This window comes from Mobula birostris, chromosome 7 (assembly GCF_030028105.1).
Source record: "Mobula birostris isolate sMobBir1 chromosome 7, sMobBir1.hap1, whole genome shotgun sequence".
Classification (NCBI taxonomy): Eukaryota; Metazoa; Chordata; class Chondrichthyes; order Myliobatiformes; family Myliobatidae; genus Mobula; species Mobula birostris.
The window spans coordinates 47,764,925-47,909,103 of NC_092376.1; the positions used below are offsets into that span (position 1 = coordinate 47,764,925).

Sequence of the window (144,179 nt, forward strand, 5' to 3'; positions counted from 1 at the left end):
GAACTGCTCACAGTACTACAAATGTGTTCTGACCTATGCTTTATTAAGCCTCAGTATTACATTCTTGTTATCATCTTCTGGACCTCTTGAAATGAATGCATTGTCTTCCTTACTATTGACTCAACATTCAAGTTAACTTTTCTGGAATCCTGCACTAGAACTCCTAAGTCCCTTTGCACTTTCATTTCTGAACTTGCTCCGGTTAAGAAAATAGTTTGTGCCTTTTTTCCTTTCACCAAAGTGCATAGCCGTAAACTTTCCTGTACTGTATTTAATCGGCCATTTATTTGCTTATTTTCTAACCTGTCCAAGTCCTTCTACAGACTCCCTGGTTTCTTTACATTACCTGCCCCTCCATCCATCTTCGTATTCCCTGCAAACTTGTCCACAAAGCCATCAATTCCGTCTTTCACAAACAAGGGAAAATCTGCGGGTGCCGGAAATCCGAGTAACACACACAATATGCTGGAGGAACAAAATGCCGGGTAGCATCTATGGAAAAAAGTACAGTCGACGTTTCCGACCGACACCTTTCGGCAGGACTGGAGGAAAAAAAGCTGAGGAGTAGATTTAAAAGGTGGTGGTGGGGAGAGAAACAGCAGGTGATAGGTGCAGTAAGAGGGTTTCACTGAACTCTCGACGGAGGGTCGATTTAAACTTCTTCAGGGAAGGAATTCCATTATTCACATCATTGGTGGTATCTAACGTGAAAAGCAGCACCAATTCCTACGGAACTCCTGGATGAACCGGCAACCAAACAGAAAAGGCCACCCCTTTATTCCCACTCTAGTTCCTGCCAGTCAGCCAATCTTCTGTCCATGATAGTATCTTTCCTATAACACAGTTTTTAAAAAATCTTGTATCGGGGCCTTACGTGCGGTACCCTGTCTGAAAAATCAGGTAAACAACATCCATTAACTCTCCTTTGTCTATCCTGCCTGTATTAACTCAAAGAATTGCAACAGAATTAAGGAAACCATACTGACTTCGATTATTTTATCGTGATTCTAATTAATAAAATGTCTCCAATGTATGTAACAGAGGGATTCACGTTTCGGAAAAAGCTGTTCTCGGAAGGACTGTAGTTCGCCAGCGTATCGGACTACAATCCCAGAATGCTCATCGTCCTTACGCATGCGAAGTGATGACCGCGGTTTAACACTTCAAAATGGCGGTAGTTTTAAGAAATGTTTGGAAGAGTTGGGAATATCGTTAAACGCCTTTTCTAGGGCGTGTTGGTTAGGTGGCGGCTACGGGCTTGCTTCGGAAAAGTTACGGAGAATTAAGGGTAACGATTTAATGTTCAAATTGTATTAAGCATGGAATGGGGTAGTGCAAACAGGTTTGTTTTGATGATGAAAATGTCTCTTTTTTTGTTTCTGTTTTATCCTGATTGATGGTAGATTTTGTTAACTGCATTTTCTAAATATTCCAACCTTGAACTTTTGTTGATGTTATGAGGAATATTCGCAGATTTTAGACCGGAGAGAGACCTTGAAGTTGTGTGTTTATAAAACAACCAAGAGGTAGTTGGATGGAAAAGCTGGACAATCCCAGACCAAAACTTCATCACTGCTGAAAAATATTTGATGACCAGACATAACTACAACATTGCAAAAAAGCAAAATTAAAAACACCAAACAAACTTATGACTGCTGGAAGTCTAAACTATGAGAACGATTGCTGGATTACTAAGATTGGGAACAGGTCCGACTTCATTACTTCCAGTAGTTCAGTTTTTAAATACGATTTGCAGATCGGGATCCTTTGTTACTGACGTTGTTTATGTAGACGTATTTTTTTTAAAAATAAGCTTCTTTTCATGAATGTTTTGAAATGGTGCGTTGGTATACTTAAGGACCAGAAAAGCAAAACACCGTGGTTGTAGAAATCCTGCTCAAGACAGGTTTTGAAGGGGGAGAGAATTTCCTCGTAGGCGAAGCTAGAACTAGGGTCACTTTTTAAAAAAGTTTTTTCCCCAATGAGATTTTAGAGTCTTAAAAGCTTTTTTAAAGGGGGAGGAGGAATTTGAGTTTTTCAATATTCAAGTGGAGAAATGCAAGTTTTTTTTGGGTGGGGAGAGGTAAGCAGGAATATGATGTTGATAATCACAAGAGTAACACATACAAAATGCTGGAGGAACTCAGCAGGTCAGACAGCCTCTGTGGAAAGGAATAAACAATCGAAGTTTCTGGTCTGAAAACCTACCCATTCACTTCCTCCCTCGCCTCCATTCAGGACCTCAAACAGTCCTTCCAGGTGAGGCAGCACTACACCTGCTAATCTATTCTGGTTGGCTATTGTATCTGATGCTCGCAGTGTGGCCTCCTCTACATTGGAGAGACCATGTGTAGATTGGGGGTACTGATTTGTCGAGCATCTTCACTCCATCCATAACAAGTAAGCTTTCCCAGTGGCCAGTCATTTTAATTCTACTCCCCATTCCCATTCTGATATGTTGGTCTATGGCAGTCTCTACTGCACAGTGAGGCCACTCTCAAGTTAGAGGAACAATGCCTCCTATTCCATCCAATCTGAAGGCATGAACATTGATTTCTCTAACATATGCTAATTTTCTCCCCTCCCCCTTCCCTCTTCTTTCATTCCCTAGTCTGACTCCTCTGTTACCTCATCTATTCTCTTCACATGCCTGTTACGTTCTTTGGACCGAGATCCTTCATAGTCCTGATGAAGGGTCTCAGGCCAAAACGTCGACTGTTTACTCTTTTCTGTAGATGCTGCTTGACCTGCTGAGTTCCTTCAGCATTTAGTGTGTGTTGATTTGGATTTCCAGAATCTGCAGATTTTCTTGTGTTTGTAACCTCCTCCTGGTGCCCTTCCTCCTTCCCTTTCTCTCATGGTCCAGTCTCTTCTCCAATCAGATTCCTTCTTCAGTCCTTTACCTTTTCCCCCTATCACCACCCAGCTTATCTCTTCAACACCCGTCCCTCACCCACCTGGCTTCACCTATCACCTCCTTGTACTCTTTCCCTTTCCTTTCCAGTCCTAATGAAGGATCTCGGCCTGAAATGTTGACTGTTTATTCCTTTCCATAGATGCTGCCTGACCTGCTAAGTTTCCCCAGCATTTTTTTAACATGAAGTTAATGTTACAGTCACAGTACTTGTGATCTTATTAAAGCACAACAAACCTAATGGCCTATGTTTTTGTTTGAAATAGCACCTGCTAGGGATACCATAGTTAGCCATCAAAAGTGGAGATGAAGGCTGCTTTATAAAACTAAGAATGGGATCTATGACTTTCTAAAAAGAGACGTATTCAGGATTTAAAAAAAACAAGTCAAGCTAACCCTTAAATCATTGGATAGACCCAGCTGGAGCATAGTGGTCCTGTTGGGCACCACTTTGCTGGAAGCAATTAGCAGGGGTTCAGGAAAATCAGCAGCGAGGGCGGGGAATGAAAATCCTGGGACTGCTTCCTTGAGGGTAGCATGGATTTTTGCTGTTGTATGATATATGGGTTATGTATAAGGAAATTACTAAAATGGCACGAGATTTAAAAAAGATATATAGAAAGATTAGAAGCTAGAATGATTCATATTAGAACAGTTAAAAGGTAAATTTGATTAAAAATATTTACTATATATATATGTTTTTATTTGTGTATCACATGCTCCTTTTTTCACAGTGGAGCCCAATAAAAGGGAAAATTGTAAAACATGGTAAAACTATAAATTCAAAAACTGAAATGTCAGCATTTCAAAAGTATTCATCCGTTTTTGCTTGGCACTTAGTTCAACCATCTCTCACAGCTGTTGCAGATGAGTCTCTATTACCTTTGCACAATGTGATGAAGCAACATTTGCCCATTCTTTTTTGCTCAGGCTGTAGTAGGTTTATTGGAGAGTGGCGGTGGACAGCATCTTGAGGTCTTGCCAGAGATGTTTGGTCAGGTTAAGGTCAGTACTGTGGGCCACTTAAGGACATCAATTTTCTTCATTTGAAGCTACTTCATGGTTGTTCTGGCAGAGTGCTTTGCGTTGTTGCCCTGCTAAAAGACAAATTTCCTCCCCATATTAAGCATTCTGCCAGAGGCTAGCAGGTTTTTTTTTTGTCTAGGATCTCCCTGTATTTAGCAGCATTCGTCTTCCCATCAATCCAGACCAGATTTCCAGTCCCTGCTGCTGAAAAGCATCCTCATAGCATGATATTATCCCCACCATACTTTACAGTAGGGATGGTGTTACCTGGCTGATGTGCAGTATTAAATTTATGCCACATGTACCATTAGTATTGAGGCCAAAAATTTCCACTTTAGTCTCATCTGACCACAAGACCTTCATCCACATCTTTACAGTATCTTCTAAGCAATATTTTGTAAAATATATTTAGGCAAGGATATGCTTTTTTAAAAGTAGTACTTGTGTAAATCTAATACTGTGCATCAGCCAGTTAATACCATCCCTACTGTAAAGTATGGTGGAGATAGGTCATGTTCTGGGGATGCTTTTCAGCAGCAGGGACTGGAAATCTGGTCAGGATTGTTGGGAAGATGAATGCTGCTAAATACAGAGAGATCCTGGACAAAAACCTGCTACCCTCTGCCAAGAAGCTTAAACTGGGGAGGAAGTTCATCTTTCAGCAGGACAACAGGCCAACAGCTCAAAGCACACTGCCAGAGCAACCATAGACTGGCTTCAAATGAAGAAAATTGATACCTCTCAGAAGCTCAGTAAGAGTCCTGATTGAACATCTATGGCAATACCATAAGCTTGCTGTCCACTGCCGCTCGTCAACTAACGTGACATGGCTTGAGCAATTTTGCAAGGAGGAATGGGCAAATATTGCTCCACCACATTGTGCAAAGCCAATAGAGACCTAGTCAGAAAGACTCCTGCTTGTAATAGCTGCGAGGGGTAGTTTAGCTAAGTACTGAGCAAATGGGATCAATAATTTTGAAGTGCTGACATATCACCTTTTGAATTTTTCACACTTCACAATTTTCACTGTTTTTTGGTCTCTACTGTGAGGGGAAAAGGAGCATGTCATTTGCAAATACAAATTCTCAGTTAAATCAATCAAAATCCCTGGTTGTAATACTCATTGAACAAGGGTTTGGGGCTGAATACTTTTTCAAGGCATGTATACAGTATAAAGAGAGAATTCACTGTTCAACCACTAGTGCTTTTCCAGTTTCTTGAAGAAATTGACAAGAGTTTCTCTAAATTAGATTTTTCTAAATCTAGAATGTTTTGAGAATGACCAGAGAAAGATAACTTGGTCTGGTTGAGGAATCTATCTCAAATGATCAACAATTTTAAATCCTCAACTTCAGTGCTAACAAGGGCATGCTAGAACAGTGTCTAAGCTGAGGATGAGTAAGAATGGGTTATGAAGTTGGTTTTGTGAGCTCTTGGGAACTGGATTTCTTGGGGCTTGAGGAAGCAAGTGGTGATGTAGTGAGGGGTGTGGGTCTATCGGGTAGGTGCCTTATACAGAACTGCTATTAGTTAGATAAAGTAGGCATTCCTCTCCAAGAAACATCAAATATAGTTGCAGCATTTATTCAGGATGAAACAATGTTTCAGGTTAATGTAATTTCTGTAATTTTTAAAGATCTATAGTGCTTTTGCTTTCTTTATTTTACCTCATTCTTTGCACTTTATTGTGTTTACAGTAATGTTATGTTTTTGCACACTTCTTGCACAAAACATATTTCACATCATACAGGTCCATGATGATAAATCTGTTCTTTATTCAGCATGAGATAAAACATCTAAGTTACTTGTTTGAAAATTTCAAAATGGTTTTTGAAACTTGGTTTGGATTTTAATTTTGAATTGATGAGTATACTTTAATTTTTGCAGGTAATTATTTCTCCTTGTGCAAAATAGTGAAATGCTTCAGAGGAAGATCTGAAGTTTTCTGCATGATCCGGGGAGTTTGATGCAGACTTCTGAAATGTCTACAATTGTTAATGATCTGGGGCAAAATTTCTTGGCTGAGTGGACAACAAATGTTACTCGTGCAGGAGTAATATTGAATCCTCCATTTTGCTTCAGTGATGTGTACAGCTCTCTTCAGGAGTGCAGAAGTATAAATGACTCATTCACTACTGAGTTTGCTCCACTTCAATACTCAAACAACAGCAGCTGCTTCAGCTTAGATTCCCTTTTGGAGGCAGACACACAGAAAGGATCTGAGCAACCTGGTTTTGATAAGAATGGTTCATTGTCTTCAGATCTTCACTCAAATTCTCCCCAAAATGGTTTATTATCGTGTAACAATGTGGCAGGGAAGCAAGCCACTGAGAAAATTGTTTATAACGTTGCACTTGTGCAAAGACTTGAACAGGTTTGTACATTAAAATCTATTTAATCCATATCTGTATATTGCCGGAAAATGTGGGCAGAGAAATATCAGTTGGAATTTAATCTGAATGAGTGAGGTGTGGCACTTGAGGTGTCAGATATAAAAGGAAAGTCTTGCAGTAAGAAGCATTGGAGCATTGATGTACTCGGGTTGCAAGTCCATAGCTCCCTGAAAGAGGTAACGTGAGTAGACTGAGTGGTAAAGAAGGCTTGTCTTCACTGGTCAGGGTGTTTAGTATAAAAAAAATTAGACACCATATTGACACAAAGTGCTGGAGGAACTCAGCACAACTGGCCTGATGAAGGATCTTGGCCTGAAGCATTGTCTATTCCCTTCCATCGAATGCTGCCTGACCTCCAGCATTTCGTATGTGTTGCTTTGGAGTATTGTGTGCAGTTCTGCTCACTGGATTACAGGAAGTATGAAGAGGCTCTGGAAAGGGTGCATAAGAAAATTGCCAGGATGTGACATAAACTCGGATTGTTATTTCTCGGGAGTGCCAAGAGCTGATGGGTAACCTGATAGGAGTACATATAGTAATGAGAAACATAGACAAGGTAGATAGTCAGCACCTTTCTCCATGGTGGAAATGTCAAATATTAGAGGGCATAACTTTAAGGTGAGAGTGGAAAGCTTAAAGGAGATTTAAGTGGCAATTTTTTTTTGTCCAGAGAGTGGTAGGTGCCCGAAACACATTGCTGGGGGAAGGTATATAGATACATGAGAAGGCAGGGAATGGAGGGATATAGACCATACGCAAGCAGATGTGCAGTTTAATTTGGCATTATGGTCTATATCCTACAATGCACAGACATGCAGTATAGCACAGGAACAAACAAAGATGAACGTATTGCATAAGGAAATGAATTTCTGTAACTTTGTCCTCTTTAGCTATAACTTTGAAGTATGAGTCGTTGTAATCTATTTTCCGGTAAATATTTGGGTTACTAACAGTCTGAAGGTGGTGGTATTGGAAATAAGTGTGCTGGACACATTGCACTATTATTAATTTATGTGTATTAATCAATATTTGAACGTCTGGAGCAAGAGATCTATTTCATATTTTCTGACGATTCTGCTTTTCTGCTCTTAATTTCTTTCCTTGCTTTTCACTCAATTTGATTTGATAATCTTTTAGGACAATCTTCGACCAGATTACTACAATCGTAGGCAGTCAATTATTTAAAGTTAAGAGCAATAAATTTCTTGTCTTCAATATTTCAAACAATGGTAATTAGATGCTAATTTGTAATTCTTTGAAGTTAAAAGAGTGGCAACAGGAAAGGCAAGAGCAACTGAAGAAACAACATCTAGAGCAGCTCCAGCAACTGGTAAATGAGCAACAAACACTACTGGGTCTTATTGGTACACAAGGATATGCAGGTAGGGAAAAAAAGTTTTCACCTTATTATGTTTATTTTTAGGTATGTTTTCCTTGCTAAGTAATATTGATTGTTTTCAGAAACATACCATTTGATTAATCAGCTTTAAATCTGTATTGCAATTAATACTGGAACTTACTGTTAACAAAATAAATATTACAATGGAAAGAATAAAAATCAGTATATATGGTAATAGTTAATAATCCACTAAACAAAATGATGATTAAGAGAAATTTCATAGGGTGTAGGTGTTTGGAATTCTTCATCATAAAATGTTATAGAGATGGAGTTACTGACGACATCCAAGGTGGAGATTGTCTGACATTTAAACAGAGGAACTGGGTAATATGGGTGGTGGCCAAAAGATGTTAAGGCAAAGCCTGTATCAACAATTTTTGTATTCATTGGTGGATTTGGTTTGAGTGTTTGAATTCGCTGTTGAACAACAATGAACAATGGTAGGCTTTCAGTTTCCACCTGCAATGTCATGTTTTGATTAAAAGGTGTCAGTAGACTGTGTCTGTATTTTACATTTTTTAGGTTTTATGCACAGTATAAAAACTATCAGCATTGTGGACATGTTACGGCATTAGATTTTGATCAGTGCCAATCTCGGCAAACTCATCAATGAATTTCTCTGCTGCTTTGTGAATATTCAGCAGGCTGGTTGCAGGAATTTAAGAAAAGGCGCGGCATTAAATTTTTAAAGCATCTGCTGATCACAATTACCTTCAATTCTCAGTTCTTTGTGAATAGATCTCTGCTTATTTCATGATCAACATGCCGTTAATCATACTGGCATATGTTCAAAGTTCAGAAGTTCAAAGTAAAGTTTTTTATCAAAGCACATGTATGTCACCATATACAACCCTGAGCTTCATTTTTCTATGGACATACTCAGCAAATCTGTAGAATAGTAACTAACAGGATCAATGAAAGATCAACCAGAGTGTAGAAGACAAATTGTACAAATACAAGTATAAATTAATAGCAATAAATAACAAGACATGAGATAAAGAGTCCTTAAAGTGAGATCATTGGCTGTGAGAACATCTCTATAATGGGGCAAGTGAGTATCCCCTTTTATTCAAAGGCCTGTTGGTTGCAGGGTAGTAACTGTTCTTGTACCTGGTGGTGGGAGTCCTGAGTGTCTTGTACTTTCTACCTGATGGCAGCAACAAGAAAAGAGCATGGCCTGGGTGGTGGGGATCTCTGGATGCTGCTTTCCTGTGACAATGCTTTGTGTAGATGTGCTCAATGGTTGGGAGGGCTTTACTTGTGATGTGCTGGGCCGAGTCCACTACCTTTTGTAGGATTTTCCCTTCAAAGGCTGTGATGCAGCCAGTCAATACACTCCCCAGTACACATCTATAGAAGTTTGCCAAAGTTTTAGATGCTTTCTTCTCAATTGCACTTAGGTGCTGGGTCCAGGACAGATCCTCTGAAATATAGTCCAATACTGATGAACTGACTCGTTCAGTACATATTTGAGATATTCATTTTTCACCTTATGCAGTGTTTTTCTATTTTTCGTCACCTTCTATTCGTTACGTATGTGAGGTCACTTCTCAGAACTATCTGCAGTGCACGGAGACCTGCGCATCACTTGGGAACCCTACCAGCACCTTGTGGAGTTTTCGATTTGTGGCTTATCAGCGTTTTTTAAAAAAAAAAATAGATTTCAGAGGTTTTCAGATTTTGGAGTCTCAGATGAGGGGTATACAACCTGGGCAACAAAAATGCCATATAATTAGTGATTGGAAACTGTTGAGCAATACGTCTATTTCATAAAACCATTGCAGTTGGCATATTCAATCAGCTGGGACACTGTTGCAGGTCTGTTATTTTTAGTACTGCTGGACTATAAACACCCACAAATCTTCTAATCAGATTGCAGTTAGACCACTGACTGAAATCTGAGATGATAAGCTATTTGGGGAAAACAACCCATTTTAAGGCAAACCCAGTATTTTAAGCCAACAAACATCTGTATACAATATGAGCTGGAACAAACAAATCCCTTCCTCTGTGGTGAAGTTGTCCCTAGCTGCACAAGTGTTCTTGTTAGGATCACAACCAATTATTCTAGCAATGATTTAAATCTAGTATCACTAGGATGATTTAACTGTTAGTATATTTATTTAGAAATTGCTTGAATATTCCCATTATAACAGTGAGTACTAATATTCTTGTTTTGGCAGACATTTGCAATTTCTTGAGGAAGCTAATATTCTTTAGCAATTAGACTTTCTTGTTTTGAATGCCAGCAAAATTGAATAAATGATATAATGGCATCATGATTAGAAAATAGATTTGGCATTATTAAAGTGTGGAGATGATGGTGGTTTTCAGCTGGAGAAAGGAATGAGGTATTTATTATGTACTTTAATGTACTTTAGTGAACTTGGTAAAGAGCACTATTTCAAAATTTCAGTGTTGTAAACAATGAAGTCTGTGATGACCAAGATGAGATAGGTAGATTGGTGGAATGAGTAGTATAAAATTTAATACAATTCAGTTTTGAGCAAGGACTGAGGAAACTTTATAAAATAAGTGTAATTCCAAATTGAATGCAGAATCAAAAGAGAACCGAGTGTACATTATGTTTTTGTTATCTTTGAGGTATAGGGCCATAGGTAACAACTAGCACTTCTCCTTTGGATCTAATGTATCCCAAAATGAGCAAAAAAAGCCTAGTAATGTTCTTATAATATACATTAGTAAGCACCTAAACACCTAAAAGTGAGTTCAATGATGATTACTGGTTTAACTATTAGCTGGCCTTACCCTTAAGCCAACAGATCATAATTAGTTCCAATGAGCCATTTTAGTCTTCTCGCTTTTAAAAATGATAAGTTCACATTTGAAGCTATAGCAAAAGTAATTCTCAAGCATGTCAAAAGGCAAGAATAAGATAGCATTTTTCTTTAGATGAAACTTCTGTTTTTTAAACAGATCTTGAGCACGTTGTCTCTACAACAGCAAATCCACAGTTCTTTTTATTGTTACCTGTTCTGATTTTTGAATTGCATGATCTTTCATGTGATGTCCAATTATCTATGCATCTATCCACTTGGTAGCTTGCCATAGCCTTTGAATTCACCTTAGATGTGACTGGAAATGGAAAGATAAATAATAAGTTGAATGAGGTAGATCTGGAATGAATAGCTGTACTATTTTGAAGTGTTAGCATATCAGTTAATTATTTTATAGGGTATTATCTACCTATAAAATGGATCCATTAAGCCAAGTAATGCAAATAATAGAGATCATTCTTCATTTAGTACATTAAGCACGAGTGACTAAATATATGATTTGCAATTTGATGTTTGCTGATTAGCTTAACTAGGGGCTTTCCAGTAGACTGACTAAAGGTTCTTGCTGTTCAATCAATATCTTCCAAAGGCTCAATCCCTTGAATAATGAAAAAAACAGAATCCTTTAACCAACTTATTAAACACAATATTTCAAGATTTTCCAGTTATATTGTGTAACTTGTATTATGGATTCTTAAGTTTTTCTATTTGCACTGGTAGTAGGTAATGTAGAGAAACATTGAATTCTATTGGAAAGCTGAGGTGATGGTGCATATTTGTGTTCAAATAATTCTTGTTAACTTGAATTTTTCATAATCTTTGATTTAAGGCAAGCAACAGATGGAATACATAAATTACAGTTGGACAGCACATTAAAGATCATGTTCACGGAATTCGAAAATCAAAACGTAGTGAGAAAAAATATCTAAATTTCTAATCTTTTGTTCTTTGACAGTATAATAATCAGAATAAACATTAAATATTTAGCTTTCTTGCTCTGTTTTTATTTTAGAGATTTTAAGTAGCTTAGATGATGTTGAAAAAAAAATTCCAGTTAAAGTAGTTCTGCAACAAGATGGACATGTGGCACAAGAGAATCCTGTCCTTGAGGGTAAGCAAATATACCAATCATTAGCCTTAAAGTTTGACATAAATACTTATTGTCCCAATATGTGTAATCTATGTTCTTGCATACTTGGTACTCGTCAATTGGTTCAAAATGTTGGTAATTAAGTTAGAATGGTATTTCAGCCTTAAGAATAAATACATGATACTTAATACTAACATTTAAGTACAAGTACATGTTTTTTAAAAAAAACTAACATTGCGTATACTTACAAAATACATTTGTATAAATTTTTTTGAAGGTGAGAATGGAGTTCACATCGAAGACAGTGCTGCGTCAACATGTTCAAGAGAACCTTTAAATAAACATCAAAGTAATAAAGATTCTACAAGGCCAACATCTGTTCAAAGCCGACCTGAAAAATCTTATTCTTATGATGCACCATCGTTTACAACTCTTGAAGAAAGGTAAATGAAAACTTGGGAGAAAATTGATGGCATGAACATTGACTTCTCTAACTTCCGCTAATGTCCCACCTCCCCCTTGTACCCCATCCATTATTTATTTATATACACACATTCTTTCTCTCTCTCTCTCTCTCCTTTTTCTCCCTCTGTCCCTCTGACTATACCCCTTGCCCATCCTCTGGGCCCCCCCCCCTTTCCTTCTCCTTGGGCCTCCTGTCCCATGATCCTCTCATATCCCTTTTGCCAATCAACTGTCCAGCTCTTGGCTCCATCCCTCCCCCTCCTGTCTTCTCCTATCATTTTGGATCTCCCCCTCCCCCTCCCACTTTCAAATCTCTTACTAGCTCTTCCTTCAGTTAGTCCTGACGAAGGGTCTCGGCCCGAAACGTTGACTGTACCTCTTCCTAGAGATGCTGCCTGGCCTGCTGCATTCACCAGCAACTTTGATGTGTGTTGCTTGAATTTCCAGCTTCTGCAGAATTCCTTGTGTTTACTTGGGAGAGCATGCCAAGTTTAAAATGAAAAACGGTATTGTTAGTCATGTTAATAAACTGCCTGTCCTAAGCTTAGTTTTCAATGCAAATATAAAATTATTAAAATAGTTGTGCATTTTTTGAGGAATATAATTAAACTATTTTCAGTATCATGTAAGCAGGCATAAAACCTCTCCAAATTATGAACCTCTTTTTTTTAAAATTGAAAATGCAACAATTCTATGAATATTATTTCTCGATAATAGACCCATCAAGCCTGGTGTAACTGGAGAAAAGGAAACCTTTGAAGAATTCTTGGAGAAGCAGATGAAAGTGGAAGAACAGAGACTGCAACAACAACTTGAACTGAAACAGTTATCGGTTTGTGTTTAAAACAATAAATCTAGCACTCATAAAATGTAATATTTGAGATTTGTGATACCATAATTAATGTCACAGGAACAACAGCTGAATCTTGAATAATCTATTATTTCACAGTTAGATGTTCTCTGATTATCACATAATTCTGCAAAAGGTTTTTAGTAAGCATGGCAAGCTATTGTACTGCAGATTCAGTTCACTTAGGAAACTATTTAGAGAATGGGATATCGTAGCAATGTCTCAATGAACACAGAGTAACTTCCCCAGAAAATTAAGCAATTTGGGGGTCGTTAATATATTACATTCACGGAGCTCAACAGATAGTTACAGAAAAATGATCACTAAACTTGATTGATAGGGACATGATTACTTCCAATCAGTTTTGCTTTCACTTGTCACCACATGCAGCTTTAAACTGTCCAAGTGATTAGATTGGGAAACTTGGCATACTTCTTTGCTTAAAAACTTGCCTTTCACTAGAAGATTTGGGCTCAAGTTGCTGTGTCCATTAGGTGAATATAGCACAATTAGAGACATCATCTTTCATGATTATAAACGTTAAACCTAAAACCCAGCTGATTCTCGGTTCATCGTTGAACACAAGCTGACCATATATCAGTGAAAGAAATTTGTTTGCTTCTTTCAATGTCCATGCTAACATTAAAGCCTGGGTGTTAAGCTTATCTGATCATTATTGCGCTGGTATTTAAGGAACATAGACTGGCATTTCTGAAGAGCTTCAGCAGATGTTTTCCCTTAGGCGGTTTAGACAACCGCTTCCAAACCCATGACTTTGAAATACTGTTCCTTTCTCTTTTCTGAATTACACTTCAAAGTTCAAAGTAAAGTGGAATACTTGCAGCACTGTTAGGAACTTTCAAAGAATGCAGCAACTCAGGTTGTTAGCTTAATGCTATCTTATCAAAGGCAATTCAGAATGCCCAAATACATCCTGATCTTTCTGGTGGTACCTTCATCTCTTGAATATAAAATATTAAAATTAGACAAATGTTGATGTATGTGAAATGACAATTAAAGAAGCAGATAGAATGTTAAAAATTGGTTTTCGTAACGTCTCAGAGAAGCCTACCATGTTAATCAGGGTAGACTTTGTTATTTTCTTTCTCCAGCTTATTAAACAGCTTTACAAATTATGTACTATTTTGAAATCATCATACAGGGAACAGCAAACAGCAAAGATGAATCATCAGTTAAACTAATCTTACTATATTCATTTGAGAGGAATGCTTGCCAGGAAGCTGTGAGAATTTATTAAGGAGCTGTGGTATTGCTATTGATATAGTTCTGTTTGTCTGTGAAAATGGAGAGTACTTCAATTTAGCTTAAAAGTTCAAAAATTGTACACTTATAGATAAGACATGAAGGACTTAAACACTTGGAGATGCCCTCCTAACTAATATATACCTGGAGTAAAAAAAATTAGACAAGGTGACCTTTCAGGTTGGAGAATTCGAAAATAAGTTAATCCTGCTGTAGAAAGTTGTCTGATGTTTAAGTTCATTGATTTATTTTAAGATTAGATGTAATGTTTTTGCTTAATCTACTTAACCTTTCTACTCCGGAGAAGCTGCACATGAAAATGTGAAACCGCATTTCAGCAGAAAGTAAATTATTTATTTCATTTGTAAAATTCAAGATTATTTTATTGCTTATTTTTCCTTTATCTTTATTTCTTAATCCAATATTGCATTTCCCTTTAATTTCTTTTTCTCTACATAATTTGACTGGTTTAAAAACAGAAAGTGCCAGAAATATTCAGTTCAGCCAGTATCTGTGGAGAGCAAGCATCATTTCAGTGTAAGCAACGATAATTCTGTTTCTATTTCCACAGATACTGCCTAATGTGCTGGATAACTACAGTATTTTCTTTCTTTTCAAGTTTCCAAAATTTGCAGTAATTTGCTTTTAAAATTGATAGATTGTTCCATTGTTGTTTTCCCCTATTTCTAAAATCTATTTGTTGGATGGGTGGTGGTGAGACATGGAGTATCATTGTCCCCATTAGCTCATATCTCCAGTAACTGAAGTGGCACAGATGTTTTGCAAATTGAAAAGTACATGGTGGAAGATGAGCTGTGCGGCAGATGCCCTTCTTCAGTCATTCTGGTCTAACTTTTGTGTTTTTCTTTTTATGTAACATTTTTGATATCTTCTCACAGCTGAGGAAAGATCTAGAAATGTGTTCTGTGTTTTGAAAGCCACTTGATTATAACAATTTTCACATATCAGGAAATGTGGTGGGGGAGAAACTGATTCTTGAAGCAACCATTACATTCTTAATTAGAAACGAGAAAATGCTGGAAATCCAAGCAACACACAAAATGCTGGAGAAACTCAGCAGGCCAGGCAGCCTGGCCTACTGAGTTCTTTCAGCATTTTGTGTGTATTGGTCACATTCTTAATTAATGTTGTTTTACATGTATTATTATAGTTACCTCCAGTCTTCGCTGAGGATAAGGGCAACCAGAAAAGGAAGTTTTTGAAGTGTGGTGAAGGACTAGCAAGATTTTCAAAAATCAAGTCGAGTAATCTTGTAACAGTCAAAGCTGATAAAGAAAGAAACCTAACCAATCAGGATTCTGTAAGTTTAAAGAAGGCAAATTGTCAACAGATGCAGCGGAAGTTGACACTATTAAGCAAGGAAAACCATAATACTAGCTCTTCCTGGCTTGTCAACAAACCAAAGACAATTGGTAAAGGGAAGAGCAACTCTGCATTATGTCTTAAAAAAGTAGCTGCCTTAGGAACTTGCAGTGAAGATGCTGTCTTCCAGTCACTTCATCAAGCTGAGGAGATAACAAATGCTTCAGAAGGTCATGTTCACAATGCCCCTAAAACTGAAACTATTAATGTGGTTCAGGATTATGAACAAATGAAAAAACAGATGAAACAGGGCAGTGAAGTTTTGCTTGAACTTGCATCACTGTGTAAGGCTGAGGGATTGCAGAAAAAATCAGGAAATATACTTCCCACTTGTCCAATTGATGGAGCCTCAAATGAAATTGAGAACTCATTTGAGGTATCATTTCAAAAAAAGATGGAGAACTGGAATAAGGAAAATGAGAAGGAAATTGTTGAATTGAATGAATTTGAATTTTTGGAGCAGGCAGCTGAAGAACTTTCCTTCTCTAGTAATTCTTCCTTTGTGTTAAAAATGGCACACCAAGATTGGCAATACAATAAAGACCGTAGATTGTCCTCCACACCAATAAAACTTTCTCAACATGATCAAATGTTTGAAAATTCAAATGACCCAAAAAGTAACAGAAATGTGGATGATAGTGATATAAAGAATGTTTATCTGAAAAGTAATTATGTTGAAGCAGAGGGAAAGTTCACAAGTGTTTTTGATCCACTGATCAGCAATGAAGCTGTAGCTCAAAGTGTCAAATGTAATTCTCAAGAAGATCAGTGTAGTATTTGTGATACCACTTCAGATTCAAAGATGGATCTTGATTCTACACTGACAAATGAATCAGAGAAGCAGTCAGTGATTTTTAACAGTAACAAGGAAGATGATCCTAATTCTGTGTGTGGTAAACAACCAACAGACAGTCTCAATAAAGATAAGAAAATGGACATAGATCTTGACTTGTCATCTGATGATGATGATGATGTCAAAATGTTGACTGTGATAGAGAATGATAAACTTGAGTTGAGCCAGAAAGAAGATTCCTCTCTGTTTAATTCAGAAGGAAACTTACCATTGCAGCAAGAAAAGGTTGAGTTTGACGATGACCAAACATGGACTGACCAAGAAGAAGGTGGATTTAATAAACTTGAAGATATTTCAATAGAGCCTGTTCATACTTCTGTATTAGTGACTCAAAAATTCTCTTCTGGTGAAGTTACTGAGGACAAATGTTTGAGAAGAAAAACTGCTTCTGCCAAGAAAGGAGATGTTGAAGGTGAAAAAAAACTGAAGTTTGGAGAATCACCACCTACATCTGATCTAATAGCAAGATTATTTCCTTCACTGAAACCCAAGGCAAAGCCTGCATTGCTTCAAGAGCTGGAACAGAAATCTAAAACTGTGAATGGAAAACCATTAGGTATGGTACATATGTCTATTTTTATTTTAATATGTTAATTAGCATGTTATCATTGTTTGAGAAACTTGTCAAAAACTATGCCCTTCCAGGCATATCAGATTGAGAGAAAATATTTTTGATCTTCAACTGTCAAGACTGGATTGAAAAATCATTTCCTAACTGCCACTGGTTTTAAATGTTGCTCATCTTGTTCAATTCCCTTTTAATAGTTAGAGGGAAAATGCTGTTTATTTTGCTTAAGAACTTTATGATCTGTACTCTTTGAGGATACATTAGTCAAAGCTGATGGCATAAGGGATAGAATAAACATTTAAAGCTGTGAATGATAAATCATTATGTTTATTTGATTATGATTTAAAAAGGATCTGCCAGTAATTGAATCTTTTATTTTTCTTGATATTCACTGGTTGCAGTTCTTTCAGTCTTGTCTCCTAGCAAGTTATAGTTGTATGCATCGAAATAAGCCATTTGGCCAATGGATCTCGGCATCATCTTCTATTAATCCCATCTTCCAGTGTTTGGCCTGTAGCCTTCTATATCTTGGGTATTCATCTAATCATTTCTCAAATTCTGTCAGCAACTCTACTTTCACCACACTCTCCGGTAGTGTATTCCAGGTACTTGCCATTGAAAATAGTTCCCCTGAATATCTATCTCAATACCTTAAATCAATGTCCTCTAGTTTTGTTCATCTCTAAACTAGGAAAAGTTTCCTGCTGTCAATGTCCTCTAGTTTTGTTCATCTCTAAAATAGGAAAAGTTTCCTGCTGTCTACATAACAATATATCTCATTTTATATCTCAATAAAGTACCTTCTTAACTTTCTCTCTAGTGTCTCCTCGTTACTTAAATATTGCATCCCAGTCAGCAACTTGGTTAATTTTCTCTGCACTTCACCATCACTTACACTTTCTTACAGAGTAGTAACTAGAAATGCATGCAGTAGTTTGACTGAGTATTCCACGATCACTCATTTAAAAGTGAAGAATATGAATGAGGTGAATATAGAAAATAAGACGTGTACAAAATCTGTGCATTCAGAACAGGTTAGAAAGCGTCTAACAAAAGATAGCAGAAATAGGTATGTCGAGATAGACAGTTTAAAAACCTAGTATTACCCATCTTAATCATATTGAGTTGCATGCAGCTTGTATCAGTGTATTGGAAGATGGCAAGGTGAATCCTCAGGGCTGTTAAGAGATTGGGTTGTAAAACAGAGGATACTTTGGATGTAAGAGTATTACTGATTAATAATGTAGCTTGGCAGTTACCACTATGTCAGCCTTTCCAATTGAAAGCAACTTTTATTTGGATCCGATTACGATTGCACAGCCAAAATGAACATGTAAGCATAAGGATTAGGAAAATTTCAGAAATTGGCAAAATAAAAAAAATGACAGTAAAGCTTTTATAGATGTGCACAAAGAAGATTAGTAAAAGCTGATATGGATCTTATACATAATAAGTAGTAATTATGATAGGGAATAAAAAAGTAGCAGAGAAATTAAACAAGAACTCTGTGTTTGTCTTAGAAGGCAGCTTGGAAAACCTCCCAGAATAGTGGAGAATGTTTGGTCTAATGAATGGAGTGGGGGAAAAAAAATGATTGCAAATCTTATGCAGAGAAGTTAGATGGGCTAGATTAAGGGGTTCCCAACCGTTTTAGTAATGCAGTGGAGCTTTACCATTAACTGCGGACCATGGTTGGGAACTTCTGGGCTAGATACATGGATATTTTTCTCTGGTGGGAGTGGTATTGAATTTTTTTGATTTCTCTAACCAAGAGGTGGTGATGTTTATGACATTTAATTTGGATACATATTTTAATAAAAACGATATTGAGAGAGAAAAGATTGGTGCAGGAAGGTGGCAACCATGATTTTATTGAATGGTAGAGCAGAGACGAGTTTGAAAGACTTTTTTATTTTGGTTGTTTTACTCCACTACAGTCTACAATACTTGGAGCTCTGTATTGACCATGGAAAATTGCTGAAAAAAAGAAAACCTTTTGCCTTGTGTTACCACATATTACTTTGTCAAAGGCCACAGCCAAGATAAACACATCCATCTTGCTTTTATTCTTTGACAAATTTCAAACTTTTATTTCTTTTCTGCATAGCAAAATATGTTGGGTCAAATTATTAGAATGAGTTTTACTGAACTACTATTTTACAGAAATATGGGAGAGTATATATTGTTATAGTACCTGCATTGTTGGAGATTGCTGTTTTCTCAACCATCTTTAAGATAGTGCTGTGTATCTTTGGTTAGTTAAAAGTAACAAAAACCTTAACCAGTCACAAAGGAAACCTACTTTTTATTAGTAATTGTTATGTATATGAGTAATACTATACAACATTTAGCAGTATGTATATGTACATAGGAAGATGCCATGTATTCTTTACCCTGCATGATTTAATGTTCAACTTGCAAAAATCATTTGATAGGATTGAAATGGAAATGAAGTTTCCTGCTTGCATTATAGGTCTTTGGCAACATTGAGGTTAAAGTTTTTCAAATTAGACATCGAACAAATAAAATCATTAAACACATTGTGCTGCTTGCTAGGTAATGGTATCCAGTCCAAGTTGATGAAGGATAAGCTATTAGAATTGGAATCTGAAATTAACCAATTTCGAGCAGAAAATTCTACACTGGCTAAACTCCGAGATGATAAGGAAAAAGCTATGATGGAATTTAGGTAAGCATACTTGGTTCTTTTTAGTGGAAGCACTGGGGCCATCTTTTTCTGAGTCCTAACCGAAATAAAGCTCTTTTGTCATGCGACATCAAAAGTTCAAAGAATAAAGCAAACTAATTTGCACCAATTTGTTACAAGTTCTGTTACGTGTGACAGATGTAGTACAACTTGACTGGCTAGTGACTGTGTGTCCGTTTTTCTTTTGTGATTCCTCTTTAAGAACCCCATTTCTGTTCAGGTCTGCATTTAGAAAGAACTCCACAGGTTAACAGAGGCTCAACGTTTAGGCTGAAATATTTATAACCCTCTTAAAGCTGTGAGTCTACCATGTATAACTTTTGATCTAACTGTTTCCAATATTTATTTATGGAGCTGTAGTAAGAATTTGAAGATGCATTGAACTGATCAAATTAGCCATTTTCTTACTGAATGGCATAAGAAGCCTGGCGCCTGTACAGACTACCGTCCCTATTTCTGGTTACCTTAAGGCTTTCGTTGAACATGGAATTGGGCTGCTGATTCACTGAGTTTGTGCTGACCATTAAATATGCACCTACACTAATCCTATGTTATGTTGCCATCAACATAAAGTTACCATCAGGGCAATGTACAGTGGCCAATTAACTTACCAACCTACACATATGTAGTATTAGAGAGGAAACCAGAGCACATAGAATGAAGGTTCAAGCTCCACAAGATCTCTGAACCTGGAATGCTGCAGCTGTGTCGCAGCAGCTGAACTACTTCCATCACTGTCCATCAAATATGTTCTTTTGAGCTGCAACCCACTAAACTACCCAAGATTTTGAAATTCAAACTCTGTTTAATAATGAGCTATTGTCAATTCCTCTTTCTTACTTGCACTATATGATTTTGTATATTTTAATTTATCATATTCCTGTGAGTCCTATAGTTTTCTGGCACAGAGAATTTCTTGGTAATCTCTAAATAAGTTCTTGATGTCTGTCACCACCTTTATTTTTATAACCCCAAAATCTCTCTTAATATATTCCATATTTGGGCTCACCTTCATTTTTCTCTTTATTGTTTTCCACTTAGTTTTTTTTTGTGTGGGTTTATTTACCTCTTCTGACCATGCATGTATTGCATGTTATTGCAGGCAAAATCATGTTCTTCTGTTAATGGCTTTATCTTAGGGTGGATAGCTTGTAAGCTTAAAGCTTGAGTTTCTGAATTTTAAAAGCAGATTGACAAGTTTTTTTTTACCAATTATTTTTAATACTATTTGTGGCTTAAATTTACAGGAAAAGTCCATTCTATGATTCTAATTTGGTGTTAATCCCTAATTAACAAAACTTTATCGCAAACACAATATTATGAAAAAAACCCTCAAAAATCCATATTCCAACATGTTTTATAGTTGTCAAATATCCTTGTGTAAATACAGTATATAAACTTTTTCCTGTTCTGTCACTGGTCTGGATATTTCTAAACTTGATATAAATGAATTTTGAAATGAAAATACCCAAAATGACATTTTAGTCAAACTTTTATCTGGATGGACTTAAAAGAAGATAGTTTTTAAAAAAGTTACTAATCATGGGGATCTTGAATGTGACTCTGACATTTGTTAGCCTAGTTTTTTTGTTTAGAGCTATTACTTCAGTATTTTCTGGATGAAAATAATGAAAGCACCAAGGTGGGTAACGTAATTTTTTTTTGGCATGATCGTCTCAGAACTTATGATTTGTAACTCAGAGGATCTGAATAAACTGTTCATAGATAGTAGAATAATTTACTTGAATCCATTCATTCAACTGCATAAAATCAACCATGTTCCCCTGCTCTTTCCCTCATGTGCTCTATTAACCAAGTTTTTATCATATTTTAAAAGATGCATTGATCACAATTCTCTCAAATTTTGCAAGGATCTTTTAAATAGTAAATTCTTTTTTTATCTTATAAATCCTTCATTATTTTGCACTAAACTTCCTATTGCTTTTTCTACTGTAGTGAAAGTAATCTCAAAATATCAGTTTTGCTTTTAATTATGGTTCATAATCCTGCACTACTTTTCAATGCATGCTATAGTTCCAGTACCCTTCCCAAAATGGGAAGAGCGTTTGTGCTACATTTGTAGCCCAGCAACTTGCGTAAATACTGTAATTCTCTTTGCTTTTGAAACCTCGTTAAACTTGAATCTTGTTTGCTAATGTTGTGATGCTTTGTGGAGCATGTTACCATAAGCTCATCCAAATCTCTACTATTTACATTCTAATTCTCATCAAGATTTATTTGCCAATGATCTTTCTGGTCTCAGCGGCATCCCCTGTCTGCCATTTCAATAACACAACTATTCAAAATTCTCATTGTCTATCAGTTCCCCTGAAGCCATGCCCTTGCCCTTTGCAACTTTCTCTAGCCCTTGAACACTTTCTCTAAAAGATCTCTGTAGTCGTCCATTTCTGGTCTTTTAAACATTGATGATAGAACATCAAACATGGAACAGTACAGCACAGGAACAGCCCCTTCAGCCTACAGTGTTGTGTTGAACCAGCTAAGAAGCGAATTTAAAAAAACAAACTGTAAACTAATTCCTCCTATCTACGCAATATCCATATCCCTTCATCTTCCTCACATTCATGTGCCTATCTAAAAGTCTCTTAAAAGCCTGTAATGTATTTGCCTCTACCAGCAAATCAGGCAGCGCATTCCAGACATCCACCACCCTGAGTTTAAAACAAAACAAACAAACAACTTACCCCTCACACCCCCTCCGAACCTACCCCACCCACCTTCAATACATGCCTCTGGTGTAAGATCCTGAGGAAAAGATACTCCCTTATAATCTTAAAACCTCTATCAGATCTCCCTTCAGCCTCTGCCACTCCAAAGAAACCAACCCAAGTTTGTCCAGCCTCATGATGGTACAGGGCCTCTCCAAAGTTTCTACATCTTTCCTATAGTGGGGGGACTAGAACTGTATGTAATACTCCAGACGGTGCCCTAACCGGAGTTTTTTTTATAATGTTGCACCATAATCTCTTGACAAATAAAAGCAAATATTCCATAAGCATTAACCACCCTATCGACCTGTGTATTCATTTCTATGGAGCTATGAACGTGGTCCCCAAGGTTTCTCTGCTCAGGAACACTGTTAAGGATTTAGTCCTACAGATTAAGGAAACGTGTAAAAATGTCATGGAGAATTTCAACTTCCCTAATATAAACTAGGACATTCATAGTTCAAGGGGTTTAGATGGGGCAGAATTTAAGTATATCCAGGATGGCTTCTTAAATTCAAAAGTCTTATCTATAACTACTTCAGCCTCCCAGATGATCCTGAGTACATTCAACTCCAGCTCCAACTCCTTGACCTGGTCAATCAAGAGCTGAAGTTGGATGCACTCCCATAGAAGTAATCATCAGGAAAACCGTAAGGTATCCTGAATTCCCACATCTGAAAGGAGGAGCATTCCATGCTGACTAGTCTGTACAAAAAAAAAAGTTGCCTCTTTGTGTCTGTGCCTTTGCCTGTTCTTGCAGGAGCCTGTTAGGTCAAAGTTTTCCCATTCCATCACTAGCACACCCTGACAATGGCTGCTCCGCTTGACCATACCTTCCTTTTATATGTTGCTGACTTTAGGTCTCTGGTGCTTACATATATTTCACTGTTAATGGTCATATCTTTGGTGCCTTAACCTTGGGGTCTGGAACTCCTTCTGTAGTCAACACTTTCTTCTTCAAGTCAAGTTGCTTTTTATTGTCATTTTGACCATAAACTGCTGGTACAGTACACAGTAGAAACAAAACAACATTCCTCCAGGACCATGGTGCTACATGAAACAACACAAAACTGCACTAGACTAAGTGAGACAACACAAGGCTACACTGGACTATGTAAAAACAACAGAAAACCTACACTAGACTACAGACCTAAAGTGCACAAAACAGTGCAGGGCAGTACAATAAATAATAAACAAGACATTAAGCACAGTAGAGGACAAATTATAATATAATAAATGATGTAGATGTCAGTCTAGACTCTGGGTATTAAGGAGTCTGATGGCTTGGGAGAAGAAACTGTTGCACAGTCTGGTCATGACAGCCCGAATGCTCCAGTACCTTTTGCCAGATGGCAGGAGGGAGAAGAGTTTGTATGAGGGATGCGTGGGGTCCTTCACAATGCTGTTGGCTTTACGGGTGCAGTGTGTGGTGTAAATGTCTAATGGTGTGAAGAGAGGCCCCAATGATCTTAGTTGACCTCACTATCTGCTGCAGGGTCTTGCGATCCGAGACGGTGTAATTCCTGAACCAGGCAGTGATGCAGCTGTTCAGGATTCTTAACCTCTATATATGCGCTCTCAAGTTTTTCTTAAAACCCACCTGACAATGCTTTTCATTACCCAACACTTTGTGGACTGCTATCAAATTTAGTTACATACGACTCGTATTAAGCACTTTCTGATAATTTGCTGTGTTAAGGGTACTGGCCTGTGTTTTTACCAAAATGTTTAATTGAATTTCATCTTCCATTAATCAATCCATTCTTCTGAAGTCTTTTCACTTTTTGCAAACATGTTAGCAGTAAGTTTTGATATTGACCTGTATCCAAATCAGATTGATGATATTGTTAGATCCAGGATCCTTTTCTGAGTAGAACATTTGTGACCTGCCTGTATGAAAGCACAGTTGTACATTTCGAAGAGTGCTAATGAGCATTTTCAATTCTGACTTCCGGTGCTGTTTGTGTGAAGTTTCTATCTTCTCCATGTTGTATGGGTATTCTCTGGGTGCTCTGGTTTCCTCCCACATCTCATTGAAGTGTAAGCTCCTAGGTCAATTGGCCACTCTATATTGCCTCTAAAACCTGGGTTGCTGATGCTGTAATAGCAATACAATACCATGCCACTCAACCCTTCTCCACATTTTGAAAATTTCACAGGCATCCAGATTAAAAATAAGAATCTAGCAAATTAATTTGTAGTATAAGGTTCAAAGTCAGATTCCATTGACTGTTCTTATCCATTTTGAAGTCTATGATACTAAATTAAAAAATATGCTGAAGATATTATTTAATTTGTAGGAAAGAAATTGCAGACTTTGAACGTAAGAAAGCTGAGGAGCTGACTCAATTAGAAGAATACAAAAAAGAAGAATTAAAACGACTACAAAAGGAGCGAATGGTTTTTGAAAAATATACTGCAGTAGCAAGAGCTATTCCGGACAAAAAGGAAAGAGAAGAAATTAAGGTGACATTGTTAACTCTTTGTTACAAATTCAGATGCACTTTTCATTGTTTAGGTTGATTTTACTGAGTTCTGCTTGGCGAATACCCTTAAGGAAGGAATTTGCAGTATAAAAAATTTACTTTGTCCTTTTCCTTTGATCAGTTTTCTAAGAGCTTACTTGCTACATACTGCCAAGTGTAAGGATAGGATTTCCTGTAGAAACATTGCCCATGAACCAAGAAAAACTATAGAAATTAACTACAGATGGGGGAAATACATTATATTTTGCAAACTAACATGATGTTGAAATATTGAAAAGGGGTCAGACATCAATAATTAAAAACAAATAAGCAGGCTTTAATGCTACAATTGTACAGTGCTCTGATTTAAAATTGATGTGGAGTTGTGTTGCTTGAAAAAACAGTTTTGAAGTCCTGGAGTTTGTAGCCCCTTGGTAGAATAAAGAATGCCGTATCCAAAAATAAATCAATACCCTTGATTTTAAGAATAACATTTTGACCACATTGGCATTAAGTTATTGGCTCTTATTTAAAAAGGAAATGTTTTAGAATGAAATATTTGCGGGTTAGTGGAATTCAGGTAAGTTTTCACTGGAAATTCGTTTGTACTTAAAAGACCCAAGGATGCAAGAATGAATGGGTTGTGAATGATTTAAACAAGAAAAGTAAATAATGAGCAGGTGTCATGAATAAATATGGATTGCTCAATACTTGAAATAATCTTCTGGGAAATGTAATAGAGTTAAAAATTAATGGCAAGATGGTTAATGGGACATACCTGGATGAAAGATGATCACACAGTGGACATCTTGTCTGTATTAAGTATTTTAGATTTACTGAAAGTAAAATGTATCAAGTTGTTTAACGACTGCATGATTTTAAACTATATGCAAAATTGTTTAAGTTCAACATCAGGATGGCTTTGTCAAAGGCAGGTCATGCCTTATGAGTCTGATTGAATTTTTTGAGGATGTGACTAAACACATTGATGGAGGTAGAACAGTAGATGTAGTGTATATGGATTTCCGCAAGGCACTTGATAAGGTACCCCATGCAAGGCTTATTGAGAAAGTAAGGAGGCATGGGATCCAAGGGGACATTGCTTTGTGGATCCAGAATTGGCATGCCCACAGAAGGCAAAGAGTGGTTGTAGACAGGTCATATTCTGTATGGAGGTCAGTGACCAGTGGTGTTCCTCAGGGATCTGTTTTGGGACCCCTTCTCTTCGTGATTTTTATAAATGACCTGGATGAGGAAGTGGATGGATGGGTTAGTAAATTTGTTGATGACACAAAGGTTGGGGGTGTTGTGGATAGTGTGGAGGGCTGTCAGAGATTACAGCGGGACATTGATAGGATGCAAAACTGGGCTGAGAAGTGGGAGATGGAGTTGAACCGTTAAGTATGAGGTGGTTCATTTTGGTAGGTCAAATATGATGTCAGAATATAGTATTAATGTTAAGACTCTTAGCAGTGTGGAGGATCAGGGGGATCTTGGGGTCCAAGTCCATAGGACACTCAAAGCTACTGCTCAGGTTAACTCTGTGGTTAAGAAGGCATATGGTGCATTGGCCTTCATCAGTCGTGGGGTTGATGATGAGTAAGATCTGTAAAGTTGTGTTATTTTCACACAAACCTCTTTTTAAGTTGAGTCATAGAAAAATACAGCACAAACAGGCCCTTCGGCCCATCTAGCCCATGCCAAACCATTTAAACTGCCTCCTCCCATCGACCTGCACCTGGACCATAGCCTTCCATGCCCCTACTACCCACGTAGCTATCCAAACTTCTCTTAAACATTGAAATTGAGTTTGCTGGGCTAGCTGGTGGTGCAATGACATCAGCACCAGACTCTGAAACGAAGGTTCCCAGGTTCGATCCAGTCGGGGCTGCTCCCAAGTATGCTTTCTGTCTGTGCCGGGTTGAGTGTTGAGATCGCAACCCGACCTCGTAAAATAAAGGGAAAAATACTGCAAAATGTCTGTGTGAGGAGTGGCACGCCACACAGTCTCTCTTTCGCTACGTGCCTTGTAAAGGCTTGAAAAAAGACATTGTTCTGCCAACATCACACACGCAGGCGCACACGCCAAAAAAAAATTGAGCTTGCACCATTTGTTTAACACTCTCATGACCCTCTGAGTGAAGGAGTTTCCCCTCATGTTGCCCTTAAATTTTTCACTTTTCACCTTTCACTCTTAACCCATGACCTCTAGTTGTAGACCCACTCAACCTCAATGGGAAATGCCTGCTGGCATTTACTCTTATTTATACCCCTCATAATTTTGTATATCCTATCAAATCTCCCCTCTCTCTTCTACGTTCCAAGGATAGAGTCCTAAGCTATTTGATCTTTCCTTTATACTCAGGTCCTCCAGACCTGACAATATCCTTGTAAACTTTCTCTGTACTCTTTCAATCTTACTTGCATCTTTCCTGTAGGTAGGTGACCAAAACTGCACACAATATTCCAAATTAGGCCTTGCCAATGTCATATACGACTTCAACATAACATCCCATCTCCTGTACTCAATACATTAATTTATGAAGGCCAGTGTGCTAAAAGCTTCCTTTATCACCCTACCTACATTGCCACTTTCATTGAATTTTGGACCTGTATTCCCAGATCCCTTTATTCTATCACACTCTTCAGTGCCCTACCATTCATTGTGCGAGACCTACCCTGGTTGGTCCTACTGAAGTGCAACACCTCCCATTAACTTCCATCTGCCATTTTTCAGTCCATTTTTTCTAGCTGGACCATGTCCCACTACAAATGCTGATGGTCTTCCTCACTGTTCACAACACCCTCAATCTTGGTGTCATCTGCAAATTTACTTATCCAGTTAACCACATTATCATCCAGATCATTGATATTGATGCCCAACAGTGGACCCGGCACCAATCCCTGCAGCACTCCATTAGTCATAGGCGTCCAGTCAGTGAGTCAACCATCTACCACCATTCTCTGGCTTCTCACACAAAGCCAAAGTCTAATCCAATTTACTACCTCATCTTCAATGCCAAGCAATTGAGCCTTCCTGACCAGCCTCCCATGCGAGACCTTGTCAAAAGCCTCGCTAAATTCTGTGTAGACAATATCTACTGCCTTGTCTTCAACTTTCCGGGTAACTTCTTCAAAAAAAAACCCACTAAGATTGGTTAGACATGATCTACCATGCATGAATTCATGCTGACTATCCTTAATCAGTCCATGTCTATCCAAATACTCATTATCCAGTCCCTTACAATACTTTCCAATAACTTTCCCACTACTAATGTCAGTCTCACTAGCCTGTAGTTTCCTAGTTTATTCTTAGAGCCTTTCATAAATAGTAGAACAACTTTAGCTGTGCTCCAATCCTCCAGTACCTCACCTGTCACTATAGATGATTTAAATATCTCTGGGACCACTGCAATTTCTGCACGCCTTCCACATGGTCCAAGGGAACACCATGTTGGGCCTTGGTGTCTTGTCCACCCTAATTTGCCTCAAGACAGCAAGCACCTCCTCTTCTGTAATGTGCATAGGGTCGATGACCTCACAGCTGCTTTGCCTCACTTCTACAGACTCTTGTGTCCGACTTCCGAGTAAATACAGATGCAAAAAATCTATTTAAGATCTTCTCCCAACTCTTTAGACTCCTTGTATAGATTACCATTCTGATCTTCCAGAGGACCAATTTTGTCCCTTGCAATCCTTTTGCTCTTAACTTAGCTGTAGAATCTTTAGGATTCTCTTCCACCTTGTCTGCGAGGGCCTCCTCGTGCCTTTTTTTTTTTAAGTCCTCCTGATTTCTTAAGTGTTCTCTTGCATTTTTTATACTCCATAAGTATTTTATTTATTACTACCTGCCTATACCTACAATGTACCTCCTTTTTTTTCCTAGCCAGGGTCTTAATATCTCTCTAATCAATGTTCCCTAAACCTGTTATCCTTGCTTTTTTTTTATTCTGGCAGGCAGATACAAACTTTGTACTCTCAAAAATTTCAGTTTTGAAAGCCTCCCGCTTACCAAGTACACCTATACCAGAAAAACAGTCTGTTCCAATCCACACTTGCCTTCTCCAATTTAGAATCTCATCACACAGACCATATCTATCCTTTTCCATATTTACTTTGGAAATAATGACATTATGATCACTAGATGCAAGGTGCTCCCCTACACAAACTTCTGTCACCTGCCCTGTCTTATTCTCTAATAGCAGATCAAGTATTGCGCACACTTTTGTTGGGAGTTCTATGTACAGATTAAGGAAACTTCCCTGAATACACTTGACAAACTCTATCTCATCTAGTCCTTTCACTGTATGGGAGTCCCAGTCAATATGTGGAAAGTTAAAATCACCTACTGTAGCAATCTTGTGTTTCTTCCAACAGTCTGCGATCACTCTACAAATTTGTTCCTGTAAATCCCACAGACTGTTGGCTTGTCTATAATATAGCCCCATTAATGTGGTCATATTTTTCTTATTTCTGATTTCCCTTCATAAAGCCTCACTAGACAAGTTCTTCACTCTATCCTGACTGAGCACTACCATGACATTTACCCTGACTAGTAATGCCACCCCTCTCTCTTTAATCCCTCCTGCTCTGATGCATCTAAAAAAAATGGAATCCTGGAATACTGAATTGCCAGTCCTGTCCCTTCTGCAACCAGGTCACACTAATGACTACAATATCATAATTCCATGTGTTGATCCATCCCCTGAACTCATCTGCCTTTCCTAAAATAGTACTTGCATTGAAGTACATGCAGCTCAGACCATGGTCAATCTTTTGATTCCTGACTTTGTCTGAGGTCGTAACAGCATCTGTATCCACAACCTCTCCACTATCTGTTCTGGCACTGTGGTTCCCACCCCCCTGCAATTTTAGTTTAATCCCTTCATGCAGCACTGGTAGGATGTTAGTCCTCCTCCAGTTCAGGTACAAACTGTCTCCCTTGTAGAGGTCTCAACTTCCGTGGAAGAGCGTCTAATGATCCAAAAATCTGCCGCCCTCCTCCCTATACTAACTACTTAACCACATATTAAACTGTATGATCTTCTTATTTCTGGTCTCACTAGTATAGGTAGCAATCCTGAGATCACAACCCTGGAGGTCCTGTCCTTTAACTTAGCACTTCACTCCCTAAACCCACTTTGTAGAACTTCGTCCCTCTTCCTACCTATGTCTTTGGTACCTATATGGATCATGATCTCTGGCTGCTCGCCTCCCACTTAAGAATGTTTGGGACTTGATCCGTGATGTTTTGGACCCTGACACCCAGGAGGCGCCCTGCCATCCGGGAATCTCATTCTTGTCCACAGAACCTCCTTTCTGTTTCCCTAACTAACGAATCTCCATCACCAGAGCTTGCCTCTTCTCCCCCTTTCCCTTCTGAGTCAAAGTCAGACTCTGTGCCAGAGACCGGACCACTGTGACTTCCCTCTGCGAGGTCATCTCTTTCCCCCCACTGCGGCCTCTTCTCCCTTCACCCCCCCCAATAGTATCCAAAATGGTATACCTATTTGTGCCTATTGTTGAAGGGGATGGCCACAGAGTATTCTGCACTGCATGTTTAACCCCTTTCCCTTTCCTTACTGTCACCCAGTCTCCTGTGTCTTGCTCCTTGAGTGTAATTAGTGCTCTATATGTCCTATCTATCACCCCATAGCCTCTTGAATGATCTGGCATTCATCTAGCTCCAACTCCTTAACACAGAGTGTTAGAAGCTGCAGTTGGATGTACTTCTTACAGGTGAAGTCGTCAGGGACACTGGAGTTCTCTCTGCCTTCCTACATTCTGCAAGAGGAGTATTCAATTATCCAGCCAGGCAACCCTACTGTTCTAATTGTGCAAATATAAAGTAGGAAGCAATAAATAAACTGGGGGAGGGGAATCCATCTACAGCTTTTTTACCTTCTCTCACTCGAGCCTCAAAGAGCTAAAGCCTCGAATAACCATTCTAAAACTGTCCACTCTAACAGTGGCTGCTCTGCTTGCCTCTGCCTTATTTTTATTCTTGCCAATCAATCTTAATTGTTGATTGGCTGCTGCTGAAACTCTAGACTATTGCAAGTTGATGGCTTGTGTACTCAATCAACGAACCTGAATGAGCTATGTCTTCTCATGCTGATTGCCACAGTTCAAAGTATATGTTCTTAAAATCTAAGGTATTAGTTTTCTTTTTTGGCGAAGGGCACTATAATTTTCTCTATACCTATGCAGTTCCAAATCTTATTCCAAAAGTATATCCCAGCCAATGTTCAGCAGTAACTTGGCACTCTGAGACTATTTTTAAAAAAAAAAGGATAAATCATATTATTTAAAGCAATTAATAACTTAATTCATCTCAGTTGAAAGAGGATTTGAGTAGAGACTACTTTCTCAGAGTATGGGGAGAATATGGAACTTATTACGCGAATAGTGGAGAATAATTCATTTTAAGAGCAGACTGGCAAATATAACTGGGTACCATGGAGAGGGTTTGAGTTTAAATGCCAGCATGGATTAGTAAGGTTCAATGAGTTGTTTCTGTGCTTTGTGTTCTATATAATAATGTTTTGGCTACAATCATGCTCATTCAAAGGACTTCAGAATTATTTTTGTTTTTTATGTGCTTAGGTTCTTAAGCAGCAGATAATAGACTTGCAAGAAGAATTGAAACGGAAGGAATTAAGGTGGTCAAGCACTTACACAAGGCTTCGAAATCAGATCGACGCACTTACCAAGGAAAATCAAGAGCTTCGAGATGAAGTTAAAGTAATGGAAAAACTTCGATTAGAAACCTGGAAGAAAGCTGAGATGGCAACTGAGAAGAAAACTGGAAACTCACTTCCACAGCTTATGAAAACTGACGGGGTAAGTCCTTTTGTAATTTATATTTTTACATGATGGCAACGTTCCTGCTATTACCCATGGGACATGTGCATCTTGATTTTACAATTGTTATTTTGTAATAGATTCCATTAGAAGCTAGGAAAAAGGAAACTGATTCCTTGTTCAAAGACAGAAATGGAGGAAATAAAAGTTCATACAGACTTGAACAGGTAATAAACTTTTTTCAGATGTTAAACAGATATTGGAGTCTATTAGTGGAAATTATGTTTGATTTGGGTTTGATATGCATCACTCTCACTTACCAGTCTTATACTTATTTGGGCTAGCACTTAGCTCCAAAACAAAAACTGCAAATGGAACGTTGGCCTCTATCTTAAGAAGGTTGGAAAATGAAAATGATACTTCTCTTGTATGAATGTTTTGTTGGAATTTTTGAAATCCTGGTTGGGTTATATTAGAAGGACTGTTTATTGATTTACCATTTTGATCTTCAGTAATGTGGAGTTAAGACATTTAAATGGAAATGAATATAAATTAAATGTGACGTAACTGAATTATGAATAGACCCATTAATGGCTAAGTTTCTCAAATGCTTCAGGGCCATTCTTACCCAGAGAAGGCATGGATATTACTTACTTCTGAATCCATTTCTTTCCTTAGCAATTGTCTGAGACTGAACTAGACATGTAGAGAACTGTGATGTGACCTTATTCAATTTCTGATGAGCTTGTATCTATACTGTATGTTCATTCATATCAAGCCATGTTTGCCAATCACCCTTTGACCTATATTGGTTTCCATTTCCCCTTCAATTCAGATTTAACATCCTTTATGTTTTCAGATTCCACCAAGAAGCTTATATGTAGTTCGATAGATCAACAAGATATTTGCTCCTCATTCTGGTCTTTGAGTATTCATAATTCAAATCACTCTATCGTTGATGGTTGTAACTTAAGTTGCTCTGGAAGTGCCTCACTAAGACTGCCTTCTTTTAAGATTCAAAGCTTTGTCAAAGAGTCTTTTGTTTTCGTCTTGTATGACTTTTTAATTTTGTCAATCATGAAAAGCATTTACACTTAATTCTAATATCTATTTTAGCTTAATGTAAAATGAAAGTTGATGTAGAAGATCCAGTATTATTTGCCTGCCTCTTCGTTGGTTACGTGGAACAGTCTGTGCTCCAAACCTATTCTGGTACTGCTCCCCAACTTTTCCTTCAGTACACTGACGACTACATTGGTGCTGCTTCCTGCACCCATGCTGAGCTCGTCAATTTCATGGACTTTACTTCAAACTTCCACCCAGCCCTCAAATTAACTTGGTCTATCTCAGATACTTCTCTCCCCTTTCTCGATCTCTCGGTCTCCATCTCTGGAGAAAGACTGTCCACTGACATCTTCTACAAGCCCAATGACTCTCATAACTACCTTGACTACACCTCTTCCCACCCCGCCACATGCAAAAATGCCATTCCCTATTCCTGGTTCTTCCGTCTCCGCGGCATCTGCTCCCAGGATGAGGCTTTCTGTTTCAGGACATCTCAAATGTCCTCTTTCTTTAAGGATCGTGGTTTCTCTTCGGCCGTCATCAATGATGCCCTCACCCACATCTCCTCCATTTCCCGCACTTCAGCCCTCACCCCATCCTCCTGCCACCACAACAGGGACAGAGTTCCCCTTGTCCTCACCTACCACCCCACTAGCCTCCGGATCCAGCACATTATCCTCTGCAACCTCCGCCACCTTCAACAGGACCCCACCACAAAGCACATCTTTCCCTCTCCACCCCTCTCCGCTTTCTGCAGGGATCAGTCCCTCTGCGACTCCCTGATCCACACGACCCTCCCCATGGATCTCCCACCCGGCACTTATCCCTGTAAGTGTAAGTGCTACACCTGTCCCTACACCACCTCTCTTGCCACCATTCAGGGCCCCAAACAGTCCTTCCAGGTGAGGCAACACTTCACTTCTTGAGTCTGTTGGGGTCATCTATTGCATCCGGTGCTCCCGGTGCGGCCTCCTGTACATTGGTGAAACCCGACGCAAATTGGGGGACCGCTTCGTCGAGCACCTCCGCTCCGTCCGCCACAACAGACAGGATCTCCCTGTAGCCACCCACTTCAACTCTGCTTCCCATTCTCATTCGGATATGGCCTCTTCTACTGCCATGATGAGGCTAAACTCAGGTTGGAGGAGCAACACCTCATATACTGTCTGGGTAGTCTCCAGCCCCTTGGTATGAACATAGAATTCTCCAACTTCCGGTAATTCCCTCCCCCTCCCTTCCCCTATCCCTACGTCACTCTGCCCCCTCCCCCAGCTGCCTATCACCTCCTTCATGGTTCCACCTCCTTCTACTACCCATTGTGTTTTCCCCTGTTCCTCCTTCACCTTTCCTGCCTATCACCTCCCTGCTTCCCCTCCCCCACCCCTTTATCTTTCCTCTTACTTGGTTTTCACCTGGAACCTACCAGCCTTCTCCTTCCCACCCTCCCCCCACCTTCTTTATAGGGCCTCTGCTCCTTCCCCCTACAGTCCTGACGAAGGGTTCCGGCCCGAAACGTTGACTGATCGTTTCCACGGATGCTGCCCGACCTGCTGAGTTCCTCCAGCGTGTTGTGAGTGTTGCTTTGACCCCAGCATCTGCAGAGTGTTTTGTGTTAACAGTATTATTTGTGGCTTGGCCATTCCATCAGTTAAGTTTAAGAACATTCAGGACATTTTCAGCATCTATGGAGAGAATTAACATTTCAGATTGATGACTTCCTGTCTGAACTACAATAAGATGGAAAACCAACACATTTTAAGCTGCAGAAGGGCAGGGAGAACAAAGAGAATGGTTATGATATAGTGAAAGTGTATCTTCAAATGGTAGCGGTGCAATTGAAAGAAGTTAGAGATTTAAAGATGTGATGAAAAGGTATGGGGGTTGTGGGATGGTGGCAGAAATAAAATGATGAAAATAAGAGGTGTGCAAAATGCAGATGCTGAAAATGTGGGGGAAAATAATTGCAGGAAATACCCAACAATACAGGCGGCATCTGTGGACAGAGAAAAGCAGTTAATATTAAAAATGATTACCTTTCATCAAAAGTGGCAAGGTCTGACAACCTAAAATTCCTGGTTATCTGAAGCTGTTGAATTCAGTATTGAATACTGAGGGTTGTAACGTGCCTAGTTAAAAAATATGTTGCCATTCCTTAAGCTGCTGATGTGAGGATGTTCTCTGATGGCAGTGTAGAGTTGTATCAGGAGAATACTTGGTGCCCTCTTGTTTGGTGCAGCATTGTCTCGCAATATGTGAAAATATTTGAACTGTTGGGTCAACAGAAAAAGTAATTGGCTGCAATTTGCTAACATTACAGACTTGTATGAATCTAGGACAAAGAAGTGGGCAGGAAATTCATTGTGCGCCCTACCTACCCTGTAAACTGCCTTTTCCAAAAGCTCCCTTCTGGGAAGCACTATAGGGCTATTAAAACAAAACAAATTCACTCCATCTTAAATGTTTCTTTCCAAGCAGTTAATCTGATAAACCATTATAGTTAGTTGCCCATCCCTCTCTACCTCAGACACTGCATCATATACACTGTAAACCACATTTTATAATGCTGTTTACATTGTAAATATATGCTGGTATTTTTATATTCATGCACATTTATTCCATAACCTCTAACCTTTTAAATATAATTCTTTATAATTGTTGCATGTCATTCAAACACACCACAGCAAGTTCCTAATACATACATGTAGCAGATCTTTAGAAGTTGATCCTTGCACTGGACTTCATGGACTGTTACAGTGGAAGTAACAAAAATTGTAGGAGTTAAATGGAAACCCAGAATTGCTCTTCCAGGCAGAACTACCCCATATTTTTTTTTTGAAAAGTGGTCACTCTGTTTCTTGTAGTTTCTTTGCTTGTCATGCCAGATTGATAATGAAGCTTACTATAGCTTAATCCAGTGATTTTTGGCTGACCAGCCTTTCCAGTTTATTCAAGAACTTGTAAACTACTATGTTAACTGAGATTTTTTTCTTTCCTCGCCACAAGTACCTGCTGGGTAATCCAGAGTTTTTCAGATTTAAAATAAATACTTTTGTATTAGGGCCAGCAGTGTTCCCCTGTCTTCACTCATCTACATCCACCTGTATCTCTTACAGACAGCAAAGGTGATTAACAAACTTTTGTCGCCCTTTCACATTCTAGCTATTATTTATGTAATCCAGTCTCTCTCATTTCGATCTTACCAGACATTCCCTGTTCTCTTCAACCTTATTGCAATTCAAAATGTGCGAGCTTTTTTAAACTTTATCTACCTCTGATGAAAAGTCATGGCCCAAATGCTTTCTTGAATATGCTGCTCAACCTGTTAAGCATTTTCAGCATCTGCAGTTTTTTCATTTGCTTTTTGACCATTTATCAGGTTGGCTGAGATGTAATGTACATGGTTGCTACATGAGAAAATCAAAACTTGAATAGAATTATCAACTTGCACTCACAAATCTACTTGGGTAAGTCTTTGTAGGTTTCCATTAGTACTGGAGACTTTTTGTAAAGCTACAACATGTACCATGATGCATGCTCAGACATCCCACCCTGCAAAAACTCATTTCAGGGAGGTGGCACCATCAATTTGCGGGGACTTTTGGGAGAGGTGGGATGTGTGCAATAGAGTAGCTCCTTAGCAGCTGGCCAGCTAGTTTAAATAACGTTAGCTATGCTAATGAATGAATGACACCTGTTAAACTCATCTCAACAAGTCTTTTACAGTCTTAACCCACCATGGGCAATAGAAAAGTTATTGTTGCAAACAGTGCAGTGACCAACACTGTCACTATTTTGACCCTTATTAGGCAGGGGTACATGGGTATAGTCTGGGGTGACGTACGTTTTATTTTTTTTGGAACACTCTGCCATGGCATGCTCTCGCTTGCTCTCGCTTCCTCGCGCGCTCTCGCTTGCTCTCAGAAAAATTGATTTCTGTGATATTGTATATAATAGAGCCATTATTAATATGTGGGAGACTCCCGGAACTTCTGGGAGAGGTGGGATGTCTGCATGCTTAACAATGGAAATGTAAACAATCCTACCAATGAGTTAAGTCTTAAGTTTTTTTTGCATTTGCCACATGTAGTTTTGAATGAAGGTGAACAATTAGTGAACATTAAATGAACATTTCTTCCCTGATGATGAAACACTGTGCACATGCAAATAGGACTGAAGCTTCTTATCTTTGGACAACAATGTTTCCTTGAGAATCTCACATTTGGTCAGTGAAGATAGTTGGCTGCATACTCATTTCTATCTCCAAAGGTTATGTGTTTGAGTTCTATACACATTTGGGCTGATTGTTTAGTGCAGGAAACACTGCAATGTCAAACATGCATTTTCCAGCTGGGATATTAAACCTATCTCAGGTAGACATCTTTTGATCCTATGGGTCTGTTTTGCAAAACAGAATTTATCTCTTTTGTCCCATCTTCCTCTCTTATGGCTACCATCGGGTGGGAACTGCAGGAATCTTGTGTTCCATGCTGCCAGGTGAGGGAGCAATTGTTGCTCTGCAACCACCTGCTTCATTTGCTTTGGAGCTAAATTGATCCTGCAGCCTGTGGACTCCTGTTTGGGGACTCTGCATCATGTTCTAGGTATTATTTGTGTACTTTTTTATTACTTGCATGATTTGTCCTCCTTTTGCATATTGGATGTTTGTCAGTCTTTGTTATGTGTGTTTTCTTTGTGGATTCTATTGTAGTTCTTTGTTCTCCTGTGGGAGTCTGCAAGAAAATGAATCTCAAGGTCTACTTCCAGGTCCCTCAGGTCGGCTGACTTGGGGCTCTTGGCTGTCCCGTGATCTAAATTTAAGTTCAGGGGTGATCGTGCCTTTGCTGTTGTAGCCCCTAGACTGTGGAACAACATTCCCCTCCCTATCAGATCTGCCCCGTCCCTTGTCCAGGCTCAAAACTTACCTTTATTCACTAGCGTTTGATTCTTCCTGATGTGGCTGATTTTTGGCTTGTGCCTAGGTTCATGTGTTGCTTATTTTGTGCCTATAAGCTGTGCTGTGTGCCTTGTTGTTTATGCCTGTGTTTCTTGTATTTGTGATCTTAGCTACCTGTTATGGTTTGTATAGCACTTTGGTCAACATGGGTTGTTTTCAAATGTGCTTTATAAATAAACTTGACTTGACTATACAGGTGCCCCCCCCCCCCGCTTTTCGAACGTTCGCTTTACAAAACATCACTGTTACGAAAGACCTACATTAGTTCCCTGTTTTCGCTAACAGAAGGTGTTTTCACTGTTACGAAAAAAGGCAGCATGCAAAAAAGCAGTGCACGATAAAAGGCAACGTGTGCCCTTAGCAGCCGCACCTCCCCCGAATTGGGAACTGCATTCTCGCCGGCATTGCTTAAACACGTGCCTGTGAGCATCCGTTAGCAAGATGAGTTCTAAGGTATCGGAAAAGCCTAAAAGAGCTCGTAAGGGTGTTATACTTAGTGTAAAACTAGACATAATTAAGCGTTTCGATCGTGGTGAACGAAGTAAGGACAAAGTGAGTTTGGCTTGTGGAAGTTGATGAAGATGATGTTGAAGAGGTTTTGGCATCCCATGACCAAGAACTGATAGATGAAGAGCTGATGCAATTGAAAGGGGAAAGGATAACAATTGAAACCAATGCAGTAGTGATTGGACCGAAAGTGAAGTCGTCCAGGAACTGAACATGATGCAACTGCATGAGATTTTTGCTGCAATGATTGCAGAAAAGTATGACTTTAATTTTGAAAGGGTACGTCGGTTTAGGGGATATTTGCAGGATAGTTTGAGTGCTTACCAAGAACTGAATGATAGAAAAATGCGCGAGGCTAGCAGTCAAGCAAGCCTTCAGCAGATGACAAACCTTGACCTTCGACATCGAGGCAGGCAGACATAGAAGAAGATGACCTGCCTGCCCTGATGGAAACAGACGACACCTCAGTGTCCCACCACCCCAACCCCCCAGGCTGCGGACAGATACTGATTCGCGGAGAATGCAGCAGTAGCCAGAATGCACCCAGCACATCTTTAAGAGAAAAACCGAAATAAACAAGCTAATTAGTTAGGTGCCGCCCGGCATGTAAATGTTGGCCCAGATCAGAGGCGACGCAATGGGCTCTGATCTGGGCCGACATTTATGTGCCGGGTGGCACTTAATTAATTAGCTTGTTTATTTCGGCTTTTCTCTTAAAGATGTGCTGGGCACGTCCCGGCAACCGCTGTACCCCTGCATGCTTTGTGTATCGGTCGGTGGCCCCGAGGGTGGGGGCCACTGCACCACCCCAACCTCTGCCTAACACACCATCATCAGCGTGCTCTGCGCTGTCTTCCTGATTTGGTAAGTGATACTACACTGTACATACATTATTTCTACTTTAGGCTGTGTATTTTTATGCATTATTTGGTATGATTTGGCAACTTCATAGCTTAAAAGTTACTGGAGAGAGTGTTTTTGCCAAGAGTGCTTGCGCCGTGTTTTTGCCGAGAGCGCTTGCATGAGATTTTTGTTACGGAGAACAGTGCAGGCAATGATTGTAGAGAAGTATTTCTACTTTATATAGGCTGTGTATTTATCATATCATTCCTGCTTTACATTACTATATGTTATTGTTATTTTAGGTTTTATGTGTTATTTGGTATGATTTGGTAGGTTTATTTTTGGGTTTGTGAATGCTCACAAATTTTTCCCATATAAATAAATGGTAATTGCTTCTTCGTTTTACGACCTTCCGGCTTACGAACTGTTTCATAGGAACACTCTACCTTCAGATGGTGGGGGAAACCTGTATAGTATACCTACTTGAAAGATAAATTTACTTTGAACTTTGACCTCTTAACCAATATCTTGAGATGAGCAAATTAATATTTCATTGATACTTGTTGGAGTCGTTGTCGTCGTCTTCTCCTCCGTCTTGTTTTATGGCGGTTGGCACCCAGCTTAATGGTGCATTACCGCCACCTTCTGCTCCAGAGTGTGCAATAGACTTACGTTCTAAATCCCTTCACCCAATCTCACACACACATACCCTAACCTACACTTTATCCTCCCGTCTTTGGCTATCCTAGTATCCTGTTCCTGCTTATCCGTCATATCCTATATGGAAAAAAAACCTGTACCCCTTAAGAAAGCTAAAAATACCCTGACCTGTGCTCTCTCACCCATGCCCAGCAACCCTTTTAATGTGAATTCCTGCACCCCCAATTCCCTTAGATTAATTCTAATCATCTCTCTCTGTATCCCATACTTCCTGCAACTCAGAACTGTGTGTTCTACTGACTCCTCTTCCTGACATTCCTCACACAATCCTGTCTGGTGTTTCCCTATCATTTTCAATGTTTTGTTTAACGCACAGTGTCCCAGCCTTAACCGAGTCCACACAGTTTCCTCACTTCTGTATCCACTACCTACCCTAGTACCTGCAACACTTTTCTGTATTTGATATAAATGCCTCCCTGTACCCTCCCTGTCCCATCTTTCTTGCCACATTTGGTTGATTTTTTTCCCAGATTACACACTTAACCTCTGCTTTACTGATACTAATGTGCATTTCTGTATTTTCTTTCTTTAACACTCTCTTTGCCAACTCATCCACCCCCTCATTCCCCTTCACCCCTACATGTGCTGGAACCCATAGAAATTTTACCCGACCTCCCTGATTTGCAATTCTTGTGACTGACTTGAAGGACTTCATAAAGTACATCTTGCCGACTGTTTGAGTGAAAAGACCTTAAACGTGCTAGAACAGAGGATGAATCTGAGCATATCAACACTTTGACTTTTCTAGCTTTCTCCACCCATTGCAACCAACACTGCCATATCTCCACTGTATACACCCCTAACTTATTAGATGTTCTTCTGCTGATTCCAATTTCTTTTGCTGGTATAGCCACCCCAAACCCTATCACTCCTGTTCGGGTTCCTTAGCACCATCTGTATAAATCTGAGTATAATCACCATACTTTCCATCACATGGCAGTTATTGGAGTCTCTGTACAGAAATCAGCTGCCCTATTTCTTTCATTCATAAAATTACTCTTTAGAAGTAGTTCTTAATGCTCAGACTATGAAACTGCAAGTTTGCTAAATCTGACATGACTAATCCCAGTCTTAAACTGGTTCAATTAAAGCTACATGACAACATAAAGTGGTTGAGTGGAATGTGGGGAGTACAACAGCTTTAGTCTTTAACAATATGACTGCAATACTCAAATCCTGTGTTCAAACTGGCATCCACCTTCAGTATGCAAGGGTAATAAGAATAGATCCAACCTTGTCAATAATGACCCTATCAACATTCCTCTCATCAGTTACATAGTGATGTAACAATACTAGAATAGCACAGAGAGATTAATTGTTAGTATATCTTAAGCTTAATTCTGATTCTGATATGCTGATTGAGCCACTTTTATAGTTTTGATTGTTGTTCATTTAATTTTGGAGTAATAACATGCTGTTTACTATTGCAGTCTTCCCCAAGAAATATTAAAGTGAGCCATGCTGTGAAACTCTCAGCTCCTGGAATGACCAGACATGGCTTGAAGGAAAGTGAGTTTGGATGAATTGGTTATTTTTATCATTTACTGTGTCACCAAGATGATCAGTAAAGCCACAACAGAACATAGTTGAATTTTAAACTTTCATTTTAAAGAACAGGTTCTGAGTTCTATGTGCCAAAATTACAAAGTTCACTGCTGTTTATATTCAGGCCACATGCTAAGCATTCACCCAGTCTAGTAACAATAGAATGTTGTATTGATTTAAATACTAAAGGTAATTGCTGCATGTCATCCAAGTTGTACTAACTTTGGGGTGAGGGGAATTTCCCCTTGTGTGTTATTTATTTCAAAATAAACTGATGTGAATTGAGCGGGATCTGGGATCAGCCATGATGGCATGGTGTAGCAGGCTTGATGGGCTGAAAAGCCTAATTCTGCTCTTGTGTCTTGTGGCGAAAGGCTAATGAAAGGAACTCTGCGATTTATTTCAAGACTATACCTTTGCCGTTGTGCCCAGATTTTGAAAACTGGTTAAAAATCAAACTTAGATGATAGTTTGGTACTGTGCACAATGCTGTTTACTTTCAACTTTTGGAACTTTATTGTGCTACAAAAGAATGCAAAAGCCTGGTGGAGAAATGCAGGCAGATTTAATTGATCTTGAATTCCAGTAAACACCTAAGATGTTTTCAAAGGTAATTGCCCTTCCCCAGATGCCGGAGAATCCTTGAACTTGTAGGAATAGCAGTGTTATTGTTTTAATGCTACAATAAAAACACAATGATCATTTTGTTTATTGATGCAGGTTCAGTGTCTTTAGTGAATGATGTTGAAAACACTAAAATGAATAATACTGCGGTGCCTGGAATGAATCTTCCAATGTCTTATGAAAATGTTCTAAATGAAGAGCAGGTCTCATCGCCAGCTAGTTCAGTAAGTCTGTAATGAAGTGTGTATTTAATAAATTATATATAATTTAAGGCTAAAAGTTCAAAGCAACTAAACAGTAATGCTTAGATTGTGGAGCTTTGATACTTTTAAGGAACCAAAATAAGGATGTAATTTGATATTGTTGACCTGCGCAATCATCCAATTGACTTTTTCCAGTGAGTCACCAAACAAAACATTAAGCTTTAAGAATTCCAAGGTAAGTAATTTGGCCTAAGTGGTCCGTGGCTGAAGTAGCCGGAGGAACATTGTAATGAGCCATGAGTATTCCAGTTTAGAGATTCAACCCAGTTTTCATCCTGCCTGTTGCTACCCATTTCATAGTCATAGTCATACTTTATTGATCTGGGAGAAATTGGTTTTTGTTACAGTTGATAACCTAAATAATAAATAGTAATAGAACCATAAATAGTTAAATAGTAATATGTAAATTATGCCAGTAAATTATGAAATAAGTCCAGGACCAGCCTATTGGCTCAAGGTGTCTGACCCTCCAAGGGAGGAATTGTAAAGTTTGATGGCCACAGGCAGGAATGACTTCCTATGACGCTCTGCAAGCTTTGCAAGCATCAGCGCTTGGGTCTGATTTCCTCCCCCTTTTTGATTCTGTCATCCAGGCAGCCAGTCTGTTATCCATATCACTTGCCTAAGTGCCCAGCAGGCAGACTATACAACAAGACCAAGCTTCACAACATTAGCAAAATGTTAAACCAACTAAGGAACTCAACTGTTCATTTAATGGCTACATTAATTCACCCTATTACAGAACTTCTCTTTATGCCACCCATTGACTTCCCAGACCTCCTCTGCTACCTACACCAATCTGCTTTATCCTTTTTTCTCTGTTTTGATAAAGAGCCTCTGGCCAGAAGCATTTATCTGTTCTTCTTTCCACAGATGATGCCTGACCAAAGTCTTTACATCATTTTCTGTTCTATTTTCAAATTTCATTACGTTTGCTGACAATCTCCAACCTTATCTCATTTTCATGTAGTCAGTTCTTTGACTTTCAATTTCTGGATTTCTCCAGCTCCCTTTGAAAACTTCAACCTGCCCTCACCCCTTTGCCTCCTGGCCAGAGCAAGGTTAATCCTGAACAATCCCCTCCCAATAGACTGCATTCAAATAGATCATCCTTTACAAATTACCCTGGTGGATTTTTAGCTTTCCTTCAAATCCCCTTTCAGAATTCTGAAATACCATTCTCTTCATAGCTCTCCAGCCATCTCTAGTCCTTCCCATGCCACTTTCCCATTCAGCTGCAGGAGATGGAAAATTTAGTTTTCAACTTTATTTCACTGAGATAATAGCTAATATCTAACCCTATAAACTACAAACGTAGTATACTGCTTGATTTGTTTTGGCTATGTTGGTGCTCCAGTCTGAACACTCACATGTATGTATCATACTGTACTTCCACGGAGAAATCTATTTCTGCTGCATAGTATTCTCCAGGGAATTGGGTGCAAACTCAAGTCTTCCCTGCTGTATACATTGCTCAGCTGGGAGCTTGGCTTGAATCCCAGTCCTCCACTAACACACTGCTAGCTATATTTCTCAGCTCAATGCGCAGCTGCTGTTGTGAAGGACTAGTGGAGAGGCTGCTCGTGGCTGTTTCCTGGCTCATTCAGTGAATGAAATCCATTACTCTTAAATGCAACCTGTTCAAAAAGCCTTTGAGCTGCACAAATCATTGAAGGCTTAAAAACAAACAAGTAAAATAACATACAAAATGCTGGAGGAACTCAGCAGGTCAAGCAGCATCTATGGAGGGGAATCAACACATGACATTCTGGGCCAAAGCCTTTCATCAGGACTGGAAAGGAAGGGGGAAGAAGCCAGAATAAGAAAGTAGGGGGAGAGGGATGAAATATGAAGATGGGAGATAATAGGTGGAAGAGGTAAAGGGCTGAAAAAGAAAGAATCTGATGGGAGAGGATAGTGGACCCCCATGAAAAAAAGGGAAAGAGGAGGGACACAAGACTTGGGAATGGAAAAAGAGAGAAGGGAGGGGGAGAGATTACCAGAAGCTAGAGATATTGTTCATGCCATCAGGTTGAGATAACTCGGATAGAATGAGGTGTTGCTCCTCCATCCTGAGTGTGGTCTCATGGCAGTGGAGGAGGACGTGGACTGACAGATTGGAACAGGAATGGGAAGCCAAATTGAAATGGGTGGCCACTAGGAAATCCCACGTTTGCAGTGGATGTAGCAAAGGTGCTCAATGAAGCAGTCCCCCAATCTCTGGGGCTCACTGATGTAGAGGAGGCTGCACTGGATAAAATGGATATGCTGACAAACTCCCAGGTGAAGTGTTGCCTTAATTGGTGGTGAAGGAGGAGGTGTAGGTGCGGGTGTATTACTTGTCATGCTTTCAAGAATAAGTGCCAGGAGGGAGTGATATAACGTTTGTTGCTATTTGTGGGAAAAAATCTAAAACCTCAACCCGTGTACACAAATGCTTCATATCAAAGTTCAAGGAATATTTATTATCACAGTACATATACTATATACAACCTTGAGGAGAGCTGAGGTACCGGTGACCCCTGTTTCCATCTAGGGGGTCAGTGTGGACATGGCGGAGGATTACAGATACCTGGGGATACGAATTGCCAATAAACTGGACTGGTCAAAGAACACTGAGGCTGTCTACAAGAAGGGTCAGAGCCGTCTCTATTTCCTGAGGAGACTGAGGTCCTTTAACATCTGCTGGATGATGCTGAGGATGTTCTACGAGTCTGTGGTGGCCAGTGCGATCATGTTTGCTGTTGTGTGCTGGGGCAGCAGGCTGAGGGTAGCAGACACCAACAGAATCAACAAACTCATTCGTAAGGCCAGTGATGTTGTGGGGATGGAACTGGACTCTCTGATGGTGGTGTTTGAAAAGAGGATGCTGTCCAAGTTGCATGCCATCTTGGACAATGTCTCCCATCCACTACATAATGTACTGGTTGGGCACAGGAGTACATTCAGCCAGAGACTCATTGCACCGAGATGCAACACTGAGCGTCATAGGAAGTCATTCCTGCCTGTGGCCATCAAACTTTACAACTCCTCCCTTGGAGGGTCAGACACCCTGAGCCAATAGGCTGGTCCTGGACTTATTTCATAATTTACTGGCATAATTTACATATTACTATTTAACTATGGTTTTATTACTATTTATTATTTATGGTGCAACTGTAACGAAAAGCAATTTCCCCCGGGATCAATAAAGAATGACTATGAGATTCGTCTCCTTGCTGGCAGCTACAAAAAAAGAAACCTAATAACGTGTCTTTAAAAAAAAAAGACCATCAAACACCCAGTTTGCAGGAAAAAGAAACTAAACCATGCAACCAACAAAAATGAGCAAATATCATTCAGAACTAAAGTTCATAAAGTTGAGTCCACAGTTACAAAGCCAGTTCATCACTGCAGCTGATTCAAAAGCCCATTAGTTGCAGGTCACAGCCTCAGTTCAGTGCAGAGATGAGTATTCCTCATGTAGCAGTGAGCTGAACCCCCACCTCTGGCCCCGACATCCAGACCTTTCCTTTCCATTCCTCGCTCTCTGACCTGGGCCCACCACCTCAATTCAGCCCGTACTTGACCTTTTCAATTCACCCTGGCGCTTAAACTGGTCAACCCTTGGAGTCATTCCTTGCTTTCAGAAGTGGGCCCTGCTGCTTCAATATGCTGTTAGGCCTGAGCCCCATTGCCTTGATTTGGCCTGTACCCGACCTATCCAATTCGGTTTAGTGCTTTAATCAACTAAACCTCGGGTCTCTCCTCGCCCTCGAGCCCAGACTTGGGCCCTGCCACCTCTACTCTGCCTCGTGTCAATTCTGATGCTTCGAATCGCCTCCAAGTCCGCTCGAGCAATGGCCGATGGCTCATTCTCTGCTCTTAGGCCTGGGCCCCACTGCCTCAATTTGGCTCATACATGCCACACTGCAATTGTCCTGCACCTTCAAGACTTCAGTTCATGCCACAAAAATGTCAGGTTGTGCAGGTGGTTCAAAAGGTTAACTCTGAAAAGGAAGTTGCAGGAGATGGTGATCACAATTCTATCTCCTTTACCATAGCATTGGAGAAGGATAGGAACAGACAAGTTAGGGAAACGTTTAATTGGAGTAAGGGGAACTATGAGGCTATCAGGCAGGAACTTGAGAGCATAAATTGGAAACAGATGTTCTCAGGGAAACGTACTGAAGAAATGTGGCAAACGTTCAAGGGATATTTGCGTGGGGTTTTGAGTAGGTACATTCCAATGAGACATGGAAAGGGTGGTAGGGTAGATGATCTGTGGTGCGCAGAGGCTGTTGTAAATCTAGTCAAGAAGAAAAGAAGAGCTTATGAAAGGTTCAAAAAACTAGGTAATGATATGAATCTAGAAGATTATAAAGCTAGCAGGAAGGAGCTTAAGAAAGAAATTAGGAGAGCCAGAAACAGCCATGAGAAGGCCTTTGGTGGACAGGATTAAGGAAAACCCCAAGGCATTCTACAAGTATGTGAAGAGCAAGAAGATAAGACGTGTGTGTATGGAACCGGAGGAAATAGCGGAGGTACTTAATGAATACTTTGCTTTAGTATTCAGTACGGAAAAGGATCTTGGCGATTGTAGGGATGACTTGCAGTGGACTGAAAAGCTTGTGAATGTACATATTAAGAAAGAGGACGTGCTGGAGCTTTTGGAAAGTATCAAGTTGTATAAGTCACTGGGACCGGATGGGATGTATCCCAGGCTACTGTGGGAGGTGAGGGAGGAGATTACTCAGCCTCTGGCAATGATCTTTGCATCATCAATGAGGATGGGAGAGGTTCCGGAGGATTGGAGGGTTGCGGATATTGTTCCCTTATTCAAGAAAGGGAGTAGGGATAGCCCAGGAAATTACAGGCCAGTGAGTCTTACTTCGCTGGTTGGTAAGTTGATGGAGAAGATTCTGAGAGGCAGGATTTGTGAACATTTGGAGAGGTATGATATGATTAGGAATAGTCAGCATGGCTTTGTCAAAGGCAGGTCGTGCCTTACAAGCCTGATTGAATTTTTTTGAGGATGTAACTAAGCACATTAATGAAGGTAAAGCTGTAGATGTAGTGTATATGGATGTTAGCAAGGCATTTGACAAGGTATCCCGTGCAAGGCTTATTGAGAAAGTAAGGAGGCTTGGGATCCAAGGGGACATTACTTTGCGGATCCAGAACTGGCTGGCCCACAGAAGGCAAAGAGCGGTTGTGGACGGGTCATATTCTGCATGGAGGCCAATGACCAGCGATGTGCCTCAAGGATCTGTTCTGGGATCCCTACTCTTCATGATTTTTATAAATGACCTGCATGAGGAAGTGGAGGGATGGGTTAGTAAATTTGCTGATGACGCAAAGGTTGGGTGTGTTGTGGATAGTGTGGAGGGTTGTCAGAGGTTTCAATGGGACATTGATAGGATGTAAAACTGGGCTGAGAAGTGGCAGATGGAGTTCAACCCAGATAAGTGTGAGGTGGTTCATTTTGGTAGGTCAAATATGGTGGCAGAATATAGTATTAATGGTAAGACTCTTAACAATGTGGAGGATCAGAGGGATCTTGGGGTTTGAGTCCATAGGACACTCAAAGCTGCTGCACAGCTTGACTCTGTGGTTAGGAAGGCATACGGTGCATTGGGCTTCATCAACCGTGGGATTAAATTCGAGCCGAGAGGTAATGTTGCAGCTATATAGGATCCCAGTCAGACCCCACTTGGAGTACTGTGCTCAATTCTGGTCACCTCACTATAGGAAGGACGTGGAAACCATAGAAAGGGTGCAGAGGAGATCTACAATGATGTTGCCTGGATTGGGAAGCATGCCTTATGAGAATAGGTTGAGTGAACTCGGCCTTTTCTCCTTGGAGCAATGGAGGATGAGAGGTGACTTGCCAGAGATAATGAGAGGCATTGATTGTGTGGATAGTCAGAGGCTTTTCCCCAGGGCTAAAATGGCTAGCATGAGAGGGCATAGTTTTAAGGTGCTTGGAAGTAGGTACTGAGGAGATGTCGGGTAAGTTTTTTACGCAGAGAGTGGTGAGTGCATGGAATGGGCTGCTGGCGGTGGCTGTGGAGGCGGAAATTATCGGGTTTTTTAGGAGACTCCTAGATGGCTACATGGAGCTTAGAAAAATAGAGGGCTATGGGTAAAGCCTAGGTGGTTCTAAGGTAGGGATATTTTCGGCACAGCTTTGTGGGCCAAAGGGCCCGTATTGTGCTGTATGTTTTCTGTGTTTCTATTGATTGCAATGATTGTATACAAGAAAAAGTGGTATTAATAAAGTAACTTAAATTTTGTTTGTTTTGTGTTGTGCTTCACCTAATCAATCTTAAACCGGAATCTTGATTTGTAAATCACCTAACTCTGGTTTAAACCATACCTTTTTACTAGACTTGCCAACCAGTGGTAATAGTTTCTCTCAACCTGTTCTATGAGATCCATTTTAATATTTTGTAAACGAAATCAGCTGTGACTTACTAACTATGTAGGATTATGTCATAGTTTTTCCCAAGGCCCTGAGCAGTTCACGGAACCCCAGATGATGTACTAGGTTGTGTATAACTAGTTCCTTTGCTTCCATCTCCATTTTGCATCAGACTGGGACATTTTATCTTTACTATTTCCTATCCTTCTTCATTATTTTAAAGAAAGACTGCTTTAGAATTCTAGATATTAGTTAATGAAGATATATATAACTTTGGAAAGATCTTGGGTAGTTTTAAAGTTATCAAGCAACACATAACAAAAGCTCTTTGGCCCATCTAGTCCATGCAAGCCTGTTCTTCTTCCTAGTCCCATTTACCTTCACATGGACCATCTTACCTCTCTCATCCATGTACCTATCCACACTTCTTAAATGTTACAATTGACCTCGCATCTACCACTCTGTTTCACACTTGCACCACCCTCTGAACGAAGAAGTTCCACCTCAGATTCCTCTTAAAATATTTCACCTTTCACCCCAAACCTATGACATCTAGTTCAATTCTCACCCAACCTGAGGGGAAAAGGTCTGTGAGCATTCACCTTATCTAATCCTTTATAATTTTGTATCCCTCTAAGAACTTCCTTCATTCTCCTGTGCTCCAATTTAAAAGAAAACTGCTAACCTATTCAATCTTTCCCATGCAACACACACAACATGCTGGAGGAACTCAGCAGGCCAGGCAGCATCTATGGAAAAGAGTGTAGTTCATGTTTTGGGCCGAGACCCTTCAGCAGGACTGGTCAGAAGAAAAGAGATTGTGCTCTTTTCCATAGATGCTGCCTGGCCTGTTGAGTTCCTCTAGCATTTTGTGTGTGTTGCATGGGTTTCCAGCATCTGCAGATTTTCTCCTGTTTACGATTGGCAACCTTTCCCCACTACTTCTGTGAGCATTTTCTTGGTAGAAAGCTGAGAAGTAGGGTAAACGATGAATGGAAAGAATGAGTTGTGTGGGAAGCAATAGAGTGAATTGGAATCTTGCAACTCTTACTCACAGCATAGGATGTTTAACAGTACCCAGACTTGCACTTGTGCTATCTTTGAAATGGGCAAGTTGTTATTAATTTTACTTCATTGTGTACAAATAACAGACATTCTTAAAATTTTGCTAATATTCAATAAAGAAGTTTTTCTAACTCATTGGAAAAACAACCTAGTTTGCTTTCCTCCCCCTTGTCACTGACTTAAAAAAAGACATTTGGTCTTTCCATGTGCAAAACCGTTGGGACATCTTGCAGATTTGTGACCATTTTAAACATGCAGATTTGTGACCATTTTAAACATGCAGATATGCTGACTCAGCTAATTTGTACTTTGAGGAATCTGTTAGTAGATTTCGCTTGAGTAAATACATTATAATTTGATGGTTTATCTGAAATTTTAGTGTCTGGAATTTAATGGGGCCAAGGACGAAATTCAAGAGGAGATTAAATACCCAGATGGAAAGGTGAGATTTCATTCTTTTCATTTATCAGTTTTTGTACTTCCTATTATTATCATTTTTCTCCCTTTCTAACAAGCCATGCATTGAATAAATGAAATATTTTAAAACACCATCCCTCAATTCTGTGTTCAAAGTTTAATGCAGTCCAGATTGTAATTGGTCAGTATTAGAATTGATTTATTTTTGTAAAGCTGTCAAGCAGCCAGCATAGTCAAAGATTCCACCCACCCAGAGCATTTTCTCTCATCATCTCTCCCATCGCATAGAAGGTACAAAAGCTTAAAAGTTCGTACCACCAGGATCAATGACAACTTCTACCATGTTATTATAAGATTATTGAATGCTTACCTAGTATGATAAAATGGGACTTTTGATCTTGCAATCTATGTTGTTATGATCTTGCACCTTATTGTCTACTTGCACTATACTTCCTCTATAGCTGTTTGTTTTGCATTGTTATCGTTTACCTTGTACTACCTCAATGCATTGTGTAATGGATTGATCTGTATGAACAGTGTGCAGGACAAGCTTTTCACTGTACCTAGGTACATGTGATAATCAAAAACCAATTCCACTGTATCTCAACAAGCAATAAATGGATCTGTATTCGATCAGTTTTCTGGTGACCTCAATCTAACTAACCTAGTCACTACGGTGAGGCCACATCCACTACAGTTAATCATACAATGACTTACCCCTGAACTTCTAAATAGGGAGAGATGTCCTACAGGCCAGATGAACATTGCCTAACTAACAGTCAAACTTGTATCTGTTCAGCTATTCTTGGGAATGTGCAATTGTAACAAAACCCAGAGGTGGTGGCACAGTGGAAGACTGTTATGTGATAATCTACTGACAATAGATCCCATGAAGTCTTTTGATGTCAGGCCCAACCATTGGCAAGATGCTCACCAGAGACAAACTGAAGTACAGCAGTTAATTACCTAGAATTGTTGGGGGGGGGGGGGGGGGGAGGGAATAAATTAAAATTTGGAAACAGTAATCTCAAAATTTAAGGTGTCACAACATCCTCTGCTGCTCTTAGCAGCCACTCTATATTGATAACTCTTAAGTGCCCTCTGAAATGGCTCAGCAAGCTATCTGTTGTACCATGACTGCTGCACTTTCAAAGAGCTAAATTGATCACCTGATGTTGACCTAGTTATGAAGTTTAGATATGGCAAAATCAGACCCCGAAGTACGATGACTCCTGCCCCACAGAGGGTAATGCAGTTGGCTCTGTCCAGTGTGATTGAGCATGACTTCTAATTTCTTAACAAATTTGGCAGCTCAATACTGCCCACCCATGATGTGCTCGGGCCTGGGGAATCTGCACTCTATCATTAAAGTCAGACCAGAATATCCATCTTGGTTCAATACAGAGTGCAAAAGGGCATGCCTGCTCTATCAGTTATATTTAAGATGTTGAATTTTAGAAATTTCAACATGGGCTTGTGTGTACAAACAGCATGCACTACGAATGTCTGCATGCTAAGCATTTCTACGTTTACTCAAGATGGATCAACTATTTCCCACTTCTGACTGGATGTGGTTATGAATGTTTCATGCTGATTTTTAAAAGAAGTATTTGAATGCTGAGCAAGTCCATTGTGGATTATGGGAATACTTTTAGAACTGATGTTTTTTGTCTGTTTACGTAACATTAAACTTACTATCCTGCAAGCTCCAGTAATTAAATCCTCTTTAATCAAATTTGATTTGACTGATAAATATGTATATAATGAAGGGTGACAGGCTTGTGTATAATCAAAGAAACTTGCATTTTTAGCATGGCGGCATTGTTGAAGCTCCCAAGTTATCCTGGAGATTCAGAAAGCCAGAATATTTTAAGAATTTTTTAAAAAACTATTGCTCTTTACAAATCCTACATTGGTATTTCCTATTCTTATTAAAATTGTATTATTTGAATGAATTTTATAGGTTGAGCAAGTGCTGAGAAGTGGACATCATATAATCATTTTCTGTAATGGTACAAGGAAAGAAGTTAGTGCTGATGGGAAGATCATTAAAGTAACCTTCTTCAATGGAGACATAAAGCAGATTATGTCAGACCAGACTGTAGTAAGCAATATCATTTTCAAAATTATATAAAATTGAACATTTTGGAAAAAGTTTAAAGTCTGTAAGCAATTGTTTCCTATTCTGCTGGTAGCATTTTAAAAAGTTGTTGCAACGTGAATTTTAAATTTCCCATGTCGTTAAAATTCAGGAGCATTACATTCTGCATACAGGTCTTTTGGCCCAATAAGTTCATGCCAACTATTGTGTCCATCTAGCTAGTCTCAATTTCTGGTTTTTGGCTCATATCCCTCTAAGCCCCATCCAAGTGCTTCTATCCAAAAGATACTATTGTACTTGCCTCAACCATTTCTGGCAGCTCATTCCATAAACTTATCACTATGTGTATTTGGGGGGGGAGTTGCCCTCAGGATCCTTTTAACCCTTTATCCATACACCTTAAATCTATAACCCGTAGTGTTGGAGTCTTGGGGTAAAGACTGTTACCATCCACATTATAGATGCCTCTCATAATTTTAAACATTTCTGTAAGGTTATTCCTCATTCTCCTATGTTCCAAGGAATAAAAGCCTAGCCAATCTTTCCCTTTAACTTGAGACCTCCAATGTTGGCAACATCCTCAAATATTTTCTGGACTCTTTCCTGTTTAATCACCTCTTTCTCATAACAGGGAAACCAAAACAGTACGCTGTATACCAGGTGCAGCCTCATCAACCACTTGTACAACTGCAACATAATGTCCCACATTCCATACTGTATGGCCTGACTGATGAAGGCCAGCCTGCTACGTGCATTTTTCCACCATTGTTCATAGTGTTAAGTCAAAAAGGCATCAGTTCAGACTTGTCTATGTTGAAATCCATTTGCATCTGCTCGGCCCACTTCCTTAACTGATCAAGATCTCTTTAATCTACAATAATTTTCACTATCAATACCACCTCCTAATTTTGTGTCATCCACATACTTACTCATTATGCATTAGTGTCCAATTCATCATTATGATCTATACTTTTAAAAGATGGTATTCCAAGTACCACTGCATAAATAAACATCTGGGTACAAACGCAGACCTTATTGATTTTAAAGATAATATTTAAAGGTCTTGGTGTTTACATTCTAATAAGACCAAATCTTTATCTGTTTATAAAGGGTGAATATATCCAAAAACAAAACTTTAATTTTAAACTTTAATTGTTTCAACTGTTCCTTTTTCCAAGATTTACAATTTGGTGTTGCCCTTAAGTTTTTTGTAATGTTAATCAAATTGACTATGATACAATGTCTCAACTGCAAGATTTATAAATTTAAACCCTGAGGAAACAATGGTGATAATATGATAGAATTCTCCCTGCAATTTGAGGGAGAAGCTAAAGAAAGATATATCAGTATTATAGATGAATAAAGGGAATTACAGAGGCATGAGAGAGGAGTCAGCCAAAGTTAATTGGAAGGGGACACTAGCAGGGATGATGGAAGAGAAGCAAAGGTTGGAGTTTCTGAGAGCAATTCAGAAGGCACAGGGTAGATATTTCACAAAGTAGTAGTATTCTAAATGCAGCATGATGCAACTGTGGCTGATGAAGTCAAAGCCAACATAAAAGCCCAAGAAAGGGCAGATAATAGCAAAAATTTGTGGGAAGTTAGAGGATTGGGAAGCTTTTTAAAAACCAACAAAAGACAACTGAAAGAACCATGGGAGGGGAGGAAGTATAAAGGTAAGCTAGCCAATAATGTTACAAGTGATACCAAAAGATTTTTTTAGATATATAGAGTAAAAGAGAAGTGAGAGTAGATGGTCGACTCTTGGAAAATGACAGTGGAGAGATAGTAACAGGAGGTAAGGAATTGATGGATGAACTGAATAAGTATTTTGCATCATTCTTCACTGTGGAAGACTACTTGTAGCATGTCGGAAGTTTGAGATGGTCAATGGCAGAAGTGAGTGCAATTGTTATTACTAGGGAGATGGTGCTTGGGGAAACTGAAAGGTGTTAAGGTAGAGAAGCCACCTGGACCTAATAGACTACACCACAGGGTTCAAAAAGAGGTAGCTGAAGAGATTGTGGAGGTATTAGTAATGATTTTCAAAAATCAATAGATTCTGGCATAGCTCTGGAGGACTGGAAAATTGCAAATTTTACTCCAGTCTTCAAGAAGGTAGGGAAACTGAAGAAAGGAATTTGTAGGCCAGTTGGCCTGACGTCAGTGATTGAAAAGATGTTTAAGATGGTGCTGGTGAAGGTCAGTGACTACTTGCTGGTGGCAAATAAAAACAGATTAGGTTCAATTTAATGTCAGATAAATGTATACAATATATATCCTGAAATTCTTTTTTTTCACAAGCATCCATGGAAACAGACAAGTGCTCCAAAGAATGAATGAAAGTTAGATGTTAGAACTCCAAAGCAGCCCCCCCCGCTCCCCCTCCCATGCATAAGCAGCAGCAAAGCAATGACCCACCCCTGCCATCAGCAAAATAGCATCTGCACCCTCCACTGGGCACTCAAGCGTGTGGCAAAGCATCAATAAAAACACAGACTTGCAGTGCCCCAAAGACTATTCGTTCACGTGGTAAATCGACATACCACAGGCACTCTCCTTTCCTAATAAAGGAAAAAGGGCTGTCCTCATTTCACAGCAAGAGGGGAGACATAATAAAACAATTCGCCAACTTATGGTGTTAAGTCTGTTGCATCACTTTTCCTGAGTTCTGTGCCCAAAGATTTCAGGTCTCTGGGCACATAACCAGCAGCCAGCTCACTGCTTATGATCTTCTGTCTCCCACGACACACCAGTTCTCTGTGGCAGCACTGACCTAGAATCCGCCTGCCTCCAGAGCCACGAAAATCTGGCACCCTGAAGGTGCGCTAGTCTTCTAGACCACGTCCTTGGCATATTGAAAAACGGCCAGTTGTGAGGCCCTGAGAGTGGGTCCCATTCCTGCAAAGAACGGAAGTCAACATGCAACTCCAGGTCAGGGTCTTCAAAAGAACCCTGAAAAGGAAAAAAGAGATATTAAAGTTAGAAATAGAGCTGTTTCTGAAGATGCAAGTAAAGGAGTTGCCGTTAGGTGCCATCATCCTCAGCTCTGCCCTTGAATACTTTATGAATCAGTTTTTCTGGTAAAAGATCACTGCAAACAATAGACTGTAACTTCCTGTCAGAGTTGAGCTTTTGAACTACTTGTACAATCTGGCATTTTTGTGGTGGAGAACGGTCATGGCATGGTGTATGTGGGCTGAATCAAGGCGGCGGAGTCTAAGCCGGAGAGTGGGGAATGGATGCTGTGGACTTGGCAATTTGATTTGGCAGAACTGAGGTGAGGTGAGGAGAGTGGAGGCGATGCAGAGTCAAGACGGTGGGGCGCGAACCCGGGCCTGAGAGTGAGGAAAGACCTGAGGTTTGATTGATTTAAGTGTCGAGCTGAATTGGAAATGTTGGGTACGGGCTGAATCGAGGAGTTGGGGCATCGGCCTGAGAGCGTATTGAAACGACAGGGCCTGGTCTGAGAGCAAGAAAGTTGGAGGATTTGAGCGCTGGGCCAGATTGCAGAAGGTCAGGGTGTCCGGGCTGGAGGCATGGGATCGGCTGTTTCAATCACTGCTCTGCAAGGTTTACTTGTGTCTGAACCAAGCTGTGGCTTGCAACTATCAAAGTATAGATTCACTTTTGTAAACTTCAGTTCTGATTGCAATTTGCTTACTTTTATTGTTTGCACCTTTTTTCCTCCTGCACATTGGGTATTTGATGGCCTTTTTCTTTTAAATGGGTTCTATTGCGTTTCTTTGTTTTGTAGCTGCCTGCAAGAAAACTAATGTCAAGGTTGTATAAAGTATACATAATTTGACAATAAATGTACTTCGATCTTCGATGTTGGAGTCGATTGTTAAGGATGTGGTTTTGGGGTACTTTGAGTCTTATGACAAAATAGGTCAAAGTCAGCATGATTTCCTCAAGGGAAAATCCTGCGTGAGAAATCTATTGGAATTAGAACATAGAACAGTACAGGCCCTTCGGCTCACAATGTTCTGCCGACCCTCAAACCCTGCCTCCCATATAACCCCCCCACTTTAAATTCCTCTATATACCTGTCTAGTAGTCTCTTAAACTTCACTAGTGTATCTGCCTCCACCACTGACTCAGGCAGTGCATTCCACGCACCAACCACTCTCTGAGTAAAAAAACCTTCCTCTAATATCCCCCTTGAACTTCCCACCCCTTACCTTAAAGCCATGTCCTCTTGTATTGAGCAGTGATGCCCTGGGGAAGAGGCGCTGGCTGTCCACTCTATCCATGCCTCTTATTATCTTGTACAACTCTATCATGTCTCCTCTCATCCTCCTCCTCTCCAAAGACTAAAGCCCTAGCTCCCTTAATCTCTGATCATAATGCATACTCTCTAAACCAGGCAGCATCCTGGTAAATCTCCTCTGTACCCTTTCCACTGCTTCCACATCCTTCCTATAGTGAGGTGACTAGAACTGGACACAGTTCTCCAAGTGTGGCCTAACCAGAGTTTTATAGAGCTGCATCATTACATCGTGACTCTTAAACTCTATCCCTCGACTTATGAAAGCTAGCACCCCATAAGCTTTCTTAACTACCCTATCCATCTGTGAGGCAACTTTCAGGGATCTGTGGACATGTACCCCCAGATCCCTTTGCTCCTCCACACTACCAAGTATCCTGCCATTTACTTTGTACTCTGCCTTGGAGTTTGTCCTTCCAAAGTGTACCACTTCACACTTCTCCGGGTTGAACTCCATCTGCCACTTCTCAGCCCACTCCTGCATCCTATAAATGTCTCTCTGCAAACTTCGACAATCCTCTACACTATCTACAACACCACCAACCTTTGTGTCGTCTGCAAACTTGCCAACCCACCCTTCTACCCCCACATCCAGGTCGTTAATAAAAATCATGAAAAGTAGAGGTCCCAGAGCAGATCCTTGTGGGACACCACTAGTCACAATCCTCCAATCTGAATGTACTCCCTCGACCACCACCCTCTGCCTTCTGCAGGCAAGCCAATTCTGAATCCACCTGGCCAAACTTCCCTGGATCCCATGCCTTCTGACTTTCCGAATAAGCCTACTGTGTGGAACCTTGCCAAATGCCTTGCTAAAATCCATATAGATCACATCCACTGCACTACCCTCATCTATATGCCTGGTCACCACCTCAAAGAACTCTATCAGGCTTGTTAGACACGATCTGCTCTTCACAAAGCCATGCTGACTGTTCCTGATCAGACTATGATTCTCTAAATGCCCAGAGACCCTATCTCTAAGAATCTTTTCCAACAGCTTTCCCACCACAGACGTAAGGCTCACTGGTCTATAATTACCCGCACTATCCCTACTACCTTTTTTGAACAAGGGGACAACATTCGCCTCCCTTCAATCCTCCGGTACCATTCCTGTGGACAATGAGGACATAAAGATCCTAGCCAGAGGCTCAGCTATCTCTTCCCTCACCTCGTGCAGCAGCATGGGGAATATTCCATCAGGCCCCGGGGACTTATCCATCCTAATAACTCCAACACTTAACAAACTCTGCCCCATCTAAACCCTTGGAACTAATCAGGTGCCAATCAATATTAGGGAAGTTAAAGTCACTCATGATAACAACCCTGTTATTTTTGCACCTTTCCAAAATCTGCCTCCCAATCTGCTCCTCTCTATCTCTGCTGCTACTAGGGGGTCTATAGAATACCCCCAGTAGAGTAACTGCTCCCTTCCTGTTCCTGACTTCCACCCATACTGACTCAAAAGAGGATCCTACTACATTACCCACCCTTTCTGTAGCTGTAATAGTATCCCTGACCAGTAATGCCACCCTTCCTCCCCTTTTTCCGCCCTCTCTATCCCTTTTAAAGCACTGAAATCCAGAAATATTGAGAATCCATTCCTGCCTTGGTGCCAGCCAAGTCTCTGTAATGGCCACTACATCATAATTCCATGTATGTATCCAAGCTCTCAGTTCATCACCTTTGTTCCTGATGCTTCTTGCATTGAGGTACACACATTTCAGCCCTTCTACCTTACTGTCTTTACACTGTTTATTCTGCTTCTCTTTCCTCAAAGCCTCTATGTTAGATCTGGCTTTACTCCTTGCACTTCTTTCACTGCTCTATCGTTCTGGGTCCCATGCCCCTTGCAAATTAGTTTAAACCCTCCCGAACCATGCTAGCAAACCTACCTGCAAGGATATTGCTCCCCCTCGAGTTCAGGTGCAACCCATCCAATCTGTACAGGTCCCACCTTTCCCAGAAGAGATCCCAATGATCCAAAAATCTAAAACCCTGCTCCCTGCACCAACTCCTCAGCCACGTATTCAACTGCCATCTCCTCCAATTCTTACCATCACTGTCACGTAGCACTGGCAGCAATCCTGAGAACGCCACCCTTGACGTCCTGTTCTTCAGCCTTCTGCCTAGTTCCCGAAACTCACACTTCAGGACCTCATTCCTCTTCCTGCCTATGTCGTTGGTCCCAACATGTATCACGACTTCTGGTCGCTCTCCCTCTCGTACCAGGATGTTGTGCACCCGGTCAGAGACATCCTGGACCCTGGCACCCGGGAGGCAACAAACCATGCGGGTGTCCTTCTCACGTCCACAAAATCTCCTGTCTGCTCCCCTGACTATAGAGTCTCCAATGACGATAGCTCTGCTCTTCTCCAACCCACCCTCCTGCACCACAGGGTCAGACTCAATGCCAGAGGCCCTGCTACCATGGCTCATACCTGGTTGGTCGTGCCCGCCAACAGTATCCAGGATGGTAAATTTATTCAGGGGAATGGCTACAGGGGTGTTCTGCACTACCTGTCTGCTCACCTTTGCTTTCCCCCCTCTGACTGTCACCCAACGACCTACTTCCGACAGCCTAGGTGTGACTACCTCCCTATAGTTCTCATCTATGACTGCCTCATTCTCCCTTATGAGTCGAAGGTCATCCAGCTGCTGCTCCAGATTCCTTACATGGTCTTTCAGATTGCCCAGCCGTATGCACTTCTGGCAGACGTGACTCTGTGGGAGAGGGGCATTCCCCCAAGAAGAAAGAACAATCAGGATAGACAAAGGAGAATTGGTGGTTGTTGTGTACTTCGATTTTTCAGAAGGCCTCCGATAAGTTGCCACACAAAGCTGCAAAACAAGATGAGATCCTAGGATATTACAGGAAAGATACTGGCATGGATAGAGCATTGGTTGATTGGCAAGAGGCTAATGACCATTGGTGTACCACAGGTCTGTGTTCGGACTGCTTCCTTTTACGTTTTATGCCAACTACTTGGATGATGAAATTGGTGTTGTGGCCAAGTTTGTGAACAAAACAAAGATGGGTAGGGGCAGGTACAGTGGTATGGGAAAGTTTGGGCACCCTGGTCAAAATTTCTGTTACTGCGAATAGCTGGGTGAGTAAAAGATGAACTGATTTCCAAAAGGCACAAAGTTAAGGATGACATATTTCTTTAATATTTTAAGCAAGAAAACTTTTTTATTTCCATCTTTTACAGTTTCAAAATAACAAAAAAGGAAAAGGGCTCGAAGCAAAAGTTTGGGCACCCTGCATGGTCAGTACTTAGTAACACCCCCTTTGGAAGTATCACAGCTTGTAAATGCTTTCTGTAGCCAGCTAAGGGTCTTTCAATTCTTGTTTAGAGGATTTTCTCCCATTCTTCCTTGCAAAAGGCTTCTAGTTCTGTGGATTCTTGGGCTGTCTTGCATGCACTGGTCTTTTGAGGTCTATCCACAGATTCTCGATGATGTTTTAGGTCAGGAGACTGTGAGGACCATGGCAAAACCTTCAGCTTGCACCTCTTGAGGTAGTCCATTGTGGATTTTGAGGTGTGTTTAGGTTCATTATCCCGTTGTAGAAGCCATCTTCTTTTCATCTTCGGCTTTTTTTACAGACGGTGTGATGTTTGCTTCCAGAATTTGCTGGTATTTAATTGAATTCATTCTTCCCTCCACCAGTAGATGTTCCCCGTGCCACTGGCTGCAACACAAGCCCAAAGCATGATCGATCCACCCTGTCTGTGCGTAACAGTTGGAGAGGGATCCTTTTCATGAAATTCTGCATCTTTAACTTTGTGCCTTTTGGAAATTGGTTCATTTTTTATTCGCTTAGGTATTCACAGTACTGTAACAGAAATTTTGACCGGGGTGCCCAAACTTTTGCATGCCACTGTAGATTTAGGGAATCAGAGGGGCTGCAGAAGTACTTGGATTAGAAGAATGGGCAAAGAGGTGGCAGATGGAATAGTGTTGGAAAGTGTATGGTCATGCACTTTGGTAGAAGGATTAAAGGTGTAGATTATTTTCTAAATGGGGAGAAAATACAAAATCAGGTGCAAAGAGATTTGGGAGACCTCGAGCAGATTTCCTAAAAGGTTATAGATCGTAGGTTACTAAAGTTGCCTTCATTCAACTTGCTAAATATGTTATCTTTGGACTTGATTACTCCAGTATTCCTTTTGCTTTCTATGTTCTGTAAAATTTGCCAAGCAACACAGAGTTTCCTTTGACCCACCTCTCAACCTTCACCTGCAATCATTCTCAACTACACTGACCCTGTTAAGCAACACCAGTTGTAAAATTTTCATCCTCTTCACTCTGACCCCTGGTTCTAATCTCATTGGAATTGGAGGATTGCAGATAAAAGGTTTAATGTTCAGTGTCTCCAGCATCCATATTTTAGTGGACACAGCTCAGCCAATCATGAAAACACACCTCTACTCTGCAGACTCTGTCTATACTAAGCCTATCCAAGATCTCACCTACTTCAGTCATTCTCTTTTCTTCCTCTCTCCCATTGTCTAGAAGATACAAGTTTGAAAGCATACCACCAGCTTCAAAGATGGCTTTTACAAATGGTATCTTGCTGTTGTAAGACTGGATATTTCCCTGATACATTAAGATGCACTCTTGACCTCAATCTCTTGTTATGACTGCACATTACTGTCTATATGCCCTGCATTTTCTCTGTGTTGTAACTCTAAATTCTGTACTGTTATTGTTTTATCTTGTACTTCCTCAATGCACTGCTGTAATGAATTGATCTGTACGGATGACATGCAAGATTTTCATTCATACTTCAGTATGTGACAGAAATAAATCAATTTACTTATTTAGTTATTACTTAATTGGTGACTTTGCCTCCCTCAACTGCTAAGGCACTGTCTTCTAGGACTTGTCCCCAAGACGTCTTCCCCTTTCTACCTTTTGAGACATTGCTCAAAGATAGGTTTTGTATAACAACTCTATTGTAATAGGGGAAGAATTTTGGTAGTTATTCAGTCCTTGTTTGAGATATTAATCCTATTTAAATGGGTTTTAAAATTATGTTTTAATCATCCACCAAATATTTTTCAGCTTTTCCATAACCTTAATATATTTTTAAAAACAGATATACTATTATGCAGATGCCCAGACAACACACACAACTTACCCTGATGGTCTTGAAGTTTTGCAGTTCCCAAATAATCAACTAGGTGAGTGACACTGACTGCTTAGATTTTAAGCAAGGTGTACTTTAAAGCAGGGGTACCAACATTTTTTTTATGCCATGGACCAATACCATTAAGCAAGTAGTGTGTGGACAGCAGGTTCAGAACCATCGGTCTAATGGAAGCAGAGTCTGAAGCAGACCAGTACAAAGGTGGAAAAGGTAGTCAATGATGGCATGGATGTTCAAACAAAAACTTAGCTGTAAAGACCACCAATTTCTGAGAACAAAGGTATTTTTACTTACACATTTAATATGCCACTCTCTAGTCCAAAACATGCCCTTCAACTTTGTTTTATAATTAAAAATTATTTTTGTAGTATTGAAATTAGACATTACTGTATGCAACTTGTTTGAAATGTTTAGTTGTCCATGAAGCACCTTACAATGCTCCTGTTGAGGTCAATACAAGTACTGATATAAACACAATTTGGGAAAAAAGACCAAAGAGTATGATTCATTCTTTGATACATCATATCATTTTTTTTCCTGAGGGGTAATGTACTCTGCAGTGCTTATTTCTTTAGCAAACATCAGAAGAAACTATATTCTCTTCGCTTATCTTGGGAAATAATTGAATTTTTGCGGTTACTACTGAAATTGGTAACTTAGCAGTACCCCTGTCCCAACTATTTTGGTGCTCTAACCATTTGACACATATTTGCATGATTTACAATTTGTATTTTATGGACAACATTTTGTGTAGTTGAGGGATTTTAGTTTCCACTTCTAGCAATAATTTAGATGGAATTTCAGTCAGTTGAAAAATGGGTGGTGAATGAAGAATTGAAAGCAAGATATTGGGTACAGTTTAGATAGATATAGTACAGATTGAGTATTATAATGAAATGTGAAAGAGCAGAGTTCCTGGGGATTAGAAAGTCAACAATGAAATATTTATTGTAAATTATTGTAGTCAAATTATTTCAATGAATTAATTGGAATTCTAAAGCATTTTACAGATATTGACATGTGTATATTAATAATTTTAGAGAAACATTATCCAGATGGCAGAAAGGAAATCACCTTTCCAGACCAGACCATTAAATACTTGTTTGCAGATGGTCACGAGGAGAACGTGTTTCCTGATGGAACAATAATACGCATGCAGCTGTAAGTAAACTACCTTAAGTAATCTGCATCAATTTCAGCGATTCATCTAAATAACGATTTAGTTTTTTTAAAACATTGTAATCTATGTGGCAGCACTTCCTGGGTTACCAGTAATGAACATTCATTAAAAAATTTTCTTCCTAGCTTTTGATTGTTCTTGCACAATTTAATAGGTTATTACCAAGGATGCATACACTAACAACATTAACAGGTGTAAACACAGATAAATATCACCACCTCTTCTAAATAGTATTGAAAATTTTAATATTCATCTGGATGTCAGCAACTCCCAGGATGGATAAGTAAACTGGTACAAATTTTAAAATGTGAAATCACCTGATTTCCACTGAGCAGAAGGCTAATAATTCCTTGTGAATATAAGCAGTTTATTCTCTCCCCTGCCTTTCCCCAAAGAATAATAAATCTTCAGTGAGTTGTACAAATTTGGCGATTTACTGAATGTCTAATTCTACTCTGACTATAAATGAAGTATCTGGCTTCAAGCTGTACTTGAAGACACAAAGACTAAAATATAGTAGAACTGTTAATCTGGCACATTTGGGATATTGGTGGTGCTGGATTAGCAGATTTTCTGAACTATTTGATGTTATTTTCTCCTGAATGCATTCTTCACTTTGTTGTAACAAATTTCCAGCATAGTCTGGTTAGCAATAGTCAGCATGGCTTTGTGGGGGGCAGGCTGTTCCTCAGGAGCCATATTGGATTCTTTTGAGGAAGTGACAAACCAAATTGAAGGTAGAGCAATGGATATGTTGTGTATATTTATTTTAGTCAGGCATTTCCTAAGGTTTATCATTCGGAAGGCATGGGATCCAGGGGAAGGTCAGGTGTGAAGGCAGAATACAGGGTTAACATAGCACATTTAGCAGTGTGAAACAACATGGGGATTTTGGGGTCCATGTCCAGATCCCTTTAAGTTGCTGTGCAAATCCTATAGAAGGGTCTTGTTCCAAAATATCAACTGTTTATTCATTTCTATAGATGCTGCCTGCCCTGCCACATTCCTCCCAACATTTTGTATAAGATGCACAAGCTGATAAGGTGGTTAGTAAGGCATATGGTGTGTTCACTTTCATTAGTTGGGGGATTGAGTTCAAGATCTGCAAGGTTGTGTAGCTCTATTTAACTTTGGTTAAGCTACTCCTAGAGTACTGAGAGTTCGCATCCACTTATCATATGAAGGATGTGGAAGTCTTTAGGAAGGATGTAGTGGAGATTTGCCAGGATGCTGTCTACATTTGAAGGTATGTCGTGAGGAAAGGTTGAGCAAGCTAGGATTTTTCTGTTTAGAGTGAAGGATAAGATGCGACTTGATGGACACGTACAAGATGATAAGAGGCATTGGTTGTGGACAGGCAGCTACTTTTTCCCCAGAGTGGAAATGGCTAATACTAGGAACATAACTTTAAGGTGTTTGACATCTTTCTTCCCACCCCCATCATACTTTCCTCCAGAGGTAATTTTTTTAAAATATCGTGGTAGGTGCATGGAATGTGCTGCCAGGCGTGATGGTAGGACATTTCAGAGACTTGGATAGGCACATAGATGAAAAGAAATGGAGGGGGAATTGAAGGATTAGATTGATCTTAGTGTAGCTTAGAAAGTCAACAACTTCTATACTTGCTCTTCTGTTTAGTGTTTTATAGTATACCAGTGATCAAAGTGCTATCTTTTGAGTGAGGTATAATAGCTCAAGAACACAATTTTCCTCTATCCTAGTGCCTATCAATCAATTCCAAGCCAAATTTTGGTCATTTGCTGGAGATAGTTTACCATATTTTTGTGCATGTGCTATGGTGAGTGTTTGTTTGAAAATTAAGCACATAAGTAAACGTTATTTAAAACCAAGATTTTCCCTCTTGTGCAGTGATGGTACCAAGATAATTGAATTTAATAATGGACAAAGGGAAATACACACACCAAGCTACAAAAGACGCGAGTATCCTGATGGAACTGTTAAAACAGTACATCTAAATGGACAGCAAGAAACAAAGTACAGCACTGGAAGAGTAAGAATAAAAGATAAGGAAGGCAATGTAATCATGGACAGTAAACCCCACTGATTAAGTATTGTTTTAAATGTAGTCAACACTTAAAATTACAATCAGTTATCGTAAAGAATTTGACTGCTAGTATTTTTCTTGTAAATACTTCTATGAAAATGTCAACCATGAGCTTGGTGTTTAAATGTTTATAAAATGGATTTATTGAATTATTTATGTATGTTACTTAAGGTAAAACATTAAATGATAAAATGAACCAAATATTTAGAGTCTGCAGTAATCCTGATTTGAAGAGCATTCAGTGTCTACTAAGGCACAATTTTACACTAACAACTTTTAAAAAGCTATGGTCTTTTAATTTTAATACCAGAACAAAAAATGTGCATTCAAAATGCACAGAATTGCATTTATCATTTCTAACAATTTTGTGTTGACACATTTTCCAGTTGTTGCATCCTGCTTAGTGCTCATAGTGTGTGTGTGATATATGACAAACAACTATCAGACAATCTAATTCAACAATCTAGCTGCTGTGGTAAACTGGATCAGCAAATTAGTGGCTGACACCAAGACTGAGAGCAAGGAAGGCTATTAGAAGCTTGCAGTGGGGTTTAAACCAGCTGGAAAAATGGCAGAGGAATTTAATGCAGACAGTTGAGAAATTTTACACTTTGGAAAGACAAACCAGGGTGTAACTTGTACAGTAGGGCCCTGAGGAGTGTGGAACAGAGGGATCTGGGAATACAGATCCATAATTCCCTGAAAGTGGTATCACAATTAGATAGGGTTGTAAAGTGAATTTTGGACACACTGGCCTTCATAAATCAAAGTATTGTTTACAGGAGTCGTGATGTTTTGTTGAAGTTGAATTTAAGAAATTGGTGAGGCCTGATTTGGAGTTTTGTATGCAGTTCCAGTCACCTATCTACAGGAAAGATGTAAGATTAAAAGAGAGCAGAGAAAATTTATAAGGATCATGCCATGACTTGAGGACCTGAGTTATAGGGAAAGGTTGAATAGGTTAGGACTGTATTCTCAAGAGTGCAAGAGATTGAGAGGTATAGATAGGGTAAATACAAAAGCAGAAGAGGAAAAAGCAACACACATCAAAGTTGCTGGTGAACGCAGCAGGCCAGGCAGCATCTGTAGGAAGAGGTGCAGTCGACATTTCAGGCTGAGACCCTTCGTCAGGACTAACTGAAGGAAGAGTGAGTAAGGGATTTGAAAGTTGGAGGGGGAGGGGGAGATCCAAAATGGTAGGAGAAGACAGGAGGGGGAGGGATGGAGCCAAGAGCTGGACAGGTGATTGGCAAAAGGGGATACGAGAGGATCATGGGACAGGAGGTCCAGGAAGAAAGACGGGGGGGGGGGGGGACCCAGAGAATGGGCAAGGGGTATATTCAGAGGGACAGAGGGAGAAAAAGGAGAGTGAGAGAAAGAATGTGTGCATAAAAATAAGTAACAGATGGGGTACGAGGGGGAGGTGGGGCCTAGCGGAAGTTAGAGAAGTCGATGTTTATGCCATCAGGTTGGAGGCTAACCAGACGGAATATAAGGTGTTGTTCCTCCAACCTGAGTGTGGCTTCATCTTTACAGTAGAGGAGGCCATGGATAGACATGTCAGAATGGGAATGGGATGTGGAATTAAAATGTGTGGCCACTGGGAGATCCTGCTTTCTCTGGCGGACAGAGCGTAGATGTTCAGCAAAGCGGTCTCCCAGTCTGCGTTGGGTCACGCCAATATATAAAAGGCCACATCGGGAGCACCGGACACAGTATATCACCCCAGTCGACTCACAGGTGAAGTGTTGCCTCTCCTGGAAGGACTGTTTGGGGCCCTGAATGGTGGTAAGGGAGGAAGTGTGAGGGCATGTGTAGCACTTGTTCCGCTTACACAGGTAAGTGCCAGGAGGGAGATCAGTGGGGAGGGATGGGGGGGGGGGGACGAATGGACAAGGGAGTTGTGTAGGGAGCGATCCCTGCGGAATGCAGGGGGGAGGAGGGAAAGATGTGCTAAGTGGTGGGATCCTGTTGGAGGTGGCGGAAGTTACGGAGAATATGTTGGACCCGGAGGCTGATGGGGTGGTAGGTGAGGACCAGGGGAACCCTATTCCTAGTGGGGTGGCGGGAGGATGGAGTGAGAGCAGATGTACGTGAAATGGGGGAGATGCGTTTAAGAGCAGAGTTGATAGTGGAGGAAGGGAAGCCCCTTTCTTTAAAAAATGAAGACATCTTCCTCGTCCTAGAATGAAAAGCCTCATCCTGAGAGCAGATGCGGCGGAGACGGAGGAATTGCGAGAAGGGGATGGTGTTTTTGCAAGAGACAGGGTGAGAAGAGGAATAGTCCAGATAGCTGTGAGAGTCAGTAGGCTTATAGTAGACATCAGTGGATAAGCTGTCTCCAGAGACAGAGACAGAAGGATCTAGAAAGGGGAGGGAGGTTGGAGGCACCTGGTAAACTTGAGGGCAGGGTGAAAGTTGCCTCCAACTTTCACTCTGCCCTCAAGTTTACCTGGTGCCTCCAACTTTCACCCTGCCCTCAAGTTTACCTGGTGCCTCCAACTTTCACCTGGTCCATCCCTCCCCCTCCTGTCTTCTCCTATCATTTTGGATCTCCCCCTCCCCCTCCCCCTCCAACTTTCAAATCCCTTACTCACTCTTCCTTCAGTTAGTCCTGACGAAGGGTCTCGGCCTGAAACGTCGACTGCACCTCTTCCTAGAGATGCTGCCTGACCTGCTGCGTTCACCAGCAACTTTGATGTGTGTTGCTTGAATTTCCAGCATCTGCAGAATTCCTGTTGTTTGCAGAAGAGGAAAAAGCCTCCTTGCATTTAGCCTGAGGTTGGGTGAGACTCGAACTCGAGGTCATGGACTAAGGGTGAAATGTTTGAGGAATATGAGGAGGAAACTTCACTCAGGGTGGTGAGAGGATGGAAAGAGTTGTTAGAGGAAGTAGTAATATGGGTTTGATTTTGACATTTAAGAGATGTTTGGATAAATGAGGGGGGTACAGCTGGCTCTGGTGCAGGTTGATGGGGCTAGGCAGAATAACAGTTCAGACTAGATGGGCCAAAGGGATTGTGCTGTAGTACTCTACAAAGCCACATATAGCTTATTTTTCCTCTCTAGAAAAAACAATTCACAACTATGCATAGTTTAAGTCATGTTGTAGCTTTGATGCATTGTAATTTAACTGGGATTATCACAAGGATTAACATTCAACAATAATCAGTGAGGCACAGAGAGAATCTGAATTTTACTGTATTTATTGATTAAGTTCACAAGCATATGGAATTACACAATTGAGTACCCATGTGCAGAGCCACTTGGTTTCCCTGACCCTCCATGAACATTCAGAGAAAAGGTAATACTCAAGAAAGGGAGTTTACACTGGTCCGGTGTACTTGATGCCGATGTAATCTCCACGTTTCTGACATAGGGTCTTCTACTTCCGCAATCGCTGGTCTGCAAAATTATCGCTGCCTGTGCTCCCAAAATCCTCCTTTTCCCATTCTTTTCCTTATTAGATCAATCTAGTTCATAAGGTTACCTGACTGATCCATGTCAGCTTCTCACTGGAAGTTGCTCAAGGCTTTATGGGTCTTTCCTCTAACCTTGTGCCCAAGGTAACTTTTGTTCTGCCCAAGTCAGACTGGTTCAAAACAGTCCAACCAAACCCTGGCCCCATGACCAGATCACAGACTGTTCCTCTACAAGTCTGCTATTTTACATAATAAACAATTTATGAGAATGGTCTCAGATTTAGCAGATCATTAGCAGAAACTGTGTCCACATTCAATTGCTCTGATTAAGCTAGAACTGAGCAGGAATAAATACACGATACAATACACAAACTGGCCACCTCCATCCTGCAATCACATGGCAATATCAAAGACTTTAGATTTGTCTTTTTCCACCATCCTTGCCTCATTCCTGTTCACTGATATGTAGAGTGTAGTTCTGGCCAATAGGATGATTCTGAATCACACACACTAGCCTCTTGGTTTGGTAGACAAGTTCCAATAGTAATTACCTCAACTCTGGAATTTTTTGTTGGCTGAACAGCTTCCACTTCTTTTTTGCCAGATGTTTAAATCTGTGCCAGTGCAATACCAAGACCTTTTGCCCTATCAGCTGAGTGCAAGTTGTTTATATTATATTCTGAAAGGCTCCTCTGTATTTTAATGGCTAATAGCTGTCAATCAACTTGTTTTTTTTTCAACTTCTGTATCCACATTATTAAAAATATTTAACTCAGTGTTTTGGGACATACCCAAAGGTCTGATTTAGAAACAAAATCAGCATGAAAGATAAAATACTGTTATAATCCTTCAGGAAACAAAATTTTATTGGAAAGATACACTTCCGTCAAAACTGATAGAAACACAAAAATTTACAACTGAAAACTTTCAGCAATATTTTGATAATTTTGTAGTAGTATTCTAAGCAAAATGTTATCAATGTAACACTTTCCAATCATAAACGAAAGGCAAATTTAGTCAATCTACCATGAATAATTTGCAGATTTAGATAAGTTTCAACACTTAAACGAACATATAGACATACTCAGCAACATTTCAGAAGTTTGATATCAATTTAGCTTCAACCAAAAAGAGTTTACAAAGTTATCAAAAAAATAGAACAGTCAAACTGCAGGTTGTTGACAGTAGTTTCAAATCTGTTCAGTATCGTGTTGGTACCTGTTACATAGAGATTCACTGTAAATTTTCCCCTCAAAGTTGCAAACATACTACAGTCATATTTATGAAGAAGCATTTCAGAATTGTTTCTTATATACAGTTCTCTAATACATTTTGCAAAAGTATAGAATTATGTAAATTTAGATCTCAGTGACAAGTTTTTCTGTCTGGCCGCCAGTGCTAGTGGTGTTCCACAAGGGTCAATATTGGGACCGCTTCTTTTCACATTATATGTCAATAATTTGGATAATAATAATGGCTCTGTGGTCAAGTTTTTGAACAATATGAAGATAGGTAGAGGAGTTGATCGTGTTGATGAAGCAGGGAGTCTAAAGGAAGAATTAGATCAGGAGAAAAGGGAAAGATGTGGCAGATGGAAAATAGTGTAGGGAAGTGTACAGTTATGCATTTTGGTAAAAGGAATAAAGGGGTAGACTATTTTCCAAACAGGGAGAAAATTCAAAAATCAGAGTGCAGACGGACTTGGGAGCCCTTGTGCAGGATTCCCTAAAGATTAAGTTGCAGCTTGAATCAGTGGTAAGGAAGGCAATTGCAATGTTAGCATTCGTTTCAAGAGGACTACAATATAAACACAAGGATCAGATGCTGAGACTTTATAAAGCATTGATCAGACCACAGTTGGGGTATTGTGAGCAGTTATGGGCCCCTTAATCTAAAAAGATATGCAGGCATTGGAGCAGGTCCAGAGGAGGTTCACAAGAATGATTCTGGGAATGAAAAGGTTAATTAGCTGGTGAAGAGGAGGGAAGAAATCTCACAAACCTATCCAATATTGAAAGACCCAGACTGGACGTGGAGACGATGTTTCCTATAGTGGGTATTTCTAGCACCACATGGCACAGCCCCAGAATAGAGGGACGTCCATTTAGAATAAAGATGAGAAGGAATTTCTTTAGCCAGAGGATGGTGTATCTGTGGGATTCACTGACATGGACTACTGTGGAAGCCAAGTCATTGAGTATACTCAAAGCAGATTTTGATAGGTAGTCAAGGCGTTAAAATTTGTGTGGAGAAGGCATGAGGATGTGGTTTAGAGGGATAATGAATCAGCCAAGATCGAATGGCAGAGCAGAACTGATTAGCTGAGTAGTCTAATTCTGTTCCTATGTCTTTATGGTCTTATTTATTTTCTGGAACACTGGGAAAGGGTATTTAGATTGAACATACTGACAAGGGTTTTTATCTTTACTCAACCAAATTCATGGCTCAGTAAAAGGGCCCAGGTTTCATTATGGCACCATGATGAAATTAACTTAAACAAGGGACTGAGATGGAGATGAACTACCATAATATTCAATAATCTTAACAGAAAACTAAGTCTTACATATCTAAGTCTGCCAAACCCTTTTCCAGAAGAGAAAGATGAATCAAAGATCCTTCTTCATACAAGAATACTGAGACTTCTGGATGTAAACTCTGAAGAATATTTTAAATGTCAAGAATTAGTTACTGAAGAAAATAAAACAATTTAGCTTAAACAATGTTAAAATGCTACTGCAGTTTTATTCACATTATGGATAAAATTGTAAATTATTTACACTGTAAAGAACTAGAGACACTAAATACATTAGGTTAAATGAGGCACGTTTTCTCTATTTTGGGAATTTTTCATGCATCTGAATTTCCAATGTAGATCTTTTTGAACACAGTTTCATTTGTCTACTATCTTTTATATTGTGAAATACCAGGGGATGTGTTGTTTGGTCAACGACGTCTCTGAATGGTTGCAGAACATTCATGAGGGGGAGGGTGAACAGCTAAAAGTTGTTGTACACATTGGTCCAAACATAGGTAGAACAAGGGAATGAGGCCCTGCAGAATGAGTATAGGGAGTTAGATTACTTCCAATGTTATATGCTAGCAATGTCAGAAATACAAAAACAGGCCAGATGAATCTGCCTGAGAAGCAGGTGCAGGAGTAGGGATTAAAGTTCTTGGACCATTGGTACTGAGCAACCTGTACGAGGGACGGGTTGCACTTCATCAGAGACTCCATCCTTAACTTTGCAGGGAAATTTACTTGTGCTACATGGGAGGGTTTCAGCAGCAGCAAGTTGTCGGATAAAAGCAATAGCAGAAAGAGCATGCTTACTCATCAAGAGAGCCAGAAGCACAGTAAAAAGGAGGGAAAGGAATACTTATTGAAACCGCAAGACAGGTGAACTAGGAGCATGGATTGACTGGGATGTTAGTGCCACAACAAAAACACAGCTGAGAAAAGGGATCAATATTCCAGGATACCAATGCTACAGATGTGACAACACTACAGATAAGCGAGGAGGAGTGTTGCCTTTTTCCCATGAGAGGGTAGAACAGCAGTACTTAGAGATGATGTTTGTGGGGGATTGTCCAGTAGGCCAAATGGGTGAAACTTAGAAACAAGGGCAGGGTTACTCTAGTGGGTGTATAATATTATAATATAGACCCACTATAGTAACCCTGCCCAACCACCGGGCCGCGGGCTGATACGGGGCCACAAAGCATGTGCTACTGGCCGCGAGGAAACCATATGATTTGATGATATGAAACGATATGAATCAGCTGCACCTTTCCTCATTCCATCAGGCACCGTTGAACTTGAACACCCCCACCCCGATGGACGGTCCGCAAGAATATTGTCAATATTAAACCTGTCCGGTGAGGCTGGGGACCCCTGGTCTATATTATAGACCTTCCCCAATAGTCGGGAGGAACTATAGGAGTAGTGTGTAGAAAATTGCTGATAGTTGTAAGAATAATAGGGTTGTTTTAGTGGGAGACTAATTTTCCCTGGGCCACCTACAGTGTTAAGGACACAGATGGTACAATTTGCGAAATGTGTCCAGGAAAGTTTTCCAAGTCTATATGTAAAAGGCCCTACCCAAAAGTGTGCAATAATGGACCTATTAGGAATAAAGCAGGGCAATTAACTTAAGTAGCAGCTAGGGAGCACTCTATTAGTCTTAGGTTAGCGATGGTAAAGGGTTGGATACATCCACAGGTTTGGGTCCTAAACTGGATCTAGGCTAACTCTGGGGGAGTTGAGCAGGAGGTCAAATTGGGCAAGTCTAGTTGACAGGAAAGGAACAAGTGGACTGCAGGATCCTTTTAAGAGTGTTCCTGTTTGGGTGAAAGATAAACCTGACAAATTTAGGGAACCTGATGAGAGATAGAGACTCTGATCAAGAAAAGAAACATATATCGAATTTGGGGATGTGTGGATCCCTTGATGATGATATAAAACAATTAAAACACACAGTTATGAGGAAAATCAGGAGGTCAAAGAGTGGATATGAGGTGGATCTATCAGATAAGGTCAAGGAGGATCCCAAAAGGTTCAATAGCTAAAAAATAAATTCTGCAGATGCTGGAAATCCAGAGTAATACACAAGTAGGGTAGCACCTATAGAAATGAATTAACAGTTGGCGTTACAGGCTGAGACCCTTCATCAGGACTCAATAGCTATATTAAGAGTAAAAACATTATGGTTGGGTCCACTCTCTCCAGAGTCACTTTAAATATACAGGGCCCCCCACCCAAGTTCTGAGCAACAGGAGACAGGTACCACTTGGGCACACAGAATTTGAACAGGAAGATGAGGGGTCACAAGGCTACGTACATGGAAATTGTGCTTGACAGATCTTTGAGATTTTTTGAATAGCTGACCAAAAGAGTAGGCAAGTGGGTGCTGTCTATTTGGACTTCAGCAAGGTCTTTGACAAGGTCCCACAAGAAAGCAGCTCTGAAAGGTCAGGTTCTATAAAATCCAGAGAGAGCTAGTTAGGTGAATTCAAAGTTTGCTTGGAGGTAGGAAGCAGAGGGTGGTGGTTGAAGGTTGTTTCTCTGAATGGAGGCCAGGGACTCGTGCCATGTTGCAGGGAGCAGTATTGGGACCCTTGTTACTTGTTATTTATAGAAACTATACAGATGCAAATGCACAAGGCTTGATCAGCAAACTTGCAGATTACACAAAATTAGGAGTTGCTAATAAAGATTATTGCAGACTACTGGGGGATCTTGATCAATTAGGAAAGTGGGCTAAGGAGTGGAAAATGGGTTTCAATACAGATGTGTGTGAGGTAATGCATTCTGGAAAAGCAAATCAGCATAGGTTTTATACATGAATGGCAGGACACGAGGGAGTGTAATGGAACAGGAGGACTTGTGTACAAGTGCAGAGTTCGTTGAAAGCAGTGTCACAGGTACAGGGTGGTGAGAAGGATGTTGGCCTTTATCAACCAAGGCACTGAGTACAGGAGTTGGGACATTAGGTTACAGTTGTACGAGTCATTGCAAAGGTTGCACTTGGAGCATTGAGTACAATTTTGCTCACCCTTTTACAAGAAAGACACAAAAGTTTTATAAGGATCACACATCAAACTTGCTGGTGAACGGAGCAGGCCAGGCAGCATCTCTAGGAAGAGGTACAGTCCACGTTTCGGGTCGAGACCCTTCGTCAGGATGCTGCCTGGCCTGCTGCGTTCACCAGCAACTTTGATGTGTGTTGCTTGAATTTCCAGCATCTGCAGAATTCCTCATGTTTGCGAGTTTTATAAGGATGTTGCCTAGACTAGAGGGCTCCCTAAGGAAGAGGTTAGCTAAGGCTAAGTCTTTATTCTTTGGAACATAGGAGAATGAGAGGTGACTTTATAGAGCCCATGTCTATGAAGATTCTCAGTTATCCAGGTCATTGTACATCAAGCAGGAGTAAATCAAGGCAACTGGACTTGTGGTGTTGTGTTGTCTAGTAGATGTTTCACCTCTCATCCAAGAGGCTTCTTCAGTTTGATCCATGGTGAGTAGTTTTCCAGTTTATAAACTCTGAGTTGTTTAAAGGTATAGCAATTACATTGGGGGGGGGGGGGTCAAGAGTTGCAGAGGTAATGACAGGGTCATTAGTTTTACCTTTGCATGAATAGAGGTGTGAACTGTTGTGGAGACACCAGGGTGGAGATGTTAGGACTGTGTTGTAAGTAGCTGATAGGTGGTGTCGTACCCACCCCCTCTGTTCAGGGATGGGGTTTCCAGTTTAACAAAGATGGCTTCTTTACCCCTCTTTCAAACCACCTGTCCACCCTGTCCAAAATGTGCACATTATTATCAAAGGAGTGTCTCTTGTCCCTTAGGTGTAGATATATAGCCAAGTCTTGACCTGAGGTGTTAGCCATCCTACGTTGGGCCATCTGTGTGTGAAGTGGTTGTTCTGTCTCGCCAATATATAGATCTGTACAGTTCTCATTGCATTGGATAGCATATACCATTTTGCTCTCTTTATGTTTGGGTGTGGGATCCTTGGGGTGGACAAGTTTCTGTCTGTAGGTTTGAAAATCCCAGGGTTTTGGTGTTTGTTGAAAATCACTGAGTTTCTCTGAAGCTCCAGCTCTCTATGGGATGACTATGTATTTCTGTCTGCTTTGCTCCTTTCCTCTGTCTGTTGGGCTGATGTCCCTGCTAGTTTTTGGTGCTGTCTTGATGAAGGCCCAGTCAGGGTAGCTGCAAGCTTTCAGGGCTTCTCTCAAAATCTTGTTTTTAGCTGTAATGTTGGTGGGCACATTCTCGGCATGGTGATGTAGTGTTCTGATAACCCCCAACTTATCCCTGAACAGAGGGGCTGGGGTACAACACCAGCTATCAGCTTCTTACAATGCAATCTTAACATCTGTACCCAGGCACCTCTGCAACAGCTGACACCTCCATTCATTCAAAGACTAAAGATCCTCTCAGTACCTCTACAAATCTTAACGACCCACATGTGATCGCTATACAGGTCAACCTTCTACAATCCGGCACCATCAGGACCCGAGCAGTGCCAGATTAGTGAAAATGCCGAATTACAGAAGGATCACATTAAGCAATAACTAACCGCCTCATCATACCTTTAAAATATCATGTAAATCAGTACGTTAGATAATAATGAAACATAAATATTAAATGAGTAGCAAGTGAAATTTTAATTAAGTAATATACTGTACAGGCACAGATAAAATAAAGGGTACAGGTAAATGTATAGGAATTATCTTATACAGAACATCTGAGCACTTCCGCTTCTAAAATGAGACGTTTAATATACCTTCAGGCAAAGTTACATGTCTACAAGTGTGGGGTTGTCAGGATCATCAACACCTTCATCTTGAAAAATGAGTGAAGCATCAGGAACTGGTGCTGAAACCGGCACAACAGCTTCTTCCAAAACTGTTGATGTTGGTGGCAGCACAGCTGGGCGAGCAGAAGCAGAAGTTGGAGAACGGAGGTCTTCTATACGTCACATTTCACGTGACCGCCAGGCGGCCGGGGATTCGGCGCTGGGCTCTTCTTTCTTCCCTCGCAGTTACTGAGGGAATCCTCATTAGTTTCTTTTCCTCTGCTTAATAATATGCTTAAATTCAGCGGGTCACCACGTCAGATCTGAGGTTGTAGGCGGAAGAGAACGGAGGGTAGTACGCGACTGCCGGCAGGCAGGTGCGAAAGCGGACTGACCCAGCGCGCGGCAGCTCCCCTGCTGCTGGCATGTGCCGGGTGGGCGCGCCTCACGCAAATAATATTAATAAATGCAGGAAAATAAGCAGGAATCGCCTGTGCTTACAAGAGCGCGCCAACACGTGAACAGATCTAGTGCAACCAAAACAATGCGCAGCAGATTGGCATGGTGGCCCGGGAAATTAGAAATTACAGTTGCGCGGAAAATTTGTAATCAGTGCCAGATTATCGAAGGAACCGGATTACAGGTAGTTGGATTAGTAAAGGTCGACCGTACCTTTAAGCAACTCAAGAATTTATAAGGTGGAAACTATGCACCATAGATTCGAACTGAAGAAGCCTCTCGGATGAGTGGCGAAATGTGTACCAGACGACAAAGCAAGTCCAGTTGCCTTGATTTACTACTGCTTGATATAGTAAATCATGGTATTACAGGAAAGATACTCACATGGATAGAAAATTGGCTGACTGGCAGAAGTCAAACGGTTGGAATAAACAGGGCTTTTCCTGGATGGTTGCAAGTGGTGTTTCGCAAGGGTCAGTATAAGTTACAAATCTGATCTGGATGATGGAACTGATAGCTTTGTAGGCAAATTTGGAAATGATACAAAGGAGGGGCAGGTAGTGTTCAGGTAAAACAAGGAATTTGCAGAGGATAGATTAGGAGAATGGGCAAAGAAGGGCAGATGTAACACAGTGTAGGGAAGTGTATTGTCATGTATTTTAGTAGAAGGAATAAAGGCATAGACTATTTTAAATAAAAGAGCAAGTTCAGAGATCAGAGGTACAAAGGGATTTGGGAGTCCTGGCTTCTCTAAAGATAAACTTGCAAGTTAAGTTGGTAGTAAGGAAGGTAAATGCAACATACAAAAAAAGCTAGGATGTAAAGCAGAGACTTTAAAAGGCAATAGTCAGACTACGTTTGGAGACTTATGAGCAGTTTTAGGCCTCTTATCTGAGACAAGATGTGTTGGTATTGAAGAGGGTTCAGAGGAGGTTTATGAGAATGATTCCAGAAATGATAAGACAACTGAAACCACAGCTTCACTTTATGACAGCGGTCCCCAACCACCGGGCCGCAGAGCATGCGCTACTGGGCCGCGAGGAAACGATATGATTTGGCGATATGAGTCAGCTGCACCTTTCCTCACTCCCTGTCACGCACTGTTGAGTCATTACCCGCGCGTCATCCATTTCAGCGCAGGAAGGAGATCAACTCCTAGAGCTTGCAAATGACGGCGGGCTGAAAAGTCTGTTTGACATAACACCTCTGCCGGCATTCTGGTTCAAAGTCAAGGCTAAATATCCTGAGATAGCCATGAAAGCACTGAAAACATTGCTTCCATTTCCAACATATCTCTGTGATGAATGTAACAAAAACTAAATTGCGGATTAGACTGGACATAAGGAACCCCGTTCCAGTATCGCCGTCCCCCATCACCCCTCGATAGGACCGTCTTGTTGCAGGAAAGCAAGCTCAGGGCTCCCACTGATTCAGTGATATTGGTGCGTTGCAATGATTTTATAAGTTCATACGGGGAAAATAAAATTATATCAAAACGTTACTTAAAATGTTATGATGCTATTGACTTATATAACCATATAACAATTACAGCACGGAAACAGGCCATCTCTGCCCTTCTAGTCCGTGCCGAACGCTACTCTCACCTCGTCCCACCGACCTGCACTCAGCCCATAACCCTCCATTACTTTCCTGTCCATATATCTATTCAATTTAACTTTAAATGATAATATCGAACCTGCTTCTGACATGGTCATTGTAGTCTTTCTCTGGGTAAACGCAACGTATTTGACTGCTACTCTTGTCCGTTGGCAACCATTCCGCCCACCCGCCACCCCCCCCCCCCGACCTCCGCCGTCGGCCGGTCCGCAAGAATATTGTCAACATGAAACCGGTCCGCAATGCAAAAAAGGTTGGGGATCCCTGCTTTATGAGACTCATGTACATTGTTCTGCACATCCTTCAAATAAATCACCTATTTTCCCCTCCCAAAGAAATTATATACATGCAAGCTTACCTTGCCAGTTTAACTGTAGTGGGCAGAAAGTGAAACTGCTTTGTGAATTATAAAGTACTCTTTATATTTTAAATAAACTACTTACCACCAAGAATGCTGTAAGTTGATTCCTCTTTACTATGTCAACCATTATCCATACAGCTTGCATGGACCACTCTGGGCTATAAGGAAGTCGGTCCTCGTCATTCATTATAGCTGGCGGTTTAAATCCTGCCAACTTTACTTTGATGGCCCGCGCAGGATGCTTCACCAAGTGTGCAGGGATCTGGCGAAGCCTGACATTTTAAGAAATTAGATTATTTAGTGCCTATATGCAACACCAAAGGATGGAAATCAAGGTCTTCCCATTTTATCAGCAGAACAGGAACTATGAAGTTGGGTCATGGAAGAAATGAATCACTAGGGTTGCATCAAGATGGACTCAAGAGACAAGACTCGCAGCCACAAATTGCCATCTTAGTTCTTGTTTCCAGTATTTGTTTCAGTTAATGAGAAGTTTCAGAGACCCCTCAGAATGCTTACACCTTTCTTCCACTAGCAGTGGAAGTCCTGAGGATCTATTATTGCAATAGTTATGTGGATCTCCACTTTGAACTGTCTTCCTTAATATGACAGCACTGATTCTGATAACTGTAGGTGCCACTGTAGTGTAGAGCTTAATGCAATCGCTGTACAGCACCAGCGATCACTGATCAGGGTGTGATTCCTGTCACCGTCTGTGAAGAGTTTGCATACCCTCCCCATGACTGTAGGGGTTTCCTCTGGGTGTTTCAGTTTCCCACATTCCAAATGTTAGTGTTTTGCGAGCTTGCTATGTTGGCACCAGAAGTGTGGTGATGGGACAAATGGCCTGATTGTGGTCCCAGCACACTACTCAGACTACGTTGATTGTTGACACAAAATGACACATTTCACTACTCTATATTTTGATGTACATGTGACAAAAAAAGCTAATCTCTTTAAAGGCTGATAGCATATAAATCATGATTTCAAGGGACCACACGGATTCTTGTGTCTAGATCATCTGAATATTAAACATGAAAGCTATTTTTGTTTTAAAAACTTCCAGGTGGAGGAAAATGAAGCACATGTTATGGTTACAGTACATCTCCCTGCAGTAATCTCAGCACTATACTGGATTTTGTATGTTCTTTTATCTTGCTGTGGAGAGTGAGAAGAAGAGGACAACACAAGATTTTAACAGATCTACATACATGATTGGGAAAGACAGGATTCCATTTTGGCTTCCCTCCAAAACCTATGGACCATGGTCGCTGTCAGTTCTATACAAGAACTCACTTAATTTAAAATGCTCCTTTATTTGGACAGGGGTAGAAGAAGAATATTTATAAGAAATTATAGTTGTACGTGAAATCTTACACTTATTAAGTTTAGTTACCTAGTATGTGGAAGCAAAGCAGTGGAGCCAAAGTCAACATGCTGTACAAGAATCATCAATGGATGAAGTTTATCTACTGATAGTACTTTTGCTCTGTACCATCGTCCATCACTATATTCAGCAAGGCAAGGCATTTCTGTGAAGAAAATTTCATGTTTCAAACCAATAGGCAGATTTAACAAAGAACATTGGAAAAAAAATCTAGCTTTTTATTGCAATTGGATTTTATCAATTGTGCCACAAGAATACTCATGTCAGGGCCTCAAGTATGGAGTCAGAGTAGAAGGTTATTCTTTGTCTTGTAGAAACATTGGTATGGAATTCTGATTTAGATGGTACAGTTTTTCAATGCCAGTCTGTAAATGTGAGTTATGGATCTTGTGGGTGATCAGTAGCTCTAGACACCAACAAATTTCTAAAGTATTTAAAGCAAAGGCTCACTGTTACCTTAACATTACATTTGGAAAGTCAGCATTAATGTGCCCAGTCTATGATCTTAAAATCCGACAGCAACTTCAGCAAAGAACATGAAAAAGAATTGTGAAGGAACTTAGTGGGTAGAAAGGCATTTGTTGGCAGGGGCAGTGGAGGGAGGGGTGGGGAAGCAAAATCCTCTATCAGGTCCCCCTGCTGTAAGGAAAACCTTTCCAGTTCCTCTTTGTAATTTAAACACATCCCAAGCAACATTCTAGCAAACTTCCTCTGCATATTGTGCCCCTTCCCCACAGTGTAGTTAAGGCCACCACGATTCCTTCACCCCCTGTGCAATTATGTCCCTCTTAAATGGTTTATGGGATATAATTTGAGATTTCCTGCACTCATTTTCTATATTCTAATTCAGTTCAGGTTTACCAACAACTCTTTGGTGGTAAGCTGAACATTCAATTAAAGTGTAGTGTTTGATAACTGCAGTCTGGTTATGGTTTGACTATTTAAGCAATTAGAGTAGTGAGAAAATGTTGCAATTATCTACAAGGCCAAATTGGCAGATCAGGAATATGGGCAGGAATTTAAAATCCCACTTGCTTTGAAGGAATACACAGACCCTTAATATTATGGAGCTAAACTTAATACGTTCCCCTTACTATGGATCTGTTGAAGTTGGTTTATTTATTAATTAAAGAAAGGAGATGCATTCATGGAAAACATCTTGTAAGATGAAATTTGTCTTAAGAACATGACCAAAATGGCTACAACATATTTTGTTAATGAGCTATTTCTTATGGCAAAAAACATCAGTAAATCAAATTACTCCAGAGTCAAAGACAGTATAGCAAAAATTCTTAAATCAGACATTTTTAAATCAAGAAATTCCTATATAGCACATTGTAGAGCTTGCTATTAAAATGCATATTATTGTAGATTTCTACAACATTGCAGTATTGTATACTAACCGATATCCTTGCATACAGGTTTGCTAGAACTGTTTGGGAACATTTAAACTAATCTGGCAAGGGATGGAAGCAGGAGTCATAGGCTGAGGAAGGGCCAGTTGGTATACAAGGAGATGCAGTGTGTAGTGAGACTGTGAGGAAGGACAGGCAGATGACAGGGCAAAATGGCAGTGGGATGAGCTGAAATGTAATGTAGTGGCAAAATCAAAAAGGGCGATGCAAACAGGACTGAAGGTGTTAAAATCTGAATGCACACATTATACAGAATAAGGTGGATGATCTTGTAGTTCAGTTAGATTGGCAGGTATGATGCTGTGGGCATCACTGAGATGTGGTTGAAAGAAGATCATAGATGGGAGCTTAACATTCAAGGATACAGCTGGTATTGAAAGGACAGGCAGGTAGGCAGAGTGAGGGTGGAGAGGTGGCTCTATAGGTTTAAAAAAAATAAAAGCCTCAGAAAGAGGTGACTTAGGTTTGGAAGATGTGGAGTTCTTGTGGATAGAGTTAAGAAATTACAAGGATACAAAATCATAGATATTGTTAAACTAGTAAAAAATATATAATAAATGAAAATAGTAATTCTCCTCATCAGTTTATGAAGAGAAAAGAAAAAACATTGAATTTTAAATGAAGAGAAAAAAAAACCACTACACCATAAAAAAAAACAAAAAAAAAGGGGACTGGGCAGCCAATGTTGAGGATACGACCAAAAGAAAAGAAAGACTTTCTGATCAAATCTAAAACTTTGAAAAAAAAGCTTGAAAGAGTAATAAATCAAATTAAATGAAAATATTGGATAAAAGGTCGCCAGATTTGCTCAAATTTAAAGGACGTACAAAAGTCCGACTTCTTATTTTCTCTAAACTTAAACAGCACATAATGGAGGAAAGCCAGTAAAAGACTGTAGGTGGATTAGAATCCTTCCACTCCAATAAAATGGCTCTACTAGCCAACAAAGTTGAAAAGGCTATCATACATTGAGCGGAAACAGGAATATTTCCTGCTTCCGATGGAATCCCAAAAATTGCCGTAAGCAAATTAGATTATAGATCCAGATCTAAAGTTTTTGATAGTATTTTAAAAATACCTCTCCAAAAGTTAGCTAGCTTTATACAAGACCAATACATATGAGTTAAAGTGGTCCGCTCAGTATTACATCTGTCACAAATAGGATTGATATTGGAGAAAATATGTGCTAGTTTATCCTTTGACATATGGGCCCATTGAACTGTATCAAGAAATGATGGGCACAGATAGATGAGTTGTTAACCAAATGAAAAATTTTACTCCATTGATTATCTGAAAATGACTCTTGAAATTCCAATTCCCAAGTGTGTTTAATTTTATCATTAACTCCATTTGTGGAGTTCGCTAACCGTTTATAGATTATAGCTATCAACCCTTTTTGAAATGGTTTAAACTGAAAGAGAGCATCTGTCATATTAGGTGGATAAGCAGAGGGGTAATTTGGCAACAAACCACATAAAAAATTCCTAATTTGTAAATATCTAAAAAAGTGTACATTAGATAAATCATATTTATCCACTAACTGAGGAAAAAGACATTAAACAGTCCCCTAAAAACAAATCTGAAAAAGTTATTATTCCCTTGGTTTTCCAAATTAAAAAGGCCTTATCTAAAATTGATGGTTTAAAAAAATAATTTAGATATTACTAGAAAGAATAAAATTATTTAACTCAAAATCTATGAAACTGAAACCAAATTCTTAATGTATGTTTAATAATGGGATTAAAATCTTGTCTACTAATCTTAGAAAACAAAAAGGGAAGAGGAGCTCCCAGTAAAGAGGTCAAAGAGAATCCTTTCACCGAATTTACCTCCAAGTCCAACCATGAAGGACATTCATGTATATCTGAATAGTGAACCCAAAAAATAATGTATCGAATATTAATTGCCCAATAGTACATCCTAGAGTTAGGCAAAGCCATACCACCATCCTTTCTTAATTTCTGCAATAAGAGTTTACTCAATCTAGGATTTTTATTGTTCCAAATATAAGGTAAGATTATAGAATCTATTCTGTCAAAGAACTTTTTAAGGAACAAAGGAAGGAAATGCCTGAAATATATATAAAAATTTTTGTAAAACTATCATTTTAATAGCATTAATTCGACCTATTAATGATAATGTCATAGGCGGCCATTTAGAAAGCATTTGTTTGGTGTAAACAATTAATGGAAAAAAATTATATCTACAGAGATCCTTAAAATTTTTAGTAATTTTAATACCAAGATAGATAAAGTAATTTTTAGCAATACTAAAAGGTACTTGATGATTTGGATCTGAGTAATTACTAGTAGGGAATAACTCACTTTTATGTAAATTTAATTTATACCCAGTAAAACAACAGAATTCAGAAAATATAAATAACATAGAAGGAATAGATTTCTTAGGATCTGAAATATAAACTAACATCTGCATATAACGAAACCTTGTGTATTTTGTCCCCTCTCTTAATACCCTGAACAGTGTTAGAATCTCTAAGAGCAATAACAAGGGGGTTCTAAGGCCAAGTTGAATAATAAAAGGGCTAAGAGGACATTGCTGTTGAGTACCCCTATGTAAACTAAAATAGGGAGATTTTTGATTATTAGTTATAACAGCAGCCATAGGAACATGATAGATCAATTTAATCCAGGAAATAAATCACAGGCCAAGATTAAATCTTTCCAAAACCTCAAATAAGTAAAACCACTCCACCCTATCAAAGGCTTTCTCTGTGTCAAGGGAAACAACACATTCAGATTCTTTAGATGGAGAAGAGTGAATAATATTTAATAATCTTCGAATGTTTGGACCAGCTGAAAAATGGCAGATGGAGTTTAATGCAGACAAGTGTGAGGTATTGCACGTTGGAAGGACAAACCAAGGTAGAACATACAGGGTTAATGGTAAGGCACTGAGGAGTGCAGTGGAACAGAGGAATCTGGGAATACAGATACAAAATTCCCTAAAAGTGGCGTCACAGGTAGATAGGGTCGTAAAGAGAGCTTTTGGTACATTGGCCTTTATTAATCGAAGTATTGAGTATAAGAGCTGGAATGTTATGATGAGGTTGTATAAGGCAGTGGTGAGGCCGAATCTGGAGTATTGTGTTCAGTTTTGGTCACCAAATTACAGGAAGGATATAAATAAGGTTGAAAGAGTGCAGAGAAGGTTTACAAGGATGTTGCTGGGACTTGAGAAACTCAGTTACAGAGAAAGGTTGAATAGGTTAGGACTTTATTCCCTGGAACGTAGAAGAATGAGGGGAGATTTGATAGAGGTATATAAAATTATGATGGGTATAGATAGAGTGAATGCAAGCAGGCTTTTTCCACTGAGGCAAGGGGAGAAAAAAACCAGAGGACATGGGTTAAAGGTGAGGGGGGAAAAGTTTAAAGGGAACATTGGGGGGGCTTCTTCACAAAGAAAGTGGTGGGAGTATGGAATGAGCTGCCAGACGAGGTGGTAAATGCAGGTTCTTTTTTAACATTTAAGAATAAATTGGACAGATACATGGATGGGAGGTGTATGGAGGGATATGGTCCGTGTGCAGGTCAGTGGGTCTAGGCAGAAAATGGTTCGGCACAGCCAAGAAGGGCCAAAAGGCCTGTTTCTGTGCTGTAGTTCTATGGTTCTATGGTTAAAATGTGAATATCTATTTTTAATAAATCCAGTTTGGTCATTGGAAATAACAGTAGATAAAATATTTTGACAATGTTTATCCTAATCTTGGTTTATATTGTTACTGATATATATTAATTTGAGATAATTCTCCTCTTGATTGTATTTATGCTCCTTTTAAATCAATAAAAAGATTAATAAAGAAAGAAAAGAAGGATACAAAAAAAAACCCACAAGGCTTCCAAACAGTAGCCAAGGGTATGGGATACAAATTACAAGAGGAGACAGACAAGGCATGTAATAAGGGCAAGGTTACAATAGTCCTAGGAGATTTCAACATGCAGATATATTTGGGAAATCAAATTGATGAAGGTTGTCGTTAAGCCCACTAGGGAAAAGGCAATTCTGGATTGGGGGTTGTGTAATGAACCAGAAGAGATTAGGGAACTTAAGGTAAAGGAACCCTAAGGAGACAGTCATTGTAATATGATAAAATTCACCTGTAGTTCAAGAGGGAGAAGCTAAAGTTAGATGTATCAGCATTATAGTGGAGTAAAGGAAGTTGAGAAATGGCTGCAGTTTCTGGGAGCAATTCAGGAGATGCAGGATAGAAACATCCCAAAGATAAATTATTCTAGAGGGAGGATGACACAACCATAACTAACAATGGAAGTCAAAGACAGCATAAAAGCAAAGAAGACTGCATATAATCAAGCAAAAAAAAGTTGCTAATGAGTTGGGAAGCTTATAAATACCAACAGAAAGCAACTAAATAAAGCTATGTGAAGAGAAAAGATGAAATATAAAGGTAAGCTAGTCAATAGTAAGAGGATAACAAAGTTTTTTCAGATGCACTGTATTAAAGAGCAAAAGAGAGGCGAAAGTAAATAATGAACCACTGCAAAATGATGCTGGGGATGTAGTCATGGGGGACAAAGAAATGATGGATGAAGTTAGTAAGTATTTTGCAACAGTCTTCACTAGAAGACACGAGCAATATGCCAGATGTTCGAGTCAGTGGGCAGAAGTGAGTGAAGTTGCAATATTTAAGGAGAAGGTGCTTGGGAAGCTAAAAGGTCACCTGGACCAGATGGACTGTATCCCAGAGCTCTGAAAAGAGGTAGCTGAAGAAATTGTGAAGACATTAGTAATGATCCTTCAAGAATCAATAGATTGTGGAATGGTTCCTGAGAGCTGGAAAATTGCAAAAGTCACTCCACTGTTCAAGGAGGGAGGGAGGCAGAAGAAAGAAAATTATAAGCCAGTTAGCCTGACTTTAGTGGTTGGGAAGATGTTGGAGTCCATTATTAAGGATGAGGTTTTGGGATACTTGGAGGCACATGATTTTAAAAAAAGGCCAAAGTCAACATGATTTCCTTGAGGGGAAATCCTTGCCTGTCAAATCTGTTGCAATTCTTTGAGGAAATAACAGGCAGGGTAGACAAAGGACAGTCAGTGAATGTTGTTTACTTGGATTTTCAGAAGGCCTTTGTCAAGGCGCCGCACATGGGGCCACTTAACAAAATAAGAGCTAGGTGTATTACAAGAAAGATACTAGCATGGATAGAGCAGTGGCTGACTGGCAGTAAGCAAAGAGTGGGAACAAAGGGAGCCTCTTGTTGTTGGCTGTCAACGACTAGTGGTGTGCCGCAGGGTTGATGTTGGGACCACTTCTTTTCACATCGTATTTTAATGATCTGGACGATGGAATTGATGGCCTTATGCCCAAGTTTGCAGACAATATGAAGGTAGGTGGAAGAGCAGGTAGTGTTGAAGAAGCAGAGAGGTTGCAGAAGGAATTGAACAGATTGGAAGAATCAGCAAAGAAGTGGCACATGAAATATAGTTAGTGAAGTGTATGGTTGTGCACTTTGGTAGAAGGGATGAAGACCTAGATTATTTTCTAAACAGGGAGAAAATTCAATCAGAGGAGCAGAGAGAATTGGGAGTCCTTGTGCAGGTTAATTTGCAGTCTGAGTTGGTGGTAAGGAAGGCAAATGCAATGTTAGCATTCACTTCGAGGGGACTAGAATATAAAAGCAAGGATATAATACTGAGGCTTTATAAAGCATTGGACAGACCACACTGAGTATTGCTGGCAGGTTTGGGCCTCTTATCTATGAAAAGACATGGTGGCATTGGAGAGGGCCCAGAAAAGGTTCATGAGAACGTTTCCATAAATTAAAGTGTTCACACATGACGAATGATTCTGGGAATGAAAGGGTTCATGTATGAAGAGCGTTCGATGACTCTGGGCCTGTATTCGCCGGAGTTTAGAAGAATGAGGGGATATCCCATTGAAACCTGTCTAATATAGAAAGACTTAGATAGAGTAAATGTGGAGAGGATGTTTCCTGTGGCGGGTGAGTCTAAGACTAGGGGGTACAGCCTCAGAATAGAGAAACGTCCATTTAGAAACGAGATGAGCAGCAATTTCTTTAGCCAGAGGGTGGTGAATCTGTGGAAATCATTGCTGTGTAGGCCAAGTCACTGAATATATTTAAAGTGGAAGTTGATAGTTTCTTGATTAGTCAGGGCATCAAACTCAGTCACACACAGACGGGGAGGTGATTATTAGACACCTCCGTTACACTCAGGGCAATTCACAAACACCCTTACGGGGAGAAGGGAAGAGAATGGAGTTGAGAGGGATAATAAATCCACCATGTTGAAATAGCAGAGCAGACTCGATGGGCCATTTTTTTGCTCCTGTCTTATGGTCTTATTTGAATACCATGTTAAACTTATATTTTATCAGAGTACCAAATGAAATGAATCTAGTTGTCTATACCTGATCTGAAATCTGTGAGTAAAGGAAGTGCTTCTGCATTTGGATTAAGCTCTCTCAGAGATTGCTCAAGTTCATCTTTGGATTCAAAGTTTATGCCACTATCATCAGTATCACTATCTGATCCAACGTCCTTCCTTGCATCAAGAGAGATATACACCTTTATAAAAAAAAATGCATAAAATTAGAACTCAAAATCATGCCATTCATTTCAAAGGCTGAACTAAGTGTTTATTCTGCAGGTGAATTAGTCCCAAAGTTTTGTTTTCAGGAGTTTGGGGCGGGGGGTGGGGAGAGGATAGAGTGCTAGAGAAAAAGTCATTATAGAAAAAGTCAGGACCTTGCATGGAGTAATGAAAGGATATGATAAGCACAAGACAGTTATGAGTTATTCCGATATTTTTAACACATTTCTAGCAGGCTACATACAGGGATGTAGATTAATTGCAGTTTTCTTTAATGCTGATCATGGACTGACAAATGTGACTATGCAGATTATCTCAACATTTCTGACAGAAACAGCCCACAGTATTTTCACAAGCAACACTGAAAATTGAGAAGTGGGGTGGGTAGTTGGAAGAGGCAGCTGGACCTTTAGAAGAGGAGCTTGGGATTAAACTAGCAATATCAATTGTCTACTGCACAGAAGAAAATCACACAAGTCTTAACTGATTGGAATTTTGGAAAGTGTCAAGTAGAAAAATCATAAATATTTTCAAAATACAAACTCCAATTCATCATTCATCAGTGACAAGGATTATAAAACATTAAAGCAGAATATTTTGTAATACTTAACTAAAAGTAAGTAGGAATATTAGAGTCCTCGGTCATTTATATATATTTATTTTATGTATCTATGTATGTAGTAGTAAGCATTTGGTTCATGATGACAGACGAGAAAAGTTCGTTATCTCCACTGTTGCTTTTATTGCAACAAGCACAACAACATACTGAACGCAATGAGCCAGGGAGAGATCTACTCAGTCACACACAGACGGGGAGGTGATTACTACACACCCCAGTTACACTCAGGACGACTCACAAACACCCAAGCGAACAACTGTATAGTCTGAGCTAAAATGTAACAATAAAAGAAATTGAACACCTCACTGTAATTTCAAGAACACATTTTAAAACAAGAACAAATGCTGGCTGCTAGGAATGCTGAGGTGAGCTGCCAACCACGCCCCTGGAGAACCACAATGTCCCCACCTGAGGGGTCAACCATCCTCCGCAACCCCAGAGTCCACAAATTCCAAAACTCCCGGTGGTGGTCAACTTCACTCCCTAGGGCACTGGGTGGGGGGCACTGTTTGGTAAGGCAAGAGGCAGGGCACCCAGAGCGTCACTTCCTTCCTTCCTCCTCGCTGGGTCTGTGGTGGCCAGCAGCTGATAAGGTGCCAGCTGGTCCCGGTGCAGCACGACTACCTTCCACTGCTCAGGGAACCGCCCAGATATACCACATTGGAGGTGCGGTCAAGCATCTTTACTGGCCCCTTCCTATGGCTTCCAAGCTTGGGGGATACTCCCTTCTTCCGGTTGGAGCAGCAGACCCATATTCGATCCCACACAGTAAAGCCCCGTCCCCGGCTGTGCTTTGGACTTGCCAAGCCATATCGTGAACCTGAGGTGCCACAGGCACTCAAACCTGGCCTCCCCAGGAATCTCTGGCCTGAGAGGAGGGCCAAACACCAGATCCACCAGCGTGTGCAGCTCCTGCTTGAACATGAACACAGTTGGCTCTCCTGAACTGCTGTCTGGTATGGCCACACTACTAGGGGTAGGTGGCGATCCCAATCGTACTGGTGCTGGCTAACGAGGATGGCAAGCTACGTAGTCAGGGTGTGGTTGAAGTGCTCCACCAGCCCGTCACTTTGTGGGTGGGGGGGGGGGGGGTCCACACTTCGGTGATTCCGAACCACCTGCACCTCAAAGTTGTGCCCCTGGTTGCTGTGGAGCTCCTCAGGGGTGCCAAGAGCCCCTCCACGATTCTCTCGTCAGTGGCGGTAGCACTCTTGTCCAGGACTGCATACGCCTCTAGCCACTTTGTGAAGTAACCCATGGCCGTGAGAATGTAGTGGTTCCCGCCATCAGTGTGGGTGAAGAGGCCCAGGATGTCCACCCCTACACGCTGCACTGGCACCCTAGATTGGCCGCCTGGTCCTTTCTGTTGGCAGCAGTGCACGAACAGCTCCACATCCTGCCTGCACTCAGGCCAACAGAAGTGTTTGCGTAGCTTGCTCAATGTCTTTGCTACCCTGAAACGACCGGCTCCCACCAGCCTGTGCACTGACCGCAGCGCCGTGGTGCAGAGCCCCTATGGGACCACCAGCTGCAGATGTCTGCCGTCATGGGAAAACTACCACCGTCGGAACAGCAACCCGTCACACACCTCCACAGTGCCCCACTGAGAGTACAGGGTTTTGGTCTCTGGATCCAGGGCAGAAAGCTCTGCCCACTCCGGCCACCATCCCCTACCCCGGCCAGCGTGGGGTCACTCACCTGCTCGCTGCACAGCTGCTGCTGGTCGATGTTGGGGAGGTTCCCACTGGCTGCTACTTGAAGCGTTGCCACCACCGCTTGCCCCTGGCTTTGAACCTTGAGGCGGCAACAGTAGCGTCGCTCAGTGGCCTCACAGGGACGGCGAGAGAGGGCACCAGTAATGCCATGATGCCTTCCGGCAAGGTGCTGTATCTTGAAAACATAGTCCTGGAGAGACTCCAGCCACCACACCAGCTGCCCCTCGGTACTGCAGAAGCTCAATAACCAGGTCAGTATCGCATGGTCCGTGCGAAGCAGCAGCCGTTGGCCGAAGAGGCGGGGCAGAAGGGGGGGAAGGGCCTGGAAGGCTACCGGCAGGTGATACAATAGTTCTGTTTAGGGTGGCTGAAGTATGCCACAACGTGTTCTCCTTGGTCCCCTTCCTGTGACCGCATTGTGCCAAATTCCCCGCTGCTGGCATCTGTGTCGATAATGAGGATCAGGGTACATATGCCAGCACTGGGGCCTGGGTGAGCGTAGCTCGGAGTTAGTTGAAGGCGGCAGTGCAGGTGTCAGTTTAGGTGAAGGGCTTCCCCTTCTGGTGAGCTGGTGCAGGGAACTGCCAAGGGTGGCAAAGTCCTTAATAAACCAGCGGTAGTATGATGCCAGCCCCAGGAAGCTGAGAAGCTTGGAGTCATCGTGAAGGGATGGGCCACTCCTCGACTGCTGCCATCGTCTCAGGGTCTGACACCACTCCTGCACTCACCAAGTGCCCCAGGAACTTGTCAGGTGGCGCACCAGACAGCATTCTGTGGGGTTGAAGCACGGGTTTACCTGGCAGATGGTGGGGAGGACCTCTTCCAAGTTCCACAGAGATCATACAAATAGTTGACACAACGACTCTATGGAACGTGAGCTAGCATCTTCTGAATATGGCCAGGGTGTTCCACAGGCCAGATGCCGTTATCCGGAAGTGCCAAAGCCCTTGACCAATGGAATGCTGTTACCCGGAAGTGCCACAGCCCTTGACCAACGGAATGCCGTTACCTGGAAGTGCCACAGCCCTTGACCAATGGAATGCTGTTACCTGGAAGTGCCACAGCCCTTGACCAATGGAATGCCGTTACTTGGAAGTGCCACAGCCCTTGACCAATGGAATGCTGTTACCCGGAAGTGCCACAGCCCTTTACCAATGGAATGCCGTTATCTGGAAGTGCCACAGCCCTTGACCAATGGAATGCCGTTACCCGTAAGTGCCATAGCTCTTGACCAATGGAATGCTGTTACCCGGAAGTGCCACAGCCCTTGACCAATGGTGAAGGCAGCCCTGGGACAGTTCAACCAGCCAGTAGCCACTCGGTAGATCGAGGGAGCTGAATGAGGTTGAACCCGCAAGACAGTCCAGAACATCGTGAATTCAGGGCAGCGGGTAGGCAGTGATACAGCGGTAGTCTACACAGAACCGTCATGATTCATCTTTCTTCCTGACCAACACCGCTGGGGCTGGCAGAGAACTCAATGGTGTCAGCTGCTGCCATTTTTGATCCGCTGCTCCATGTGTTCCCTCATCTTACCCCTTCTGAAGTCTACCATCAGTTCTTTGGTCTTACTGATGTTGACTGCAAGGTTGCTACTGCAACACCACTCAACCAGCTGATATAGCTCACTCCTGTATGCCTTCTATCAATTAAGTTGGCTTTTATTAAGCCATGTGTTCCCATATATCTTTTAATGGTATGAATGATAAAGGAAAACAAAAAAATTGTTTCAATTAAAAAGTATTAAACCTGTTGTCTTCAAGTACGAAAATAGTGCTTGTGCTTTTTAAAATGGTTCATCTTTGTGCAATTTAAGTTTATTCTGTGGAAGCCAGGAAATTTATTTTAAAAAGCTGATTCAATGAAAAGTGCTTACATACCTGAATGGGAGTTTCTATGTGCTTTACAGTTACTGGGAAAATCTTTCCAGGCAATGGCAATTGTGGATAATCATATTCAGGTAACATATTTGTTTCAAACTGTGAGGAGAGTAAACCCTATGAAAACAGATTTCCAATACATTAGATTATTCCTTTCCTCCTATGAGATTCCCATTACACTGAGCATTTTCTAGACACATCATCTTGCTTTTGTGGAAGACTAGTGCATGTACTAGAGCTCCAATGGTCAGAGGTCAATTTCCAAACTAAAAATATTTACCCCAGTTATTGCACATTTAAAGGTAAGCCTTAAATAACTTTTAATTGGGCTGCAATTGAATAGCGGTGATAAAGGACATAGTCAAAAAGGATAACTACTCAATATTTCATTGATATTTAGTAACTTCTTACTTTAAATGTCAAATCCCAGTTCTCTTCAGAAATATTTTCATTATTTAAACCAGATGAATCTTTCTGTGGAGGAATGACATATTATATAGTGTGTTGTTATGAAGTACATATAAAATAACCTTCAAACTTTTCTTTGCTGTAAATAATAACAAACAATATAAATACAACACAGGAATAAACTGAATTTAAGCTCAAGGTAACAGTTCCTTGCTGATAGTCAGTGAGTGTGCCCAGGAAAAAGTAGATCGCTTCAACTGGCTCTACAATTTTTACTTCTGGCTCTTTCTTTAATCCTTCCACTTTCTAGATTACAAACTATAAACGTCTATGACTTGGATTTTAGAAACACTTGCAAATTCTAGCATCAGCGAGCTTCCAGAAATCAGTCATCAGTCTTGTCATTCTGACAAATGCAGTTTTAATCTAGAGAGTCTAGTTTTATAATACAGGTTTCCCCCGCCATCCGAAGGTAGAGCGTTCCTATGAAACGGTTCGTAAACCGGAATGTCGTAAAGCTAAGAAGCAATTACCATTTATTTATATGGGAAAAATTTGTGAGTGTTCGCAGACCCAGAAATAACCTACCAAATCATGCCAAATAACACATAAAACCTAAAATAACAGCAACATATAGTAAAAGCAGGAATGATATGATAAATACACAGCCTACATAAAGTAGAAATACTTCTCTACAACGATTGCCTGCACAGATCTCCATAGCGAAAATCTCATGCAAGCGCCGTCGTCAAAAACACTGCGCAAGCACTCTCAGCAGAAAATCTCACGCAAGCGCTGTTAGCAAAAATACTCTCTCCAGTAACCTTTAAGCTATGAAGCTGCCAAATCATACCAAATAACGCATAAAAATACACAGCCGATATAAAGTAGAAATAACGTATGTACAGTGTAGCACCACTTACTGGAATCGGGAAGACAGCACCGAGCACACTGATGATGGTGTATTAGGCTGAGTCGTTGGAGGCTGGGGTGGTGCAGTGGCCTCCACCCTCCAGGCCACCGACCCAATACATTGCCGTGAAGCATGCAGGGGTACAGCGGCAGCCAGGAGGCACACAGCACATCTTTAAGAAAAAAACCGAAATAAACATGCTAATTAATTAGGTGCCGCCCGGCTTGTAACTGTCAGCCCAGATCAGAGTCCACTGCATCGCCTCTGATCTGGGCCGACAATTACGTGCCGGGCAGCACCTAATTAATCAGCATGTTTATTTTAGCTTTTTCCTTAAAGATGTGCTATGTGCCTCCCAGCTACTGTTGCATTCTCTGCGAATCGGAATCTGTCCGCTGTCCGGGGGTTGGGGTGGTGGGACACTGGGGTGTCATCTCATCGTCGATCAGGGCAGGCAGCTCATCTTCTCCTATGACTGCGTGCCTCAATGTTGAAGGTCGAGGTTTGTTGTCTGCTGTGGCTGATGTGGAAGACTTGAAAAATGACAGTATGCTTGACTGCTGAGCCTCGCGCATTTTTCTATCATACAGTTCTTTGTAAGCACTCAAACCATCCTGCAAATATGCCCTAAACCTACATAGCGTTTCAAAATTAAAGTCGTACTTTATCACTACAGCGAAAATCTCACGCAGTTGCTTCACGTTCAGTTACTGGACGACTTCACTTTCGGTCCATTCGCTACTGCATTCGGTTTCGATTGCTATCCTTTCCTCTTCCAATTGCATCAGCTCTTCATCTATCAGTTCTTGGTCATGGGATGCCAAAACCCCTTCAACATCATCTTCATTAACTTCCACAAGCCAAACTCACTTTGTCCTTACTTCGTTCACCACGATCGAAACGCTTAATTATGTCTAGTTTTATACTAAGTGTAACACCCTTACGAGCTCTCTCAGGCTTTTCTGATACCTTCAAACTCATCTTGCAAACGGCTGCTCACAGGTACGTGTTTAAGTAATGCCGGTGAGAATGCCGTTCTGAATCCGGGGGAGAGAGGCTGCTCGCCCCAAGCTTTTTTTTCGCGTGTTGCCTTTTTTTGTAACAGTGAAAACATCTTCTGTTAGTGAAAACAGGGAACTAATGTAGGTCTTTCGTAACAGTGAGGTTTCGTAAAGTGAACTTTCAAAAAGCAGGGGACACCTGTATGTAAAATATCTTGGTTACAGAAAAGTACAAGCATCACACCTTGGGTGAAATTATTTTCAGCAGTTTTTAAAATCTATTCGATGTAAACTTTCAGCACTCAGTCCAGCACACTTTATGTTGTAGATTCAAAGGACGCTATAGCACAGAAACAGACCCTTCAGCTCATCTAGTCCAAGCCAAACTATTAATCTGCTGACACCCATTGACCTGCACCCAGACCGTAGCCTTCCAAACTCCTCCCATCCACATACCTACCAAATTTCTCTTAAATGTTGACATCAAACCCAGATCCACAACTTCTGCTGGCGTACTCACCACCTCAAGTTCCACTACATCCCCGATCTTGGTGTCATCCACAAATTTGCAGATCTAGTTTACATCAACCAGATCGTTGATATAGATGATAAAGAGTAACGGACCCGTCACTGATCTCTGCTACACTCCAATCAGAGATGTAGCCATATACTACAACTCTCTGGCTTCTTCCGTGAAAGCAATGTCTAATCCAATTTACCACTTCAGCCTGAATGCAAAGCGACTGAACCTTCTTGATCAACCTTCTATATGGGACCTTGTCAAAGGCCTTGTTAAAGTCCATTATATAAACATCCAATGCCTGCCTTTAACTTTCCTGGCAACTTCCTCAAAAAACTCCACAAGACTCATTAGACATGACCTACCACACAGAAAGCCTTGTTGGCTTTCTCTAATTAGTCCCTGTCTATTCAAATACTTATATGTCCAGTCCTTTAGAATAACTTCCAATAACATACCCACTACTGATGTCAGGCTCATCAGCCTGTAATTCTCAAAGCCTTTTTAACAACAGAACAATATTAGCATGCAACTTCCCTCTGAGCAATGTACTTTAAAATCAACTTAATGATCTACAGATCTCATGATCATCAGAAGGACTCAGCAGACCAGACAGGTATGGCACTCTTAAGAAGACGAAGGTTTATCATTTATAGTCAGAAGAGAGGTGAGGGGAGGAGAAGACTCCAAGCCAGGCTGAAATGCAGAGATGCAGAGTAACCAGGTCTCTTCCACCTAGCATCTTCTTGGGAAATGTGCAGTTGCCGGAGAACAAAGCTGAGGACCTGAGGGCAAGATTGCTCTATCAGTTTGAAATGAGTGTCTGTTCTATTCTATGTCTGGCCAAGACACAGCTTCATCCTAGCACACCAGAAACAAGGATTAGACCCAAAGGCTTCCCAATTCACATAAAGGACAAAACTGTTGATTTGGAAAAGGCAAAAGGAGGTGGTGAGTGTTTCATGACAAACTCTTGGAGGTTTTCTCAAACTCATGTTCCCATGACTTAACGATCAAAAGCCATCCGTTCTACTTACCTAGGGAGTTCTCATCCGTGATCCTAACCAGTTTACATACCACCAATGGATGACTATAATTAAGCGCTCACAATACTGCATGATGCTGTCTCCAACCAAGAAGCAGTCCATCCCGACATATTTCAGATCATAGTTGGAGACCACAACCAGGCGTATTTGAAGAAAATACTGTCGCAGGAGGCAGAGGAACAGTTACGGGATTGCTTCACATCAATGGACAAGATCATGTTCAGGGACTCATCTAGAGATCTGAGTGAATACACCATGATTGTAACAGATTTTATTAAAACAGTGGTAGATGAGGGTGTCCATACAAAATCAATCAGTCTTCCCCAATCAGAAGTCCAGTGACTAAGTTACGAGAGGTCTAGGTATGATCTCCAGAAAGCCATTTCATGGGTGAAGGGGCAATTCTAGACTAAACTTGAATCAACAAGGATGCTTGACAGTTGTGGCAGGGCTTGAATACCATCAACTCTTAAAGGTGTCAGGCAACATAAGAGACTGCAGGCTTCATTTCCAGATGAGTTCAATGCCTTTTATGCTCGCTTAGACTGTCAAAACATGGAGGAACCATAATGAACACCCACACAACCTGATGATCTTATGATTTCAGTCTCTGAAGCTGACAAGCGAGCATCCTTCAGGAGGGTAAACCCATGAAAAGCATCTGGCCCATTGGAGTACCTGGCCAAGTACTAAAGAACCTGTGCCGATCAACTGGCTGGTGGTGTTCCAGAAGACCCTCAGATATAGGAGCCCATCGGCCCATCAAGTCTGCTCTGCCATTCAATCATGGGCTGAGCCAATTCTTCCAGTCATCACCACTCCCCTGCCTTCTCCCCATACCCTTCGATGCCCTGGTTAATCAAGAACCTATCCATCTCTGCCCTAAATGCACCCAAAGACTTGGCCTCCACAGCCGCTCGTGGCAACAAATTCCACAGATTTACCACCTTCTGACTAAAGTAATTTCTCTGTATCTCTGTTCTAAATGGATGTCCTTCAATCCTGAAGTCATGTCCTCTTGTCCTAGAATCCCCTACCATGGGAAATAACTTTGCCATATCTAATCTGTTTAGGCCTTTTAACATTCTGAGTGTTTCTATGAGATCCCCCCTCATTCTCCTGATCTCCAGGAATACAAGAGCTGCCAGACATTCCTCATATGGTAACCCTTTCATTCCTGGAATCAATCTTGTGAATCTTCTCTGAACCCTCTCCAATGTCAGTATATCCTTTCTAAAATAAGAAGTCCAAAACTGCACACAATACTCCAAGTGTAGTCTCACGAGTGCCTTACAGAGCCTCAACATCACATACCCGCTCTTATATTCCTTACCTCTAGAAATGAATGCCAACATTGCATTCGCCTTCTTCACCACCGACTCAACTTGGAAGTTAACCTTTAAGGTATCCTGCACAAGGCCTCCTAAGTCCCTTTGCATCTCTGCATTTTGAATTCTCTCCCCATCTAAATAATAGTCTGCCTGTTTATTTCTTCCACCAAAGTGCATGACCATACACTTTCCAACATTGTATTTCACTTGCCACTTCTTTGCCCATTCCTCTAAACTATCTAAGTCTCTCTGTCTCCTCAATAGTACCCGCTGGTGACCAGCAGCCAGCCAGATTAGGATCCCTTTATTCCCACTCTCTGTTTTCTGCCGATCAGCCAATGCTCCACCCACGCTAGTAACTCTATAATTCCATGGGCTCTTATCTTGCTGAGCAGCCTCATGTGTGGCACCTTGTCAAAGGCCTCGTGAAAATCTAAGTACACCACATCTACTGCATCTCCTTTGTCTACTCTGCTTGTAATTTCCTCAAAAAATTGCAGTAAGTTAGTCAGGCAGGATTTTCCTTTCAGGAAACCATGCTGGCTTTGGCCTATCCTGTCATGTGCCTCCCGGTACCCTGTAATCTCAACCCTAACAATCGATTCCAACAACTTCCCAACCACTGATGTCAGGCTAACAGGTCTATAGTTTCCTTTCTGCTGCCTCCCACCCTTCTTAAATAGTGGAGTAACATTTGCCATTTTCCAGTCACCTGGTACAATGCCAGAATCTATCAAATCTTGAAAGATCATTGTTAATGCCTCTGCAATCTCTCCAACTATTTCCTTCAGAACCCGAGGGTGCATTCCACCATGTCCAGGAGATTTATTCACCCTCAGACAATTAAGCTTCCTGAACACCTTCACAATCATAATTTTCACTGCACAAACTTCACTTCCCTGACACTCTTGAATGTCCGGTATACTGCAGATGTTTTCCACTGACCACTGATGCAAAATATGCATTCAGTTCTTCTGCCATCTCTGCGTGTCTCATTACAATATCTCCAACGTCATTTTCTATTGGGCCTATATCTACCCCCAACTCTTTTTTACCCTTTATATACTTAAAAAAAGCTTTTAGTATCTTCTTTGATATTAGTTGCCAGCTTCCTTTCATAATTCATCTTTTCTTTCTTAATGACCTTCTTAGTTTCCTTCTGCAAGTTTTTAAAAGCTTCCCAATCCTCCATCTTCCCACTAGTTTGGGCTTCCTTATATGCCCTCTGTTTTGCTTTTACTTTAGCTCTGACTTCATTTGTCAGCCACAGTAGTGTCCTTCTTCTATTCAAAATTTATTTCTTATTTGGAATATATCTGTCTTGCAATTCCCTCATTTTTCGCAGAAACTCCAGCCATTGCTGCTCTACTGTCCTTCCTACTAGTGTCCCTTTCCAGTCAACCTTGGCTAGTTTCCCTCTCATGCCATTGTAATTTCCTTTATTCCACTGAAATACAGACACATTGGAATTTAGTTTCTCCTTCTCAAATTTCAAAATGAACTCGATCATATTGTGATCACTGTTCCCTCAGGGTTCCTTAACTTTAAGCTCTCTTATCACTTCCGGATCATTGCACAACACCCAAGTGTCCCCTAGTGGGCTCAACAACAAGCTGTTCCAAAAAGCCATCCCTTAGACATTCTACAAATTCTCTCTCTTGAGGTCCAGTACTGGCCTGGTTTTCTCCAATCTACTTTCATGTTAAAATCCCCAATAATAATCATGAAATTGCCCTTCTGACACACCTTTTCTATCTCCTGCTGTATTCCACATCCTGGCTGCTGTTTGGAGGCCTATATACAACTGCCATTAGGATCCTTTTACCCTTGTCATTTCTTAACTCAACCCACAGAGACTCTACACCTTCCGATCCTATGTTATCCCTTTCTAATGATTTAATATTATTTCTTATACACCGGGCCACACCACCCTCTCTGCCTACTATCCTACCTTTCCGATACACCGTATATCCTTGTACATTCAGCTCTCAATGGCAGCCATCCTTTAGCCAAATTTCAGAGATGGCCACAACGCCATACTTGCCAATCTGTAGCTGAATTTCAAGAGCCTCCATTTTATTTCTTATGCTGCGTGCATTCACATTTTCAGTCCAGTATTTGTTGCTTTCTATTTTAACTGCACCACACCTCTATTGCCCTGTAACTCATCCCACTGGCTGTGATTATGCCTCATCTCCTGCCTGTCCTTTCTATCATATGTTGCATACCATCTTTGATCTATTTCTGTTTTCCCCTTCCTCAGCCCTATCACTCCGGTTTCCATCCCCTACCAAATTAGTTTAAACACTAACAGCTCCATTAAACCTGCCTGCTAGGATATTGGACCCCTCTGTGTTCAGGTGTAACCCGTCCTTTTTGTAGTGCATATGCAAGATGAAAATGCTTCCACGAGAGGTGCACTGATCGTTCTATTCCTCTTTAAAATTGCTGGGTATAAAGAGGAACTAGTGGATGAACGAGTGGTCACTACAAATATTATTGCCGGAAAGAAAAGCTAATGGAATAGAACAACATACTGAGATTGATAAGAATAGTTAGCTAACTGAAAATAGGGAGTAAGTATAATATGGTCTTTTTCTGGTTAGCAACATGGAGTGCTGAGGTTTCAGCTTTATACAATTTATACAAATGACTTGGATGAAGGCACTAAAGGTATACTTGCTAAATTTACTGATGGAAAAGTTAAGGAATTTTGGTTGTATAGTTTTTAAATCAGTAAACAAAAAAAGCGTAGATGGGTTAAGTGTGTGGTTGAGATAAACAAGTGGAGAACTATGTGGAAAAATATGAAATTAATCATTTTGCAGGAAACATTTAAAAAAGTTAACTAATTAACTAAGAACTTTGAGATGCAGAGGGATCTGGCTGGCCTGGTGTACGATTTACAAAAGACAAATATGCAGGTGCAGCAAATAATTAAGGAAACTGGATTTTGGGCTGGCTGGTGGTGTAGTGGCATCAGCACTGGACCAAGGCAGATGGTCCAGAGTTCAAACCCAGCCGGGTCCCAGCCTGGGCAGCAGCAGTATCTGCGTGGAAGAAAGGCCTGGCAATCTACTTCCATGTCTTGCCATGAAAACCCTTTGGACCCTATGTCCGTGAGGTCATGAAGAGTCGGACTCAACTTAATGACTGAACAACAAACCAAATTTTATTATTTATCACAAGCAGATGCTGAAGTATGTGCATTGATGGGCCATACTTCTGAAGTACTGTGCACAATAGCAGCCTCTCTACTCACAAACGTTAATGCACTGGGAACACTTCAGTAAAAAGTTACTAGACCAAAAGCTGGAATGAGTGGGTTACTTTATGTGGGAAGTTTGATCATGCTAGGCTTGCATCCACTGGGATGCAGACGATTGAGAGGAACTTGACTGAGAATTTCAAAAGCATGTTTCTACATCAAGAATTACTGAACATACATGATGATTAAAAGAAATGACTGATAGAGTTGAAGATCAGAATTTTGCATGACTATTTTGGGAATCTAACAATGAGATATGGTTAAATTTGTGGTTTTACCTTTAATGTTAAAGCAGCTTTTTTAGTTTGAACAGCATGGTTATAATGAATCATGAAGGAGGAAACAGACATTCCGTCCAAGCGAAGATCAACTGATAGCACTGGTGTGCTATTTCCTGAAGATTCCTAGAATACAATTTTGAACAAATCATTTCTCAACCTATTAAACTCAAGAGAACATACAACCAATACCTATGCAATCTATTGTAACACCACTCTCTGAACCTCTGCTGTTCTGACGAATTTGCTCTACCACTGATGAGAAAAGTGCGGTTTGACACATTCCAATTTCTTTACCACAGGCTTCGGAAATCAGCCTACATTAAGATGTACATCTTTCTCATTTCAATTTTGTTATTTAGAAATACAACATTATTGCCTCACCTGGATCAACCTTTATTGTCTCTTATAAACATCTTTCTTTAATTAAATCTAACAGGATATTTTATAATCATTTAATTTTCTTAAATGTTCAATTCATGCACATTAAGTAATCAAAAAAAAGAGGCAAAAGTTTATAAATTTGATTTAGGAAATACATTTAAAAGAATTTAATCACTGTCTTCACCAAAAGAGTTAATACAATTAAGGTTTAGGAAACTTTAAAGTGTCCATGATACCTGGAGCCCAGCTGGCTTCACTGCAATAAAAAAACATATTCTAGTGTTATAGAAACATAACAAGAAAAAGTCTATTAAAATGTAAGAGATCCTTAGCAGATGCCACTCCAAAACTGCATCAGATTCCTACATCTTTCACTTAATTGAAATATTATCAGTATTTCACAAATGTCTGTCAACTTCACATCCATTTACATTTTTGAAGATTATGTCATCAAATGTAAAAATTACAATACCAAACACTTAGCTTCAATAAGGGTGTTTGCACAAAACTGTTGTATTCGGCTACAATATAATTACCATGATTTCCACTTCTAATATTCTTTGTACAAGTAATTCTACCAAAGTATCAATAGCATCGTCCTGCCAGTTGTTTCCTACCTGCAAACAAAGATGATTAAAATGTCAAAGCACAGTTTAATCCATTTGCCTGCAATTCTAAATAGCATTTCCTTCAATTTCGATGTTTTTAAAATATATCCTCTAAAGTGCACATTTCACCATCGTTTTTTTTATTAATTTACTCTTTCCATTCAGTTTGTCTTTGGAAGTTGCTTAATTAAACAGGAAAAAATGCAGGGTTTCTATCAAAGAGTTAACTATCAAACACTTCTTTACCACTCCCTCCCCCACACTCTCCTTCCTGCATGGATCACTCCCTCCAAGATTCATCCGTCCATTCATCCCTCTCCACTAATCGCCTTCCTGGCATTTATCCCTAAAAACGTAAGAGTTACACCTGACCATTCACTTCCTCCCTCACCTCTATTCAGGGTCCCAAACAATTCTTCCAGCTGAGGCAACACTTGAATCTGTGGGCGTTGTCTACTGTATTTGGTGCTCACGGGTGGCTTGTTATACATTGGTGAGACCCAATGCAGACTGGGGGACCGTTTTGTCGAGCACCTTCACTCCCTCCACAAAAAGCAGGATTTCCCAGTGGTCAACCATTTCACTTCCAGCCTCCATTCCCATTCTGACATGTCAGACCATCGCCCGCTATTCTGCTACGATGAGGCCACTCCCAGGTTGGAGAACACCTTCTTCTCCATCTGGGTAGCCTCCAATCTGATGGCATGAACATCGATTTCTCCAGCTTCCAGTAATTCCACCCTCCCCCTTCCCTCTGCTTCATCTCCTCACTCTGGCTCTCCATCTTACCTCTTCTCACCTGCCCAATACCCCTCCACCCCTTTCTCCAATGTTCTGCTCTCCTCTCCTACCAGATTCCTTCTTTTCTGACCCTTTACCTTTTCCACTTGTCACCTCACAGCTTCTTACCTCATCCCCCTTCCCCACACACCTGGCTTCACCTATCCCTCCCCTCTCCTACTTTCTTATTCAGGCATCTACCCCCTTCATTTCCAGTCCTCTAGAATGGTCTCAGCCTGAAACATTGACTGCTTATTCCTTTCCATAGATGTTGCTTGATCTGCTGAGTTCCTCTAGCACTTTTTTGTGTGTTGCTCTGGATTTCCAGCATCTGCAAAAGCTATTGTGTTTAAAAAGTGTTTGTATATTTATTTTCTGATTTTGATTTCACTTCCAAATATTATTTAGGATATATTTTCTTTTACAGTTACTGTTTTTGAGCATCTCAGCAATGATTCCTCAATGTGAATGGTCAAAGCTCGTCCTTGACTTGCTCAGACACCATGGATCTTCTAAAGGAGGACACCTTGCAAAAAAGGTGTCTTTGAAAACAAAAATCAACAGTTCTGTGTTTTGATTTACAACCCCATCCTATTATGGCAATTTTCGGATTGCCAATGGTAGAACATAGATCTTTATCTTCTTCAGCCTGTCGGATGATTACATTTGTTACTTTAATAGCCAGAAGATCTATTTTATTGAACTGGAAGGAGACCAATCCTCCTACTACATTTCAATGGGTTTTCCAAACTATATTATGCTTAAATTTAGAAGTGATATTTTTGATCCTTTGGTTAAATTTGAAGAGACTTGGAAACCATTTATTCAACATTTTCACATGATGTAATTTGACCTTTCCGAATCCTTCTTATTAACTTAGAATATATGAATAGAGGAGCGGAGTTGACGACATTACTGAACATGTTCAATTTGAGATATTGGTCTAGCCTTGTTTTGTTCCGTTTGCTTTTTTGGGTTTAGTATTTAGTTCTTTTTTTTGTTTCTTTTTGGGGTTTTTCTTTGTATTTTTTTTATTTCTTTTTTCTCTATGATTAATTACATCATGAGTTTGGAAGTCTACTATACCTGTGTTATCTGAAATAGTTTCTGTATATGTTTATTAACAATAAGATTATTCCAATCTCTTTCTATCAACATTGTTATTTTGTTTATAACTTTGGAAAAATTAATAAAAAGATTTAAAAAGAAAGAAAGAAAACAAAAATCTCCAATTTAATGTCATAAAAACTATGTAGACAGTGAATGGCAGGCATTGTTCCCCCATCACCAAATGTAAAACACTGTCAAGAGTTGAACACCACAGTAACAAGCACCTCAGCAACGTTGACCAAGGGGCCTATTTATGCTAATCACATTTTCCTGCATATGGCCCATATTCCTCTTTCACCTTCCCATCCAGGTATGAGACAAAATGCTTTATAAACACTGATTGTACCTGCTCTACCACTCCTCTAACATCTTGCTCCATATACCCATCGACCTTTGGGTGAAAAACATGCCCCTCAGACCTCCTTTCCCCTCTCACCTTAAATCTATTTTATCTAGTTTTAGACTCACCTACCGTGTCTACTCTTTCTATGTCCTTCATAATTGTATTAACCTCTACAAGGTTACCTCTCAGCCTCCTATTCTCCAGTGAGAACACTCCCGACCTCTCCAATCTCTCTTTGTAACGAAAGTCCTCCATTCCTGGCAACATCCTGGTGAAACTCTGTGCTACAACATTCTAGCATTGCAGCATCCTTTGCATTATGTGCTGACCGTCAATTAAGTTTTTAAAGCTTATTCATTTTGCAAAATCTGAGGTGTCAGTGGTTTTGGGGGAGATGCATATTTACGTGAATTGCTTTGTCTTAAATAGTGTTGAGCTTTGAGCATTACTGAGATAACAGAAATGTTTTGAGGCTTCAAGAGGACTCTTACCACAGATATTGGTTTCTAATGTGCTCTTGGAGCCCAAGCATTTGTTGCTGGCCCAGCCAAGTCACCCCAAGACGCTGACAGCAGAGGGACTTGGCAATGGCAATATCACTGAACATCAAATGTTATACTGTTTTGTTGGAGATTACACTGTCTACAGTTTAGTAGTACAAAATGTCATTTGGCACTTAGACTGCTCTGATGATTGGTTATCAATCTGAAATGCTGACGCCACCCCCCACACCCCACAGATGCTGCATGGCCTGCTGAGTATTCCCAGCATTTTCTGTTTTATCATTTCAAGTTTTATCGTTGTGTAACTTCAGCTGAGAACCACACAGTCAATGTAACATTGGAAACTTACTGGTGTCACTCCATAAAGCTGAAACGGTAGGCAAAGCTCTGGAATATCATGGTACATAAGCACAGGATAAACATGGCACTGTGGGATTGTTTCAGAATATCCACGGTCAACATAGTGCACCTAGGTTCAAAACAATGGCTGTATTACACATTTCACAGCAAATGGTTTGACATCATGATCAATGGAAAACTCTTAAGGGTAAACGAACCTTCTGAAGTTATGATTTTGTATTTATCACAATTTTAACCAAAGAGATCACAAAAATAGGTAGAAGTAGATAATTATATTCTATTAAAGTTATTCCAAGAAAGCCCCCAACATTTTAAATACATGGTCTCACTATTATTATTACTTTCTTTCTTTACATATTTGCACATTGGTTGTCTGTCCATCTTTGTAGTTTTTCATTGACTCTATTGTATTCCTTTGATCTACTGTGAATACCCACAAGAAAATGAAACTTAGATAATTTAGATACTTAGATCATTTACTTTCAACCATGAAATATTGAATATGCAGTGCTGCTGCTTAGTCAGGTAAATAGACAGGACATGAGAAGTGCAATGCCTACTGGAGAAAAGAGCATAAAATATTGGGACATCATTTAAAAAAAGACATTTTACAATCACAGCATTGTACACCAAGAAACAGGATCCTTTGGCCCACCTCAACCTTGAATCCTATCTATGCAAATCCTTTCTGCACGTTGGACCTATATCCTTTAATATCTTTCCTGTCCAAGTACCTGTGCAAATACAATTTAAACATTGCATTTGATATGAACTGGAGAATGTTCAGGGAAGCTGTTACCTATGGCAACCATGTTAACATCGAGGAATATATGGATTCTGTAACCAGCTTACTGCAGAGATTTGTGCTTGGCTGAGGGATTGCGATGCTGCTTTTAGATCGGGGATGCAACAGCTTTCACGAAAGCAAGAACTGTGCTTCCCTGTTCCATCAGGAAGGCAGATGGGAGCATGCTCACAGAATTCACAGCCACTTCTACACTACCAGAGAGATGAGGCGAATGTGACAGGGAATTCAGAGGATTACAGACTAGAAGTCTACCCTACACGTCAGTGATCATGATGCTTCACTCCTGAGGTTGAGTGTCTTTTACACCCAGTTTGAAGTCACCCCTCTCAACAGGGGAGCAGACACTCTGCCTGAAGCTGAGGTGAGGAAGACCCTGGCCAGAGTCAACCCACGCAAAGCTGTGGGGCCTGATCATATACCAGGTCAGGTACTGAAAGACTGCACAGTCCAGCTGATGAATATATTCAACATCTCTCTGGAACAGTCCATTGGCCCCTGGGTTTTCAAGATGGCAACCATCATTCCAGTGCCAAAAAAGGCGACAGTAACCTGCCTAAATGACTATCATCTGGTGGTATTAACATCAACTATTATGAAATACTTTAGAGTGGCTGGTTACGGAGCACATTAAAGCCTTTCTCCCAGCTACATTGCACCCTTTTTAGTTTGCTGATTGCTCAAATCGATCCACTGACAATGCAATAGCCTCTGCCCTCCACTCTATCCTGTCCCACCTGGAAAATAGGGTCTCACATGCCAGATTGCTGTTTATAGACTTCAGTTCGGCATTTAACACCCTCGTACCCCAGAAACTGGTGGAGAATCTGTCCTCGCTGGGTCTCAACACCTCCCTCTGCAATGGATACTGGACTTCTTAACAGCAAGGCCAGTCAGTCTGTGTGGGCAGCAACGTCTCTAGTTCCATTACACTGAGCACTGGGGTTCCCCAGGGCTGTGTGCTCAGCCCACTGCTGTTCACCATCTCCATCTGGTATGGGAGCAGTCGAGTAGTGGCCTCAAAATCCCTACAAAGGACTGTGAGAACAGCTGAGAGGATCATAGGGATCTCCGGGCATCCATAAGGGATATTTATCAGGAGTGCTGCACACACACAGGACCTTTAGTATTAAGGACATCTTCACAACCCCATCCATCCAACATCTGCTTTCACTTTCTACCATCAGGCAGGAGACTACGATGCATAAAACCAAGAATGGATAGGATGGGAAACAGTTTCTTTCCCCAGGCCACTGGGCTCCTGATCTCCCTGCTGCATCGTATTTGAAGCGTCACTGGTTGATCTGTTCTGTACTTTGCAATATTTAATATTAATGCAGTTTAGTTTGTTACTTTATGTGTGATTCATCTGTAGATTTTATCCCTACCTTCACAAGTTATCATGTGTTATGTGTACTACTGTGCTTTATGCCCTGGTTCGACGAAACATTGTCTCTTTTCTATATACATTATATGGTTATATACGTTATATACAAGTACAGTGCCTTAAAGTAGTATTCACCATCCCCTTGGAATTTTTCATGTTTTATTGTTTTACAATATTGAATCACACTGGATTTAATTTGGCTTTTTTTGACACTGATCAACAGAAAAAGACTCTTGCATGTCAAAGTGAAAACAGATCTCTACAAAGTGATCTAAGTTAATTACAAATATAAAATGCAAAATAATTGACTGCATAAGTATTCACCCCTTTAATATGATATACCAAATCATAACAACTGGTGCAGCCAACTGGCTATACAAACGTTTGTAGAAGTTACATAATTAGTGAAATGGGAATCACCGTGTGCAGTCAAGATGTTTCAATTGATTGTAGTAAAAATACACCTGTATCTGGAAGGTCCAAATGCTGGCGAGTCAGTATCCTGTCAAAAACTGCACCATGAAGACAAAAGAACACTCTAAGCAACTCCACAAAAACTTTATTGAAGAGTACAAGTCAGGAGATGGATACAAGGAATTTTCCAAGTCACTGATTACCCCTTGGAGTACAGCTAAGCAAATCATCAAGAAATGGAAAGAATATGGCTCAGCTGTAAATCTGCCTAGAGCAGGCCATCCTCAAAACCTGAGTAACCATGCAAGAAGGGGACTAGCGAGGGAGGCACTATGACAACCCAGGAAGAGTTACAAGCTTCAGTGGCTGAGATGGGAGAGACTGTGCATACAACTATTGCCTGGGTGCTTCACCAGTCACAGCTTTATGGGAGAGTGGCAAAGAGAAAACCACTGCTGAAAAAAAAACTCACATGAAATCTCAGCTCGTTTGCCAGAAGGTATGTGGGAGATTCTGAAGACAGCTGGAAGAAGATTCTATAGTCTGATAAAGCCAAAATTGAGATTCCTGGCCATTAGACTAAACACTATGTTTGGTATAAGCCAAACTCCATACATCAAAAACACATCATCCCTACCATGAAGCATGGTGGTGGCTGCATCATGCTGTGGGGATCCTTCACTGCAGCAGGCCCTGGAAGGCTTGTGAAGGCAGAGGGTAAAATGAATGCAGCAAAATACAGGGAAATCCTGGAGGAAAACCTGATTCAGTCTGCAAGAGAACTGCAACTTGGGAGATTTGTTTCCGAGCAAGACAATAACCCCAACCATAAAGCCAAAGCTACACAGGAATGGCTTTAAAAACAACAAAATTAATGTCCTGGAGTGGCCAAGTCAGAGTCCAGACTCAATCCATTTGAGAGTTTGTGGCTGGACTTGAAAAGGGCTGTTCACTCACGACCCCCATGCAACATGACGGAGCTTGAGCAGTTTTGTAAAGAAGAATGGGGAAAAGTTGCAGTGTCCAGATGTGCAAAGCTGATAGAGACCTATCCACACAGACTCAAGGCTGCAATTGCTGCCAAAGGTGCATCTACTAAATACTGACTTGAAGGGGGTGAGTAATTATGCAATTAATTATTTTGTGTTTAATAACTGTAATAAATTTAGACCAATTTATAGAAATCTGTTTTCACTTTAACATGGAAGAGTCTGTTCTGTTATCAGTGTCAAAAAAGCCAAATTAAATCCACTATGTTTCAATGTGGTAAAGCAATAAAACAACTTCCAAAGGGTGTGGGTGGAACACTTTTTATAGGTACTGCATATAGTTAAATAACAATAAACATGACTTGACTTGATTTATATTTGCCTTTATCAGCTGCTCAGCCAACTCATTATAGATAGCTACCAACCTGTGTGTGAAAACTTGCGCCTCAGATCACCCTTAAATTTCTCCACTCTCACCTTAAACTCATGCCATTAAGTTCTAGATCTCCTCACAGGGAGAAAAGGACCGACTAGTCTATGTTCCTCATAATCTTGTAACCCTCTTGAGGACATTCCTGCATTCCAGTGAGAATAAATCCATCCTATCCAGTCTCTCTGAACTACAGCTCTCCATTCTAGCTAATATCTTGGTGAATCACTCCTGCACCTTCTATTGGTACTAGTTATCATTTTGGGCAGTGATAAAAACTTGCGGCCTGAAATAACAATTGTTTATTTCCCTCTATAGATGCTGAACCTCTCAAGTATTTTGTGTATTTCTACAACTTTACAGAGCTTTGGTGAGATATGGAGTTCTGGAAAACCCCAGCAATATAAACTCAGTAACAAATTACTATTCTTTCCCCACATACTATTAAAAGCATCACTAGAAGTTTACAGTGTTTCAGTAAAAATGAGTCTAATTATCAATATTAATTTTGTCTGCCTTAGTAACTAAATAGTTATTGCATAGGCAAATATTGAGTGCATCTTACCTTGACAGATCCCCCGAGCACTTTCAAAATCCTTCCTCTATACCAGAGTGTATCACAGCCCTTAACAATACAGCCTTCACCTTTGCTGTAGCAATATGGCTTCAGAAATGGTAAAGCTTTAAAACTAGTCTGCATAGCACTAGTCAACATGGTGAATTGATCTTCTGCATTCAAAATATTACAATAGTTAACAATTGTCAATTTGCATATAGCTTATAAAAAGCTTCATAAGACTGAATACTTGAGCTACAAAATCGTGGCATTTCTCACATTACATTGGAACACAGAAGCAGACTATTCAGACTGCAGTCTTTCCAGGATCTCAGAGCACACCAAACCAAATTCTCCCTCCGCACCCTCCTGTTATCACCCTACATACGATTCCCTCATGTTGTGCCCGATTCTCACGCCATACTCCTATACTAAGGGCAATTTACAGTTGACAATTAATCTAGCTGCATATCCTTAGGATATTAAAAGATACCAAGGTACAGAAGGGAAACTCATGCAATCACAGGAAGAATGCACAAACTTCAGACAGAGAGCAGCTAAAGTCAGAATTGAACCCAGACTGCTGGAACTGTGGGCATCACTTTAAACTGGGGAAATGAATCTCAAGTGAACTATCAAAGCAAAAGCTCAGATGCCACCAGTGGGCTCTGTGCAGGAAAGTCAATTACATTTTCACCAAAATTTTAATGTAATCACTTGCCCATGACCGAGTCCATCTTTAGCAATTGCAAAAGGTGCACAAAAATTTGAGATAGTGAAGTATCTAGCAATTGATCCCAGTACTTGATTATACTTAATTAACAGTTTGTAATGGCTTTGATCATGATGTCCTTCAGCAACTTAGCCAACATTTAGCAGCATCAATTTTGTACTAATCTTAGGACCATCAACTCCAAAATAGTATGAATTGTAAAAGAACTATTCAGCTACTTTGGAAGAGTCACAACAAAAGACTGTTCCCATCATCAGCTCCTTTGGCTTCTGCTACTCACACCTTTGAACTCAGCATCTTAAGAATTGTTGAGTTAGTTCCCTTCTGGCTTCTCTTAAAAAATCATTACCAAGTGAATGTAACCCAAGAGGTTTCATATTAGCACTTGTCTGCTATTTTCCACATCATGGCTGGCTTACTGAAACCTAAAGCCTGATATATGTACAATATTTTATTTAAAATTAAAACATTAAAAATGAAAGTAAATTGTCAAAAAATTGTGCAAAACAGCAACTGGAAAATCCTATCAAGTTGTGCACATTTTAGTGTGTAAATCTGATGGTCTTTTACTTACTGAGTGATACTGGCATCCCATAGATGGTTCCATCATCACCAATACCAGTTACTTCAACATTGAAAACATTCACATTGGGTATAATAGGTGATTTGTACACTTTTTTGGATTGGCAATATTCACGATTGAGTGCCAAATACTCAGGTGCTGGGTCCATTGCTTCATGCTTGTCGTTTTGCTTCAGCCCATTCTGTATCTCTCTATAAACAGGAGCAGTTAAATATAAAATAAGCAATTTATTGGTCACATGTTAAGATCTAAAAATCAATGCAAAACTTACAGGGGAAACATGTACATGTATAGCCTCCAAATTAGTAACTATTAACTAATGGCTGAAATTCTCTAGTCTGGAACTTGAGACTTAAGAGAAAATCTGGACCACAGGAGTTTCTCTCTGATCATCTTTCATCTGAGCAGCACAGCAGTACAAACACTCCCCCCGGTTATGTAAGGATTCTAAGAACTACTGGTAACCTGCAAGTTGAAAATGCTGTCAAATGTTGGCTGATTGTGCAAAAGTTGTAGAGTTTAGTACATGCCTTAGTTTTAGACCCCAGTTTGGACATTACTTAAATTAATCAGTACAGGTCTCAAAACAGATTCAAAGCATACTGGACCACAGAATGCTGGACCAGAGAGTTCAAACCTATTTTGCAAACATGCAGCTACATCCACCTATAAGCATACCTAAAATAAGCACATATTTACCAATTCAAAGTATTGCTGTACATTTACAGAAAGTGTTTATTTACCAAAACCTATCTAATTACAGGTAATAGTTTTCTCCCCCTCTTATAAATGAAAACAGACGCTCATTGAGGCCTTCTGGTCAAGTGAGTGAAATTATGTTGGCTAGGGCTTGTGATTCTAAAGAGACATGGTGATGTTTATCCTTTGCATACCAAGTCTCAAATTTACATAGTCACTCTGTAAAACAGGAATGTGGTGTGACAACTGACATTCTAATCCACTGCAGCATTTCAGAGTTCAGAAACAGTAATCAATTATGTTTAGTTCTCCTAGCATGAATGGGGAATTCATCTCTCTAATCCTTCACTAGATCATTCCTGTCACCGGATCAGAGACTTCATTAATTTCAATCCTCAAAAATGAGGTGAGTAAGGTGAATTACTTTATCTGAACGTGTGCATTGATTACTTAAAAAGTTGAATAATAATATTTTCAATACCTGCGGAACATTTCAATGCCAGAGACATTTAAAAGCTATTTTAAAGAAAGCTACCCCTCACCCACCTCCTGTCAAAAATTATAAGGAGAATTTCAAAGTCGGTGGCTCAGCCCCCCAGATTCCAGGCTGCTGAGAGCCAAAAACTAACCTTCATATCCTATACAATAAATGTATGCAGTCAGTGATTTCAGGTAGCAGTGCAGAGAGTGATGAACCCAGTTCATTCACATCCATCATCCATAAAACTATTCTATGTAAAATTCACTATGTGTTGGCCTCATTGCTGTGATTTGATTTTGCATCTACCTTACAACTTTAAATACTTCAAACAAATGGAAAAGTAAAACCAGTAAAATATCAGGAAAGGCTAATGCTTCAGAGATTAAACTTGTATATGAACTATTGATGCTTGCCAATCATAAAATCTAATAAATACAATTAATTTGAAGTATTCTAAGATTAGATCTTAGCAAGCACCAATTAATATAAAAGAACCATTGGAGTTGAAGTCAAAGGGCTACAACTTTAAGCTACATGGAGCATTCGGCAAAAACATACAAAAAGACCTGTATTTTTTGACAGAAACCTTAAGAGATCATCTACTTGTCAACAGCCTTGCTTTCAGATGAAATGCATTGTCTGAAACTATGATTATTTAGCAGGTTGTGGAGAAATTATGCACATTAGGAAGACAAGAAAATATTTCAATACATTATGTCATATGCTTCCTAACCTCTAAGTTATAAATGTTTTTACCATGCTTTTAAAAGCTAAAACAAAACCGATTAACTACCTTTCACAAAACAATGTCAGAAGGAGAGAAGGGCAGAATTAAAGTGTGAAGATGCACAAAGAATGAACCCCAGTTAAATATTTAATGGTGATTTCTTCATTCAACATTCTTCATAACCATCAGTCCACATAATGGAACAGAAAATTAAAAGGGAATCCCCATTGCCAAGAATGAACTGTCTGGAGAACTGCTTCTCCAGTTAATCTAAAATCTCCAGATCAATCAAGGATTGCTAGAAACTTCAATCTTTCACATATAATGAATCAATAAGTAGCCCAAGTTAATCAGGGACCAACTGTGAAATGGTGCATGGTCATTGCTATCCATGTGTTTAAAATTAAGCAAGAGTTTTGTTTGCACCTGTGAAGTGTGAGTAACATTCCACCTTTCTGTATTCAATGCCATCAAGCCAAACAAAGAGCAGAAATAGATGAACCATTTCCAGGTACCACAGGCATGCTTCAGCTACTGCATGATAGAGATGAGTGATTCAGTATATATTGCAGAATTGGTGATTAACTAAAATCTGGGTGGGATTGGGAATTGTGAGAAGGCTCTAAGATCCATTTTCTGAGGTGAATCCCATCCAAAGCAAGTGCCAAAAACAAGATCTTGCAAACAACATCAGCCAGATCCATCAAAAAAATGCTCCATTTCAGCTTCCTTCCGAAGTCTCTACCACAAAGCCAGTCTTCAGCTAATTCAAATTATTCCACGTGATTAAAAGAAACGGCTAATTGCACGAGACAGTAAAGTTGGAATCAACATTCTAGCTACAATTTTGAAAGATTGCACCTCCAGAGGTAGCTGTGAATCTACCCAAGGTGTTGAAACAACATTGGAACATAAGCATCCATCTGACATGTGGAAAATCACCCAGATACTTCCTCAGTCAAAACTAAGTAGTAATAAGATGACATTATTCCTTCAAGATTTGCAACACTTTGAAACTCTTCCTCAGAGAGCAGTAGAAGCAGAATCAATGAAATTTTTAAAAAAGTTATTGGTGGATGTACTGAATTCTTCTTATACCAAACCCCCCATTCCCACCCCAAACAGGCTACCTAGTGCATTGAGTCTGTGTCAGCTCTCAGAATAATCCCATTTTCCCAGTAAGCAAGGAATGGAAGATTACTAGGTGTATGCAGAAATGCAGTATTGAGGTTAGAGTTCATCAGCCATGATACTACTCAACTGAAGTGCAGGTCTGCGAAGCTGAGTGGCCAACTCCCATTAATGCTTATGTACAAATAGTACCAAACCATAAAAAGGCAAGACAAACCCAACTCACCTAATTTCTGCCTAAACAGGCTACTTTTAATTGAGGCGATGAAAGGTATCACCTATAAAGCTTGCTCACTGTTGCTTGGTTTGGATTTTGCCGTAATCATATACAGTGGATTCCGGTTAATTGGGACAACTCTTTAAGAACAAAAACTAAATCAAGAAAATAGCCATGATTCCCTTCATTTATTTAGGACATTATGCTGCTTAACCAGGGCAGGAGACTGCTGCCGAACAGTTTCTAATTCCCGTCAGTTGGGTGTACTTGCGTAGCCGTTAAGACAGTACACCAAACTTACAGCGAACAGTTTCTAAGTAACATCATTTAAGTGTGTTTGAGTTCAAGAAGCAGTGATTTTTATCACTGATTATATTGGAAAATGCATTGTATTTTCTATGTATTACAGTATTTACTCAAATGCACACATTGTATTTTCTATATTTACTATGTAACCACTGCTAGCTCAGTAGAAGGTATTCACTATGTAGCCATGACTTTTGACCTGTTCACTATTAATTCATGAAGAGAACTAGAATGAAACCAAGTAGAAGGATAACGGTGGCGAGTAAGGTGATGAAATATGTGGCAGTATGTCAACACAAGACTAATTAAGAAATAACTGTGGTTAGGGATGAGGGGACATATGGTCTAAAATGTAAACTAGGACATAATTAAGTTGGGGAGTAAAACAATAGTGGAAAGTCGAGAGCGGATATATTGATGATATGTAATCACAGGCCGACTGGATATGATAATGTAGCTAAGATAGGAGATTGCTATAAAAAATGCTGTATAAAAGCCTTGATGGGCAGTCAGCTACTAGCTTTCTGATTGTCTCAGCTTTGATTTGCAAATTAAAGTTTAAAACGTCTTGACGAGTTTTCTGCGTTTCCTTGTCATTTGTGAGAAACGAGAAACCACGACAATAGCTGGTAAGGTACAAGTAGCAAGACAATTCAGAAATGTTTTGCTCACCGCAGTTTCAAGTATTCAGGCTTAGAGATGCCAGAAACGGCCAGGAGTGAACATGAAATGATTTCACTACTTCACATTAGGAATTAATCTTTAATGCTACAATGGAAGTGAAGTTTTGGAGGATACAATCATCTAGCATTGTTGGAAAGCAGTGCATTGTCTGCACTGGGTGCTGAATGTTCATTTACAATCTGAAGAACATGGCAACTGAATTCTAATAATGGTAAGTATTAGGAACATTTATAGTTTTACAGTACAGTAGTAGTATCAATAGTGTTCTGATTTATTCTGTACTTCATTTAAGTACATAAATTATTACCCAGTTAAAAGGTAGTTTGCCTTTTTTAATACCTTTTTAACTATTTTCATGAAACTTTGGCTAATTGGGACAGCCGCTTAATTGAGCCAAAGTGCACCGGTCCAATTAACTGGAATCCACTGTGTTTTCAGGCCTCATTGTAGTCATGGACAAATGAGCTGAATTCAGAATTGGGTTTATTATCACTGATACGTCTTTTTTTTTTGTTTTGTGGCAGCAGTGAAGTATAAGACAAAAAATTGACCGTAAACTACAATTAAAAATAAAAATAAATAAATAGTGCAAAAGAGCAATAGTAAGGTGGTGTTCATGGGATCGTGGACTGTTCAGAAATCCTAAAATGTTGAGTGTGCATCCTCAGGATAAGTACCTTCTCCTCGATGGTAGTAATGAGAGGGGGGCATGTCCCGGATGGTGAGCGGCCGTAACGATGAGTGACGCCTCCTTGATGGATCACCCTTTGAAGCCGTCCTCAGTGGTGGGGAGATGTGTCCATGATCTAGCTAGCTGAGTTTACAACCCTCTGCAGCCTCTCTCAACCCCACGAATTGGACCCTTCATACCAGGTGGAGATGCAACCAGTCCTAATGAAGTACATAGCCCTGGCCTGGTACGGTAACACCAATGCCTTTGAGCGGGAAACCCCACAAAAGGTAGTGGATTCGGCCCAGTACTACATCATGGTAAAACCTTCCCAACCATTGAGCACATCTACATGAAATGTTGCTGTAAAAAATCCAAAGATCCTCACCACCCAGGCTATGCTCTTTTTCTTGCTGCTGCCATTAGGTCGAAGGTACATTGTTTATTGTTATTTATTTATTATCTGCCTTTGTAATTATTTTACAGTTCCTGATGTTTAAAGTTTACAGATTCTGTTTATAGTTACTTTTCTATAGATTTGCTAAGTATGCCCACAGAAAAAGAATCTCAGGGTTGTATGTGGTGACATGTATGTACTCCTGACAACGAATGTTACTTTGAACTTGTCACTGCAGCAATATGTCGGGCCCAGGATAGATCCTCTATACTCTTGGCATCAACGTAGCATTTGCCAAGCTTGGCATCAAGGAACACTGGCACAACTGAAGGAAATAAGAATAAACACGTAAAATGGTTGTAAACTTTATTTCCAGCAGATGTTCTTGGTTAATTCAGCCCCAATATTCCATTGCAAGACTTCTTATGCCCAGTGTTGTGTACCTCACAATCCTCAGGTGTTGGATCAAAGACCTTCCTCCCACTAGGAATGTTTGCCAGTGGCTGTACACATGTAATTCCATTTGAAAGTCCTCAGAAAATGAACCAGTCCATACACACCTATTCAAGCATGGGTTAACAAGCGGCAAAAATGATCATGTCAAACAAATACTGGGTAATCCTTGACATTTAATGAAATTATCCTTATATCTCCAAAAATTCAACTAAAGCAGCTGAATAAGTACCGTGGGTACAAGAGCAGATCAGGGCTGAATAACCTCTAGCACGACTTGCCTCCTGATATTCCAAAAACTTTTCACCATCTAAACCAGGGGTTCCCAACCTGGTGTTCACAGGCCCCTTGGTTAATGGTAGGGGCCCATGGCATAAAAAGGTTGGGAACCTCTGATCTAAAAGATCCAAGTCAGCAGCTTGATAGAAGGCTCTCCACTTGCCTAGAAGAGTGCAGTGCCACTAACTCTCAAAATGTTCAGCACTATCCAGGAAAAAGCAGCTCTCCTGACTGGGAACCCCAGACCATCCTAAACTTTCATTATATCTATCCTGATCATGCTGCAGCTGCTGTTCCATCTGAAAATTATTTGGAGCTGCTGACCCAACCTCTCCAACTGCATGTCCCAAATCTACAGTCACAATAGCCAAGAGGGACAAAGGAACAGCAAGATTATTGCCAGCAGCTAATCCCCTAGATGCAGTCAATCCTTATTTGGAAATATACTGCTAGTTCCTCATTGACAGTGGGGCAGTATACAATGACATGCAAAAGTTTGGGCACCCCCGGTCAAAATTTCTGTTACTGTGAATAGTTGAGTAGATGATGAACTGATCTCCAAAAGTCAAAGTTAAAGACGAAACATTCTTTTCAACATTTTAAGCAAGATTAGTGTATTATTTTTGTTTTGTACAATTTTAGAGTGGAAAAAAAAGGAAAGAAGCACCATGCAAAAGTTTGGGCACTCTAAGGGATTTGAGCTCTCAGATAACTTTTACCAAGGTATCAGACCTTAATTAGCTTGTTAGGGCTATGGCTTGTTCACAGTCATCATTAGGAAAGGCTAGGTGATACAAATTTCAAAGCTTTATAAATACCCTGACTCCTCAAACCTTGCCCCAACAATCAGCAGCCATGGGCTCCTCTGAGCAGCTGCCTAGCACTCTGAAAATTAAAATAAATGATGCCAACAAAGCAGGAGAAGGCTATAAGAAGATAGCAAAGTGTTTCCAGGTAGCCGTTTACTCAGTTCGTAATGTAATTAAGAAATGGCAGTTAACATGAACAGTGGAGGTCAAGTTGAGGTGTGGAAGACCAAGAAAACTTTCCGAGAGAACTGCTCGTAGGATTGCTAGAAAGAGTAGAACAGTGCACCACCACTCCAGAGTCTGCTAAATCTTCCTGAAGGTCTTTTGCAGTCAAACGGGGGTTTTGATTTGCCTTTCTAGCAATCCTACGAGCAGTTCTCTTGGAAAGAGTAATCAGAACAAAACCTTTCCTGCGTCCTCACCACAAAATTCAGTGTCAGAAGTTTGCAAAGGAAAATCTAAACAAGCCTGATGCATTTTGGAAACGAGTCCTGTGGACTGATTAAATTAAAATAGAATTTTTTGGCCGCAATGAGCAAAGGTATGTTTGGAGAAAAAAGGGTGCAGAATTTCATGAAAAGAACCCCTCTCCAACTGTTAAGCACGGGGGTGGATTGATCATGCTTTGCGCCTGTGATGCAGCCAGTGGCACAGGGAACATTTCACTGGTAGAGGGAAGAATGAATACAATTAAATACCAGCAAATTCTGGAAGCAAACATCACACCGTCTGTGAAAAAGCTGAAGATGAAAAGAGGATGGCTTCTACAACAGGATAATGATCCTAAACATACGTCAAAATCCACAATGGACTACCTCAAGAGGTGCAAGCTGAAGGTTTTGCCATGGTCCTCACAATCCCCTGACCTACACATAATCAAAAATCTGTGGATAGATCTCAAGAGCAGTGCATGCAAGATGGCTCAACAATCTCACAGAACTAGAAGCCTTTTGCAAGGATGAATGAGCGAAAATCCCCCAAACAAGAAATGAAAGACTCTTAGCTGGCTACAGAAAGTGTTTACAAGCTGTGATACTTGCCAAAGAGGGTGTTACTAAGTAAGGACCCAAACTTTTGCTTCGTGCCCTTTCCTTTTGTTATTTTGAAACTGTAAAAGATGGAAATAAAAAAGTAATCTTGCTTAAAATATTAAAGAAATGTGTCATCTTTAACTTTATGCCTTTTGGAAATCAGGTAATCTTTTACTTGCTTAGCTAGTCACAGTAATAGAAATTTTGACCGGGGTGCCCAAACTTTTGCATGACAATACTTCTAGAGTAACTTCACTAGAAGGCCTGAAGCATTTCAAGAAAGCAGCTCACTACCAATTTCAAGTGTGATGAACACTTGTCCTGCCAGATCATGAATAAATTAAAACAAAACACCTCTCGTGATTTCAAAATCTGCCAGATGTTGCATCAGCAATACCAGATGAAAACATTTTTTGTTAAGTATTTTTTCCCCATCATTTTGAATTAAAATACCAACTTATTGTTTTATACCATTTTATGCATTGGAGGAAATTGAAATTAAGGCTAATTATTCTTGTAGACAAAACATTCATGTAAAAGTATAATTAATGAGGGGTACTTACATTTTCTGAGGCAAGGCCAGGCCTTTCTTGATCAAGTACTGTGCTACATTGATGAACTGTCCAATCTCATCCTTTCTATACAGCTTCACCGGTAGAGGCGACTTGGAAGACGATTCCTAAAAGTGATATTTCATATAAAATTACAATGAATTGATAAAGTGGTATCATATCTGCTAATCCAATTTCATGGCTGTCACAGTGGTTTACATAGTTGAGCACAGCTTTAGAACTTACTGCCAATTATTCAAAAGCATTCGCTAATGATCTAGCTTCTCCCCCCTACATCAAGATCAAAGGTTGCCATCTTGTTTGTTATTGCTATTTGTCTCAAATGATAACAATGGATGGAATCAATGCTAAATTTACTGAGTAGAGTGCAAAGATAGCGGTCCTATAAACTACCACCAATAGTACAACACTATTATGAATCATTTAGAACTAGCATCTTTATTGTTGATTAAAACAAATATTTTTGAAATCTTATGTGGCATACTGTAATGCAAAAGAGCACAATACTGTGCTGATATATAACTGCAATAAATATCGGCTTCTACCGTCAGTCAGTACCAGCCTCAGGAATTCAAAGTTAAGAGACCAAGTGAAGAGTGTACCACTTCAATCAAGAAATCTTAGCTGTCAAATCTGACTGTTAGGTAAAATGTTCTTCAGTCTCCATAAAAATGCCTCTATCAAATGTTTGTTTAATCCCTGTGATGACCACATTTTATGAGTATTATTTACCTCATTTGTCCCATTTCTGGGCAAGGCAGCAGGCAACAGCCCATCTGGAGTCTCCTATTGTCCCAGGCCAGTCTATCTGGAGACTGCTCATCCCTGCCCATGACAATTATACAAAAACCCAAATCTTTCCAATAATCCAGAGTAACTGATTTTCCCTTCCCTTATGTAATCAAAGGGAAAAAAGACTGGTAAGAGGATATAAACAGTGCTTGATGTGAAGGGATATGTAATCTAGGGTGCACTTACAGCACATATTTCAAAACTGTCTAGCACTCTTAAAGATTATAATGCAAGTACACCAAATCAGCCTGATTTTTTCACTGATTACCCAATGAAATAACCCAGTTCTTTTCCAAATACTGGATATATTTCTCCTGATTGCATAAAATAAATTTTTATATATTTGGCAGTCCTTGGTGTTACCGTATGACATGGGAGCAGAATTAGACCTTTTGGCCAATTGAGTCTGCTCCACCACTCCATCCGGTACAAAGGGCCCGAGTCACCCCAACCACAAACTGTTTCAGCTGCTACCATCCAGGAAACAGTACCGCAGCATAAAAGCCAGGACCAACAGACTCTCGTACAGCTTTTTCCACCAGGCCATCAGACTGATTAACTCATGCTGACACAACTGTATTTCTATGTTATATTGACTATCCTGTTTTACATATTATTTATTATAAATTACTATAAATTGCACTTTTAGATGCAGACACAACAAAGGTTTTTACTCCTCAAGTACATGAAGGATGCAAGTAATAAAGTCAATTCAATCAATTCAATTTATTAACCCCCCTCAAACCACTGACCTGCCTTTTCCCCATAACTTTGTAAAGTCCTGACTAATCAAGAACCTATCAACATCCATTTAAAATATACCCAATGACTTGACCTCCACAGTTGTCTGTGACAATGAATTGCACAGATTCATTATCCACTGGCTTAAGAAATTCAGCTGCATCTCCAAATGGACATTTGCTTACAGTGAGTGCCTTGGATGCAGACAACACCAGCTGTTTGTAATCTGCGATGACCAGATAACAACTTTTTCTGGTGTATTTAATAAAAGGATTTTAATTTTCTTTCACCCTGCAACCAATCTAGCAGTTAGTCAGCTTCAGCAAAAATACCAGCATCATAAAATGTATTCTGCATTCTTCTACTTGCTAAATCATGTAGATCTTTGTTTTACTCCCAACCATAGTATCCTGTGGCATTAAAAACAAAACTAATTCAACCCATCCCTTGTACATTCCCAATTTATATTACCCCCTTAAAATAATTTTCCTCTTGTAGTGTTTCATCTTATAATGGCTAGTTCTAAATTCATGATATATATATCGTAACTCTAAATTTCAGATCTTACTTGTATAGGCCCTTTCACTATTCCAAAAAAACCCAGTCTTAACTCCACTGTCAAAAACTTAACAGTTACGCAGAAAAGCTTGCAGAAATGAGAAGGGGTTCACGGATGGGGAAAGATGTCACTTTCTCCACCTGGTCTTGCAAGAAATGCCATTTCCCCCACCTCTTCTGCTCTCCCCCCCCCCCCACCCTATTCTACTATTTCGGCGTGATTCCTGTGAGTGAGCCTTGAGTTAACCAGAGCCAAATGATTAAATCAGAAACCAACTTGTAAATGGATGGATCACACAATTACTCATGGTGTTCCTTCTACTTACTCTAAAGATGAAGCTGAAGTCACCAAATAGAAGAGTAAAGCAAGGATTAGAGAAAAGTATATATTTTTAAAATTTGTTGCTACTTTTATGTTGGAGGAAAGGGTTTAAAAACCGTGTTAATCAAAGTAGAACCACAAGAAAGAGGGCAGATGATGGAATGGATCAACACACACACAAAATGCTGGAGGAACTTTGCAGTTCAGGCAGCATCAGTGGAAGGAAATTAAAGGCTGATGTTTGGCAGAGATTTAAAAGAAAGAGGGAAGAAGCCAGAATAAAAGGGTGGGGGTGGTGGAAAAAGCATGTGCTGGAGATAGGTGAATCCTGGTGAGTAGGTGGCAGAGTAGGACTTGTGTGAGAAAATGGAGGTGAAAAGTGGAAGAGGCAAAGGGCTGAAAATGATAGAATCTGATGTAAAGAACAGTGCACTGTGGAATAAAGGGAAGGAGGTGGGAACCAGAGGAAAGAAGGTGCAAGTGATGGGCAGAAGATGGTAAAGGGGTAATGAGTCAGAAAAATAAGGAAAGATTAGGAAGTAAGAGGTAATCAGAAGTAAGGAGGTGGTTACTGGAAATTAGAAAATTTGATGTTGATATAATCACGATCAAGACCATTTAAGTGTTGTTACTTTAATCTGCGTCTAGCTTCAACTTAGCAGCCGAGGAGGTCATGGACAGACATGTCAATGTGGGAATAGGAAGTGGAACTAAAACAGCTGGCCTCCAGGAGATTCTGGCTGTTAGGTCAGGCAGAGCGAAGGTGCTCGACCAAGCGATCCCCTAAATCGTGTTGGGTGTCAATGTAGAGGAGGCCACACTGAGAGCACCGCTGGAATAAATGACACTGAAACGATTCAGATGTGAAGTATTGCCTCACCTAGAAGGACTAATAAGGGAATTTTAAAATCTACTGCCCTAAAGAATCTTTATTGGTTTCATGTATTCAACACAAGTACCAAATTAATTGAAGGAATCCGTTAGTCTTGCGAGACCATGGATCTGCGCCTGGAAAGTCTTCACTCTCCAGGGCGCAGGCCTAGGCAAGGTTGTATGGAAGACCGGCAGTTGCCTATGCTGCAAGTCTCCCCTCTCCACAACACCGATGTTGTCCAAGGGAAGGGCAAGGGCTGATATAGCTTGGCACCATTGTCGTCGCAGAGCACTGTGTGGTTAAGTGCCTTGCTCAAGGACACAACGTGCTGACTCGGCTAGAGCTCGAACTCACAATCTTCAGGTCGCTAGTCGAATGCCTTAACCACTTGGCCACATGCCAAACTAATACCTTTTCATAATTACAATTTTAACCTTTTTCCCGCAAATGCACACAGTACATTATTCAAAACTAAATTATTACATTTCAGGTTGACTTGAACATAAACTACGTCAGTAGTGCACATAAGCTACACTCAAAAATATTGAACTGATCATTTTTTATGGATGAACTGACCTCGATTTTGATAAGAACTGAACTTCCAATCAAAGTATCTTCCAAGAAATCACATGATGTCGCTGCCCACTTTAAGCTCCCTCCAGCTGGTCTAGAATAATAAAACTAAACATTATTTTCAGCACTGGGATGGGCACTTAATTTTTTTTTTACAAAAGTAAAACTTAACTTCATGGTTTTAAAAATAGAAATGATTACATGTTTTGCAATGACAGACACACATTTAAAAACTCCAAAAAAAAATTTTGAACATTCATCCAAGTAACAAAATGGCAATAGTCACAGGATCTTAAATTTACCTGATGGATGATAAACAACATTCAAGTGCCAGAGGTTCAAACTGAAATTCTTCTTTTAGCTGCTTTAACTTGCATCTGTTTACCATTTCTTTATTCCCAAAGTCATAGCAGAACACCTGGGTAAAAACAACTTGCTTCAAGCGAATGTACCAATTATAATACATGAAGCAATAAACCAGGATTTTATAAATATCACACCCCAAGTACAATAATTCTCCTCTATGAAACAGCCAAACATCAAGTACAGGTCCACCCTGGTATACAAATGCCCAACTTCAGGAGAGATGAATGAGTTTTGCTGCCTTTTAAGAATGCAGGCTGCCATTTTCACCATAGGAAGCCCTGAGAGTTGCTTTGAAAATTGACAAGCAATCATTTCAATTGATATTCGTGCATATGTTTTCCACCGATACTTCTAGCCCATTGAAACCAGCCATTGGGCATGGGACATCCCTATTATTAGTCATAGAATCATAAAACACTATAGTTCAGAAACTGGCCCTTTGGCCCATCTAGTCCATTCCAAACTATTAATCCACCTAGTCCATTGACCTGTACCCAGATCATAGACCTACATACCCCTCCCATCCATGTACCTATCTAAATTTCTCTTAAATGTTGAAATCGAGCCCAATTCCACCACTTCCACTGGCAGCTCATTCCACTCTCACCACAGAGTGAAAATGCACCCCCTCAAGGTCCCCTTAAACATTTATCTTCCACCCTAAGCTTATAACCTCTAGTTCTAGTCTTCCTCAACCTCAGTGGAAAATACCTGCTTGTGTTGCACACTTGGGCACAAAAGGGACTTCCAGGCATGCAGAAGTTTAAAATAATGTCTTTATTTTCCTTTCTGGAAATACAGGAACACAAGTGCATTGGCTTACTATGCATGCTGCCGGGCCGTCTCCGTCTACTCCATCACGTGCGCCCTACCGTGCCCCCAGGACCCCTCAGCTGCCCCAAGTGCCTGTATAAGCTTTGCCCCTTGTAACCATCAATTAACCTCCTAAAATATTACCGTTGCTAGTGCAACTGAACATTAATCAAATTGTGAATGAACAAAATAACAAACCAAAGCAATAAAAATAATATGAACATAATATAAGAAAATCAGGGGGTATCCAGTATCCATTAATATGCTCCACATTACTACGGGTCCCACACTTGCATTTACACTATCTATACCCCTCATACTACTACTCAGGTCCAGAAGTCTTGGCAACATCCTTATAAATTTTTTCTACACTCTTTCAATCTTATTGACATCTTTCCTGTAGGTAGGTGACCAGAACTCCACGCAATACTCCAAATGTGGTCCGATGCTTCCGGGATGCTGCATCGGCAAGTTGGCGGCGCTGGAAGTTTACCGTCTGCGTGAGGTGATGGGACTTTTGAGAGACTCTGAGACTTTTACTGTGCCATGGTCTGTTCTTATCAAATTACGGTATTGCTTTGCACTGTTGTAACTATATGTTATAATTACGTGGTTTTTGTTAGTTTTTAAGTCCGTTTGTCATGTGTTTTCGTGATATCATTCTGGAAAAACATTTTTATCATTTCTTAATGCATACATTACTAAATGACAATAAAAGGGGACTGCGTGTCCTCATAATCATAATTAGGCCTCGCCAAAATCTTATTCAACTTCAACATAACATCCCACCTCCTGTACTCAATAGTTTGTTTATGAAGGCTAATGTGCCAAAAGATTTCTTTACAACCCTCTCTACCTGTGATGCCACTTCCAATGAATTATGATCCCAGATCCCTCTGTTCTACCACACTCCTCACTGTTCACTGTGTAAATCCTATAGTGGTTTGACTTCCCAAAGTGTAACACTGCACACTTAGAATAAAGAAAACTTACTGCAGGCCCTTTGGCCCACAACGCTGTGCCGAACATGTACTTACTTTAGAAATTACCTAGGGTTACCCACTGCCCCCTATTTTTCTAAGCTCCACGTACCTATCCAGAAATCTCTTAAAAGACCCTATTGTATCCGCCTCTACCACCATCACGAGCAGCCCATTCCATGCACTCACTACTCTCTGTGTAAAAAACTTACCTGACATCTTCTCTGTACCTATTTCTAAGCACCTTAAAATTGTGCCCTCTCATGTTAGCCATTTCAGCCCTGAGAAAAAGCCTCTGACTATCCACATGATCTATGCCTCTCAACATCTTATACACCTCTATTAGGTCACCTCTCATCCTCCGCCACTCCAAGGAGAAAAGACCGAGTTCACTCAACCTATTCTCATAAGGCATGCTCCCCAATCCAGGCAACATCTTTGTAAATCTCCTCCCTTTCTATAGTTTCCACATCCTTCCTGTAATAAGGTGAGCAGAACTGAGTGCAGTACTCCAAGTGGGATCTGACCACGTTCCTATATAGCTGTAACATTACCTCTCAGCTCTTAAACTCAATCCCACTGTTGGTGCACCGTATGCTTTCTTAACCACAGAGTCAACCTGCATAGCAGCTTTGAGTGTCCTATGGACTCAGACCCCAAGATCCCTCTGATCCTCCACACTGCCAAAAGTCTTACCATTAATAGATTCCGCCTTCATAATTGACCTACCAAAATGAACCATTTCACACTTAACTGGGTTGAACTCCACCTACCACTTCTCAGACCAGTTTTGCACCCTATCAATGGCCCGCTGTAACCTCTGACAGCCCTCCACACAATCCACAACACCCCCAACTTTTGTGTCATCAGCATATTTATGAACCTATCCCTCCACTTCCTCATCCAGGTCATTTATAAAAAAAATCACAAAGAGTAAGGGTCCCAGAACAGGTCCCTGAGGCACACCACTGGTCACCGGCCTCCATGCGGAATATGACCCCTCTACAACCACTCTTTGCCTTCTATGGGCAAGCCAATACTGGATCCGCAAAGCAAGGTCTCCTTGGATCCCATGCTTCCTTACTTTCTCAATAAGCCTGCATGGGGTACTTTATCAAATGCCTTGCTGAAATCCATACACACTACATCCACTGCTCTACCTTCATCAATGTGCTTAGTCACATCCTCAAAAACTTCAATCAGGCTCGTAAGGCATGACCTGCCTTTGACAAAATCATGCTGACTATTCCTAATCATATTATGCTTCTCCAAATGTTCATAAGTCCTGCCTTTCAGGATCTTTTCCATCAACTTACCAACCATTGAAGTAAGACTCACTGGTCTATAATTTCCTGGGCAATCTCTACTCCCTTTCTTGAATAAGGGAACAACATCCGCAACCCTCCAATCCTGTGGAACCTCTGCCATCCCATTGATGATGCAAAGATCATCACCAGAGGCTCAGCAATCTCCTCCCTCGCCTCCCACAGTAGCCTGGGGTACATCTCGTCTGGTCCCAGTGACTTATCTATCTTGATGCTCTCCAAAAGCTCCAGCACATCTCTTTCTTAATACCTACAGGCTCAAGCTTTTCAGTCCACTGCAAGTCATCCCTACAATTGCCAAGGTCCTTTTCCATAGTGAATACTGAAGCAAAGTATTCATTAAGTACCTCTGCTATCTCCTCCGGTTCCATACACACTTTTCCTCTGTCACACTTGATTGGTCCTATTCTCTCACATCTTATCCTCTTGCTCTTCACATACTGTAGAATGCCTTGGGGTTTTCTTTAATCCCTCTCATGGCCCCTTCTGGCTCTCCTAATTTAACTCCTAAGCTCCTTCCTGCTAGCCTTATAATCTTCTAGATCTCTATCATTACCTAGTTTTATGTAAGCATTATGTAAGCATTGTTGCATTAAATTCCATCTACTATTTTTTAGCCCATTTTTCCAGCTGCTCCAGAACCTGCTGCAACCTTTGATAGACCTTCTTGCTGTCCACTATGCCCCCAATCTTAGTGCCATCTGCAAAGTTACTAATTCAGTTTACCAGATTGTTGATAAAAATGACAAACAATAATGGACCCAGCACTGATCCTAGCATCACGCCACTTGTCACAGGCCTTCAGTCAGTGAGGCAACCATCTACTACCACTCGCTGGCTTGTTCCGCAAAGCCAAAGTCTAAATCAATTTACTAACCTCATCCTGAATGCCAAGCAACTGAACCTCCTTGACCACTCTCCTAAACAGGACTCTGTTAAATGCCTTGCCTTGCCTTCATCAACTTTCAAGGTAACTTCCCTGAAAAGCTCCAAGACTGATTAAGACATGACCTACCATGCACAAAGCCATGTTGACAATTCCTAATCAGTCCCTGCCTTTCCAAATACTTGCATATCTGGTTTCTTAGAATATCTTCAAATAACTTACCCACTACTGATGTCAGCTCACTGGCCTATCATATCCTTGCTTATATATAGAGCCCTTCTTAATCAATATCACACCATTAGCTATTTTCCATCCTCGACACCTCACCCACTGCTAAGAACATTTTAAGTATCCCTGCTACAGCGTCTGCAATTTCTGAATTAGCCTACCACAGGGTCTGAGGGAATACCTTGTCAGGTCCTGGGGATTAGGATTTATCCACCCTAATTTGCCTCAAATAGAATACATCTGTACCTTGATAATCTGAATACAGTCCATGACCCCACCTTCTCCTTCACCTCATCTGCTAGAGCAACCTCATGTCTTCTTTTAGCCCTCCTGATTTCCTAAAGTGTTCTCTTGCATTTCTGATACTCCTCAAATACATCATTTGTTTCTTCTTGCCTTTACCCTCTATGCTCCTCCTTTTTCTTAACCAGGGCCTCAATATCTCTCAAAAACCAAGGTTCCCTAAACCTGTTATCCTTGCCTTTTAATTTGACGGGAACATAAACTCTAAGTTTCACTTTGGTCTTTCTTCAATTTAGAATCTCAAACAAAGGAGATTCTTCATAATAATCTTGATAGTTATGATCACGAGATGCAAAGTGTTCCCCTAGTCAAACTTCTGTCACCTACCCTGTCGCATTCCCTGACAAGAGGTGCATTACACACTCCCTCTAGTTGGGACCTCTATATTGATTAAGGAAACTTTCCTGAGCACATTTGACAAACTCTATCTCATCCAGCCCTTCTATAGGTTGGAAATCGGTGGGAGGAGAAGATGGCAGCGTGCGCAGCTCTCCGGTGAAATGATATCGTATCTGTGACACTGGTACCTGGGAGGCCATATACCACCTGGGAATTTTCTGCTCATCCACAGAACCTCTGTCTGTTCCTCTAGCCATTGAATCCCCTATCACTATAGCTCATCTCTTCTCCCCCACCACCTTTTTCCTTCTGAGTCACAGAGACAGATTCTGTGCCAGAGACCTGACCGTTGTGTCTTTCCTTTGCTAGGTCATTCCCTACCATTATGTACCATTGCAATTAGGTTGGGGAAGAAAATAAATAAATGTTTGTGTTAATTTGCTTTTATCAACAATTCAAGAATGGCTTTAAATTCAAGAACTTTCAAAGTTCCAAGTAAATTTATCAACAAGTTTATTACAATACTGTGGAGGTAAGGTTAGAGTTGACATAGAGTGATCATATATTTTCTGACTTAAGGGCCAAATTGAATTATGGACGTTTACAAAAATGGAACCTGCATCTGGAATGCCACCATAGTTTATAAAAGGTAGGGTATATTCAAAGAAGACAGTATTTCTAATTCTTTCCCCATAACTAAAGAAGGAACCACTCGACTAATTTTGTGGTCTCATATGGGATAATCTTTTAAAATTACATCCTCAGTGTATGTGCCAAATCAGCGCCATGTTGGATACAAAGGAAGTAGAATGTCCGCCCTAAAGGATCGATGCAAGTTTGAATGCTGAATCACATTCATTAAAAATAAAATTCATACATTGGCATTCCTGTTGAAAGCTAATGCATATTATTTTGTTATATTTTCTTTCAAAAGTCAAAGCACGAATATCTGCCATTGTTCTTCAGAGCTGGTGAGTAGAATAATCAATTGTACTAAGCAATTATTTAGTCTAAGACTGCCCAACATGAAAAGTTTCACTTCAAGTTACATTAAAGAAATATTTCAAAGCAAGATTTATTAATTTCTAGAAAAATAAATCTTTTAATTCTCAGCTTCCAGACATTTTATATAGTGTTGAAAATAATTTGTGCAATTTAGATAACAAAGTATGAAACTGGCTTTAAATTCAAGAACTTTCAAAGTTTAATTTATTATCAAAGTGCATATGTGTAATCATACATTATGAGATTCATTTTCTACAGGAAAAATAAAGAAATACAATAGAAATGCAAAGGAGGATACAGGAGTGAGATAGATTGGCTGGTAGAGTGGTGTCTCAACAACAACCTTGTACTCAACATAACCTAAGACAAAGGAACTGATCGTGAACTTCAGGAAGGGGACACAGCCCTCATCGAGGGTCAGCATTGGAAAGGGTGAGCAGTTTCGAGTTGCTGGATGTCAACATCTTTGAAAATCTATCCTCAGTCAACATATTGATGCAATTACGAAGAAGGCAGGCCAGCAGCTATGTTTCATTAGGAGTAAGAGGAGATTTGGTATGTCACCAAAGACTAGCAAATTTCTAAAGATTTATCGTGGAGTGGATTCTAACTGGGTTTCATCATTGTCTGACACCAGCTTATCCAGCATCAAAAACATCTTCAAAGGATGATACATCAAAAAAGCAGCATCCATCATTAAGGGACCCCCCCCCCACAAGACATGATCTCTTCTTAGTACTAGCATAGAGGTGGTATAGGAGCCTGAAGACACACACTCAATATTTTAGTAAAAGCTTCTTTCACTTTGGCATCAGATTTCTGAATGAGCAATGAACCAACCCGTAAATACTAGTTCACTACTTTTGCACTGATTTTTTAAATAAATATACAGTATATATTTTTCTTATAGTAATTTATAGTATACAGATTTACAAAAAAATCATACATAAACAAAGACCGCAAATAATAATTATTATAATCAATGTGCAAAAGATGAAAAACAGCACAAATAAAAAACTAATACTGAGAACGAGCTGTAATACTGAAAGCGAATCTGTAGATTGTAGAATCAGTTCAGAGTTGTGGTAAGTGAAGTCATTCACGCAAGTTCAGAATCCTGATAGTTACAGGATAATATGGCCAAGTGGTTAAGGTATTGGACTAGCCACCTGAAGGTCGTGAGTTTGGGCCCCAGCCGAGGCAATGTGTTGTGTCCTTGAGCAAGGCACTTAACCAGACATTGCTCTGTGACGACACTGGTGCCAAGCTGTATGGGTCCTAATGCCCTTCCCTTGGACAACATTGGTGTCATGGAGAGGGGAGACTTGCAGCATGGGCAACTGCTGGTCTTCCATACAACCTTGCCCAGGCCTGCACCCTGGAGAGTGAAGACTTTCCAGGCGCAGATCCATGGTCTCGCAAGACTAACGGATGCCTTTTAATCTATTCCTGAACCTGGTGGTGTCGGACTTGAGGCTTTTGTACCTCCTGGCGATGACAGTAGCTAGAAAGGAGCATTGTTTGGATGGTGGGTTTTTTTGATAAAGAATGCTGCTTTCTTGTGGCAATGCTCCATGTAAATATACTCAATGCTGGTGACGGCTTTGCCTGTGATGGACTGGGCTATAACCATTATTTTCTGTAGTCTTTCAGACAGGTTTTATACTGCAAACCTCAAAAATTTATGAAATAGATAGCATATATGAATGACTGTGGACAGAATCAGAAGCATTAGCTCTAAATGGTAGTCTTTGAGAAACAACAGAAGTTTCCAGACTGCTGTAGTTTTAACCTACAACTCCTTAAAAACTCAAATATTTTACTCATATATTAGAGTCAATGCAGAGCAGAAATTCATGGCCAGCAGGTTGATTTATCCAAACTGTCCAAGGTTTCATGCCCCCCCCCCCCCCAATGTGCAATGTTCAACTGATGCTAAAAAATATACTAAAAGGTCCTTGTACAGTGTCATCACAAATAATTACCTCCACCATCTTGTCTGAAATCACCCTGGTGACTTTTGCCCTTCGCCACTCTTTGGTTTCAGAAATCAAGAGCACACAGTCCCTATTTTCCTCCCACTCAACTGTATCAGGTTCAGATGATGAATACACATCTTTCATTTCCTTCTGCAAACTGAAACATATCGTCATTCCATCAATTTTACATTTTTTTGTTTCATGTGCTGACATAATGCTTGTGTTTCTTCTGCAAATTTTGTTGATATTGAATAAATACCGAGCAGGGAACAGAGAAATATGTACATATCAGCAGATGGGTTTAGTTTAGATTGGCATCATGGTCAGTGCAGAAATTATGGAAGAGGGCCTGTTCCATATATTCTATGTGTTCTGTAAGTTACCAAGCTTTCAAAACGGATGAGGGACGCTAAGGCTTTCAGAATTCCACATTCAGGGCTGTTACAGCAACAAACTAGGATCAAGACTTTGGGAACAACTTGAATGCAAAATGGAGTGGCTAAAATAGTGGGATGAAGAGCACCAAAATATTTAACCAGGTGATTCTGGAATTATGATTTTGAGCTATACAAAATGGTGCAATAAGTGTCAGAAATCCAGGAATGGACTAATATCCAACAAACTCTGGCTTCACATGGGCATAATAACCCCGCTTTAATACTTGTGGAAAATAAGCGTCCTTGTTAAATTGAGGTCTCAGATGCAGAGCCTTATAACAATGACCACACTTGCAGACAGGACTACAACAGAACTTTATTAACCATGGAGATTACCTCTGAGGATTAAAATAAAGCTGAATATATTTTAAATTATGGACTGGGGTGTCATAGGTACCAACATTTCTAGCTCATCCCCAAATGGTCTTTAGACAATGCAACTGGGAGGGACAAAAAGGCAAAAAAACATTAAAACACTTACTCTTTCAGTAGATGCTGAGACCGTACTGTTTGAACAAATATGCTGCTGGGAGATGCCACAAATGTGACCTTCACATCAACACGCTGACCCAAATCAGGAATACTGTTACTTGGTCCTTTCACCAGCAAATCTGTCCCTTCAAACAGCTGAGATTTCATGACATCCTGGCAAACATCTAGTTCTTTACGTTCATGTATTTGTTTGAAATTCAGATTGCTGTTACTATGCGCTTCAACAGTATCTGTGGAACAGCTTTGAGAACATCAAAATGGTAAAAAAAAACTTCTTTGTTTAATAAAAACATAGAAAACCCACAACAAAGATATTTAAAGTCAGTGGTAAACACCAGTTGCAGAAATTAAGGCAATAGCACTGAGGGATCTCCAAAACACTGGAGGATCACAGCACTGTTCTTTCAAAATAACAGCTTGCTAGTCACCCTTCAAGAAGGAATATCATCATTTATCTTGTTAATGTCCTACTGCCTACTGGACCTGAAAACCCAAGAATCAGAATGCACATACTTGATGCACATTTTGAAGGGATTCTTCTTTTTTTCGAAATTAAATGTCACCGGTTGAGCTACATTAAAGTTTACTGCACAGCAGGATACTGAATATTTTGATCGACAATCTTCTGCTGGGAAATTTAGTCAAACCAACCCCAAAGGATAGTCTATTTTCAAAAATGATTTGCATCAGAAAATTATCTTTGCTTTGGTTGGCCTGATATTGCAAGAACACTTGGGGCCAGTGACTAAAAACATGATTGCTAGACTGGAATAAAAGTAGTCAAAAGTATACAGTGTATGGAGTTGGTAAAGGTTAGAAATGGTCATTCCTTTATCTTTCAAGGGTAATTTGGCAGGGGAGAAAGCGTGGTCAAATGAGGATTATGAGCTCCTAGATGCTTGAATATTCCTCCTACAACCACTTGCTACCCCTCAGCGAAATGAGTCATGCAAATTAATTAAGAAGAATTACCATTGGGAGGTTTCTACCAGACACGATGCACTGGAACAAGCTCGGACATCCAAGCATGTATTGTATCTCATTGGACAGCACAGTTCAAGTCAGGCTTCTCTGTGCATTGTCCCATTCGATACATGTAAGTTTCCAAAGGAAAAAGCAGATCAAATAGCTTGCAACAAACCCGCTACTCAAAAAAAAAGAATCAATTGCTCATCACACCAAAATATGAATTATTCTAAATTTCTAGGCACCTGACTAACTTTCTACTTTCAAGCAGTAACTACTGAATATAATGCAATACTCAATTTAGTACAAGCTCCAACACTCATATAACTCCTTAAAATGCAACAGCCATTTTCAATTTCAAAGTGACTCGTCAAGTTCAAAATAACTACCAGTTAACAATATAAATGTACAAATATGTGTTTAAAAATAATCAAAGATGCTTACTTTTTTACAAAGCTTGCCAGGTTTTCTTCAACCAAGATATTGTTTATACAGCATTTGATTTCATCGGCTTGCATTGTTGAATCAAGTAAGTAAACTGATAACCTGTTTCCTATAGACTCATCTATTGTACAAGGGAGACAAATGTAATAAAGCATCTAGAGCCAAGATCAAATGTTGTACAAGCTTGATGTTTAATATTTGAAATTATCTTTACCTGTTAAAATAATTTCTAAAACACTTAGCTTATCTACTCTAGTAGATCTTCGGAGTTTAAAATAAGTCAAACCTTTAACTAAAAATCATCTCAATTATGGTGCAACTTGCTCAGTACAATACGCCTTACCACACTGTGGAAGTATCAACAAAAACCAAAGGCCAATAAGCAGCTGGATAAGAGGCAGTGTGGGGCGTATGTATGTATTGGATTTTGATGGTCAGTAATTAAGTATGACATTCACCATGGGAAGCAGGTAATTAATCATACGTGAAAGGTGAGTTTGATGGAGTAGATCAGGAAGCAGCAGAGAGCCAATGTCCTAACACAAGAAAACATTTTTCTTCGGCAATCACTTACAAATTATACACCACATGCACTTGTTCAGTGTCAGATGTTTAAATCTTTCTTTTGCACTATCATTCCAACCTTCTGTGGTATTGACAGGTTCAACATTAGACAGCCTACAGTGCAAAGCCTGAAATACAATAAATGTGACATTATTTCAGTTTCTGAAAACTAAACAATGGCAGCAATCAATACAGTCCTTCCATACTTAAATTATCACATGCTCATACTGAGCTGACATCTTTAACAATTACCATTCATCATTAATATTGAGATATTAAAGACAAACTTTATTTAAATGACATCCAAGTCACTAGATATTGATTATTTCTTCTGATAACAGAAGACAGGAGAACCCACCAAATTCAAAGCACTACAAGATCTCAATGGCCATCTTAGTAGATATTCCAGACTTGCTTTTTATCATCTGTAATAAGCCACACAGTACTGAACTGAAATGCAAATCTATTTATCTAGTTGTGAGTCATACTCAAAAATAAACAATTTAACCATAAACTGAAGATGAAAACTCAAATGACAGGAGCTGAGAATGCACTATTGTTAACACTAACATAAATACAACACTCTCCCATAGATTTCAAGGATCAAAGAGCATACTTCAGGTTAACAGGCTTTTACCATTCTAATTTCTAACTTATGACTCCCATTTCCTTATGTCACAAAGTCACCCCAAAACTGAGGTGATAATTACTTATACACAACTCTCTCCACCACTGCAATTCTGAACTTACAGCTGCCAGCATTGTCAAGTCTACTTATGCCAATTTTCCATCACCAAATGATATATATTGTATCTCACGTTTTTAAATCAACCCTTGCCATTCAGAGTCTTAAACATAGATCCCAAGGTACAAGCCAAAATTATGAACATAAATGGATTAAACTGAGCTGTACGGTAGCTTCTAAAGTTTATATTTCACTACCTTGTTCAAAATATGAAAACCTTAACACCCAAGCAGGAGTTTAAGGTTTCTCAAAGAGGATAGGTCACCTAATAAACATAATTTATCTTTACTAACAAAAAGCACACAAAGACATGAACTACAGTGTATCTTCCAAGTTTTGTTGGTTAAAATCAAGTGTCACTAAAATGAAATGTATAATACAACATCAAATACATCCAAACACTATTGAGTGTCTAAGACAGGAAACCCTTGTGAATGTCTGAAATAACTGTTGGTACGTATTATGTTAATATTAAAAGTCCCTAACCCACAACCCTGGGGGCGGCACGGCAGGCTAGGGGTTAGCACAACGCTTTACAGTATCAGTTTGAGGAGTATGTACGTATGTTCTCCCCGCGACCCTGGTGCTCTGGTCCTCCCCCACTCCCCCAGTCCAAAGATGTACTGCTTGGTAGGTTAATTGGTCATTGTAAATTGCCCTGTGATTAAACTAGGGTTAAATCAGTGGGCTGCTGGGTGGAGCATCTCAGTTGGTTGTAAGGGCCTATTCCACACTGTATGATATTGTATTTGTTAAATAGGGTACTGTGCACAATTCTGATTTGATGGAGACAGCCATGAGAAGCACAGAGGAACATCTGGAGAAACTTCTGAAATGCCTGGTTCGCTGCCACTGCTACTGTGCGATCAAAGATCTCAGGAGGGAAGGCCCCAGCCGGGGCTGGGGTTGAAGCGCTTGGCAAAGATGGTGCTCTGTGTCGGAGGCTCGAAGTTTTCGGACGACTCAGAGTCGGACTGTGGTCGGGCATGGCAGGGAGAGTTTTCTTCTTTCTCCCGTCTGCGTGAGATGTGGGACTTTCGAGAGACTTTGAACTTTTTTTTTACCGTGCCCATGGCCTGTTCTTCATCAAGTTACGGTATTGCTTGCACTCTTGTAACTATATGTTATAATTATGTGGTTTTTGTCAGTTTTTCAGTCTTGGTCTGTCCTGTGTTTCTGTGATATCACACCGGAGGAATATTGTATCATTTCTTAATGCATGCATTACTAAGTGACAATAAAAGAGGACTGCGTGTCCTCATAATCTAATCTAATCTCTAAATAAATACTCTTCCAAAAGCTCAATCCTATTTTTTAATCCACTCCAATAGTTTACCTACCACTGACTCAAGAGTCACTAGCCTGCAATTCCCAGGATTATCTTTGTTACCTTCTTGAGCAACGGAATAATACTGGTCACCCTCCAATCTACTCCTGTGGCCAGGGAGGGCACCAAGCTGCCGCAATCTCTTCTTTTGATCATGAAGTAACCATGGGGTATTTGGGTATATCCAGGCCCTGGAAAGTTATATTCCTAATGTTTTTCAAAAGATCCAGCATATCCTCTTTCTTAATGTCAACTTGTCCAGCATTTCAGCCTGTTTTATGTTATCCTTACAACAAGGTCCCTCTCACTGGTGAATACTGAAGCAAAGTATCCATTAAGGACTTCTCCGACATCCTCCAACTCTCAGCACATTTTCAGTTTTATTAGTCATCCCACCTTCGCTCTAGTCATCCTCCTATTCTTCATGTACATGTAGAACAGTTGAGATTTTCCTTAATCCTACTTGCTAAGGCCTTGTCATATCCCCTTCTAGCTCTCTTCTTAAGCTTCTTCTTGGCTACTTTTACCTCTCCAGAGCCCTCTCTGATCAATGCTCCCTAAATTTTAAGTGTTCTCCTTTCTTTGTCTTAACTAGATGTTTCACATCACTTAACAACCATTCACCCTACCATTCCTTTCTACTGTCCTCCTGACATCGTCCCTCTCTACAGCTGTGATATTATGCCTTTCCTCAATCTCTTTTACTTCCCTCCCCATCTCTTGTGAAGCATCGGAACAATGGATTATCCAGCAGCCATTCCTCCTCTCGTAACAGCTGAGTCTCTGTAATGAGCATAACATCTAAGTCCCATGTACTGGATCCATGCTCCAAGTTCATCACCCTTGTTCCTGACACTTCTTGTTTAAAACAAACACACTTTAACCCATCCAACTGATTGCAATTATGCCTTATCCACTGTCTATTCTTCCTCAGTCTCTCTAAATGTTGCATCTACCTTTAGAACCAACTGCTCCGTCCTCTGACCTATCACTCTAGTTCCCATCCGCCTGCCAACATAGTTTAAACCCTCCACAATAACCCTAGTAAACCTGTCCACGAAGGTATTAGTCCCCCAAGTTCAAATGTAACCCATCCCTTTTGTACAGGTCATACCTTCCTTAGAAGAGATCCCAATGATCCACAAATGTGAAATACTGCCTCCTGCACCAATTCAGGCAGTAATTTTACCCTCACTGGCACCAGAGATTACTACCTCTGAGTTTCTGCTTTTCAGCTTCCTAAACTTGTTCCTTATATTTTCCCTTCAGGATCTCATCCTTTTTCCTACCCATAGCATTGTGTAAAAGTCTTAGGCACTGTAGATTTTTTAAATATAAATATTGTTTCAGATGTTTATTTTTGTCTTCTGCATTAGTGTATCAGTAGAAATGAGCAAATTTTAGATTTCATTTTCTAAAAAAATTAAAAGTTAAAAGAATTTTTTTTATTTTAAATAAAGTAACATTAGTAATAGACCAGCTTTCAAATAAAAACATGATCACTTTGTAGGTATACAGCCCAGTGCATGATTAAACAAAGATAACAAACAGGTGCTAATGATCAATGACATAATGAGTTGAATGAACTAATTAACTGAAACAGAAACAAAGGACAACCAAATTAAAGGTGAGAGGGTGGCAGACGTGACAGTTTAACCTTCAAATCATTAATTCTTACACCTTGGCAAGAGTGAGCAAAGTAACAAGGCACAAGCTGGTCACCCTGCATCAGTAAGGTCTCTCCCAAGCTGAAATTTCACTGTGAACAGGAGTTTCTAAGTGTGCTGTCCAAGCTCTTCTGAAGAAACACAATGAAACAGGCAAGATTGAGGACCAAAAACGCAGCGGTCAGCCACAAAAACTGAATGCAGCAGATGAGATATATCAAACTGACGTCCCTTCTAAATCGGAAGTCGTTCAGCAATAAAACCCAAGTACACCTCTACAGTCTGGTGAAGTCATGTCAGAGGTGTCTTCATGGAAAAGCTGTTGCCTAAAAGCCATTCCTCTGATGTGGAAACAGAGCCAAGAGACTCACCTACACACAAAAACACCAGCACTGGGGTGCTGAACAATGGCAGCAAGTGTTCTGGACTGATGAGTCAAAATTTGATATTTTTAGCTCAAGTAGGAGGCAGCTTGTCTGTCGAAGAGCTGTACAGCACTACATGGGTGAGTGTTTGCAGCTAACAGTGAAGTACAGCAGAAATTCCCTGCAGGTTTGGGGCTGCATTTCAGGAAGTGTAGTTGGTGACCTGGTCAGAATTAATGGATTTCTCAGTGCTGAGAAGTACAAGCAGATTCCCATCCATCCCGCAATACCATCAGGGAGGCGTCTGATCAGTCCCAACTTCATTCTGCCTCAGGACAATGACCCCAAACCCACGGCCAGGGTCATAAAGAACTACTTTCAGTGAAAAGAACAAGGAGTTCTGCAACAGACGGCATGGCCTCGAGAGATTTCAACATCATTGACGTTGTCTAGGATAACCTGGAGAGACAGAAGCAAGCGAGACAGCCAAAATCTTCAGAAGAACTGTGGCAAGTTCTCCAAGATACTTGGAATACTCTACTGACAAGTCCAGATCCATCAGTATCCAGCAACTCACTAGTGGGTAGACCTACAGTACTTGATGTCCTCGATAACCAGCAGTCTTGGAACTGTGAAAAAGTAAAGGGCGAACAATCACACCATTAGCTGGACCCAGAGAGGCTGCTGTGTCCAAGCGCACTGCAAGAGCTATAGCTACAGCTACCAATATGTACCACGACTTCCGGGTGCTCACCCTCCCTTTCAGAATGCTGTGGACCTGACAGAACATGTTCCTGACCCAGACACCTGGGAGTCAACATACTGGGAGTCTCTTTCATGTCTCAATAACCTTCTGCCTGTTCTCAGTCTATTGAATACCCTATCACCCCAACTCTCCTCTTCTCCTCCCTCCCCTTCTGAGTCACTGCAGCTTTCCCCTAGTAATTGCAATACCTCCTCCCTCACAACAGTATCCAAAGCTGTAAAATGGCTGAGTGGAACAGCCACAGGGGTACTCTGCACTATCTGCCTATTTCCTTTCCCTCTTTGACAGTCAGATATTGCCTCCTGCAAATTAGGGGTGAGTGCCTCCCTGTAGTTCCAATCTATTGCTTCTCGATTCTCCTGAATGATCACGCAGCTCCAGTTCCCTAACATGCTCAGAAAGGAATTGCACCTAGATGTAGCAATCAGGGGACTGGATGTCTCCAGCATCTCTCACACCTTGCAAGAGGGGCACACCACTGCCTAGGGATCCATTCTCGCGGCATTAGTTGGGCACTGTAAAAGAAACAGAGACCTCACCTAGCGTCAGCCTTCTTGCATCAGGCTATTTAGCCAAAGCTTCAGTTCCCCACTCTAACTCTGACCATTCACACTATAGCTACTCTCACAATGGCCATTCTGCTTAAGCCTAACTTTTTATTAAGTTTTTCACATCCAAAAAGAGGAAAAGGATTAGCCTTAATGTTTTTGCCAACCAATCATTTTATATCAGGTACTTCATCCAGAGTTTTCCATCCATATCTAAGTTATTAAATCTCATCATCCAATGACACAGAGATCAATTTCTGTGAGCTTGTCTCTAATTTCTGGCTCCTTGCTTTTCAAAATGCTGTTAAGTATTTATAATTGCGGGTAAAGACTAAAAGAAACCTACAGTCTGAAACTTTTTGGGAAGTTTTGCTAAACAACCTACTTTAAAAATTAGTACATTAAGGGCAACACATACCTGTATCGGTAAAGTCAGGAAGTTCTGTTTTAATTTTCGTATTTTTGTCACTGGTATTCTCACAGTGTTGCCATAATCTACATATATGACATCAACTTCTCTAGGTCCAGGCAATCCTGAAAAAAGAAACGAAGTCTTCTAAACTTTGAGATGTTTTCAGGAAAAGACACAAAGGTTGTTACTAGAGTAACAAATGAAAGTGTAGCTAAAATACCAAAACATTTCAAAAGCAAATCTTGGACTTTTTAAAAAAAAATAAAAATTAGCATTCAATTGCATACCATCAATTCATTACTTTACATAAGAAAAATGTGGTACAGAGCAAAGTTAGCATTTTTGTTTTAAAATAAAAAAACTGAGGTCAAAGAAACCAAAAGAAAAATTAAGAAGCCCCAAGGGTTACAGCAAGTTGGCTATTTATGATAAGGAACTTGAGAAAACAGAATGAAATAACTGAGAGAGCTCATTCTTTAGCAAGGGTAGAAACGAATGAGATTAATCTGCAGAAGTACTCTAAATTTTCAGTTGTGTGACTGGAGAAGAGCACCAAGTAGACATGAAAACAAAAGGGACCCAAAATCAATTCTCAACAGATGGGGAAGTAATAGCAGAGCTCAGTAATGTGGAAAAGTGTGAGCAAGGGCATAAATTATAACATCCTAAATGTATATGAAATGTGGATAGCTGACAAACAGATGAGTCTTAATGTGGTAAAAATTGAATATGGAAAATAAAAATGAGTTGTGAGAAAGAATTTTGATACCGAATTTCAATAGAGACAGGCAAGGAGCCAGATGGTGGCACCTAATTTAGAAATGGCACCTAGGAAGGTTGACAGATGATATTTGACTTAGCTTGAAGGAGATCTCCACCATCGTAGGTTTAAAAGTTAAAGAAATTTTTCAGCTGAGGATACTTGGCTTCAAGTGACTAGCAGTGTGCCTATGGACTCCATTTTTATCACCTTGATTAAGATCAGTGGTTCTCAAGGTGGGCGGTATCACTCCCCTACCCCCAGGGGGCAGTGGGAATTTCTAAGGGGGCAATAAAGGTAAAGGGGGGGCAGTGGAAGGGTGCTCAGTAGCAAGGAGGGCAGCTGAGACAGTACAGGCTTAATTTAAGAAATTAATTACTTAATACAAGCATTTGATCCTAGGTGCCTCACAATGATTAATCTCTTGCTAACTAACCCTTCTCTTTGACATTATAGCTGATGAAAAGCAAAGTGACACTTCTGTATTTGGCATATCATGAGAAATTTGGACAAAAGAAATAGTTATTTCCGGGCCTGGCCCATGCATTAATACCATTCACTCCTGTAGTACAATGTTAGCTAGTATGATTCCCATACTCTAATCCATACAGTGATGAAATTCCTGTGAATTAGGGCATGGCTTTCAATGGGGTAAAGTTCAGAATCTGCCCTTTTGAATGGTCTTGACCGCATTTCTCTAGCTCATGGCCTAACCACGATATCACTGCCCTGCTTTATGTACTTAAATGCTGAGAGTCAGGTTTTGCCTGAGCTACGATGACATCATAACTTTCCCCTTTATTGATCAGAGTGCTTGAGGATAGACTTAAACAACAGGTGATTGACTGATCGTGGTCATTAATCCACAAGGAAAATGGAAGAAGCAGACCAAATGAAAGACTAGACAGTATAGTGTGGAGCATCTTAAATATGTATTTATACCAGCACCAAGCAACCAATGTGTCTGTTGGGTGAGAAGGCTTTTTCAAATGAAGCAATGAAACCATCCAGACGTTTGAACATTTGAAGAGAATACACTCTGATAAAGCAAACAAGAACATAGCTTATTTTCCAATCACTATATGAAAGCTTTCAGAAACTAAAAACATTGCAAAACATTTGCCAGCACTTCACAATGAAATAGTGATGGTCCGCATGCTTCATACAACATTTCTTTGCTCATTGCTAAATCTCGAAAGCCCCATACAATTGGAGAAAAACTGATTCTACCAGGAGTAAGGAATGTTCTGAGTACAGTTTTGCATAAGTCACGAGACCCAAAATTAGATCTTTATTCCCTGAAACATAGGAGAATGAGAGGAGGTCCCATCACATCGACTAGCACCCCCATACCCCTCAATCCATGTACTTATCCAAACTTCTCTTAAACGTTGCAATCAAGCCTGCATCCACCACAGATACCTGTGTGCAAATAGATTTTCTGTTTGGCCTAGCTTATTCCTACCTTTCTCAAGATATTTCACAACTTTCAAGTGATGCCTCATATATACATTGAAAGGATTGCCTGGAGCGGCCATTGGATCTTTTCATTCAGTCATATGACTACTAATATCTTAAAAGATAAAGAATTGACACTCTCAGATACACATTCTCTTCCAAAATTGGAAATTCTGGCTTCAGAAGTAAAGAAAAAAACGTTTTTGAGCTTCCTAAACGCAGTAGAAACATAATCTAGATACATTCTTGATTCTGGTCCTGAGTGCATATTTAAGTAGCAGTGAGAATATCATGAGAAACTAATCAGTTTCTTAAAAAACAGTAATGGAAATTCTGGGTATGTGAAAGATTCCCAATTATGGATGTTACTGAGTTAACTGTTATTATCTGCACCACACCCAGAGAAAATAAGCACAATATTTTATGTTACCCGTTGACTTATATTGCATGCCTAATAAAAGTTCAATTTAAAGAAAAATGTTTCTTGTTTGATATAGCAGGAAAAAAGGTATTTAACAATTCCTTAAATAGTTACTTCAGATTATACTGACCACTAATCTGACATCTGTACCAGCCTCCATCATCAAATAGAGCTGCATATGCTTCTCCTACTACTGGGCACAATATCTCCAAATTAACATCTTTTCTATTGTACAATTCAACCATGTTTTTTGTAAGAGTGAGAAGATCCTCATTATCCACCTGGAGATGAGAACAGAAAATGAGAATCAACTACAAAAATACCCTCATGAAAATACATTGACCATTCAGAAATGATCTTTAATGAACAAGTTCATAGACTGGCATTCAAAATAGTAAACAGTCCATACAGCATTGGTGGTAACAAATTCATCCTGGTTACACGGATGTCAAAAAGAAAAACAGGCTGTCATTTTTACAATGAACTATCTGACTACAATCCAAACACTTCCACATCCACACCCACACCCAGTACTTCATGAGTTATTTTCCTACCAGGCTGTGCCCTTTCTTCCTGCATAAGCGCTAAAACATGAGGATCTAGTACAGAAAGTCATTTAAAGGTCAAGAAATAGATGAGAAATAGGTAGACTGGTCTATGCTCAAATTAGTCACACCGTCACTGACTTTATCAGCAATTGTGTCGAGCACTGTGCACTAAGATGGGGACAATATGGGTGTTCCCAAACCAAAAATGATGGATGATCTGGGATATACACTCCCTGCTGAAGTAGAGGACTGCAGCATTCAGATCAGGTGACCCTGACCTTTACAAAAAAGTTGCATTATGACCTCAAAATACAGTCCCAGACAAGCCGTCAGTTAATACAAGACTTGCGTGCTATAATGGGCTACAGGACGAAGTCAGGCAGCATTGCCAACAACAATCCCTTTTCGATGAGCTTAATACAGTCTACGTACACTTTACACAGAAGGAGATTAGAATGTTACCACCCACCCTGACAGCCTCCAATGCACCTAAACCCACAGTCACAGTTGCAGCGTAAGATCAGCCTTCCAAAGAGTGAACCCATAGAAAGCATCTAGCCCAGATGGTGTCCCTACCCATGTCCTTAGATTCTGCAAAGATCAGCAAGCAGGGATTTTTGCAGACATTTTTAGCGGTCCCCTGCTTCAAAATGAGGTTCCCACCTTCCTTAAGAAGACTACTATCAGCCCAGAACCTAAGAAAATCAAGGTAATGAGCCTTAATGACTACCCCCTAGTGGTTCTGACATCCACCAAAATGAAGTGCTTTGAGAGCCTGGTCATGGTGGATTCACTTCAGCCTCCCAGACAACCTCAACGCACTGAATTTGCCTTCCACCAAAACAGGCTGGCTGCAAACGGCATTTCCCTGGCCAAAACATCCATCACTGGAGCATCTGGACAGTACAACTCCAAGTAAACTCATCTCACCTGGGACTCAACATCTCCCTTTGCAACTAAATCCTTGACTTCCTGACCAACAGATAGCAAACAAGGATAGACAGCAACACCTCCACCACAAATACCCTCAATGTTGGTGCACCAAGGCTGTGTCCTTAGCCCCTTACTCACAACTGCATGGCAGATTCTGCCTAGTGGATAGTGAGCCTTGTGACATGGTATCATAACAACAATCTTTCTTTCGATGTCAGCAAAACAAGAGCTGGTCATTGACTTCAGGAAAGGTGGTGTTGCACATACTCCCACTTACATCAACAATGCTAAGCTCAAAAGGGTTGAGAATTTCAAGTTCCTAGGAGTTGACATTACCAGTAGCCTGTTCTAGTCCAAACACATTGACACCATGGCCAAGAAAGCTCAC

At 40.3% G+C, this 144,179-nt stretch overlaps 1 protein-coding gene across 3 annotated transcripts; it reads left to right on the forward strand.

Annotated features, from left to right (window-relative positions):
• Positions 1-513: 513 nt before the first annotated feature.
• Positions 514-65,068, forward strand: LOC140200174 (centrosomal P4.1-associated protein-like). Of its 3 annotated transcripts, none has more exons than XM_072263089.1 (18): positions 514-900; positions 5,828-6,314; positions 7,595-7,715; positions 11,543-11,641; positions 11,898-12,063; positions 12,803-12,917; positions 15,370-16,990; positions 19,559-19,691; positions 24,739-24,904; positions 31,510-31,746; positions 31,848-31,934; positions 41,227-41,305; positions 42,062-42,189; positions 50,076-50,138; positions 52,077-52,217; positions 61,586-61,670; positions 62,677-62,797; positions 64,686-65,068. In XM_072263089.1, exons 2-18 carry the CDS (start codon positions 5,907-5,909, stop codon positions 64,879-64,881), a joined length of 3,966 nt encoding a protein of 1,321 aa, XP_072119190.1. In that variant the 5' UTR covers positions 514-900; positions 5,828-5,906; the 3' UTR covers positions 64,882-65,068. The 3 variants fall into 3 exon arrangements, with proteins under 3 accessions (XP_072119190.1, XP_072119188.1, XP_072119189.1); XM_072263087.1 differs by lacking the exon at positions 514-900 and adding an exon at positions 1,165-1,288; XM_072263088.1 differs by lacking the exon at positions 514-900 and adding an exon at positions 1,276-1,342.
• Positions 65,069-144,179: the final 79,111 nt, after the last annotated feature.

Bases quoted from the DNA above. Each gene is read 5' to 3' on its own strand.
- LOC140200174 (XM_072263089.1), top strand. From the start codon at position 5,907: ATGCAGACTTCTGAAATGTCTACAATTGTTAATGATCTGGGGCAAAAT. The intron at 31,747-31,847 runs GTAAGTCCTTTT...ATTTTGTAATAG, and splicing joins AGCTTATGAAAACTGACGGG to ATTCCATTAGAAGCTAGGAA. The intron at 50,139-52,076 runs GTGAGATTTCAT...TGAATTTTATAG, and splicing joins TTAAATACCCAGATGGAAAG to GTTGAGCAAGTGCTGAGAAG.